Below are 104,900 nucleotides of genomic sequence, written 5' to 3' on the forward strand. Positions count from 1 at the left end.
CTTAGCAAGTAAAAGAACCTCAGTTTTGTCAATTGCACCTCAGTGAAGCTGAAGGAAAAAAAAGTAAAAGAACCTCTTATGCTTGTAGTATCACACACAATTATTACAGTCCGGGTCACAAGATATTTTTATAAGTAAAACTAACACGACTCACGGGGTGGCGTTGGAAGGTCAGGAAATCCCTTGATGAACATGCCCTACTGGCCCATCTCACCACCCACATCTTTTTTTTTTTTTAGTTTATTTCTTTATTTTGAGAGATAGAGAGAGAGTGTGAGTGGGGGAGAGGCAGAGAGAGAGGGAGAGAGAATCCCAAGCAAGCTCTGCACTGTCAGCACAGAGCCCCATCTGGGGCTCAAACTCACAAACCATGAGATCATGGCCTGAGCCAAAATCAAGAGTCAGATGCTCAACCAACTGAGCCACCCAGGCACCCCCACACACACTTTTTTTTCTTCCTTTTTTTTTCCACATCCTTTGATCTAAGTTGCTAGGTCCTTATGCACATGACCCTTACATTGTATTGAGTTTTAATTTACTTCAAGATAGACATGCATGATGTTTATGGAATTTTCAATGACATTCAAATGGCCAAAACTACAAGAGAGCTCCTTGCATTGATCTTCTTGGGGGATCCTGAGGCCAGGCCAGGTCAAAAATTCTGCTAAACTACAGGGGTAGGGCAAATTAATTATTTTTGTTGTTGAACAAGTGAGCCAAGTTTTAGTACTGCATTTTCTTTGGGTTTGGATTTTAATAATGATCCTCAGTGCTGCTAAAGTTGTAGAGAAATGAGCCAAAGTCACCGGGGGAGGGGTAAAAGGTTCAACACTTTGGGAAAATAATATTTTTCTTTTTAGTAGGCTTCACGCCCAGCGCGAAGCCGAATGTGGGTCTTGAACTCACAACCCTGAGATCAAGATCTGAGCTCAGAGGCACAGCTGGACTCTCAACTAATTTAGCCACCCAAGCGTCCACAAAATAATATTTTTAAATGCTTGTATTTTGTCAAAATACAGACCATTTTCCAAGCTGGGTAATGCATACCTAAGTATTCATTCTACTATCCTCTTAATTCATGTAGGTTTGAAATTTTCCAAATAAAAAAAAGAGCATTTGAATTTAAGTTGAGTTATTCCACTTCAGGACTCTAAAGTTAGAAAATTAATCTAAAATATAACAACCATAACAACAGTAAGTTTTATACATAAGACAAAAATCACAGTGTAATCTTAATAGGAAACAATGAAAACAACTTCATACAGAACACTAAATTCAGCTGATGAAGTACTATGCAATTGTTTATATTTATGAAGACAATGTAATAATGTGAAAATATTTGTGATATAACACGACACACAAAATGGGATTTTAAAAGTTACAATCTCTACACCACACACACACACACACACACACACACACACACACCCAGTCTTTGAGTGATGAGCCTGAAAGATATTTTTCCCATTCTGTATTTTCCAATACCCTTTAACAAACATCAAACTCTTATAATTTTAATTACAAGCTTGTAACATGATAAAAGGAGAGACAAGCAGTGTGGTACTCAAACTGCGGAGTATAATATTTTGCAAATTTTTAGAGCAAAGTAACCAATTTATACAGAGCCTTTCCTTAAGAAAAATATTTGGGAGTGCCTGGGTAGCTCAGTAGGTTGAGCATCCGACTTCAGCTCAGGTTGTGATCTCACAGTTTGTGGGTTTGAGCCCCGTGTGGAGCTCTATGCTGACAGCTCAGCACCTGGAGCCTGCTTCGGATTCTGTGTCTCCCTCAATCTCTGCCCCTCCCCTGCTCACACTCTGTCTCTTTCTCTCTCAAATATAAATAAAACATCAACAACAACAACAAAAAGAAAATAGAAAGAAAGAAAGAAAGAAAGAAAGAAAGAAAGAAAGAAAGAAAGAAAGAAAGAAAGAAAGAAAGAAAAGAAAAGAAAAAAAAAGTATTTGTCTTGGGGCACCTGGGTGGCTCAGTCGGTTAAGCGTCCGACTTCAGCCAGGTCACAATCTCGCGGTCTGTGAGTTCGAGCCCCGCGTCAGGCTCTGGGCTGATGGCTCAGAGCCTGGAGCCTGTTTCCGATTCTGTGTCTCCCTCTCTCTCTGCCCCTCCCCCATTCATGCTCTGTCTCTCTCTGTCCCAAAAATAAACGTTGAAAAAAAAAATTTTAAAAAAACAATTGCCACCACGTAAGAAAAGTGTCATTACATGAATGCATGTAGTCCTTCATCCATGTAATTTATGGATCCCACACACACTGCCCCCCCCCCGCCCCCGCCAGAAAGGAAGCGAAGGAAGTTTGTCTGGCCAAGACTGCCAGCTTTCCTTGAATGCCTATGCAGAACAGCCCCTGTACATCAACCGTTGTAGGGAAGCAGCCCCACCGAAGCCACCAAGCCACGAAAGAGCACCATACCCCCCGCGGGGTATGGAAACTTTCCATGATATGGAGACTTGAAACTGATTCTTTGCACTCGGTGCATAGACGACACATCTCCTTCACTCTACATCGTTCACTGTTGAGTTATTTGTGTACATGTCTCTGTCCCCCTGGCTACCCAACACACTTGTAGCTTTCATATTTTGTTTGTACACACACACACACACACACACACACACACACACACACACACACACGATTTGCCAATGGCAAATGCAACTCAACTTTTTAAAAATAGTTCAGCCAGCCTGACGAAAGCCAAATATCCTGAATCACAGCAGAGAAAACTGGAAAGAAGAATAAGACTAAAATACCAGCCAACACGTACGGAGTGCCTGCGGATGGCTCCTCCGTGACAAATAATAATAATCAACATTTCTTGGGTGTCAGGTACTATTCTTAGCACTTTATGACAAGTAACTCGTTTACTTCTTGTAATAAACTTATGAGGTAGGTGCTAATTGTTTTGTTTTTTTTTTAGTAGGTGCTATTCTGACCTTATTTTACAGATGAGGAAATGAAAGTGCGGATTTCAACCCAAAGGCTGAAGGTTGCACATGCTTAGCCACTGCTCCGCGTGCATCTCCCCACATCTGTCACCTTTGCATGGTGAATATATATGTGAACTTGTGGGAGAATAATGATTTACTGTATTCCATCTATAGGAGACAGCCCATCATTTACTAATTGGGAATCTTAAAAAAAAAACTCAGGTACTTAATACACCCGCTGCTGGGAACTAATTCTAAAGAAGTGAGTCAAAGGAATAAAAAAGCATTCATATAAAGCTATTTGTAGCGGTATTGTTTCCGTACCTAAAAGAAAAAAGCAGGGGCGCCTGGGCGGCTCTGAAGGTTAAGCATCCGTCTGACTTCGGCTCAGGTCATGATCTCACGGCTCGTGAGTTCGAGCCCCGAGTGGGGCTCTGTGCTGACAGCTTGGAGCCTGGAGCCTGCTTCAGATTCTGTGTCTCCCGCTCTCTCTGCCCTTCCCCCGCTCATGCTCTTTCTCTTTCTCAAAAATAGATAAACTTTAAAAAAATAAAATAAAATGAAAAGGCAACAAATCACACAGCCCACAAGGAACTAAAACATCCAGGTGTGTGAATTCTGTGGATTAGAAGGCCTTTGCTGAGAATAGAGAAGACAGTGTTAAAAAGTGGGAAGTGTGAGTTGAGGTCTGTCGTTTGGAATATAAACAAAGAAGGCTAAGTACCCTACCCACCACAATCACAACACTGTGAAACTTTATAACCGGACCAAAGCCATAAGACACCATAGACAGCTGGGGTATCTGGGTGGCTCAGTTGGTTAAGCATCCGACTTCAGCTCAGGTCATGATCTCATGGTTCGTGAGTTCGAGTCCCACATCAGGTTTTCTGTTGTCAGCTCAGAGCCTGGAGCCTACTTTGGATCCTGGGTCTCCTCTCCTGTTCTCTCTGCCCCTCCCCTGCTTGTGCTCTGTCTGTCTCTCTCTCTCTCTCCAAAAACAAATAAATAAACATTAAAAAAAGAGAGAGACCAGAGACAGTTATAAATATGTGCTGTTAACAGAAATGAGTATGTTTGCATGGTTTTCGCAAATTTTTTGTACATTGTCTAATCACCTAAATTTTTTTTAAGTGTTTTCTAAATAAAAAGGAGGGAACCCATCACCAGAGAGGCTTTTTCTAAACAAAAGCCAAAACCCACCTCAGGCGGGTTGAAAATCACTGGGAGGATAAGTTAGCAGAGGGATCTTAAAGCATTTATTTCCTTCAGAGCTTGCAAACATTCCACATCATTCAGATGCCAGGGAGGCCGAACTGCCGGAGTCTCCCGAAACCTCTCCTGAGGGATGCCGGAGCCCGATGTTAACCACGTCCTGTCCTCCCTTCACAGGAGTCCTCACTGAGTCCATTTAGCTGACATTTATTTATTGAGCACCTGCCTACTCTGGTCCCAGACACTGATGTGGAAAGGGGAGATAGAGCCGTGAACAGGAGAGGAAACGTCCTTGACCTGATGAAGTTTATATCCTCATGAGAAAGAACAGACAAGAAACGAGAAAAAAAAATTAATCATGTAATTTCAGAGAATGATAAGTGCATGTGGAAGATACAGCAGAGCGGTGGGATGGAGGTGGGCAACTTCCACTAAAGAAGTCGAGGAAGACCCATCTGGGGAAGTGACGTGAATGGAGGCCTGAAAGTGTAAACGAAAAAAGCAGGTGCAAGATCATTACCTTCTAGAAATCTGCTGTATGACATCATGCCTATAGTTAATGATACTATATTGTACACTAAATAGATAAAGGGGATTTGAAGTACAAACCTCCAGTTATAAAATAAATAAGTCACAGGGTTGTAAGTACGGCATGAGGATTATAGTCCATAAGATTGTGATAACTTTCTATGGTGACAGATGGTAACTACACTTATCACAGTGAGTATTCTGCAGTGCATATAATTGCCGAATCATTGTGTGGTATACCTGAAACCAATATAATATAAGTCAGCTTTAATTCAATTAAAATTTTTTAAATTTTTTTGAGGATTATTTATTTTTGAGAGAGAGAGAGTACGCGCGCCTGAGCAGGGAAGAGGCAGAGAGAGACAGGGAGACACAGAATCTGAAGCAGGCTCCAGGCTCTAAGCTGTCAGCACAGAGTCCAACGTGGGGCTCAAACTCACGAACCATGAAATCATGACCTGAGCTGGAGTCAGAGACTTAACCCACGGAGCCACCCAGGTGCCCCCAAATTGTTTAAATCACACAAAAAGTTTTATTTTTTTTAAGTTTATTTTTTTATTTTGAGAGAGAAAGAGAGAGAGAGAGAGGACAAGCAGGGAGGAGCAGAGACAGAGGGAGAGAGAGAAACCCAAGTAGGCTCAGCACTGTCAGCACAGAGCCTGATGGGGGCTTGAGCCCACACACTGTGAGATCATTACCTGAGCTGAAATCAAGAGTTGGGGGCTCAACTGACTGAGCCACCCAGGCACCTCCACAAAAAAAAAATCTTTTAAAGGGTAGATTTCATGTTAAATATTCTTATCACAATAAAAAGTAAAATAAAATAATTTTTACAAGGCCGCTGGAATATGTCAAAATAAACAGTAGGGAAAGAGCATTCTGGGGAGAAGCATTAGCACATGCAAGGGTCCTGAGGCAGGGATTTTACGACTGGTTTAGTAAACCACGAGAATAGCAATGTGGATGGAGGGGTGGAAAGGAGTCAGTGATGGGGAAAAAGGAAAGAGGACGTCAGAGGAAGGGGGCCACAAATCACGCAGGGTTGAGGGCCACAGTTAGAAGTCTGGATTCCATTGTAAGTGTTATGGGAAACCACTAGAGCTTTTAAGGAGAGATATACGCTGGCCCTTGTATTGGAACAAGGTCACTCAGCTCTGATGCAGAGAACATAGTAGAAAGAAGAGAAGAGGCAGGGAGATGGTCAGGAGGCTGGATCTGCCATGGAATGACTAGTGGCCCCAGAATCAAACTCACCCAGCTCCTTACGTGCACCCCTCTTTCTTCCTCCCCTCAAAGCTCAATTATATGGAGGTCTGTCTAGATGTGAGAAAAAAATACGTGGCTCTCCTCTCCAACAGTTTACTTTATCTGACCGGCTTTGTAAAGAATCAGTAGCTTGGAAATTTCCTACTGCCCTGGATTCCCATGGGTTGTCAAAGTAGAAATCCAAAGGAAATTTGACCTGTAAGAGATATTAATAGAGCTGACAGTTACTGGATACTTACTACGGGCAGATTTTCTGCTGAGGACGTCACACGTGTTATTACCCACGATTACCTCCATTTCACAGATGATGAAACTGGGGCTTCCAGAGTAAATAATTTGACCAAAATTAGGTATCTTAAAAGAGGGACCGCTAGGAATAGAACCCAGTTTGAACAACTTCAAAGCTACACCCTAGACCACGTGTTGGCAATAAATACACTGGTGTTCAAAGTATGATACGGGGATCAGCAGAATCAGCATCAGCTGGGAGCCTGATCCAAGTACAGACTCTCAGGCCTCACCCCAGACCACTACACGTATAGAAGTTCTAAATTAAGAATTCCTTGCAGTTTCCGGGGGTAAAATCATACCATCTGAGACCAATTATTTTATTTTCTGGTCTTGCTGCATTATTTAGAACCTCCAAAGTGTTGATTAACCATGGTGATACTGAGAGTCCCGTCTAGCACCTGACACCTTGTGAACATGGTTTACTTAATCCACCATTTATAATGCTACCCGCTGTGAGATTTCAATACAGTTTTTCATAGGAAGTGGCAGCCTCTGTGGCACGAGTTGGCAAGCGTTTTCTGCGAGGTCGCAGGGAGCATCTGTTTGAGGCGTTGTGGGCCATGCGGCGGCCTCTGTCACAACTGCTCGACTTTGCTGGGGCCACACGAAAGCAGGCAGAGACAACAGGGAGAGGAATAAAGATGGCTGTGCACCAAGAAAACATCATTTACAAAACCCAGCAGCCCACGGATATGACCTATAGACCCCACTTTGACGATCCCTGCTTAGGGACAGCATAGGTTTGAATTTTGAGCTGTCGCTTGCTAGTTACATGACCTTGGATAAGTTACTCAACATCTTGGCCCTCAGTTTCCGTATCTGAAAAATGAGGATAATAATGGCACCTCCTTCATGATGTAATTGTGCACAGTGATACCTGTGATGTACTTAGAAGAGTTGCCTACATCAGAAATAGCATTTGGGGCACCTGGTGGCTCAGTCGGTTAAGTGTCTGACTTCAGCTCAGCTCATGATCTCCCGGTTCATGAGTTTGAGCCCCGCGTTAGACTCTGTGTTGACAGCTTGGAGCCTGGAGCCTGCTTGGGATTCTCTCCCTCACTCTCTGCCCCTCCCCTGCTCACACTCTGTCTCTCTGTCTCTCAAAAACAAATAAACGCTAAAAAAAATAAAAATAAAATAGCATTCAATGATGTGAGCACAAAAGCAGAAATCTTCCCTGATTTATCTGTCATGGTACTCCCAGTTTCTGGCACACAATAAGCACTCAGTAAATATTTACAGAATAGATAAAAATTAACTATAATATATTTAAGCAGTTTATTTCTATTCCCATTTCACTCAGAGGTTTTATAAAGGTTTTATAAAGGTGCTGAGGGGCACCTGGGTGGGTCAATCGGTTAAGTGTTCAACTCTTGATGTCAGCTCAGGTCATGATCTCACCATTCATGGGATCAAGCCCTGTGTCAGGCTCCATGCTGACAGCACAGAGCCTGCTTGGGATCCTCTCCCTCTCTCTCTCTAGCACCTCCCCCACTCATGCACTCTCTCTCTCCCTCCTTCTCCCTCTCTCTCAAAATAAATAAATAAACTTAAAAAAAAGAATCTCTGTTGAAATACATCAAATAACTTTTCAGTAGCTCTGCACGTAAATTTATTATTTGCCATTTCTAGTGAACGTAACACTGGAAGTCCTAGCCAGAGTAATTAGGCAAGAGAAAGAAGAAAATGCTGCCATTTGTGACAACACGGATGAACCTATAGATTTTGCTAAGTGAAATAAGCCAAACAGAGAAAAACAAATGCCGAATCATAACACTTATATGTAGACTCTAAAATACATTGAACTCACAGAAACCCAGTAGAGGGTGGTTACCAAGGGTTGGGGAGTGTGGGAAATGGGGAGATGCTGGCCAAAGCTTCCAGTTATAAGATGCATAGGTTCTGGAGACCCACTGTACAACATGGTGAGTTACAGCTAATAATAATGCATTGTATATGTGAACTTTTCTAAGCGAGTGGATATGAAGTATTCTCACCACAAAAAGAAAAAAGTGACTCTAAGGGGTGATGGGTACATGAATTGGCTTGATTGTAGTTTTCATTTCACAAGGTATACCTGTCTAAAAACATCCCGTTATATACCTCAAATATATACAACTTTTATTGTTCAATTTTAGCTGGGACATAAAATATTAGGGATAGCTATCTGGAAGTCAGGATGAATAAAATCAGTAGCTCTCAACATTCTCTGCACCACATGAATTTTACAGTGTTTTCTCCATGAACCCCACCGTCATGATTTTAAAGCTAAGAAAGGGTTAGGTAACATGATAAACACTGCACGTGCATTATCTCATTCAATCTCCGCAACCACTCTATGAGCGAGAAGCAGTACTATCATTCCCACTTTGCAGGTGAGATAAGTAAGGCTTAGAAAGTTTAACTCACTTACCCAAAGGCACACATCCAGCCCTTGGCTGAGCCAAGGTTTGAAACCAAATCTGTCTGAATTTAGACCTACTCTTTGAGCCATTCTTATATATACTGCCTCCAAACCCCATGTTTTAAAAATTACTACCTACCTAACTCTATCTTCTAAATAAACAAAAACACAAGTAATAATAATAACAGTAATAATAATAATAATAATATAAAATTATCCCGGGAAAATGTATGACATGTTAGGCCTTTTGAAATAATAAAATTACCTTAGAAACTCCATTAGTAATCTTTTTTTAATGTTTATTTATTTTTGAGAGAGAGAGAGAAAGAGAAAGACAGAGAGAGACACAGTGTGAGCGGGAGAGGGGTAGAGGGAGAGGGAGACACAGAATCTGAAACAGGCTCCAGTCTCCAAGCTGTCAGCACAGAGCTTGATGTGGGACTCGAACCCACGGACCATGAGATCGTGACCTGAGCCAAACTCTGATGCTTAACCGACTGAGCCACCCAGGCACTCCCTCTATTAATAATCTTGAAGGCCTTTTGAGATATGGGGATTAGAGATGGAACCATTTAATGTCCTCTAAATCCCTTCTCATTCCACAATGTCATAAATGACCTTTAAAAAAAGAGCTCTACAGACCTCAAGCTGTATTACAAAGCTGTAATCATCAAGACAGTATGGTACTGGCACAAGAACAGACATTCAGATCAATGGAACAGAATAGAGAACCCAGAAATGGAACCACAAATGTATGGCCAACTAATCTTTGACAAAACAGGAAAGAATATTCAATGGAATAAAGACAGTCTCTTCAAGTGGTTTTGGGAAAACTGGACAGCGACATGCAGAAGAATGAACCTGGACCACTTTCTTTTTTTTTTTTTAATTTTTTTTTAATGTTTTTATTTATTTTTGCGACAGAGAGAGACAGAACATGAGCAGGGGAGGGCCAGAGAGAGAGGGAGACACAGAATCGGAAGCAGGCTCCAGGCTCTGAGCTGTCAGCACAGAGCCCGATGCGGGGCTCGAACCCACAGACTGTGAGATCATGACCTGAGCTGAAGTCGGACGCTCAACCGACGAGCCACCCAGGCACCCCCTGGACCACTTTCTTACACCAGACACAAAAAATACACTCAAAATGGATGAAAGACCTAAATTTAAGACAGGAAGCCATCAAAATCCTCGAGGAGAAAGCAGGCAAAAACCTCTTTGACCTTGGCCACAGCAACTTCTTACTCAACATGTCTCCAGAGGCAAGGGAAACAAAAGCAAAAGTGAACTATTGGGACCTCATCAAAATAAAAAGCTTCCGCACAGCGAAGGAAACAATCAGCAAAACTAAAAGGCAACTGACAGAATGGGAGAAGATTATTTGCAAATGACATATCAGATAAAGGGTTAGTATCCAAAATCTATAAAGAACTTATCCAACTCAACACCCAAAAAACAAGTAATCCAGTGAAGAAATGGGCAAAAGACATGAATAGACACTTCTCCAAAGAAGACATCCAGATGATCAACCGACACATGAAAAAAATGCTCCACATCACTCATCCTCAGGTAAATACAAATCAAAGCCACAATGAGATACCACCTCATATCTGTCAGAATGGCTAACATTAACAAGTCAGGCAACAACAGACGTTGGCAAGGATGCAGAGAAAGAGGATCTCTTTTGCACTGCTGGTGGGAATGCAAACTGGTGCAGCCACTCTGGAAAACAGTATGGAGCTTCCTCAAAAAATTAAAAATAGAACTACCGTACAACCCATCAATTGCACTACTATGTATTTATCCAAGGGATACAGGTATGCTGTTTCAAAGAAGCATATGCATCCCAATGTTTATAGTAGCACTATCAACAATAGCCAAAGTATGGAAAGAGCCCAGATGTCTATCGATGGGTGAATGAATAAAGAAGATGTGGTATACGAGGCACCTGGGTGGCTCAGTTGGTTAAGAAGATGTATATACAGGGGCGCCTGGGTGGCTCGGTCGGTTAAGCGTCTGACTCCGGCTCAGGTCATGATCTCACGGTCCGTGAGTTCGAGCCCCGCGTCGGGCTCTGTGCTGACAGCTCAGAGCCTGGAGCCTGTTTCAGATTCTGTGTCTCCCTCTCTCTCTGCCCCTCCCCTGTTCATGCTCTGTCTCTCTCTGTCTCAAAAATAAATAAACGTTAAAAAAAATTAAAAAAAAAAAGATGTATATATATACATGTTCTATATTATATATATATATATATATATATATATATATATATATATACATACATACACACACACAATGGAGTATTACTCAACAATCAAAAAGAATGAAGTCTTGCCATTTGCAACTACGTGGATGGAACTAGAGGGTATTATGCCAAGTGAAATTAGCCAGAGAAACACAAATATCATGTGACTTCACTCATATGAGGACTTTAAGATACAAAACAGATGAACATAAGGAAGGGAAGCAAAAATAATATAAAAACAGGGAGGGGGACAAAACATAAGAGACTCTTAAATATGGAGAACAAACAGAGGGTTGCTGGAGGGGTTGTGGGAGGGGAGGATGGGCTAAATGGGTAAAGGGGCATTAAGGAATCTACCCCTGAAATCATTGTTGCACTATATACTAACTTGGATGTAAATTTAAAAAATAAATTAAATAAAAATAAAAACTAAAAATAAATAAAAAAAGAACTCTAGATGGTCCTTCATTTCTCCAGGGGACACTGAAAGAAAACCATGTCTTTGGATGAATTTGAATGAAGCATCATTATTCATTAATCTCAACAAATATTACTGAGAGACTAAGGTCAGGATTTGAATGGTTCAACACCCAAGTAGATGGTGAGTGGAGGCTCTGGTTTTAGATATGTGAAACAAGAGATACTCATCAGTGATGCAATAGAGATGTCAAGTAGACAGTGAATATACAAGTCTGGAGTTCAGGGGTGAGGTTGGCTGGAAATAACACATTTGAGAGTCATCAGCCTGTTGTCTGTATTTAAAGCCTAAAGAAACTGAACCATTTGCAAATAAATAAATAAATAAATAAATAAGAAAAGAGGACCTAGGACCAAGACCCACCTCGAGGGGAAGTTAGGGAAAGAGAAGACGCCAGCAAAATAGACTAAGAAGTAAAATCAGAAATATAAAGGGGCGCCTGGGTGCTCAGTCTGTTGAGCGTCCAACTTCCAGCTCCAGTCATGATCTCACGGTTGGTGGGTTCAAGCTCTGCATCAGGCTCGCTGCTGTCAGCACAGAGCCTCCTTTGGGTCCTCCGTCCCCCTCCCTCTCGGCCCCAGCCCCCCTTGCACTCTCTCACACAAAAATAAAAAAATAAACATTAAAAAAAAAAAAAAAGCAGGGTTGCCTGGGTGGCTCAGTTGGTTAAGCATCCGACTTTGGGCCAGGTCACGCTCTCACAGTTCTTGAGTTCAAGCCCCAAGTCTGGCTCTGTGCCGACAGCTTGGAGCTTGCAGCCTGCTTCTAATTCTGTGTCTCCTTCTCTCTCTGCCCCTCTCCGGCTCATTCTCTCTGTCTCTCTCAAAAATAAATAAATATTTTAAAAATTTTAACGCAAAAAAGCTATTTTTAAAAATCAGAACTATAAAGTAAAATTAGGAGAAGTTACTTTTCCAGAAGCAAAGAGAGCAGAGGATATTGCAAAATACGCCCTCCCCACTAAAAAAAAAGAAAAGAAAAGAAAATGCTGCATGTAGAAGTGATCTTTTTAAAAACATGATTTCAAGGTAAATCAAGTGAAAATAATTTTTCTTTCCCCAACCGACTTCATCATTGAACTTATCAACAAGTTACTAAAAGATGACCCCCAGGGAAGATGTACCAGTGGAATAATCCTGATGCAATTTTAATTTTTAAGGAACACTGTATTTAATCTTGTTGCTTTCTGCTTCCCAGGCACACCTCAGTCATCTCAGGGGACCAAGAATGTCGCTTTAGCCAGATTAGTTATGAATGTCCTTACTGGATGATAATTTCGAGTCTGAATGTCAGAGGAACTTCAAAGGTAAGTTTTAGACTACAGAGATGTAGTAAGTAAAGCCCAGACGTTACTTTATACAAAGAAGAAAAAGGCAGGGTAGAACATATCTTCAGGCTAAGAGTTGATCAGATAGGAATCAGGTTGAGTTTGAGAAGTGTTTTAACCTAGTGTCCTGAATCAGCCAGATCTATGAATCTAGAAGTGATCAGCATACCTGCCTGGGGATCCTCTGAGGACAGAAGGACCTAGGGGCAGATTCCTGGGGTTCTCAGTGTTTGGCAAAGGATCCAAGTAAATCTGCAATGGCTTACAGTCCACATGAGTCCAGCATAAGGTAAGAATCTCCTCCCAGACATCAGATTTGAGAAGATTAGGAAAATCCCTAGTTTGTAAAAGCCAAGCCTTGTGGTAGACACTGGCCAGGGAAGAGAAGCTAAGGACGGAGCCTTTCAGAGAAAGAGTCAAAGTCCAGTTCCTAAGAGGAACCAATGTTTTACACACGACAGTTTCAGGGGAACCCAAGAATACATACCGTAAAATCCATGCTCTTCAAATTGCTGAGTGGCAAGAAGGAGCTTCTGTCCAAAAAGATCAAGGGATCATACTCTAGATCAGATTAAGAGTTCACCGCTAACTAGCACTGAAACATACAGATGTCAGTACTTTTTTTTTTTATTTTTTATTTATTTTTTTTTTAATTTTTTTTCAACGTTTTTATTTATTTTTGGGACAGAGAGAGACAGAGCATGAACGGGGGAGGGGCAGAGAGAGAGGGAGACACAGAATCGGAAACAGGCTCCAGGCTCTGAGCCATCAGCCCAGAGCTTGACGCGGGGCTCGAACTCACGGACCGCGAGATCGTGACCTGGCTGAAGTCGGATGCTTAACCGACTGCGCCACCCAGGCGCCCCAGATGTCAGTACTTTTAAGGCTTCCTCTAGTTTAAAAAAATCCATCACTCCAAACTTCAAACTTACAGAAGCCGAAAAATTAGGAAACATTCATTTCTATTATTAAAGGAATTACAAGGAGGATCCTTCACATTGAGAATCCCCTTATGCATTAAAAGGTAATTCTAATTACATGCATTTTTCAAAAGACATTATTGCACAGAGATATGCCTGTGTGCCCGGCATGTTATCCTTTCATGAGAATATTTAAGTGAATTTGACTTTTACTATTTTTACTGCTCTCATTCAATTTTGAACTCTTTGAACACTGACCTCTCTCATTCTCTACACGTTTCCTCCTTTTCCCAGACACCTGAGCTATGCCTTACATAAAGTAGAGCCTTAACAAACGTTTTTTAAAGGGTTTATTAAGGTAAATATTGTTGATTAAATGGGTAGTGGGTGAAGAGGAAGAAAAGGAGGAGCAAAAAGGAAAAGAGAGAGATTACAAATTAGAGGACTGAGCATTGACTTGTAATAAACTGAGGAAGTCTTGTGACACATCACTTTCCAGTGAAATAGTTTTGTTGACAGTGGACAATTGGAATTTAAAATTTTGGGGGGCACCTGGGTGGTTCAGTCGGTTAAGCATCCAAGTCTTGATTTTGGCTCAGGTTGTGATCTCATGGTCGTGAGACTGAGTCCCACATTGGGCTCCATGCTGATAGCATGGAGCCTGCTTGGGATTCTCTCTCTCCCTCTCTCTTCCCCTCCCCTGCTTGTGATTTCTCTCTCTCTCTCTCTCTCTCTCTCTCTCTCTCTCTCTCAAAATAAATAAACTTTAAAAAATTAAAAATTTTGTCTCTCTAGGACACATAACATTCAGCCTTACACGTATAGTGCATTGCTCAGTTCCATTTTCTTTTTTATTTTTAAAGGTTATTTATTTATTGTGTGTGAGAGAGACAGAGGGGGAGAGTATGGGGAGGGGCAGAGAGAGAGAGGGAGAGAATCCCAAGCATGCTATGCACTGTTAACACGAAGCCCAATTCGGGGCTCGATCTCACGGACCATGAGATCATGACCTAAGCCTAAATCAAGGGTTGGTCACTTAACCTACTGAGCCACCCAGGCGCCCCTGTACAGTTTATTTGAATGGTAGAAGCTTAGACTTGCTTCCAGATTGACCTAAGAATTAAGTGCTACTTTGCCATTTAACAGCTGAGCAAGTTCATCAAACCCAGAAGCCTGAATTTCTTCATCTAAAAAGTTTGTACAATAAAGGTATCTGTTGAATATTCACTGAAGGACCACTTAAGTGAAATGATCCCTGAAAAATGATTAGCACAGTGTATGAGTGCCCAATAAATGTTGCCCATTGGTATGCAGTAGGAGAATAACTTATGGTTAAACACCTGAATATTTCCTTTGACATATTCAAAATATGCTTGTAAAAGTATTATGTTGAATCATGTGAAATTGCCTAAATGCTACCATTATTGGTTTTCAGAAACAAATTCCATATGATTCAACATATTTGAGTATAGCAATACCACATTGGCATTTCTTCTTTCCAGATGCTGCTGCCAGAAAATTCTCACAAAAGACTCTTCCAGAGTAGAGTCTCTTTAGGTATCTAATCTCTTGAGATATATAAATGGATATGAAATCTGAATTTCATTTTATGAATGATACTTATGACTTCATAAGTTCATATATGAAATTCACATATATTCAGACATATAGAAAATGTTATTCAATAATGTCTTGTAAGGACAGATATATCTTTTGTTTGGTACATCTGACATTGGGACATTTTCTTTGAATCACTACAAATAGATCTTCCAGCTGGTATGAGTATCTCCAGAAACCACGAACACTATGCTTCAAACAGGGTTTTTGTTCTGTGAATGATGGTTATAACATTGTTCTTCCTTCTCTGTTCATCCTATGATCAAAACTCCCAAGTTAAGAGTTCATCTTCCTCTGTAGGTGAGTCCAACTTTGTGCTAAGAGATATGCCATTGTAGGTCAAATAGGCCAGATAAACCTGAAGTCAAGACATTTTATATAAGCTATCTTTTAATAGTAACAACTAATTTCTAAGACAGTGGCCACTGCTCATTCTATTCAAAGAGGAATTATGCAATATAAGGTGACACAGGAAACTAGAAATGGAACCAGAGGTGTGTAAAAGATTTCCCAAAAAATATTAGATACACCTGCCAGGCATTCTACCCAGCAATTTAAGTCTTTCTCAGTCTCAAGATAGATAATGGAAGGAATCAATGAATCAGTATACTTTATACACTGCCATGCATCCCAGTAGGTTCTTTTATGGACATTGTTCCATTTTCACCTCACAACATTCTTGTAAAAAAGTGAGGTGTTATTCTGAGCAAATGGAATTCTCTCTCTTAGAGAGAGCAAGTGACTTAGCAAGATCACAAAACTATTAAGTAGAAAGCTGGAATTTGAATGCACGTCATTCAATTCCAGCATAGCCTCCTCTGTAACATATTTCTTGGAAGGATCATCTCCCCCAAATTATGTGCTTGTTTTATATACGCATTTTCCTAAGTTCTAGTTGTCTAACCAAAGAGGCAGTTTACTGACTTAGTGAAAAGACCACCTTTTAACTAACTTTTCAGCCCTTATTTTAAATGTTGCCTACAATTTTAATTGAGGGAAACTGACAAGGGGGGGATGCAAAAGTGTTTTAAACACAACAAGAATAAAGGGAAATCTGGCCAACAGTCTTGTCCCTATGACTGCACAGAACAGATGACATCCCAATCATCTTTGCATCCCCTGCAGTGCCTTGCATGTTTAAATGATGAATTAAAAAAATGCTTGGACAAGTCGAGCAATCTCTTTGGAAGAGATGGACCAGATAATGTGCCAGAGCTCTGATTCTGTGGGCATCTGTGACCTTTTATGGCCACTAATCAACCCGGACAGGAATTACATGAAGGACAATTCGTGGAGAACTCGTGGAGCCATGTTCTTCATTGTCTGATGGTAAACAGTCTCAGGAGATGATAAACCATCTTTCCAAAGACTGGCTATCCCCTGAGTGTTTTCTCTGAGCCTCACTTATCTTAGAAAATGGTGACTACTGCTTGAGTTGTTTTCTTTTGAATAATAAGGGAGGAGACTCTCCAAATCAAGACTGTATATTTGGGAAGTCTGGAAAATTATTTTTCATTGGGTAATAGCCAATCTATGGTCTAAATCAGAACATCTAAAGCTTTTCTATTTAAGTACTAATTAATTAGCATGAGAGACAATTTATATTCGTAAGGACTTGGCGAGCAGCCACAAGTAATAAATCTCCTGGAAATCTTGTTTTTAATCTCCCAAAATTCATGCAGATCTTCCTTCTATGTATACTATCTCCACTTTTTTTTACATGAAATAATTTTGCAAAAATTTTCAAGGTAAAATTGACCTTTTAAGAAAGCTGCACCATCTTGATTCTGGGACTTCATTTTTGTCCTGGACATAGCTTTGTACCCTGTAGATTGTAGAATATACACATTTTTTTTTTAAGTTTGTTTATTTGTTTTTGAGAGAGAAAAAGCATGAGTAGGGGAGGGACGGGGCGGAGTGGGGAGAGAGAGAATCCCAAGCAGGTTCCATGCTGCCAGCACAGAACCCGACACAGGGCTCAAACCCACAAACTGTGAGATAGTGACCTGAGCTGAAATCAAGAGTCGGACGCTAAACTGACTGAGCCACCCAGGCACCCGGAATATGGTTTCGGAAGCATGCATAGATACAAATAACCACCACTATCCCTCAGGATTTATATAAAGAATAGTCAGTAAAGCTTAGAGTTATTTATTTGCACGATGCGCAACATTTGGTTCAATATTTTGGCATCATATAGAAGGAGTATCTGAAAGAAATATCAAGACCATCTTTTGAAATGTGTCTACTTGGTTTCTTCTTTGCAATAACGAAAGCACTTCATATAACCTACAATTCATATAGCTTCCAGATAGAACCTAACTTACATCTTTATCTTGTCACGTTGAAGAGACTACCATGGGTGGGGAAATTTGCAGAAAGAAATGAAGAGAATAGTTAGATAGGAAACTGGATAATGTGGCACTTGGATTTCTTATTCAGAACCCTGGATTTCATAGTATTTCTCTATGTTTGATTTCCTTTTCCCTTTTCTAGACCTTGTAATGAAATGAAGCCAATGCAGCCTATACATTGCATTTAGACTCAAGTGCTTTGAGGAGATTAGGTGGATTTATGCCCAAGACTTCCTGTGCCCAAGGAGGTGGTAACTGAAAAAACAAATGAACAGAAGGCACCATTTGGAATTTCCATCTCTAGTGTCCTTCTTATGAATTGAGTTATTCATTTGTATTCACCTGAATAGGTTTGGTTCAATACAAAGCTACTGTGTTGGTTTTGGGACTAGACTCTTAGCCACCAGAAGACAGGATATTAAAACTTCAGGCTCCTATGAAGACCCTTTGGACATCACTCAGGACTCCGGGGCCTGGGCCACAGAAGACCTTCTCTTTGTTTCCATGTTGTCTCTCGTGAAGGATGAATTAAACCACTCTCCTCCGTCTTCACCCAAACATCATAGTTTTTAACCAAATCCTTTCTCCCTGCTCCTTATAAGAGAAAGAAAGGAGATTCTTTTTGTTACATTGTTATGGGCAGCATTTACTAAATAAAACAACAGTCTAGATTGTAATTATGCTTTTCAAATCTGAAAATACTGTAATCTAACATTTTTGTTCTCAGATCTTAGGTGCTCTTTTTACCATTGACCATCTAGAGTTCTACCTATGGATGAAAATATAATCAAATAACAAAGCCATTTAGGAAATATAAAGTAGTATAGAAGGAGGCAGTATGGTATGAACCAAAATCAAGCACGAGACTTTTGTGGTCAAATAGACTGTATTCAAATCCTTCCTCTCTCACTTTCTACCTGCGTGACTTCAAAACATGTCTTAACCTCTTTAAGCCTCTGTCTTCATCTGTAAAATGGGATGATAATAGTACAGTCCTCTTAAAATGGCTTTGTGGACTAAGTGAACTAATACACCGAAATCATTTTCCACCATGCCTACCACTTAACATGGAATAAATGACAATTTGTCATAAGACGCATCCTCTGTCCTCAGGGAACATAGAGTATAATTTGGAATAGGATATAATAAAAGACAGTGTACTAGCACTAAAATCATAACACTCAGAGAAACATAGAATTTCAGGGAAAGGAGAGAGGGATTTTTTTTTTAACTGGAGTGACCTAGGAAGACCATGAAAAGAAGAACATGACTTAGAATTTGAAAGTTGAACAGGATTTGGATTAGGCAAAAGAGAGATGATGAGATTTCTAACTGGAAGGAGAATAGAAGTATGTGAAGCACAAAGAAGAATGATGGAGAAGAGGCCAATGAGTAGACTCCATAGTACATGACAGGGATAATTGAGGCCATGGTGGGATTAGCCTAAAACAGTTAAGTCCAAGAGACACTGGAATCATCAGCAGAGGAGCATGAAGGTCATTTAGGCAATGGGAAGGCACTGAAAATGACTAAGTAGATGGATAATGTGATAATGGAGAACAGAATGGATGATAAGGAAAATGGGAGATTAGATAGGAGGCCATCACAGGAACCCAAATGTGAGATAACAATGGATAGAAATGACTGGGGCACAAAGCAATAGATATCAGAAATTTTTGAAGGACAAACTATCAGCATTTAGGAACAAATTGAATAAAGGAGAGAAAGCAGCCTGAATCAATGTTTCTAGGTGTCGAGCTAAATTACAGTGTGTGCTGTAATATCACAGCACACCAGGACCACAATTCTCTTTAAATTATAACCTACATCCAATTAAACTTTCCTAAAACATTTTTGCTTTGAGTTTCCCATGATGAGATAATACCCTATTTTATCCATTTTGTAACTTTGAACTTTAAGCTGACTTGACTCGTTCATTCATTCAGTAAATACTTCTTGGAAAGCTTCCTGTATCAGGCATGGTGCTAGGCACCAGAATCAAAGCAAAGAGCATCAAAATCGCCACCATGGAGGATCTCTCAGTCCTCCTCTTCAGGGTAGAGGAGGAAATGAGAGGAGTGGCATATGTGTAAATTATAATATTCCACGATTTGCTCTGAAATGAAAGGGTGCCCCTAACCACTGAGGTACCTCAGAAAGTGCTCTAACATTAAACAAGGGAATGTGACTGCGTCACATTAAATGTGAGGTACCTAGAGACACATGTCATCTTTCCTTTATCTAGATCCAGCACACTACCCATGGAAGAAATAAATAAAACTGCAAAGATACAATTCTTCTTTCGTCCATTCTCAGCTGACCCTAAGGTACAAGTAGGGATTTTTGTGGCCTTCCTGACGATGTACCTGATCAGCCTCAGCGGAAACACCACAATTGCAGTCATTGTCCAGATCAACCACTCCCTCCACATCCCCATGTACTTTTTCCTGGCGAACCTGGCAGTTCTGGAAATCTTCTATACATCTTCCATTGCCCCACTGGCCTTGGCGAACCTTCTTTCAATGGGCAGGACTCCTGTTTCCATCCCTGGCTGTGGGACCCAAATGTTTTTCTTTGTCTTCCTGGGTGGAGCTGATTGTGTCCTGCTTGCGGTCATGGCTTATGACCGGTTTGCAGCAATCTGTTACCCTCTACGATACACCCACGTCATGAGCTGGCCCTTGTGTGTGGAGCTGGTGGTAGGGTCCCTGGTGCTGGGGTTCCTGCTGTCGCTGCCACTGACTATTTTGATCTTTCGTCTCCCATTCTGCAACAACAATGAGATCTACCACTTCTACTGTGACATGCCTGCTGTCATGCGCCTGGCCTGTGCGGACACACACATTCACAAGACTGCCCTGTACATCGTCAGCTTCATCGTCCTAAGCGTCCCATTCTCATTAATCTCCATCTCCTACGTCTTCATCGTGGCAGCCATTTTACGGATCCGGTCAACGGAAGGGCGCCACCGAGCCTTCTCCACCTGCTCCTCGCACATCTTAGTGGTCCTCCTGCAGTATGGCTGCACCAGCTTTATATACTTGTCTCCCAGTTCCAGCTACTCTCCTGAGATGGGCCGGGTGGTGTCCGTGGTCTACACCTTCATCACTCCCATTTTAAACCCTTTGATCTACAGTATGCGGAACAAGGAACTGAAAGATGCCCTACAGAAGACCCTGAGGAAGTTCTAGGTAGGATGATCCCATGACTTGTCAAAATTGGACACTTGAGGGCAAAACGGGATGCTATTAATAATTATGCTGTGACAGCATGCATGAGCCAAGAATGTCCTCGCAAACTAAGATATGGCCCACTATTCTAGGATCACCAGAGGAGAATACTACTGTGTAATTGAAATAAAGCTATGTCATGGAGGGCAGCATGTCCTGGGCATTGATGGAGGAACATCAACATTTATTGGACTTTATATACTAGGCACTTTACATGGGTTATCTCACTTAGCCCATAGTAAGTACCACTGTCCTCATTTTTTTAGAAAAGGAAACCAAAATGGCTAACAAAAGACATACCCAGGATGAGAACACAAGTATTTAAAAAAGCTAAAGACAGGCTGCCTGGCTGAGTGGCTCAGTTGGTTGAGCCTCTGACTCTCGACTTCAGCTCAGGTCATGATCCCAGGGTCATGGGATTGAGCCCTGCATCGGGCTCCATGCTGAGCATAGAGCCTGCTTCAGATTCTCTCTTTCTCCCTCTGCTCCTTTCCCCTGCTTCTACTCTCTCTCTCTCTCTAAAAAATTAAAAATTAAAAAAAATTGTTAATAGAAATCTAAAGACTAAGCTATCTTCACACAATATTGGCCAAGCAGGCCCTGAATGCCAAAAAAAAAAAAAAAAGAAAAGAAAAGAAAAGAGAAGAAAAAAGAAAAGAAAAGAAAAGAAAAAAGAAAAGAAAAGAAAAAGAGGAGGTTTTGCAGTTGGCCAAAGGAAGGGGGACTTTTTTTTTTAATATGGTTTTGTTGTATTAACCAAAAAGAAAACTCATAACTCTCATAACTTTTAAAGAGCACCCCAGCAATAAAAAGGATAGTAATGAAGGAAAATGCTATTTAATTTAATAAGTGAAAATATGGGAAAGGGAGAGAGTGAGCCTCGTTGAATCTCGGACTCCACCAGAATCCCTTCTATAGCATCTCAGTGTTCCAGACTCTGCTTGAGCTTCCAAGGAGAGAGATCATCAACTTGTAAGACACCACATTCTTGTTGGACAACTTGTTTGTTACAGTACCACACATTCGTTTGAGCTAAAGTCCATCTACAAACAACTTCCTCCCACTGATCCTGTTTTTACCCTCTAGAGCTTTCTTCTCCTTGACAGTTCTTCTAAGTATTAGGATGGATTTTGTGTCTTCTTTTAAGTCTTTAGCTCTCTTCTCTGTAGAGCAAATACTCCATCAGTTTTCTCTCCAGGAGATCATATTTGTATGCTCTCACACCAGTCACCTTCTAATTTTCCCTCGTTCCATGTCCTTCTACAAATTTTCACCCAGAAATGAACACAATCCACTGAGAATATTTTGTTCTGCGGAACTGTTATTTTCCATGACCTGTGAACTATGCTTCTATCAATTGCTCTTGATCACTGTAACCTCTCATAAATTTGGTATCAGATAAAATCTCCATATTGTTTCATATGCCTTTCAATACTGCCTGACCACAATTTATTTTACTAACATATGTGTAGGACTTCTCATTTAACACTAATATATTGATTTTTTTATTGGTTTAGTCCAAGAGATCCAAACTACCAAAGTTATCTTCAGGAATTATATTATTCATCTAGTTTTATGTCATGGTCAAAATTACAATTATATTTCATTTCCTTTGTCGAAATCATTAACCAATATCTAGAATAGAACATGATAAATAAGCACCTATGATAGTCCTCCTCTTTGGGAATTGTTGTCCAACTGGATAGAAATATGCTCAGTTAATACCATCAGTGGCACATTGTTACAGTTATGACCCTCCTAGTGGATCTCCCCTCCCTGAATCCATGCCCCTGAGAGGCCCTCGTGCCCCTATGGCTATGTGACTTGCTTTAGCCAATGGGACATCAGCAAATATATTGTAAACAGAGGTTTACACTTGCCCTTTGATGTCTGTCTTCCCTTTCTGCCCTGAACCTGACACATGAAGAAGTCAGGGCTAGGATGACACCCAGAGATAAGCCACCAAGGAGGTTCCCTAGACCAACCCCATTAGATCCACCAGATGACTGCAATCATGTTATTGGACCCCACCAGAAGAACTGCCCACCTGAACTTGCTTAAAATGCTGACCCACAGAAATATGGGCAAATAAAATGATTGATAAATTTTAAGTCGTTGAGTTTGAAATGATATATTTTGCATCAAAAAATAACCAATTCAGGGACATCTGTGTGGCTCAGTTGGTTGAGTGTCCAGATCTTGATCTCGACTCAGGTCATGATCTCACAGATTGAGATCAAGCCTTGCATCAGGCTCTACTGACAGCACACAGCCTGCTTGGGATTCTCTCTCTCTCCCGCTCTCTGCCCCTCCCCCACTTACACTCTTCTCCCTCTCTCAAAATAAATTTTAAAAATTTTTAAAAATTCTTAAAAAAAATAACCAATTCACCATCTGGTCTATAATAAACTATATCTTCAAGAAAGATATCATGGGAAGCCTATCAAATCTCTTTATACAATCAAAATACACTACAGCAGTGGTATAAATCTAAACGTTTAGACTCCTTATGTTAAAAATGAAGTGCATTTGGCATGATTTATCTTGGGTCACTGCATATGGGCCTTTACATCACCAGGCTTTTCACGCCTACAGATTATCTAATCAATCATGCATTTCCAGAATTTTACTAGGGATTCGCATGAGATGGTTATCTTATTGTTTTGAAATCCACTGGTAGTTTATAAATTTTTTTATTTCTGTAGCTTCATCTGAATGGGAAAAGAAACATTTCAGTAGTTGTGAGTGCCTTGGGGATGGAGAATACACCTTTAATCTTGAATTCCCAGCATCTAGTAGAGTGCATAGCATTTATTAGACTCAGCCGATTTACTATCAAGAGATAAATTACGTCTAGGGAGGGTGGTTACCGCTCATAAAAACTGTATGTTCTTTATACAAAGGGATTGTGTTCTAGCCTTTTTCTACCATTTGTATCCTTCGCTGCTCCCTTCACAGTGATGGTACTCCATAAATATTTGTGGAATTGAACAGGACTTCTTTTGGAGATCTTTTTTTTCTGGTTTTCAGATTTTTTTTTAATATTTTTATTTATTTTTGAGACAGAGAGAGACAGAGCATGAGCAGGGGAGGGGCAGAGAGAGAGGGAGACACAGAATTTGAAGCAGGCTCCAGGCTCTGAGCTGTCAGCACAGAGCCTGACGTGGGGCTCGAACTCACGGACTGTGAGATCATGACCTGAGCTGAAGTCAGACGCTTAACTGACTGAGCCACCCAGGAGCCCCTATGGTTTTCAGATTTTTTTAAATGTTACTGATAAATGCACATTCTTTTTTTATGTTTATTTTGAGAGAGAGAGAGAGAGAGAGAGAGAGAGAGAGAATGCACACACAAGCAGGGAAGAGACAGAGAGAGAGAGAGGGAGAGAGAGAATCCCAAGCAGGCTCCACACTGTCAGCACAGAGCCCAATGCAGAGCTCAGTCCCATGGACCATGAGATCATGACCTGAGCTGAAATCAAGAGCTGGACAACTGAGCTACCCAGATGCCCTTATACATTCTTATTATAAACTTTTTTGAAAAATTTATTGCTAATACTTATTTTTGAATGCCTTATTTGATTCTATATCTATAAATCCTACATTCCCTAAGACTTGCAGATAATAAAAAATAAAAATGGGAACTACAAAATACCCATCTGAGAGAAGTAAGTAGAAATTATTATTGCCTATTAAAAGAAGATCATGGGGCGCCTGATTGGCTCAGTCAGTTGAACGTCTGACTCTTGATTTCGGCTCAGGACATGATCTCACAGTTCATGAGTTGAACCCTGCATGGGGCTCTATGTTGGCAGTGCAGAGCCTGCTTGGGATTGTCTCTCTCTCTCTCTCTCTCTCTCTCTCTCTCTCTCTCTCAAAATAAATAAATAAACTTAAAAAAAAAAAAAGAAGATCATATATTTTGCTATATTTAACCCAGTTTTAGCAAGGGTATTTTTAAACTTTCATCACTCATAGAAAATTTTGAGAATCTATAACTTTCACTTGCTGCAGAGTGGATGGTATTGATGCATATCCTCTTTATTCCAATAAAGAGCCAAATGGACAGGCATCCTTTGCAATTACACCTGCAAGAAAATCCCAAACAGACCCTCATTTCTCTTGTCATCCTTTTACAGTGTTGCACTGTTCAGAACAGAGGAAGGAGGGTAATGAAGAAAAGTTGAGTCACAAGACACTAAAAAACATGGGGATAGTGCTGACAGAGGAAAGCAGGATATCTGAGGAACCTGTGGGGCCATGAAAAGATGAGAGGAGTCAGGAGTTATCACAACGGGCAGCAGGGAGTGGACGGGGCACCAGATCATCTACCATGCTTCTCTGGAAGGAGGATCATGGGACTGAGATCCAGGAAACATGGAGACATGGTTCTAGGAGCTATAAACTGGGAAAGTCACTTTGATCCTGCAAGCTTTGGTCTCAGTATCTAGAAAATGAAAGGATTAAACTAGTTAATACTAGGATATCTACAAAGCACTAACTTTGATTCCTTAATTTTCCCACTTTCTGTTCATGTCTATCAATACTCAGGCCATTTCTGCTCACTTTGGACAGGCCACTTTCCTACCCCAATGGTAATCGATTTTTAGCTGCTTCTCAATCAGCATGTGAAAATGAACAATGTGGGCATGACCAAATGGGACAGCAGTTAACCCTTGTCTTCTCCCAAGCAGGACAGAAAGTCTGAATGCTTGGATTCTGTGGGCCTCTGACTTGGGAAACACACCCTCCCAAATGTGGTTTCAAAACTCAGACGTTGCCATGTGACTTTCATGTTATTTAAAAGAAATGAGTGCTTGCTTCACAGCACGTGTGCTAAAATGGAACAATACTGAGATGGGCAAGGAGCCGGCACAAGGATGGTGTGCAAATTCATGAAGAGTTCCAGAGTTTTACAAATAAAAGACTGAACTCATAGATACAGAGAACATATTAGCTGTTGCCAGAGGTAGAGGATGGGGATGGGCAAAATGGGTGAAGGGGGTCAAAAGGTACAAACTTCCACTTATGAAATAAATAAATCTTGGGGATGTAGTGTGCAACGTGGCGACCATAGTTAACAATACTGTGTTGTACATTTGATAGTCGCTAAGAGACAAGATCTGAAAAGGTCCCATCCCAAGAAAAAAAATTGCAACCATGGTGACGGATGTTAACTAGGCTTGTTGTGGTGATCATTTTGCAATATATACAAACATCAAAAATTATGTTGTACACCTGACACTAATATGACATTATATGTCAATTATATCTCAATAAAAAATAAATATGTAAAAAAAATAAGATAAAAGATATGAGCATGATAGCAGTAGGACAGCAGATAACTGGCTACGTTGTGTGTGTGTGTGTGTGTGTGTGTGTGTGTGTGTGTGTGTGTGTGTGTTAATTATAAACTACAAACTTGAATCTTGTGTTTGACTAGTGTGGGACAACTTTCTGATCTTTAATTTGCCAGTCCAGTTAGACAGCCCTCCTAACCAGTGTATGGTACTAAGCCTTTGCTATTCAAAGTCAGTGTGCAGCTAATGGAGAATGTGGCAACATGGTATACACACAGTCTGTTTCAACCACCATCTGGTGAGTCTTCACATAGTTCAGGACCTAAAAAGCTAAAAACTCCCAGACTCTCTAGCAACGTAGGATGATGTATTTAGTTTCCACCAATCAGATGCACTCCCTTAAGAAATGAATTAAGACTGAATAACCCAGGAGCACCTGGGTGGCTCAGTAGGTTGAGCATCTAACTCTTAATTTCAGCTCAAGTCATGATCTCATGGTTCGTGAGATCAGGCCCCAAGTCGGACTCTGTGTGGATAGTATGGAGCCTGCCTGGGATTCTCTCTCTCCCTCTCTCTCTCTGCCCCTCCCCTGCTCATGCTTTCTCCCCAAAATAAATAAATAAGCATAAAAAAAATACCTAAGTGGTATACCACCATTCTTTTCTAGGACATATCTTTTATTTATTCTTTTTAATTTTTTTTATGTTTTATTTATTTTTGAGAGAGAGAGAGGTGGGGGGAAGGGGCAGAGAGAGGGAGACACAGAATCTGAAGCTCTGAGCTGTCAGCACTGAGTCCGATATGGGGCTTGAACCCACAAACTATGAGATCATGGCCTGAGACGAAGTCAGATGCTCAACCAACTGAGCCACCCAGACACCCCTGACATATCTTTAAAAGAGATGTGTTTTGGGGCGCCTGGGTGGCTCGGTCGGTTAAGCGTCTGACTTCAGCTCAGGTCACGATCTCACAGTCCGTGAGTTCGAGCCCCGTGTCGGGCTCTGTGCTGACAGCTCAGAGCCTGGAGCCTGTTTCAGATTCTGTGTCTCCCTCTCTCTGCCCCTCCCCTGTTCATGCTCTGTCTCTCTCTGTCTCAAAAATAAATAAACGTTAAAAAAAAATTTTTTTTTAAATAAATAAATAAATAAAAGAGATGTGTTTTGTGTTGAGCTGTTCTGCTCAGCAACACTTCACCTAAAATGGCTTTCCTGACCACCACCACCCCACACACCAGGACAAGTGACCACACTGTCCCCCTCGTTCTTTTTGTACCTTGTGTATAACTCCATCACAACATCTGTAACCCCGTAGCACCCTTATTTCTCTTCCTCAAGTACACTGTGACCTCTTTGGAGGAAGAAACTACCTCTGTTCCCTTGGTGCCTAGAAATCCTGAAAATATTGAATAAATTTATTAATCATTAATTTACAGTCATCCTTTCAGGGCCAGCTAAGTCTTTGCCTCCACTGTGAAGCTTTATGTGACTCTTCTTGTCCCTCCCTCCTTCATGATAACATCCCTTTCAAAGGTCAGTCTCACATTGGACCTCACATTTCACGTCCTTGTGTTTTATCTCCCAAGTCAGATGCTGACCTCATTGATGGCAGACACTATGCCCCTTATGTCTTCTAATATCTCACAAGACTTGCCACAGTGAATGGGTGACACTCAAAAAAATTTATCTGGAGGAGCACCTGGGCGGCTCAGTCAGTTAAGTGTCCAACTTCAGCTCAGGTCACGATCTCAAGGTTCACGAATTCAAGCCCTAAATCAGGCTCTCTGCACTGACACCATGGAGGCAGCTTTGGATCCTCTGTCTCCCTCTCTCTCTACCTCTCCTCTGCTCTCTCTCTCTCTCTCTCTCTCAAAAATAAATAAATAAACATTTGTTTTAATTATATGGAGAACTACAGGGTAAATAGCCTATTGGAAAAAACTGAACACACCAATCAAAGCACAGAAACACTCCAGACTAACACAGACCATGTAAAGTACTGTCCTCAGTGGATGACTAAGGACATCCACCACTGCTTTTCATGAAACATGTGGGATCACACAGTACACCCAGAGCCTACCATTCAACTATTCTTTCATGACTGACTTTTCAGATTTCCCAGCCTCTGTGTCCTGTCCTTGCTTTCAGGGATCCCAGGAAGGGGGAAGCCACCAGCTGTGCACAAAGACGTTCTTTGACCTTGGTAGTTAGGTTCTTCTGCTTCAGTGACCTCTCGGGTAAAGAAAGTCTGAGTCTCCTTTGGTATACGTCTGTGATCATTTGCATTTCTTCCAGTTGACTTAATTAAGAGATGAAAAGAAGTGACAAACTTTCAGCAGGAACAAATGTATGTCAGCACCCTTACTTACCCACCTTCCAAGAAGAAACTCCAGGCTATTCTTTCTATAGAAAGAAAGAAAGAAAGAAAGAAAGAAAGAGAGAAAGAGAGAAAGAGAGAAAGAGAGAAAGAGAGAAAGAGAGAAAGAAAGAGAGAAAGAGAGAAAGAGAGAAAGAGAGAAAGAGAGAAAGAAAGAAAGAAAGAAAGAAAGAAAGAAAGAAAGAAAGAAGGAAAGAAAGAAAGAAAGAAAGAAAGAAAGAAAGAAAGAAAGAACAAAGGAAAGAAAGAAAGCAAGCAAGCAGGAAGGAAAAAGGAAAATGGGGAGAGGGAGAGAGAAATGGAGCCTGGATATCAAGGTGCTTCCCCTATTACCTCTCTTTAGAGAAAGCATGAAGTATGATTTATAATGTAATGTAATGAGTTAGTTCTGCTCCAGTTGCAATGATCCTTCGAGTCTTGGGAAGACCTGTCAATAATTCTTCCCTTCATTCATTCCATGGCTGTTTACTGAACATCCGCTATGTGTGACAACCTGCAACATAGTGGGAATGCAACAGTGAGTGAGCAGAGAAGATCTTTGCCCTCGTGAAGTTTACAATCTAATGGGAGAGACAGCCAGTAAACAAAAAAGATCATGACAGACTGCAGATATTGCTATGAAGGCAGTAGCCATGGTAACACAATAGGAAGTAACTGGGGAATATGTACATTAGGTAAGACTGAATGTGTGCACTCAATTTCCCCTGTTGTTAACATTACTATAGTACATTTGTCGTAACTCAATAACCAACATTGACACCTTATTACTAACTAAAGCTCATGCTTTATTCGGATTGCCTTATTTTTCCTTTAACATCATGTCCTTTTTTCTGTTCAAGGATTCCATCAAGGATAGCATACTACATTCAACCATCATGTCTCTTTAGGTCCTTCTTGGCTGTGAGTTTCTTACACTTTCCTTATTTTTGATAACCATGGCAGTTTGAGATGTCCTGGTCAGGTATTTTGTAGAATGTCCTTCAAACTGAATTTGATGCTTAGACAAGGAGTTATGGGGTTTTTTTAAAGAAAGACACAAAGTGTCATTCTCATCACATCACATCAAGGGTACATACTATCAACGTGACTTCGCTATTGATGTTGACTTCCATCTCGTGGCAGGGATAGTATTGATCAGGTTTCTCCAATATAAACTTACTCTCCGTTCTCCCTTTCCATACCGTATTCTTTGGAAGGCAGTCACCACAGTCAGCCCACACGTAAAGAGTAGGGAGTCATGCTCCCCCAACTGTGCGGGAGTATCCACATAAATTATTTGGAATTGTATCGTATGGGAAATTTGTCTACATATTTTACATATTTGTACCATTTTACATATTACATATTTATGCCAGCATATAATCAGGAATAGATTATAATTCATTGCTGCGTTTTTAAGACTATGAATATTTTTATTTACTACAGATAGGAGACGAAAGATGAGAGAAATGAAGGAATGGAGCAGTGGAGAAAGATAGGAAGCAAGCAAAGAGAAGAAATGAATAATCATCATAAGACTTACTTTTCTTGGCTCAGTCTTTTAAACATACATCTACTGTGTAAAGACACTGAGAAGATATTTGCAAAAAATTTTAAAAAGATTTAAAAATAAACAAACATGCAATTCAGAAAAGAGAGGTGGTTCAAAATCTGCATCAGGAATTCAGGCACCGAGTACCTCCCACCTCTCTTCTAATTTCATCCCATACCCACCATCAGGGAGTATATGAGATCTTGGAACCTAAAGATGGAAAAGACATGTTGTTCTCTCTAAGTAGCTCACAGTCTAGAAGGGGCAGCAAACATACTAACAAACCACCACGATGTGATGCAACAAAGGCTAACAGTGATATACGTGCTGTGAGGGACTTGGGGGGAGTGGATTACAACCTGGGGTGAAGGACCCAGCCTTCCCAGGTGTGGCACTGGAGCATGTGAGGAGGTGAACTAGAATTTCCTAGGATAAGAACTGGAGAAGAACACCAGGACTGCCACGAGGAGCTAATAGAATTATTTTACCATTAGGAAAGATAGCATATATATTTTTCCAAGGTATCAAGAATCTGAAGATTAAATTAATCAAGATACTATGGCTTTGTAAGACATGAGAAAGAGGAAAAAGAAACTAAAACTGTGCATTCTGAAACATGAGTTGCGCCAATGCACGAAACAAGAAAATATCTCTAAACCCCAGTATTTGGGAACTGGTATCCTTTATTGAGATGTGTGCTGAGTCTTTCTTTCCTGTTATTATCTGAGTTCTCTTTGCTAGAGTTAATTTAACCCAAACTCAACTTTATTCTTGAGTGTGATGATTATGCCTTAAGGTCACACAGTGTCATTTGAGAATTATTCGACCATGCCCACATGCATATCCCTAAAGGTCCTAACTTCATTTATTAAGGCCCAGGGTATTGAATCTGGGGACCAGATAATAACCAAGCTGAAGCCCTGGTCTCCTGACAAATCTCTTGCTCCAAGTGTCAACATTCAAAACTCCAACTTCCATTTCTGGTTCTTGTCCAGGTTTTAAAGCCAATTATTTCTTTTTTTCCCTTATTTTTTTTTTCAATACCCATGGGCTTTGATTATTTTGTTTACCAGTTTCCTTCATGAAGATGGGTAAAAACAGACAATGCTATACTTCCAGATGACTTACCATTTGAACATCAGAGTCCCTGCTGTATAAAACACTTTTTCATGTATAAAGCTATTCTAAGAATATTACCATGTTTATCCTTTTAACAGAATCCCTACTAAACTGACATAATCTACAATTGTGAGATTGAGAAATAGAGCATGAAGACAGTTAAGGCATTCGCCCTGGTCACCCAGCTAGTAAGGGACAGAAGCAACACTTGCGCTTAAATATTCTGATTAAGTCCAGCCCACTGCAACTTAAATGTTCTGATTAAGCCCAGCTCACACTGAAGGCACATAAAAGTTCCCAGACTAAACTGTATGGATATACTGCATGGCTCTAAATAGGAAACTCCATGATCTACTTTGTCATTGGCTTTATGAAACCTTGGCTTCCACATTGTAATGGGTCCATTTCCTCTCACCAAATCTGTACATAGTACAGAATATCCGCCTGGGGAGACAGTTAAACAAATCAACCTAATGACTGCAAGCAAATGCAGGCATTATGCCTTCTGTGAAAAATTACTTTTCAGTTCCAAAGTTTTATATGAGTCATTTTGCCACCAATTATTTGTGATATATTGAGGACCCTTAAAGATCATCCAATACAACCTCCTAATTTTTGAAAAAAAAAAAAAAAAAAAAAGTAGGAAGGACACTAGGAAGGTTATCACGCCAGTAGTGGAAACACCGGACCTAGAACCCAGACCAACCTAGTTCTCAGCCAAGTACTCTTTCTGACGGACCACATGGAACTAAAGAATGCAAAATTTCCTGGGGCACTTGGGTGGCTCAGTCAGTCAAGTGTCTGACCTTGGCTCAGGTCAGGATCTCCCAGTTCTCAGTTCTTTGTGAGTTCAAGTCTCACATCAGGCTCTCTGTTGTCAGATCCAAGTCAAGCCTGCTTTGGATCCTCTGTTCCCCTCTCTCTCTGTACCTCCCCTGCTCATGCTCACTCTCTCAAAAATAAATGAACATTAAAAAAAAAAAAAGAATACAACAGTTTCCCACAGCCTGCTGTCTAGAACACACTATTATGGTTATCAACCTTCATGTTCTAGCTAGGAATTTGGTCTCAGAAATAATCATATTCTTCTTTTTTTTTTTTTCTTTTAGAGAGAGAGAGAAAGTGTGCATAAGTGGAAGAGAGGAGAGGGCGGGAAGAGAGAGAGAGAGAGAGAGAGAGAGAGGATCTTAAGCAGGCTCCACACTCAGCCCCTGAAGCAGGGCTTGACCCCACAACCCTGGGATCATGACCTGAGCCAAAGTCAAGAGTCAGATGCTCAACTGACTGAGTCACTCAGGCACCACTAATATTTTTCAATTGTATAGTGAATTTCCACTTACAGAATATCTTTACATGTACTTGATCCTCAAGACCAAAATGTTCCCAGTTTGTCATTATATTACCTTCATTTGGCAAATGAAGAGCTCACCAGAGTTTGAGTGATTTGCCCACAGTCTTCTGATGGCAAGCATGCTGCTCTTTTTAATTTTTTATGCTTCCTTTTCAGTAAACTAATAATAGGGCTATCAGGGAAGACTGCATATCCAAACAAGTTCATCTGACTTGCCCAGCAACCGAAGTTCATGCTTAAATTTAAGTATGACCTTATTGTCATTATAAAAGTCATCCAGAGTTATTACAGACAGTGTTTAAATGGATAAAAATAAAATGTTCTTTAAAAAAATCAACTGTATTCCCAGCACTAAACAACAACTGTCATTAACATTTTGTTAAATTTCCATTTGGTCTCTTGTACAGCATATCTTTAACATATTTGTAATTATACATTATCTTTTTTCACTAAAAGTCATATTCATTTCCTATGTCCTTTTGTAGATATAGTTTTTGATAAGATTTTTTATAAGATTCTAACATGTTCTTTTTTTTTATTTAGGAGACTGTTTTTGTCTTTTTCCTTTGTTCATTTGTTTCTTAAATTCTACATATAAGTGAAAACATACGGTATTTGTCTTTCTCTGACTTATAATTAGCATTATACCCTCTCAATCCATTCATGTTGTTGCAAATGGCAAGATTTCATTCTTCTTTATGGCTGAGTACTATTCCATTGTATATACACCACATCTTCTTTATCCATTCATTTATTGAAGGACACTCAGGCTGCTTTCATAATTTGGCAATTGTATATAATGCTTCAATAAACATAGGGGTGCATATATCTTTTTGAATTAGTCTTTTCATATTCTTTGGGTAAATACCCAGTAGTGGAATTACTGGATGATATGTTAATTTTATTTTTAATTTTTTGAGGAACTTCCCTGCGATTTTCCAGAGTGGCTGCTCCAGTTTGCATTCCCACCAAGATACACAAGAGTTCCTTTTTCTCTACATCCTGGCCAAGACTTGTTTCTTATTTCTGATTTTAGCCATTCTGACAGGTGTGAGGTGATATCTCATTGCAGTTTTGATTTGCATTTGCCTGATGACGAGTGATGTTGAGCATCTTTTCATGTGTCTTTTGGCTGTCTGTATGTTTTCTTTGGGGAAATGTCTGTTCATGTCTTCTGCTCATTTTTAATTGTGTGTGTGTGTGTGTGTGTGTGTGTGTGTGTGTGTGTGTGTGTGTGTGTGTGGAGCTGTATAAGTTCTTTATATTTTGGATACTAACCCCTTATGGGATATGTCATTTGCAAATATCTTCTCCCATTCAGTAGGTTGCCTTTTTGTTTTGTTGATTGTTTCCTTTTCTGTGCAGAAAAGTTTTTTATTTTGATGTAGTCCCAATAGTTTATTTTTGCCTTTGTTTCCCTTGCCTTAGGAGACATATCTAGAAAAATGCTAACTACAGCCAATGTCAGAGAAATTACTGCCTATGCTCTCTTCTAGGATTTTTATTTCTATCATGTTCTTAAAAATTATTTGTTCAAGGGATTGTGGCTATGTTTTTTTAAAAAATTATCTCAGAGATAGGTCCTAAAGTGTATGATATCCAGGAGGTAAAATATTCCAATCAAGAAGGTGAATGGAAATATAAATGAAAGAAAGGTAGCTAGGTCAATAATTGTTGAAGCTGAATAACAGATATACATGGGGGTTCACTGTACTGTTCTAGATACTTTGGTATTTTGACATTATCCACAATACCAAGTTTTTTAAAAAAGAAAAACATCTCATCATGTGACTGCAATAGTGAGGTAGGTTCAGACTGTTGTTTCCAATTCTTGGCTCTCTCCCTCTGCCACATAACCTTGCAGTGGCAGAGTAAATTGGCTGGCTCCATTGACATTGGCCTTGGTCACATGACTCTCTCTGACCAATGAAATTTTAGTGGGCATGATAGTGCATAGATTTCAGACCTGACTGCCTAGTTTGACTAATCTCCTCACCTTCCTGTATCACAGTGGGAACAGCATGCCCCAGGAAGCAGTTGACCCTTCAATCCCAAAACAAGACATGTGTGGCAGACCTGAACACAGTCTAAAGCCTGGATCCACACTTAGCCAACCTGCAGCCCAAAGCAGAGCTGTCACATCTGACACACAATCCCTGTATAAACAAGTAAAACTACGAGACAGTAATTAAAAACTTGTAAGTCACTAGGTTTGGGATTCATTTGTTATACAACATTTTTGCAGCAATAGCTATTTAAATTTTTTTTTTTCAACGTTTATTTATTTTGGGGACAGAGAGAGACAGAGCATGAACGGGGGAGGGGCAGAGAGAGAGGGAGACACAGAATCGGAAACAGGCTCCAGGCTCTGAGCCATCAGCCCAGAGCCCGACGCGGGGCTCGAACTCACGGACCGCGAGATCGTGACCTGGCTGAAGTCGGACGCTTAACCGACTGCGCCACCCAGGTGCCCCAGCAATAGCTATTTAATACAGAGAGTCAAACAATTCCCCCCAAAATTGAACATTTTAGATATTTCCAGTTTTTCAATAATACAAATAAAGGACTTTTTTTTTTGGACATAAAGCTTCTCTACTACTTCGGATCATTAAATTCAGTTATAGTGGTATGATGCTGTTTACATAGGGAGACTGAACCGTTTTCTTTGTGGATATTTTTCTAAAAAGGAAAATTATGAAAAGAATTAAACTCATTCTTCATTTCTTGATATCAGAAAGACTGTAAATACAGTTTTTGTTTTCTCTCCTGACATTCAAAAAGATCCTTTCCTATTTTTCCAGGGCTTGGTAAAACTGGTTACTCTGTTACCTTTCTTGCGTTCTGTCTGTTTCTGCGCAAATCCCAAAGACCATAAAATTACAGTAGGAACATCCAGTGTTAAGGCAGTGGGCTTCATTGCAAATAAAAAGGCTTTTAGTTTGATTTTCTAGAGATTGCTCTATCTTTATGTATATACCCTGCATGTTCAGTTCACCAAGATTGTAAATGAAGCATTGAATCCCATTGGTAAATCCATTATTCACCTGGAAAACTCAGGAATAGGTGGCCAACGACAAAATGAGCCAAAAGGCATTAGCGTATCTATGAGCAATGGAATCCAGTGTCCAATGTGGCAATAACTTGTGAGGAACAACTGAAGGAAAAATTCTGGGTCATCATTCTGATGAGAATTCCCATTGTTCTGATGAAAATTCCAACCATGTTTTGTTATTGTAGCCAAAACAAGGAGGGAGCAAAAGTAGGGAGAGAGGGAGGAGAAGAAAGGGAAAGAGGAAGAGGGAGGGCAAAGCAAATAAAGAGGAGTTCTTGTTGTTCCTGGAGGCCAGGAAAATTACGTATTTTTTTTTTAATAGCTAACACAATAGTTGCTACAGAAAGAGAAGAAAAAAGAATGAGCTAACACACAATTGCTAGACAAAAATGTGAAGTCACAGAGGATCCTGGCTAGCTTCTCAGTTATTCCAATTAATCGTATGCACTTGAAACCAAGTTAGCTCCACTGCCATGCTACTTTATGACAGTGAGCCTCAAAGTGCAGGTCCCAGGACCAGGAGCATCCGCATCTACGAACCCATTACCAAGGCAGATTCTCAGGCCCTACCCCAGATCTAGGTAACCAGAAGTAGGAGAAGGTGGGGTCCAGCAATCTGAGTTTTTAACAAGCCTTCCATGTGATTCCAATACGTAATAAAGCTTAAGATCCACTGCTCTAGAAAGTAGTCCAGTTGGGAAGGGATCAACATTTCACAGTGGTCCCCAAATCTTTACCATCTATTCTCCACCCTCGTTCTCTATAGGATACTAGAGTTGACAGGGTTACTATCAACACTGGTCTCAGTAATTTCTCTGGTTGTTGGATTCAACGTGTTGGAAACTCTTTTACCACAACCACCACTCCCTTTTTATGTTGTGATTTCAATGTCAGTTCCATTTTCAAAGCCTCTGATGTGATATTCAGATATGTTCCACATGTGTTCTACCCAGTGGCCAGTCTGGCACTTGGAAAGTGGTTTATCTCTTAGTTCTGCTCTCAAAGTCTTTAGTATGCTGTTTGGAATCCTTTCCACCCATTTCTGACTCAGGGGTGAGCCCAGGAATTCATAAACAACTTTATCAGGTCACTTTCCAGAGCTCCTCCCTCTGCAAAATCTGCCTGGTACTTTCCAGTTCCCTGTGTTCTTCTATTTGGTCAGAAGGCTGAGGCTTTATTTACCTACTCTGAAGGGAGTTTCTCTGGGCTGCACCCAGGTCTGAGCCCAAATAGCAGGAACACAGGAGAGAAAAAACCCAACAGGGGTTCACCCTACCTTTTAGAGACAACAAGTTCTTTGACTGGAGACAAAGGTAACTTCCCCCTGAGTTTTAGGTGCCTGTGGGTCTCACTACTGCCATTGTCACCAACAGGAGACCCCTTTCTCAGTCTGAACTAGATGGTTCCTCTTAGAGCCTTTTCTATCCATGCCAATGCCCACTTCTGGGTTTCAGGCTGCCTTGAGTCCAGGCCAGGAGGTGCAGGAGAAGGAACAAAAAGAGGCAAACCAACTATCAGTTCAATTGTACTTCTAATTCTGGCCTTCTTTCCCAAACTACTTGTAACTATTTGCTTTTCAGAGACCTCAATTGGCTGTTCCTTGCTTTCTGTCCATGTTTTAGAGCTGCATTCAGTGGGAGGGTCAGGATAGATTATGCTGACTCCATTTTACCCAGAGCCAGAACCAACGAAGATATTCCTTTTTTATAGAACTAAAAGATCTCTCTCCATAACTTCTTCTTGCTGGTTTGTTTTACATCCTGGGATCTCACAAAATAAAGCTGTTGTTGTTGTTGTTGTTGTTGTTCTCCTAAAGGTCCCTGTATCTTCAAGTTTCCTGTTCTCAAAGCTAAAATAAAAAGGGTAGAGGTTTTATAGAGTTTATATTTCTTATATTATGGTAAATAAACTCTAGCCACATATTGACTTGGTAGATACAACTTGTGGAGTTTCCAAGCTCAGTTGCTTTTTTTAATCTCCTTTGGAAGTCAAAAAATAGACTTGCATGAAGTTTCTTCTGTATCATGAGATGTATCAGGATTGGCAGGATGCTTACATTTGGAGATACTCTTAGCCACTCCCCCCAAAATGTGTCTTATTTTGGTTCAGAGGTGACCTCCAGGGCCATCTATGGTGGCCTCAGTCTTCACCTAAGTTCTGCAACAGCCGTTCCCTGGTCCCTGGTCTCCTGGAGAAAAACATAGTATTCATTCTTTATGGCTTTTGGCAATTCTATAGTAGCCTAAACTTTTCTTTCTCCTGAAGCTTCAGTGGTTCTGGGCTCCAGGGAGTCTAATTCTTAACGCTGATCTGTCCAATTTGCCTAAAACATAGTTACTTTCCAATTTTTAGGTTGTTCTAATCCTTACTATACTGTGACACGTTCATCTTTGTCTCTTCTACAGCATTTGTACCTGGTCTTCCAAGATTTTCCAATTGTCTCTTACGCTTTCATTAACTAATCCCTTTTTCCTGGGAGTTTCTTTTAAAATCTCTTGTCTCACTAAGAGCAGTCTTCATTCTGTTTCAAAATTCTCCTTTGGGGACAGTTCCTGTAGGATCCTTTTTATTGTTTCCTCTTCTCAGATCAATTGCAAACGTAAATGCTAATACATCTGGCACAAAGAAAACACTCAAAACAAATCCTTGTTGAACAAAAATTGATTGTGAGTCCCATGAATGAGCAAGGCTTTCCAGCCTAAAGTAGTTCTTCTCATATCGCCAGATCTTTGATGTCTCATCATTTATGTGCCCAAGAAGACTGATTTAAGTTAACAAATATCTGTTGAGTAACTAGCTACATGTGTAGAATTCTTTTTTTTTTTCAACGTTTTTTATTTATTTTTGGGACAGAGAGAGACAGAGCATGAACGGAGGAGGGACAGAGAGAGAGGGAGACACAGAATCGGAAACAGGCTCCAGGCTCTGAGCCATCAGCCCAGAGCCCGACGCAGGGCTCGAACTCGCGGACCGCGAGATCGTGACCTGGCTGAAGTCGGACGCTTAACCGACTGCGCCACCCAGGCGCCCCTTCATGTGTAGAATTCTTAAAAAATAAATTTACCAGAGGTGTCTGGGTGGCCCAACTGGTTGAGTGTCCAGCTTCGGCTCAGGTCGTGATCTCACAGCTCATGAGTTCGAGTCCCGTGTCAGGCTCTGTGCCGACAGCTCAGAGTCTAGAGGCTGCTTTTGATCCTGTGTCTCCCTCTCTCTCTGCCCTTCTCCTGCTCACATTCTGTCTCTTACTCTCAAAAATAAAATAAAAACATTTTAAAAAAGAATAAAAAATAAATAAATTCACCAACTGATACAGCCACTCTGGAAAACAGTGTGGAGTTTTCTCAAAAAATTAAAAATTATCCTATAACCCAGCAATTGCACTACTAGGAATGTATCCAAAGGATACAAAAACGCTGATTTGAAGGAGCACATGCATCCCAATGTTAATAGCAGCATTATCAACAATAGCTAAAGTATGGAAAGAGCCCAAATGTTCATCAGCTGATGAATGGATTAAGAAGATATATATACACACACACACAATGGAATACTACTCAGTGATGTAAAAGAATGAAATCTTGCCATTTGCAACAATGTGGATGGAACTGGAGGGTATTATGCTAAGTGAAATAAGTCAGTCAGAGAAAGATATCATTTCACTCATATGCGGAATTTGAGAAACTTAACAGATGAACATAGGGGAAGGGAAGGAAAAGTAAGATAAAAGCAGAGAGAGAGGCAAATCATAAGAGACCCTTAAATACAGAGAACAAACTGGGGGCTGATGGCGGTGGGATTTAAATGGGTGACGGGCATTATGAAGGGCACTTTTCCGGATGAGCACTGGGTGTCATATGTAAGAGATGAATCACTGGGTTCTACTCCCGAAGCCCAGACTACGCTGTATGTTAACTAACTTGAAAATAAAAATAATAATAATAAATAAATAAAAATAAATTCACCATTGTATCTGCCCTTAATCAGATATGTAGTCTAATAATTTTTTAAATACACAATTACCTATAAGACAATATCATAAACAAGGTTTCCATAAAGAACTAAGAAAGTTTAAACAGCCTGTTCCTAAAGATGCTGTTAGGAGAGGATTCGTGGAGAAAATACTTCTTTAAGTAGAATTTTAGGAAAGGTTGGAGTTTGACAGCAAGATACCCTAAGATGTCTAGCACAGTGACGTAAGATGAGCAGAGGCACAGAGGTGGGAAATGGTCTGATTAGCATTCAGAGTAAAATTGAGATACTGCTGGAAAACCTAACAGAATTTAAGAAGAAAAAAATGTCCAGAGAGAAGGTCATGAATGGCAAACAGGGATTTTGTTTTCAAACAATAGTATAAAGTGGGCCACAGAGCAGAAAAATAACATGAACAGTTTTTAATATATAATAAATCAAGGCACCTGGGTGGCTCAGTCAGTTAAGTGACCAACTTTGGCTAAGATCATGATCTCACAGTTTGTGGGTTGGAGTCCCACACTGGGCTCCAAGCTGACAGTGTGGAGCCTGCTTGGGATTCTCTCTCTCTGTCCCTCCCCTGTGTACTCTCTCTCTCAAAAATAAATAAGCTTTATATATATATATATATATATATATATATATATATATATATATATATTCATATATTCATATATGTTATATATATGAATATATATAATATATAAAATAAATCAAAACATGGAGAGATTTCATATTGGACAATTAGAGACACTTTTTAAATTATTTTTCTTTTTTTATTTAAAAAAATTTTTTAATGTTTATTTTTGAGAGAGAGAGAGAGAGAGAGACTGCAAGAGGAGGAGGGGCAGAGAGAGAGGGAGACACAGAATCCAAAGCAGGCTCCAGGCTCCGAGCTGTCAGCACACAGCCCCATGTGGGGCTTGAACTCATGAACCACGAGATCATGACCTCAGCTGAAGTCAGATGCTTAACCTACTGAGTCACCCAGGCACCCCAAGACACTGTTTTTTAAGGACCTACCATATAACAGACATTGTGCCATAAGCATTACGTAGACATTAGCTTTTTTTTGTCTGCCAAAAAGAGCTTAATCCAGATACAAATAATTTGAGTGAATAAGACACATGACAGCGGTATCAATTTGTATAGAATACATAACAAATTGAAACAGAAGATCCTCTAGAACATTCTAGACCATTTTATTGTGAACAAAGTAGCAAAATTCACTTTTGATGCCAGTGAACTTTTAAAAAAAAATTTTTTTTAATGTTTATTTATTTTTGAGAGAGAGAGAGAGAGAGCACTAGCAAAGGAGGGGCAAACAGAGAGGGAGACACAGAATCGGAAGCAAGCTCCAGGCTCTGCACTGTCAGCATGGAGCCCAATGCAGGACTTGAACTCACAAACCGCGAGATCATGACCTGAGCTGAAGTAGGACGCTTCACCAACTGAGCCACACAGGAACCCCGCCAGTGAGGTTTCATATCATCCAAGAGATATACAACAGTTTTTCAATCCAAACAAAACCCTAAAACAAATTTAAGACATATTTACCAAGTATAAATTTGGAGCTATTGTCAAATATAGAATAGAAAAGTTAAGTTTGCTGTCATGCATCCAAAAACAGAGCATACCATGCGCTTTAGAAAACTTCTGATTAGAGCGCCTGGGTGGCTCAGTCAGTTAAGCATCTGACTCTTGATTTTACTCAGGTTGTGATCTCACAGTTCGTGAGTTTGAGCTCCTCATAGAACCTGCTTGGGATTCTCCCTCCCCTGCTCTCTCTCAAAATAAATAAACATTAAAAAAATTTAACTAGCTTGAATTTAAATAAATAATTTTTTTAGAGAAGAAACAAAATTGCTGATGATAGAAAAAAGGATACAGTTTCTAGAATGCAAGCCAAAGATATACTTTAGAAAATATCTTTTAAATTCACTTTTCCAAGTTATAATCTGGCATAATATTTTATATAAATTTACCTTTTAAGCAATATAATGCGGGCACCAATATTCATTGTACATAATGCCCTTGGAAACAAAGAGAACAATAAATTGCTTAAAACAAAAAAAAAAGCAACCAGTGACATTTACAAAAAAAAAAAAAAATATATATATATATATATATATATATATAGATGCCAAGTATATTTTTCAGTCTCTGAACATGATGGCAACTTCTCCAACCCAGATAATTAAAAGAAAAAGAAAACAAAACAAAACAAAACAAAAGAAACCAGGAGGAACATTCATTTCAACTGTGAATTGTGAATCCCCCAATCAGCTCATCTCTTATCTAAAATGTACTTTCTAATCAGCTTATTGTTTTTCTCTATTGAAAACAGTAATATTATCTTTCAAAGAAAGGTTTAACCACTAAGAGAATTTTGTGGTCTTTTCAGTATCCTAGTTGACATGTGTAATTTAAAGAATTATGAAGAAAGTGAGCTACTGTAGTCATATGTAAAACTTTATTGTTGAAATTGAGTGATGGACACGATACGGAACGTGCTGTTGATATAAACTCAGGGAATGAAGACTTAAAAACCTTAAATGGGGTGCCTGAGTGGCTCAGTTGGTCAAGCCTTCCATTCTTGGTTTCGGCTCAGGTCAGGATCTCACAGTTTATGAGTTTGAGTCCCAAGTGGGGCTCTGCACTGATAATGGAGACACTCTCCAGTCCTTCCCCAAACCCCCTCTCTCAAAATAAATTAAAAAAACAAAACAAAACAAAACTATACAAGGGGCACCTGGGTGGCTCAGTCGGTTAAGTGTCCAACTTCAGCTCAGGTCAGATCTTGCAGTTCATGAGTTCGAACCCCGCGTCGGGCTCTGTGCTGACAGCTCAGAGCCTGGAGCCTGCTTCGGGTTCTGTGTCTCCCTCTCTCTCTGTCCTTCCCCCACTTGTGTTCAGTCAGTCTGTCTGTCTGTCTGTCTCTCAAAAATAAATAAAAAACATTTAAAAAACTATACAAAAAAAAAAACCCCACCTTAAATAGTCTTCTAAGCTCTGGAACGAGATTCCTGTTTTAATTGTACAATATATTTACACTAATAATTTACTAGGCACATTTTCTTTTTTTTTTTTTTTTTTTAATTTTTTTTTTCAACGTTTATTTATTTTTGGGACAGAGAGAGACAGAGCATGAACGGGGGAGGGGCAGAGAGAGAGGGAGACACAGAATCGGAAACAGGCTCCAGGCTCTGAGCCATCAGCCCAGAGCCCGACATGGGGCTCGAACTCCCGGACCGCGAGATCGTGACCTGGCTGAAGTCGGACGCTTAACCGACTGCGCCACCCAGGCGCCCCACTAGGCACATTTTCAAATACTATCTATTTCTCAGGATTTTTTAACTCTCATTTTTAAATTTGCCAATATCAGTTGCTAGTGGAGAACATAGCTTCCCAAAGTGAATATTTATGAAAAACTTAAGGTCAACAATGGCATGAGAAACATGACCATCAAATCTAGCGATGGCTTCTATAAAAAAAGAGATATTAGAACTAGGTAGGCTCAAAATACTCATAAAAATTTCACTTCCATGAAAGCAAGATGTATGCATATTTTGTAAGAAATTATTAAGACAAATTAAATATGATTTCACTTATATCTAGAACTAAAAAACAAAACAAATGAACACACAGACAACAACAACAACAAGAGGAACAGCCTCATAAATACAGAGGACAGACTGGTAGTTACCAGAGGAGAGTGGAGGTGGGGGGGATAGACAAAATAGGTAAAGGGTATTAAGAGGTACAAACTTCAGTTATACAATAAATAAGTCATGGGGATGAAAAGTACAACATAGGAAATACGGTCAATAATATTGCAATAAGTTTGTACGGTGACACTTATCATGATGAGCATTTAGTAACATATGTAACAATCAAATCATTACAACCCACACCTGAAACTAATATACGTCAACTACACTCCAATTAGAATTAATTAATTAATTAACAATTCAAAAATTAGTTCAGTTCCTATTTACTGTAATTAAAAAGTCAGTTCCTATTTACTGTAATTAAAAATTCAGTTTTTCAGTTCCTATTTAACTATCAGTTAAATTTACTAACTTTCGGCTCCTATTTACTGTAACTTTCAGTTCCTACTTACTGTAATTAAAAATTCAGTTTTTCCAGGGGTGCCTGGGTGGCTCAGTCGGTTAAGCATCCGACCTTGATATAGGCTCAGGTCATGATCTTATGGTTTGTGAGTTCGAGCCCTGCATGGGGCTCCGTGCTGACAGTGCATTGTGGAGCCTACTTGGGATTCTTTCTTTCTCCTCTCTCTGCCCCTCCCCTTCTCACATGCTCTGTCTCTGTCAAAATAAATAAATAAACTTTATAAAAAAAAGATTCAGTTTTTCTGTTATTTAACTTCAATACTTTGACCTGTATACTTTTTTAAAAAATTTTTTAATGTTTTTTTTTTTTCCTGAGACACAGAGAGACAGAGCATGAGTGGGGGAGGGGCAGAGAGAGAGGGAGACACAGAATCCGAAGCAGGCTCCAAGCTCTGAGCTGTCAGCACAGAGCCTGACGCAGGGCTCGAACTTACAAACCATGAGATCATGACCTGAGCTGAAGTCGGTCCCTCAACCAACTGAGCCACCCAGGTGCCCCTGACCTGTATACTTTATACAGAATTCATGTTTGTTCTAATTGTGACTGAAAAACAAATAATGTGCTGAGCTTGTTATTAACTTGAAAAAGAAACACTTTTTTTGTAATTCAAAGAAGGTTTATAAGCCAAGTGACCATGAAAATGATCTTTTTCTAAAGGTTATAGGATCAACAGAAATAAAATTTAAAAAAGGCAAAGGGTAGAAAAAGAAAAGGTTACTAGAAAGAAGTTCTAATAAAATTAAACCAAAAGCTTCATTAATAACTAGTAGTAACAATCATCCTAGCCACAAGAATGCAGACTAAAGTCAGCCTAATATAATAAAAGAAAAAGGACTTTACGCCATGATCTCTGCATTTTAGCCATAGCTCAAGCACTAACCATTACTTAGCCTGGGTGAGCTTCTACTGACCCATCTGTAAAATGGGAAATAGAATGATCATCTCAACCTCACAAGATAGTGTAAGAATAAAAGGCTAATAATGCAAGAGCACTTACAACATTACATATTGTGCTATATGCATAGTTTACATATACTTTACATTATTTTTAAATGAGTATGTTTTCAAATCTACCTCTTTTTCTCCAACTTTCCCTGTCTTTAGTAAAGAAAAATTTCAAGTCTCTTGAAAATAATGGTGCTATCGGGGCACCTGGGTGGCTCAGTCAGTTAAGCGTCTGACTTCGGCTCAGGTCGTGATCTCACGGTCCGTGAGTTCGAGCCCTGCGTCAGGCTCTGTGTTGACAGCTCAGAGCCTGGAGCCTGTTTCAGATTCTGTGTCTCCCTCTCTCTGACCCTCCCCCGTTCACTCTCTGTCTCAAAAATAAATAAATGTTAAAAAAAATTTTTTTTAATGCAAAATATAAAACTATAAAAAATAATAATAATGGTGCTATCCCCTTATGGTGGTAGTGATACCAAACCAATTTTTGAGAGAAGAAATAATAGTGATTTCAGAAGTTTAAAGATAAAGCCTAGAGGTATGCCTACACAGAGTAAGAATATATGAACAGCAATGAAATATGCTGTTAATCCAAGATTTCGCCTTCACTTTACAACCTTTCAAGGCGCTTGCCTCAAAATAATCAAGTGTTTCAGAGATGAAAAGTACGGCACAGAGAATATAGTCAATAATACTGTAACAATGTTGCATGGTGACAGATGGTAGCTGTCCTTACTGTAGCGAGCACTGAGTAATGTACAGAATTGTCCAATCAATATTGGACAATATTGAAACTGACGTAACGCTGTTTGTTAATTATACTTCAATACAAAATAATAATAATCAGGTGTTTGACTCAATTTCTCAATTCTTGATCTAGACTTCTTTTCTTTATGAAAATAACACCAGTGATCTTACTCCAGAAGAAAGACTATTCTGATTGTTGTTTTTTGGCTTAAAGACACTATCATTGAAAATAACATCCAAGAACTATTTTTTTTTTTTATGTTTATTTTTGAGAGGGGGGAGGGGCTGGGAAAGAGGGAGGCAGAGGATCCCAAGCTGGCTCCCTGCTGACAGCAGAGATGCAGGGGTTCAAACTCTGAGATCATGACCTGAGCTGGAAGTCAGATGCTTAACTGACTGAACCACCCAGGCACCCCCATCCACGAACTATTTTTAAAACAACAGAGTAAGGAGATGTCTTCATCCAGGCAAACTACCAATGAAATGTAAATCTACTCTTGAAAAGCTACTAAACAGTGGCTGATAAAGGTTGTTTGTTTTTCTTGCTTTCAGTTTCCAAGGGCTATAAAGCATTGTTGGAGATGAAACTTTACTCAGGGACTGTGAAATCGTCCTAGGAACCTAGGAACCGGTCTCCCAGGCATGAATGCCTCATTTCAACGAAAAACATGGCAAGATGGGAGACTGCTAAAGAGGCACTGTGCCACGACAAAAAACCCTGGAGGTGAGTCTGACTTCTGGAAAGGAGCAGCAGTGACAAGGTGTGTTCCAGGAGCTGGCACTTGTTTGTGGGCAGAGATATAGGGACACCCAGGACGTTGGTCCCAGAGACCTCTGCAGAAGTTGTAAAGGCTTGAGGATTGAGGGAAGTCTTCAGAAATAACACTTGGATTTGAAGATAGCTCTTCCTTCACAGAGGAAGGTAAGTTCTCAGCCAACTGCAACATCTCCCTTAGCTGCCTTGTAGGGCGTCAGATTCCCTACCTCTGTGCCAACTGTGAAGATACTTTTTATAGTAAAGGAGATACGCCCCCAGAGTTCTTGATAATAACAAAACAATTCTAATTATCCCTTAGAATAATAAATATTCTGGCTCTGGCTCTAGCTTTCGTAACATCTGCAAAAGCCTCGTATATACAGGAAGACTGGCAGCACCAGGAAAATTCTGACCTAACTTTTGACTTTCTTCCCAGAGAACCAGTGGCTTATAGACCTACTATTTATCATGGATCCTTGTTCTCACAATTTAGTCCAAGTGAAGACAGACGGAGGGGACCAAAACAGTTTTACCATGCATTGGACAATTTCCATTTTGGGTTCAGAGCAGAAAAACATCTGACAACTGATGAGGGAGCATAAGGCCAGCTGACCGTCCCCACCCTTCCACCCTCCACCAGGTGGGATATGTGTGGTATTCCTCGGGCACTCCGGGCTGCCAGCTGCCCAAGAACAAAGGAAAGGGGTAAACAAATGGTTAACTGATAGAGATCAGAGTCCTGCAGGACCTAAGTCTCCCATCACCTCTCCATAGTGAAGGGGGAAACAAAGGCAGAAGGAAATGGCAGATACAACTCAATTTCCCAATTTCCATATCACCTGCAGCACATTGACAAATACTTGAGGCTGGCAGAGTAAAAGGTTTCTCCTGAAACTCCTGTCTTAATGCTAACGCTTTGCTAGAGGGAAAAACAACCTTAGCTTGACAATAGGCCTCCTAAATCCTGGGAGCCTTCTTTAGCATATGAAAATCTCCCTGGCAACTTCCCCAGGACTTTACCTCCCCCAATCCCATAGTGTATAACCAGTCTTTCCTCAAGGTCCCGGGGCAGCTCTTCCTGCCCACAGGTCCTGTCCCCGTGCTTCAATAAAATCACCTTTTTGCACCAAAGATGTCTTCAAGAATTCTTTCTTGGGTGACGACTCTGGACCCCATGAACCCCACTTTCACCCCCAAAAAACCTCATCGACTTCAAAATGAAGAGAACTGAGGGGCTATGCATCTAGTCACAAGAATGGCGATGACTAGGGGCACCTGGGTGGCTCAGTGGGTTGAGTGTGACCTCAGCTCAGGTCATGATCTCACGATTTGTGGGTTCAAGCCTTGCGTTGGGCTCTGTGCTGACAGCTCAGAGCTTGGAGCCTGCTTTGGATTCTATCAATTTCTCTCTCTCTCTCTCTCTCTGCCCCTCCCCGACTGGTGTGTGCATGCTTGCGCTCTCTCCGTCAGAAATAATAAATGAATAAACTTTAAAAAAAAAAAAAAAAAAGAATGGCAATGACCATGTTGTGGGTAAATAGGCTAACTCCTTATCCCATTATTTAACACAAATCTATACGGTCCTAAGGAATCAGGTGGAAATTCTTTGGATTCTGGCTCCAAGATTCAAAATATTCTAGGTAAATTTCCTACTATTTTTTATTTTATCCTCATTTTAGGAGAATTATAATAAGGCTCTACATTGAGCTGCTCCTTACAAGAACCTCAAAACATCCCAGACTAAGCTAGATGTTCTCCCTTTCTCTCATATACAAGTAAGAAATCCTTCATTCATTCATGCTTGCCTTCGGTGTTACGTTATCTCCTGTATTCTGGTACCATGATAGGTGCTGGATGTACAATGGTATGCATGAGATAGAAGAGCCATAAACCCCTTCTTCTTGGTAATGTGAAATAAGAGAAAATATAATATAAACAGCCTAAGTCACCGATTATAATCATTAAAATCCAGAAAGGTCAAAGATACACTGGAAAATTCAGATGAAATTAGAAATACCTTTATATTGGGGCACCTGGGCGGCTTAGTTGGTTGAGCACCCAATTCTTGATTTTGGCTCAGGTCATGATCCCAGGGTCCTGGGATTGAACCCTCCATCAGGCTCTGTGCTGAGCATGTTGCCTGGTTAGGATTCTCTCTCTCTCTCTCTCTCTCTCTCTCTCTCTCTCTCTCTCTCTCTCTTCCTCTCCTTCTCCCCCCCCCCCCAACCCCTCTCCTCTTCTCTCTCTCTCTCTTTTGCTCAAATAAATTTTAAAGAAAAAAAAAATACCTTTGGAGTCGGTGGATTCCCTCACAGGACTAGACTGTCCTGGGTCAAACTGTAGTAATAACAATGTCACAGCAACATACTTTGTCCTGTGGAGGTAATCAGATACAGGAAGACATGTATTGTTCACAGAGAACTAAAAGCAGGAAAAAACTATCATCAAAGATTTTATATACTATTATATCAGAATGAGAACTCGTGTTGTCTATGGCAAGATTCAGAAAGGGTCATTAGTACAGCTGTTCAAAAATCAATTATGGTAATAGCTAGCCTAGAATGACACCTCCACCAGATATGTACAATCACTTTATTCATTCCCCCATCTTATCTTTACAATAACTGTCTGGAATAGATGTTAATATATTTAAAAAAAATTTTTTAATTAGCTTTTTTTGTGAGAGAGAGATAGAGAGAGAATGCACCCACAAGTGGGTCAGAGAGAGAGAGGAAGAGAGCAAGAGAATCCCCTCGAACCCATGACCTGAGCCAAAATCAAGAGTCGGAAGTTCATCGACTGAGCCACTGAGGTGCCCCTGGAATAGATGTTAATATTATTTGCACTTTGAAGCAAAGGAAGTGAGGTGCACAGAGATAAGCTTTTCAAGGTCATATAGATGGTAAAGAGCAGAGGTGGGTTGATAGTCTCCGGTCTGCTCAAGTCCAGTATTCAAATTCTTAACTCTGCTAGGCTTCATTGCCAACTCTGTGGACCAATCAGTATGACTGTGTTTTTAGGAACCAGAGGTTGATGCTTTTGGTGCCTGTAACCACAGCTTTAATTCTGATAATCTGACCTCCTTAGAGGCTATGCCGAGTCTCACCAAACTTTGTTTGAATTAGTAGTATTTTTAAAAAAATTTTTTTTCAACGTTTATTTATTTTTGGGACAGAGAGAGACAGAGCATGAACGGGGGAGGGGCAGAGAGAGAGGGAGACACAGAATCAGAAACAGGCTCCAGGCTCTGAGCCATCAGCCCAGAGCCTGACGCGGGGCTCGAACTCCCGGACCGCGAGATCGTGACCTGGCTGAAGTCGGATGCTTAACCGACTGCGCCACCCAGGCGCCCCGAATTAGTAGTATTTTTAAAGTACCCCAACCACAGACATCTTGTAGATTCATGGAATTAGCTAGAAGTCCTGAACAGGATTCTCTTTATCTTGTCCTTAAGGTCATTTATATATATATATATATATATATATATATATATATATATATATATATATATATATGAGCCTTACCCTGTGAAAAGCCATTTGCTGATTTGTTCTGAGTTCACTGGGAGTGTCAGGGGCAAGATCACAGCTGGTTCATGGTCCTGTGACAAGAATCAAGCTAAGATTTATGTAATCATTGATAGGTACAAGGAGATCTAAATGCTAACCTGTCTTCCATCTCTAAATCACTGCAGGATAATGGATCAGTTAATTACCCTTTCAGTGTCTCAGCCTGAAGATGGAGGTATTAATAGCTACCTTCCTACCTGCTGAACATTTTAAGGCAATTAAGTGAGACAGTGGAACATAAATACATTGAAAAAGCATAGAGTAGGCTATAACAAATTGTCCCTGACTTGCTATAAGACATCTCGTCATTCTTTAAGTCTTATGCCCGGGTTACGTCACTCTTCTCCTCCCACATGCACAGTGCTCTAAAGTGTTCCTCCCCTCCAGGGCCTGAAAGAGAAGTTGAGCCAATGCCGGCAAATAAAATCAGGTAAGGTGCTAGACTGATGCAACAGTATTCTAACTGGCCCTCTTAATTTACCCATCCTCATCCATCTTAGCTCACGTTTTCATTTCAGCTGGGTTAATTTTTCATTTTACAAGGAAAAAATTCATTTTATGAATATGGGTCTTTATAAGGCCCTTCAAATCTTACCCCTTTGGTAAATGTCTAACCTTCTTTCCTGGAGGAATGAGCCTGACCCAGATCCAAGCAGTAATTTACAAAACCCTGGGAGTTTGGGTGACTGTGGGTGGTGACTATTGAGTAGAGGGTGTGTCTATGGGTGTGGGAGTAGCTCCAAAGCAGCTGAAACAAGACCCCAGCTGTTTTAAATGTTCTAGTTTCTTTTTGAAAGTCTATTCTAGCCCAATCTACTCCCAACAATCTAGAGGAAACTCTACCTTCAGTGCTTAGTCACGCTTAGTGGTGAGCCCCAGGGCAGGGCAATGCCCAGACCAGAAATGCACATCAGCCTAATCTTCAAATCTCCCTATCTATTCAGGGAGATAGAGAGAAAAGATTCTTTCCCTCATACAGGAAAACAGTTTTGAGATTTGAGCACTGAATTATTTGAAGTCAAAATATAAGTACTAATACGATGGGCAAATTTTCAGTGACCATGTTTTCTAAACATGAAGCAACTAAGCTGTACCAGGCTTGTAAGAGGAATGCTTTCCTTCCATGAACACTTAAGAAGTGAGTGGTTCTGTTGTGGCCACAAAATGGCAGGGGGGAAATCAGAGCTGTTGGTTATATGGCTAGAGTGAAACCAAGGACCAGGACTCTCATAGCCAATTAGGCACACAGCTACCATCGCATGCTGAAGGTGTAATGCAGGGAATCCTGAATAGCTACAATCTGATCATAAGCCATGATCCCCAAGAGGAAACAGTCAGCACTGCCCAGGAAGACAAAGAAAACATCTATGTGCCACAGTCAGTGAAAGAGATGGGTATTCTTCATCTCTTTACAAGACTATGTGCTCTGCCTAAATGAAAACCTACCCAGGTTGTGAAAAACTTATTCACTTGTTTATCCATTCAACAAACATTTATTGGTCACCATACGACACATTAGAGGGGAAGGAATAAGATATAGCCCTTATCCAACCAAAGAGCTTATATCTATGATAAATACGACATTCATAAACAAATTATCACACAAATAGAATAAAAGTTTTAGAAAGGTATACAAGATATTGTGCTTGATACTTTCTCTACCATTTGCAAGAACGTGGCCATTGTCCAATTGTCATGGGGGAAGAATTTTTATAAACTTTCCAAAGCGAGATGTCCATATTGATCCTGTTTCTAAAACTGCTGTACTTCTCTTGGTTCTTGGCTAAAAACAGTTTATTTTTTTTTCAATATATGAAATTTATTGTCAAATTGGTTTCCATACAACACCCAGTGCTCATCCCAAAAGGTGCCCTCCTCAATACCCATCACCCACCCTCTCCTCCCTCCCACCCCCCATCAACCCTTAGTTTGTTCTCAGTTCTCAACAGTCTCTTATGCTTTGGCTCTCTCCCACTCTAACCTCTTTTTTTTTTTTTTTCCTTCCCCTCCCCCATGGGTTCCTGTTAAGTTTCTCAGGATCCACATAAGAGTGAAACCATATGGTATCTGTCTTTCTCTGTATGGCTTATTTCACTTAGCATCACACTCTCCAGTTCCATCCACGTTGCTACAAAAGGCCATATTTCATTCTTTCTCATTGCCACGTAGTATTCCATTGTGTATATAAACCACAATTTCTTTATCCATTCATCAGTTGATGGACATTTAGGCTCTTTCCACAATTTGGCTATTGTTGAGAGTGCTGCTATAAACATTGGGGTACAAGTGCCCCTATGCATCAGTGCTCCTGTATCCCTTGGATAAATTCCTAGCAGTGCTATTGCTGGGTCATAGGGTAGGTCTATTTTTAATTTTCTGAGGAACCTCCACACTGCTTTCCAGAGCGGCTGCACCAATTTGCATTCCCACCAACAGTGCAAGAGGGTTCCCGTTTCTCCACATCCTCTCCAGCATCTATAGTCTCCTGATTTGTTCATTTTGGCCACTCTGACTGGCGTGAGGTGATATCTGAGTGTGGTTTTGATTTGTATTTCCCTGATAAGGAGCGACGTTGAACATCTTTTCATGTGCCTGTTGGCCATCCGGATGTCTTCTTTAGAGAAGTGTCTATTCATGTAAAAACACAGAGTTTATAAAAGGCACGGGGGTGTACAGTTGAGGGCCAGTGCACTAAGAGGCTGAGTTTTTTCTGCAACCACAAACCAGTGATGGAGCCATCATGCTTATTGCTGCTGAACTGGCACACGCTGACCTCTTTTTCTATCTAGGAAGATAACCCTTTAGAGAACAATGGAGCATCCTTTATATGGGACAATGTGATCCCAATGTATATTGTAGGACTTGGACTCAAGATCATAATGACTTCACATTTGATGGCCAGCATATTCTTGCTAGGCGACATGTATGTTCAGAGGCTCAGGAGTTATTAATTCAGCTGCTTCTTGCAAAACAAAAGTGAAGTCAAAGTCCTGAGCCCAGATGCCACATGGGGCAAACTAACTCGGCTCTTATTCATAGTGATAAGTTTTATAGTTAACCTGAGCCAAGTCTTTAAAATGTGAGCTGGCAAACACAAACAAGAAGAGAGAGAGAGCGACCCACCCAGCATAAACCTATCTTCAAGATTATTAAAGCTATAGGTGCTAACCCAGCATCATTACCTTGATCCTAAAGCACAAAGCACTTTCTTTCCTAACATAATTTTTCTTTTGTCCTAGAAAACCTAATGTGCCACTTTTATGGGGGATGAAAACTAAACCATAGAGATCCAGTTCCACTTTCACCCATTTTCACCCATCCTGGAGATACAAATGTTTTTGTAACTTTCCTGCTAATGTATATTGGCACTCTCATTGGTAATACCACAGTCTTTCTCACTATCTGGGCGGAACGTTCACTCCACATTCCCATGTCTTTCTTTCTGGCTAATCTGGCAGTTCTGGAGATCTTTTACTCTTCCACTTGTTGCCCCTCTCCCTTTGGTCAACCTCCTGACCATGGGGAGAATGCCCATCTCTTTCACTGACTGTGGCACATAGATGTTCTCCTTTGTCTTCCTGGGCAGTGCTAACTGTTTCCTCTTGGGGATCATGGCTTATGATCAGATTGTAGCTATTCAGGATTCCCTGCATTACAGCCTCAGCATGAGATGGTAGCTGTGTGCCTAATTGGCTATGGGAGTCCCGGTCCTTGGTTTCACTCTAGCCATACAACCAACAGCTCTGATTTCCCCCCTGCCATTTTGTGGCCACAACAGAATCACTCACTTCTACTGTGATGTACTCCGATCTTACAGTTGGCCTGTGGAGACACTCGAATACAAGAAGCCATGATCTTCATTGTCAGTGTCATCATCCTTACCATTCCCTGTTCCCTGATCTCCATCTCATACATCTTCATTGTGGGTGCCATTTTGAAGATCTGCTCTGCGGAGGGATGGTGCAAGGCCTTCTCCACCTTTTCCTCTCATCTGACCATGGCTCTCCTCCAGTATGGCTCCTGCAGCCTTATGTATTTATGCCCCAGCTCTAGCTATAACCCAGAAATGGGTGTCTGTTGTCTACACCTTTGTCACCCCTGTCTTGAATGCCTTGATCTATAGTAGGAGGAACAAGTTGCTGAAAGGCACTAAGTAGTGAAAAGACATTTACTGAACTAGGAAATGTGGGGGTTTCTGGGCTCATATAAACAACAGGAAATAATTATTCAGAAAACGATAAACTCGGGGACTAGATGACTAAACATTTGGGGAACTGATTTACCTACTTCCTCAGGACCCAGTTCCTTTTCCTAGCTCCCAACTATAGTGTAAGTTGGTGAAAGTAAGACATTATCATTTAAATAAGAGAGAGTAGTTTTTTTGTTTTGTTTTGTTTTGTTCACTGGTCCATCCCCAGTGCCTAAAACAGCTAAAGTAGATACTCAGTGCATATTTATTGAACTGGTGAATTCCTTCAAGTGATGGCAAAAATATTCTTAGTTCTTTGTTATTACCTGCACAAAGCTATATACTGAGATTTGCATATACCAGCATTCCATAAATACTTGTAGAATAACAGAGGTTGCCTCTAAAAACACTAATAATTCTTCAAGTTTCCACTCATAAAGTCTTATTTTTCTCCTTTCTATTGTCTGAGTATTGAGAAAAAATTTTTTTAAGTTTATTTATTTATTTTGAGAGAGTGTGAGCGCGGGTGGGGGAAGGGCAGAAAGAGAAAATCCCAAGCAGGCTCTGTACTGTCAGTGCAGGGCTCAAACTCACGAACCCTGAGATCATGACTGAGCCAAAATTAAGAGTCCAGATGCGTAACCGGCTGAGCCACCCAGGCATCCCTCGGGTAATGTTTATTGTGAGACTCATCAGTGTTGAGAAGTTATAAAAATAGAATACATAAATATCTGGAATGTATTGCCATTTTAAAAAGTATAATTGGTGATATTTCAAAATTACAAATAATATCTTCACCCCATTCAGAATGGGAAATTTCAAGAAGGGGCCAAGGCACTAATGGTGATTTGGCAGAACTGGTAGGAGAACTTCTTTTCTCTGTTCTTACCAGTCTGTCTTGTTATGGTTCTACTTTTTTATCTGTTTGTTTATTTATGTTTTGAGAGAGAGAGAGAGAAAGAGAGAGAGAGAATGAGCAGGGGAGGGGCAGAGAGAGAGGGAGACAGAGAATCCCAAGCAGGTTCTGCTCTATCAGTGCAGAACCCGACACGGGGCTCCAACTCACAAACCGTGAGATCATGACCTGAGCCAAAATCAAGAGTTGGATGCTTAACCTACTGAGCCACCCAGGCACCCCATTATGGTTCTACTTTTAAAATTACATGTTTCCATTTTTAAATATAATACACATCCATTTTATAAAAATTGAAAAACATATAAAAGTAGAAAAAGTTAAAAATCATTTCTAGTGCCACCAATTAAAAGAAACGTGAGAGAGGGGGAGACACAAAACGGAAGCAGGCTCCAGGGTCTGAGCTGTCAGTACAGAGCCTGATGTGGTGCTAGAACTCATGAACCATGAGATCAGAACCTGAGCAGAAGTCAGACGCTTAACTGACTGAGCCACCCAGGTGCCCCTTCCTATTGTCAATTGGTAGTTTTACAATTAATCTTGTTTATATTTATTAATTGAATTGACCTTTTTATATATTTTATATCTATTTAAATTTTTGTGGGTTTTCTAAGATGCTTAAAGAATTTTAAGATCCTTTTTAAAGAAAACTCTTCTATTTTTTTAAGTTTATTTATTTACTTTGAGAGAGAGAGAGCACAATTAGGGGACAGGCAGAGAGAGGGAGACAGAGAATTCTAAGCAGGCTCCACACTGTCAGCACAGAGCCCAACGTGGGGCTCGAACCCATGAACCATGAGATTATGACCTGAGCCAATGTAGGATACTTAACCGACTGAGCCACCCAGACCCCTAAGATCTATTTCTTAGTTTTTGTGCTTTATGTCAATGCTTTCCCTATAATATGTGAAAGTAATACAATATTTTGAAAGTTTATTAATGATTTTATATGTATATTATGTGTACTCTTTACATACATACTATATATGTATACATGTTATTATAAAATTCAGTATTCAGATTTTTGCTTTGTGATTTTTCCACTTTTTTAGTAAATAAATTCTGAAATTCTATCCTGAAATCATACAAATATTCACCCATATTTTGTTCTTGCTGCTTTATGTTTAAAATTTTACATTACAAAAAAAAATAAAAATAAAAATAAAACTCTCAACAACTGGTTGAAAGCTGAAAAAAAATAAAATTTTACATAGAACTTATTTATCATTGTGGAATGTATGCTGTTGTATGCTGTGCTATAAGCCTTTAACTTTTATCTCAAAATAAATAACCAATTGCTTCAGTGTAATTCAAATCATGTTTCCTTAACCCAGTGAATTATTATCTTTATCACATAGAAACACACATGTATGTTCTTTTTCTCAGCCACTTACTCTGTTCCATAAATTAGTCTGTGTATTCCTGTACTGATACTACCTTATTTGTACCACTGGTATTTTATGATCATTTACATAATAATATTAGAATCTGTTTATCTTTCCAGAAATTTGCTATAATTAAAAGGTTTGGAGTTTACCTTCAAACAGGTTGTGGTGGTTTCGAAAAACATCCACCAGTTCTTTGATATTCTTTCTTTATAAAGTGGATGGTATTCTTTTGGGTTTTCTTTTCCTATTGAGATAGAATAATTATTATGTTAAACACATAATCCACCTCTTCCATCAAAATTGTCCCATCTTAACTGTCAGCTGATAGGTGAGGGAAGCAAGTGTGCCTGAGTTCTTTTTATAGTTTATTTATTTGTTTCATGGGGGTGGGGGGCGGGGAGTGGTACAGAGAGAAGGAGAGAGACTCCCAAACAGGCTTTGTGCCGTCAGCAGCACAGCCGGGTAAAGGGCTCAATCCCACGAACCATGAGATCATGGCCGGAGGTGAAATCAAGAGTCAGATGTTTAACTGACTGAGCCACCCACCCAGGCACCCAAAGTATGCCTGAGTTCTTAAACATCATTGAATTTTACATCAGCCTTGTGTATAATTAATAAAATGCCTCAAGACTTTTGTTTTTCATTTTTTTATGGTTATTTATTTTTGAGAATAAAGACCGAGCATGAGTGGGGAAGGGGCAGAGAGAGAGAGAGACACAGAATCCGAAGCAGGCTCCAAGCTCTGAGCTGTCAGCATAGAGCCTGACATGGGGCTCAAACCCATGAACCGTGAGATCATGACCTGAGCCGAAGTCAGATGCTTAACCGACGGAGCCACCCAGGTGCCCCCAAGACCTTTTTTTTTAAATGTTTATTTTTGAAAGAGAGAGAGAGAGAGAGCACGAACAGAGGAGGGGCAGAGAGAGAGGGGGACAGAGGATCCAAAGCAGGTTCTGTGCTGACAGCAGACAGCCCGATGCAAGGCTCGAACTCACAACCTGGAGATCATGACCTGAGCTGAAGTCGGATGCTCAACCAACTGAGCCACCCAGGCGCCCCCTAATGCCTCAAGACTTAATGATGTTCATGGAATTTGACTAATTTTTATACTTTGTTGAACAAACCTCTCTCCCTTTTGCAAGGTTTGCCCAAAGGAAGATACAGCCAAGGTCCCTCCAGTACAGCAGTCTCAGGGAACAGCCTGAATCTTTTTCCCAATGGCCCCGGGAAAAGGCCAGAAACCAGAACCTCACTTATCCTCTCTCACTTAGATATGGGGAAATACGGAAGTCCAGCTAATGCCAGAAGCTGACTCCCAGTGAGCCTTAGGCGTACCAGGGAACACCGAGGTATTGGGCAGGGAGTTGGGCGGTAGAGGCTTTTTAAGCTTTCACAGGGTTTCCTCTCTTCCTCCCTACCCTCCCTCTTAGTCCTCTTCCACCCTGCCCCCATTCCTTAGCACCAGCTGTTACTAGTAAAATGGGCAAGGATATATTCTGAATGGGATGTTGCCATCCAACCCTGTTCTGGTGACCCTACGAGAACTACAAGAAACCAAGGCAAGGGGATTATAAAGGGTACTTGAAGACCTTCAAGGTATAATGTGTGAAGACATCTGCTATGAACCAATAGCTAGAGTCAATTTTTCACTTTGTCAGTTCATTCATTCATTCATTCATTCATTCATTTTGACAGAGAGAGACAGCACAAACAGAGGAGGAACAAAGAGAGAGGAAGAGAGAGAATCCCAAGCAGGCACCGCATTGTCAGCACAGACCCTGATGTGGGGCTCGAACCCACGAACCGTGAGATCATGACCTGAGCCGAAACCAAGAGTCGGACGCTTAACTGACTGAGTCACCCAGGGGCCCTGCGAATCCTTTCCTTTATATTGGCTTATGATTGAAAGAACTCAGAATGTTTGAACAATTACTATTAAGTGCTGAAGTAAATGATGTGGTAAGAATAAAATGCTGAATGGGAAATACATCGTTTCTGCCTTCTGTCACTTATTCTCGCTAAGGGCCCAGGAAGGAGGGACTCATCATCCCTTTCCTGAGCTGTGTACATAAATGACAAGGGGAATAGTTGCCCGTGCCCCCGTCCCTGGCCTGCAATACTCAAAGAATCAAAAGAAAACGATGGAAGCAACTGTAAGCTCACATCTCTTAGCACTTCAGTAACAGACAAATGTGCAAGAAAACGGACTTTCTGCTTTTATCTTCCAATGCCATGGTCTACCCCAGAACACTACCATATTTCCCCATCTCTACATGACAGCCAATCACTACTAATACCTGATGGATATGCCTACAACACATCCTTAGTGTCAAGACCTGGTCAGCATTAAGCTGTCCCCCGCCCCCCGCCCCGACTGCCACGGGGGGGGGGGGGGGACCCACGGCAGGAGGGTGGGCCTGCGCTTTCTCTCTCACTCTTGATACTTCTTTTAATGATCTTTCATGCTCTCACCTAGTGAAACTTCCTATTTTTCACCTTTCAGCAGTATATGACATACTTAAATTTTAATGTTTTCTCATTATGCTACCCCAAAACCATTTTAGATAACTCCAATGGTTCACACATACCACATGGGGTAGGCTGTAAAATGCCCCATCTCCCCCTGAGATGTCCATGTCCTGATGCCCAGAACCTGTGAATCTGACTTTATGCGGTAAAGGGGATTTTGCAGATGGGGACATTATCCTGGATTATCCAGGTGCCCCCACTGTTATCATGGAGTCTTTGTAAGAGGGAAGCAGAAGGGTGGGAGAGAAAAACGTAACAACAAACGGAGAGGGTGTGAGGGAGAGTCTGAAAGACGCTCGGCTGCCAGCTTTGAAAACGGAAGACAGGCAACAAGCCAAGGAATGCAAACAACGTCTAGAAGCTGAAAACAGTAAACAGATTCTCTCCTAACACTCCAGAAGGAATATAGTACTGCAAGTTTGTGGGCTACATGAACAATGACCCTCTGGGCAGCCCATGACTTTCTCCTTCTCTACGAGACATTTTCCAAGCACTCAGGTTTAATGTCTTAAAGCCATGGTTCTCAAAGTAGAACCAGTGGCATCAGCATCACCTGGGAACTTGCTATAAATTCTCCAGTCCTACTTCAGACCTACTGGATCAGAAACTTTGGGGATGAGGCCCAGCAGTCGGCGTTTTTTAACAAGCCCTCTTCGGGACGTGGAGAACCACTGATTTAGAGTTGCGCGTTACTTAATGAAAATTGAAACCATCTAAAACTAGTCTCACAAGAGAGTAAACTTTGTTTTGCCATTTTTTTTTTTAAAAAGAATATATAGACCCTATAAATACCACAATGGGTCATTTGTAGCTTTTGGAGAGAGGACAGACAATGCTAAAGAAAACTCTGTGGCTTTGTCTAATTGATGTCCTCTCTCCTGTCAAAAGCCTCTTGTACCCACCTAGCATGCAAGAGAGACTTCTCTTTCATCCACTTATGGGATACTCTCTAGAGGCATCACACCTTATTTCTGAAGAATCACTTGTGAAAGGAACTTGTACCCCTCCCATCTTAACAATGGATCTAGGGGCACCTGGGTGGCTCAGCCAGTTAAGTGTCCAATTTCAGCTCATGATGTCACAATTTGGGAGTTCGAGCCCCACATTGGGCTCTTGCTGATGGCTCAGACCCTGGAGCCAGCTTCAAATTCTGTCTCCCTCTCTTTCTGCCCGCCCCCCCCCACTCATATTCTCTCTCTCTCTCTCAAAAATAAAAACATTAAAACAATTTTTTATTTAAAAAAATAATGGATTACACAACTAAAAAAAGTGCATTATTCCCTTAAAGGAACTCTCATTAATCCCCCTCACAAATAGGTGTTATGTGAGGGGGAAAAAATGGGTAATTTTGGTGATCATCTCAGTGACACCTTGTCTTCTGTTTCTTTAATTACTGCTTATTTTTCTACTTTCTTTGAGCTTACCCGATTCATTTATATTCAGGCTTTCCTACTTTCTTATATAAACTGCTTTAGCTATATCCTGAAAGTCATGATAAGCTATATGTTTATCATTAAGTTCTAAATATTTTCTGCTTGTCATATTTTAAGTAGTGAATGAATTAGAGGTATATTTTTAATTTTTTTGAGTCTATTTATTTTGAGAGAGAGCGAGGATCCTAAGCAGGCTCTGCACTGTCAGCACAGAGCCCCATGCGGGCTCGAATTCAAGAACCGTGAGATCATGACCTGAACCGAAATCAAGAGTCAGATGTTTAACCGACTGAGCCACCCACGTGCCCCGAGGTGTATTATTTTTAACGTCTGATCTTTTTTCAAGTTTATTTATTTTGAAAGAGACCGAGAGAATGTGGGCATGGGCGAGGCAGAGAAAGAGGGACAATCTCAAGCAAGCTCAACGCTGTCAGCGCAGAGCCCATGTGGGGGCTTGAACTCATGAAATGGAAACTGTGAGATCCTGACCTGCGCGTAAATCGAGTCAGGTGCTTAACCAGCTGAGCCACCCCGGTGCCCCTTGATGTCTGATTTCTAACATAATGATCAGAAAACATGATCTGCATCATCAAGGATCAGCCAACGTTTTCCGGAAAGAGCCAGTTAGTAAACCGTGCAGGCTTTGCGGGCCAAATGGGTCTCCACTGTAAGTACTCATCTCCACCTTTGTTGCCCTAAAGCAACCAAAGACAGTATGTAAATAAATGAAAGTGAGTATTCCAACAAAACTTTACTTACAACAGTAGATAACTGGCCTGGTTCAGCCAAGAGAGTCATTTCCAACCCCTGGTCTATATAGTACCAATTCCTTTTGGTCACCGTTAAGACTTGCTGTTACCTAGTACTGTGTTGTAGCAATGTTCAGTGTGTGCTTGAAACCCACTTATCATCCTATCCTCCCTCTGCTCCTCTTCCTTAAGGTTCAGGCCTGGCCCATGTAAGCATTTGCTTTTGTTAAATTATCACGGTGATTCAGACACTGGGTTTTTGGAATCAGAGAGACCCCAGCTGCCAGCTTTGCCACTTGCCATTGGGTGATTTGGGGCAAATTATTTAACATCTCTAATCCTCAAGTTCCTCACCTGTAAGATAGACAAAATAATAATAATAATTAATAATAAATACCTCATGGGGTTGGCATAGGAAGGATTTAACGAGATAATCCATACATGGCACCTAGCAGAGTGCCAGACAGATTTCAATCATTATCAGTAGCATTAACATCACCATGCCATTGAACCACTATCGAGTGGGGTAGGTATCATTAAACCCATTTTACAAAGAAATTAAGGCTCAAAGATGTTTAGGTAACTTGCCCTAAATCTGATAGCCAGTGAGTGACAAAGCACCGATTCCCACCCAGAGCTTCTTGTCTCCAAATCCAAAGCGTCCAGGACTCAGGTTCTGATTAATCCAATCACCCTAACAAGTGAGGAATTAATTGACCGTATGCCATTCCTTAGGCGAGGCTGCATTTTCAGACACGCGGAGAAAGGAGTTGCGGAATGCACAGGGATTAATTCTTCGCGGTTCAAGTTTAGTCCTTACGGGAAACGAGAGAGTTCCGCGAGCTCAACGGGTCAACGGGCGGACCGACAGGGCCCGGGCGGTGCCAGCAGAGGCGGCAAGCCACCAGACTCCGGGAACCAGGGTGTCGCGGCTTATGATCTGGACAAAACTCCTTTTTGGGCTCGATCCGCGCAGGAGGTGGTGTCCTTCGGCGGCGCAGCCGGGCTGGCGCTCCTCGGCCCCGGTGACCTTGCTACCCACGGCCCCGCTGCCCTTTCTGGCTCCCCCGTTCCACGTGCCCGGGGCGCCTGGCGCCTAAAAATATCACCCCGGTTCAACCTCCCGGTACATGCCTTCGCTTTTTAAAAACCGGCCGCCGTCATCACCTCGAGACTCATAAATCACAGCCCTGACCTGCTGTGGAGGCAGCGGGTGACGGGGCCCTCAAAGCAGCGACGAATTCAGCCCCCTTCGATGACCCGGGCTTTTCGGTCTTTTCCCCCTCCGCTCCGCGCACAGGGCATATCGCGAGGACCGCCCGCCCCACCCTAGCCCCGAAGATCGTGCTGGTCGTTAGAAAAACAGCCCGGGAACCTCCATTTCTCCCAGCTCGGGCTAAACCGGGGACTCTTCAAAGCCATATCCTGTGACAATCACAGGGGTTTTCTCCGCCCCGTCGGTGACGGAAAACTCGTGACTCGGACCTGAGCGCGGGGCGGGCGGAAAGCAGCCGGGGGCGGAGCTGCGAGCCCGGCTCGCGAGGAAGCCCCCGACGGGCGGCGCGTGCGCAGTCGCTCTCCACGGGACCTCCTTCCCGCCGCTGAGACTAGGAAGCGGGACGCCAAATCTGTCCCCGCGCAGCCGCCGCGCCGGGCGCCGAGCGGGGCGGCCGGCCTCCCCGAGGCGCGCCTGTGCACGTTCCCACGCACGCTCCGGCGTACGGCGGCGGCCAGGGGTCGCGAGCCGGTGGAGGACCCGCGCGCGGAGGAGCCCGGCGAGTCAGCGCCTCTTCCCTCCCTCCCCCACTCCCCTCCCCGCTCCCTCCCCCCCTCCCCAAGAATGTTCCGCTACGAGGTGAGCTCTTGCGACCGGAAGTAACCCCTCCCTCCCTCCTGCGCCCCTTTTCGTCTCTCACCCCCGCGCGTCAGTCCCGCGCCCCTGGAGGAGGAGGGGGCTGGCGGCGGGACCGCCGGGACCGAGTAGAGCGCTTGGGGCCTGGGGTCGCGGGTTTAATCCGAGGGTGGTGAGCAGGCTCCAGGGGGCGGGACTGTCCTATCAGTTGCCGCCGGGAGAGTTGGCCTCTGTTTTGGGGTGGCGAGGGCCCGTTAAGTACCGTATCCAGACCATTCCCCAACCCCCACCCCGGGAGGAGCCGCGGAGGGGAGAGCGTCGCACCCACCGGCTTGAGGAAGAGTCTCCCGGGAAAGCCTAGAAACACGTTTCCCGCCCTGGACCCGGAACCACCTCCCCTCCAGTTACATACCCGTGCGCACTGGCAACCAGCGGGTCAGGGGGTGCCCGGACTTGCCCTTTTCTGGGGCCGAAGACTGTTTACCAAAGAGGGCTCCCCGAGTTGGGAGGGGGCGTGTCCAGCAGAAGTTCCTTCTGGGCGAGTGGGGGGAGACGTGGGTTTGGTGACCATCCCGGGAATGTAGCGACAGTCAAGTTAGCGACAGTCTAACCCGACCGCTAACTCACTGTATGACCTTGAGCAACTCCCAGTCTCTGGACATAAAGTTTCTAGATTTGTAGACTGAAAGGGCTGCTCTAGGTGATCCCTGAGAGCCTCTACAATTGAAAAAAGCAGTGATTTGGCTAAGTGGATCTTTGTGATTTTGAAGGGCGTGCAGCTGGGAGTTGCTTGTGACGTGGAGGCAGTTGTATGCCTGCTTTGTGTAAGCTTGGGAGGGCTTAAGATGGGTGGAATGGCCCTTTGGCCTAACCTTTCCTTCGGGGACAGCCTAGCGAAGAAGTAGCCTGGCAAGGTATGTCACAGACCTGCCTGTTGATAGGTGGTGCTGTGATCCTGAGTCTTTGGACATTGGGGGACACATACACAATAGGAAGGGTTCAAGATGAACTGACTTGATGTAAACATGGAGAGAGATGCTGAGATGCAGGAGGCAGAGTTGCCAAAAGAAAAGAAAACTTGGAAAATAAGTCCGTTGAAAACGGTAGCGGAGGGGGGAATATTTAAAAGGGAACGGACCTACGTGGTTGTGGGAATATCTAGCACTGTGGAGCAGTCCAGGGTCTTTGCCAAATCTCTGCCCCATTTTATCCTCACTGAGGTGTTGTCCCTTTGTTACCACCTAGAGCCTAACACAGAGCCTGAGACACAATAGGTACTTTAGAGGTCTGTACTGCGTTAACTAGAATATGACTTGCCCAAGTTTGCACCACTTGTACGAATGGAGCCAGAACTTGAACTCACCGTATCACAGCTTTTCCAGAGTTCTCCTGATTGGGGTTGAAAATTTAGCTTTCTGTTTGATCACCAGAGTTTGGGCCTACAGAAAACAGGATGGAAAATGAACAGAAAACCTTAAAAGGGCATAATGAAATATGGTTGCAAATTTGACGTGAATATGGGAAACCTGATACTTAATGTTGAAAAATATTTCTAAAACTCAAGCAAAATAATAATAAAGTGTGCATCTTCAGCGGTCATTACTACTCTAACCAGTGATGTGAAGAAAGTTGGGGGCCTAACTCCTTAGTTATGCGAAGAAATACCATTACTAGATTCTTGATGGAGAAACGGAGTGTTTGGGCCAAGAGAAACTGAAAGAAGATGCTGACATCTTCCAATGTCAAGGAAATCGGGCATAGAAAAAATGGTGTCTCTACAAGAGGTCATAATGAAGCTATTCTGATGATGGGGAAGATAAAATGAACATTTTTTTTCAATGACTTTTTCACATTGTTACTCATGAGTGTGAATTTCATGAATAGTTAATCTCTTCTCTTTTTAGTCTTTAGAGGATTGTCCTCTGGACGAAGATGAAGATGCCTTTCAGGGCTTGGGAGAGGAAGATGAAGAGATTGATCAATTCAATGATGATACGTTTGGGTCAGGTGCAGTTGGTAAGTGACAGTGTTCTTAGAATGTCATCTTGGTCTCTTGCTCTTTTCAAATGTTCTCTTTTAAGTGCTTTATCTTAGTAGGAGTAACTGCCTTCACAAATTGGGCAAAATATTGTATTCTTGGTCTCAGAATAGTTCAGTCCTCACTGGAAGCACCTACCCCACTCCCTGGGCCTCTTTTTTTTCCTCATATATAAAACCAGATGTTCTCTGAGCCCTTTCCCTTCCGGCTACATTACCTGTAGCTGTAGGTTGGATACTAAAAGGAATGCAAATGGTTAGACAAGTAGGCATTTTCTGAAGATTTAAAATAATCCTAGAAGAAGGAAATTTTTATTTGTGGAACATGTAACTTTTGGAAAACCAGTTAACTAAGAGAAAACTTGGACTTGAGTGTGTATGTTTTAAAATTCATGGGGCTCCTGGGTGGCTCAGCAGTTAGGCGTCCAACTCTTGATTTCAGCTCAGGTCATGATCTCACGTTTTGTGGGTTCAAGCCCTGCATCAGTCTCTGTGCTGGCAGTGTGGAGCCTGCTTGGGATTTTCTCTCTCTCTCTCTCTCTCTCTCTCTCTCCCGCTCCCCCTCCTCCCCCTCTCTCTTCTCCCTATCCTTCCCCCCCTTTCTTTCTGCCCCTCCCATGCCTGCTCTCCCTCTCAGAATAAAGAAATAAACTTTAAAAAATAAATACAATGAAATTCAATTAACCAGTGGTATATTGCATGACCCTGCTATTGCCTTATAGTATCTTCAGTAAAATAGGAAGCATTTTATTCCAAGAATTGTGGTGATAGGAAGTCTTCATAAGTTAGAAAAGTGCTGTGCACAGATGAAATTTTCTCATCCCTGGATATGAACATATATTCTAGGAATTGGAAAAGGGTAAAAAACTAAAGAGCCAAACTAAACGTAACATAGCTCAGAGTTATAATTACTAAAATGGGAGACTTAGGGAGCAAGCTTATATGATAAAGTTTGAGAATTAGAGATCCTAGAACAAGTGTACTAATAAAATATACTTTAAAAAAAATAAATAGGTAAGAGTGCAAATATTTTTACTTTAACTGTTGGTGTTGAAAAGTAGCAATAACAGTGTTTCTGTTGGGATGTGTAACTATATGTGATTTCTTTGGAATCAGCATTTCTGTCTATGCAACAAACATTGTTCAAACTTAAGTAGCAAGAGGAAATTATGCAATAGTGACTAATCTTAAAATGTTGAATATCAAAAACAAATAAGAGATCTTAGAGGTGTGATAATGGTGACTCATTCTGCAGTGACCTAAGTAGCTTGAGTTGATTAAAACTTAGACTATGTTGAATTAACTGGCAAAAATAACAGAGTTTGCTCGTTAGTCGAGGCTTACAGAATTCAGTAGAGATATACAACTGCCACTATCAGGAGCAGCAAGAGAAGTGTCTAAGGTAGAAGCAAGACAGATTACAGAAGGAAACCAAAGACCATTTGGATTATAGCCATAGTTTAGGAGATGAGATCGGCCAAGAGAAGGACAATGTCAAAGATGCTGTTCTCTCTCCATGGAGATCACCTAAGAAGAGAGGTAGGATAGAATTGCAAATGAACTGATGTGAATTGCAAATTGATTTGGAAGTTCCTTTAGTGTATAACCTATAGAACACAATAGAAGTTACAAGCATTGTGTGCTTGTTTCTGGAACTCCTTTTCTCTTAAAGTATTGTACTGATTGTTACCATTTTTCAGCAAATTCGTCACTGTTAAATGAAGTTGATGGAATTGACTGACAGATGTTACATTAAGATGAAACAGCATAGTAATAAGCCCTCAGTTTTGAACCCGGACAGAAGAGAAATAATCTTGCCTCTTCTCGTTGACTTCCAGCGTGCTGTGGGCAATCTTTTTCTGCTTCTCCGTTCCTCACAAGTTGAGGGAAATGTTTCCTTAAAAGGACATTGGAGTGTGCAGAACTGTATTTTGTATGATGGAAAAAAAGAAAAGCACACACATGTTGAAAAAGCCCCTAGGGTTACACAGTAAAAGAACAGGTAGTAAAAAGTAAAGGCAGTGAAATAGCAGCATATGGTTAGCCCAGTTTGTACCTGAGGGCATAAGTGATTAAGAAAGACTTTCCTTGTTCATCAAAGTTTATAATGGAGAAGAGATTTCTAGGGGTGCTTGGGTGGCCCAGTCAGTTTAGCATCTGACTGTTGACTTCGGCCCAGGTCATGATCCAACAATTTGTGAGTGCGAACCTCCCCCATCAGGCTCTGTGCTGATGGCACGGAGCCTGCTTGGGATTGTCTCTCTTCGCCCCTCCCCTGCTTGCATCCATGCGTGCTCGCTCGCTCTCTCTGTGTCTCAAAATAAACATTAGAAAAAGAGATTTCCAAATATGAGCCCTCTCCTTTAGGAGTATGATATATTTGTATTAAAGTTAAAATCATAATTCTTTATGATACCTTGATATAAATATTACACAGATTTATTTTAAAAAATTGCTAAGTCAACCTGTGATTTGTTTAATACACTTGTACAGGTGGTATAAAGAATTTAAACTAGGAGGGGCACCTGGGTGGCTCAGTCGGTTAAGCATCCAACTTTGGCTCAGGTCATGATCTCACTGCTAGTGGTTCGAGCCCTGCATGGGGCTCTGTACTGACAGCTCAGAGCCTGCAGCCTGTTATGGATTCTATGTCTCTTTCTCTCTGCCCCTCCCCTGTTCACGTTCTGTCTCAATCAATCAATCTCTCTCCCCCTCTCTCCTTCTCTCTGTCTCACTCAAAACTAAATAAAAATTAAGAAAAAAAATTTAAGAATTTAAACCAGGAGGTAAAATGTCAGACCTCTGACATGTTATGGGTTGATGGTTTTTAACTCAAGGAGTGAGTGTCTTGAATGATACTTGTTAGTACAGTAGTTATTTTAAGTCACTGGCTGCAAATGCTGTGATGTCACCTTTCCTTAAGAAACTAGTGCTTGTCTTCTGCATGGAAAAATATTTACATCATCTTAAAGCAGTAAATGGCCACAGTAATCTTAACTCATCCTCTAAAAATAAAAGTTGACACTTACAAAGTACTTATTGTCTGCTGGGCACCACTATAAATGTTGTATATATATATATATATATATATATATATATATATATATATATATATATATTATTAATCCTCACAAGAACCTTGTTCATTCGAACAAATGAGGAAGCAAAGTGTGAGAGAGGTTAGGTAACTATAAATGCAATCAGTGTAAACTACCAGTTATGTTTAAAGTTGGTGAGGATGGGGCGCCTGGGTGGCGCAGTCGGTTAAGTGTCCGACTTCAGCCAGGTCACGATCTCGCGGTCCGGGAGTTCGAGCCCCGCGTCAGGCTCTGGGCTGATGGCTCAGAGCCTGGAGCCTGTTTCCGATTCTGTGTCTCCCTCTCTCTCTGCCCCTCCCCCGTTCATGCTCTGTCTCTCTCTGTCCCCAAAATAAATAAACGTTGAAAAAAAAAATTAAAAAAATAAAGTTGGTGAGGAATCTTTGGGAATCTCCTGCCTCTACTTGGAAAGGCTCCCCATTCTTTCCACTTCCCTTTAATTGATAGCTGTTAAAATCTTTAGGGACTTAAGTTGCCTTGACATTAACTCACCTGTATTTCCTTTTCATTTTGTTTTTATTCAAAAATATTCCAGAGACAGACGGCAGCCCAGAATTCAGTAACCCACATCTGGGTATAGATTAGTTAACAGAAAACAGATAACTTCTTTTTTCTTCATTTCTCTGGTATTCTTTTGCCTAGCCTTTATGATTTTGATCATTGTGGATTGAGGTCAAGTGTTGGCATATATACGTAACTTTATTTTTAGGTCATTTGAAAAAGATATGAGTGAGGTATCCTCTTCTAGTAAGGGCATGTGATCTCTTGACATATTGCTTCACATGACTTTTCACAAGAGCAAGGAAGATCCAAAATAAAGATGACAGTATTCTGCTGCGTAGATTTCTTTATTTACATGTTTGAAACAGTGACAGTCCATTCACAACAAAGCCATTCTCATAGAATATGGCTATTTAACCAGTGCTTTTAAAATGTATTATTAAGGACAAATACACTGTTTGTCTTTGGTAGGATCTGGTAATCCTAGTAAACATGAGTATGGGAGGTGGTGAATGAAAACAACTCAAGTTAGAATTCTTCTGCATTAGGATCTGTCTGCTAACAAATTAGCTTCTTAAACTGGGGAGGTAAATGTTAAAAAAAATCCCCCAACTGAGGATTGCATAGGGTCCTCATCTTTTGGCATCCCTAAGTTAGTAACATTGCAAAAAACAATCCTTTAAAAACTTGCTCAGCTTACTCTTCCTTAGCAAAGATGACACAAATATTAATGTCGCAACTGATTTTTAATTACATTCATCTTTAAGAATATTTTTCTGGGTAACTGATAATACTATAATTTTCATCTAAAGTGAATTTTTTTCTTTACCACAAATAGTACATTCAGATATACCACAGTGCTCGAAGACTAGACAGTGGTTCTGATCATACCAAATTGTACATCTGAAAGTCTCCCTTCCCTTGCTTTTTGCATCACTTAGTGTTAGGTGATGCATTGTTATGTAATAAAAATAGCAAATTTTAAATGTTTATAATCTGACCTTACAAGGGACTTTGCTGCCTACTTAGTAAATATTTGCGTAAGATGTTAAGATCTGTGGTGCCCCCTTCAGCAGCACATATACTAAGATATTAAGACCTGTGTAACACTCATTACAGTGTTAATCGTTACATTGAAAATTTGCAAACAATCCAAATTTCCATCAGCAAGCAATCAATTAAATTAGTATATCAATAGAATAGAATCTTATACAGGTGTTAAAAAGAATGAGCTAATATTATCAGTAGTCATATACATGTGTGTGTGCATGAAAAGCTGTACAGGATGTATTGCTTAAATACAAAGAAACAAGGGGCACCTGGGTGGCTCAGTCCGTTAAGCATCCAACTTTGGCCCCGGTCGTGATCTCATGGCTTGTGAGTTTGGGCCCCGTGTTGGTCTCTGTGCTGACAGCTTAGTGCTTGGAGCCTGCTTTGGATTCTGTGTCTCCCTCTCTCTCTGCCCCTCCCCTGCTCATGCTCTGTCTCTCTCTCTCTCTCTCTGTCTCTATCTCAAAAATAAATAAACATTAAAACAAATTTTTAATAAAAAAATACAAAGAAACAAGTTAAACTTTATAGTTTGCATCTAAAAAACTTAAGGTACCTGTAGAGTTCTGGGGAACTCTATAATAAAGTAACAGATTTGTGTGATGTTTCAATTATTTATTTACTTTAGATCTTTATTCATTTTTGAGAGAGAGAGAAACAGAGCGTGAGTGGGGAGGGGCAGAGAGAGGGGGAGACACAGAATCTGAAGCAGGCTCCAGGCTCTGAACTGTCAACCCAGATCCCGATGTGAGGCTCGAACTCATAGACCGCAACATCATGACCTGAGCCGAAGTCAGACGCTTAACTGACTGAGCCATCCAGGCATCCCAATGACCCAGGCGCCCCAATGTTTAAATTTTTTAATAAACATGTATTTTCTTTGTAAGCAGAGGGGAAAAAAAGATAATTTTAACATGAGCCCCTCAGAAAATTATCAGTAAATCTAACTAGATTTTTTTTTTTTTTTAAGTGGCTACCATTTATTATACCCTTATTGTATATCGGGCACCTTTGTTTTTTCTTGTTATAGTGCCTTTAGTTCTTCCTTCCCTCTTTCTTTTAATGAGGTGTAAAGAAAAGTCATGTGGAAGGATTGCCATGGAGGACACTTGCAGAATTCTGTGTTTCTAATGTTAGTTATAAAAAGAATTACCTGTTACCCTTTCTGTTGAATTTTATGGGACATAAAAACAAAAACTAAAGTAAGAAGATATATATGAATACGTGAGTTTTTTGTGTTTGAAAGTCTTCCATGTTTAGATGAGGTGAAGGCAGCATTGAAACGAAAAGATTGTTTAGGGAAAGCTTCCATGAGGAGGGGAAAGGTAACCTGAATTTTAATACTGAAAAGAGCATAATAGTGAATAGAGCTTTTACGGTGGAAGCAGAATGGAGGGATGAGGTTGAGGAGCATTGGAGACCGAGTGATGGAAACGGTCTAGTTTATAGAGAAGCTGGTGAAGGGTTCTGAAAATTTGTGTCTGTGCTGCAGCAGGACTCAAAAATAATGCTGTGTCAGCATAAAAAGAGAAGAAAACCTAGTGCCAGTGCCACAGACTGTATAGTGTCCAGGAATAGCAGAGACGTTGTTAAAATGGAAGAGGACGGGACCCAGGTCCAAGTCACCATCACCTTTGCCCTGACGTGTGCACTAGTCACCTGGCAGGCCTCCAGGCTTCCAATGTTTCCGCTCCTTTCCCCGCCCACCCCCCAAATCCCCGATGTGTTCTCAGTACAGCAGCCAGAGTATTTCTTTCAAAAAGTCAAGCCACATCAAAACCTCCAGGGTCCCCCCTGGAGTGGCCCAAAAGGCCCAGAAGGAGCTCCCTCCTGCTGCCTATCTGGCCTCATTTTTTTCCTCTCAGCTCTTTCCCCTTGATCATTCTAATCCAGACGCAGTCCTTGCTGTCTCTCAGAATCATCAGTCATCTTAAGTCCTTCCTACGGACTGTCCCTCTGTCTGGAACACTCTTCTCCCAGCTATCCATATGGCTAACTACCTTACTCTTGAATCTTTGCTCACTCGTCACTCTCACAATGACAGGTACCTGTGACTACCCTCTTTAATGTTTTCAAACTGCTGCTTTTCCTCTACACTCCTACAGGGCTTCATTTTCTGATATAGTGTTGAATGTACTTAATCGATACATTTATTGTCTGTTCTGTCTCTTCCCTCCCTGAAGGAGTGCTGCAGGAGGGCTGGGTCTTTGTTTTTATACACCGATCTGTCCCATGTGCCTAAAACCGTACTTAACCGCATTGATAGGTGCTCAATGAATATTAATTGAACGAAATGAATGGATTTGAGAGCTTGTAAAGAGGATGGCAGTTATAACCTAAAAGAAAGCATAGGCTAATGCAGTGAGTTTTAACTTTCCTTTTTTGCCCAAAACGTCATAGAATGTCAAAACCAGCAGGATGTCATGTACATCCCTATCACCAGTTTAGAAATTGTTTTCGGAATAGAGTTTGGATGCCATTGATAACGTATTCAACTATTACTCTAAGTGCTCCAACTTTGTTGCTGGTATGACGTTATTTGTCCTTAGTGAAAAGCCCACTCTCATGTACCTCTCAGTTTAAACCGTAGTTCATGTCTCTAAGTGGACATTTACTGTCTTCTGAAGTTAGGATTGTTCATTTGGTTCCCAGAAGAATTTCATGAAACTTTTTAGTCCCAATACGAACTGTGTTTCTTCCTAACGATTTCCTTCTAGATGATGACTGGCAGGAAGCACATGAGCGCCTGGCTGAACTGGAAGAGAAGCTCCCAGCGGCAGTTAATGAACAAACGGGCAATGGAGAAAGGGATGAGATGGACTTGCTGGGTGACCATGAGGAGAATCTGGCAGAAAGGCTCAGTAAGATGGTGATTGAGAATGAGCTAGAAGATCCAGCTATCATGAGGGCAGTGCAGACCAGACCAGTCCTGCAAGTGAGTAAGCTACTGTGATTTGAGAACTATAGCAGACTGGCGATTGAGGTGAAGTATTGAGCTTTGCCATATTGTTTCATCCCAAGAGACTTACCTGTACCTTAAAAATTGGTAACGTAGTTCCTGATCGTAGCAGTCGAAGGTAGGGAATAATGTATATTCTGGAACGCTGTGATTTCGTATCCTCAAGCAGTTGAGACTCTCTTGGGACCTTGTTCACCAAAAGCAGTTACATGCCCAGAAAGCCCACACCATTCCAGACTTTGTGTATGTGTTTTCCTTTTTTGTTAGCCCCAACCAGGGAGTCTCAATTCCAGCATCTGGGATGGATCTGAAGTTCTGAGGCGAATCCGAGGACCACTGCTAACTCAGGTATTAAGCGTTTTCTCTTTACACAAATTCCTAGCATCCGCAGATTCCAGGTTGGCTCCTGTTGTCACCCTTTCCTTACCGAAACAACGTACAGATGTGTGTCCTGTGCCGTTATGATGCTGATTACTCAACCTAGCACTCGGAGCTGTCCCTGTTGATCATACACTTCTCAGCCTCCGTGGCTGTGCTCACTTTACCGTGCTTTAGTTTGAAAAGGTTGAAAGGGAGCCATTAGAACTCAAATTTGTTAGCTTACGATTCGATTACTTCAGTCATTTCTAGGCAAAACTGTGGGGATGGAGAACAGATCAGTGTTTGCCAGTGGTTGGGGGTGTTGGGAGGGATCAACTAAGGGACAATACAACAGAAGTTTGGGGGTGACAAAACTACTGTGCTTTGTGATTGTGGTATATCCATGACTCCGTGCATTTCTCAAAATTCAGAGGACTGACTGTATACCAAAGAGTGAATGTTACTGGATGTGAAATAGAAATCAAACTTAAAAATAATTTCTCAAGATGTTTTTGGCGTCTGTATGGATTATTAAAACATTTTAAGTTGGCTATGAGCTAATTTTCTCTTCTCTCTCTCGCTTTTTTTTTTTTTTTTTAACTATTTCCTTAATTAGGAAATGCCTACAGTGTCTGTATTAGAATATGCCCTGCCTCAGAGGCCCCCACAGGGCCCAGAAGATGATCGGGACCTTTCTGAGCGTGCTTTGCCGCGGCGGTCCACGTCACCTGTCATCGGGAGCCCTCCTGTTAGAGCCGTCCCCATAGGCACCCCACCTAAGCAGATGGCTGTACCCAGCTTCAGCCAACAGGTACCTCTCATTAACAGGCACTCAGCCCAGGATATTGGGAATCTGGGCAAAATTATTTGGGAAAATGGCGATGCCGGGAGGAGGGTGGACGTTTGGGGTAGGCATTAGAGTAGAAAGAGAAGTAGTCAATTAGAGGAGAAGTTAGTACAAACAAGAGACACATTCCCTAATGCCCTTTCCTGGTGCTGCTGCCTATTAAGTGGGGGAGAAAAAGGGTAGTTAAGCACATTTAGCATCTATATCCTTTTCAGAGTGTTTTGCTGGCTGCCCAAAACATTGGCAGAGAGGTAACTGAAAGCTGGGGGGAGTGGGAACACACAGCATTGTCCACATCCCTTTTTACCTTTAAGATATCCCTGCTTTCCCTAGAGCCTGTGCAGTCCTGTTCCATAGACTTTCCTCCACCTGAAACCAGCAGCTGAAAAGGAAGGCCAATTTGGAAGGTATGGGGGGAGGGTGGTGTTGGTATGGCCTAGTTAGGCTCAGTATCCTATGAAACGGTGGAGTCACAATGTATCACAAAAGAGCTGAGCATGGCGGCCATATCACAGGGGCTTCAGAATAGGACTTAGTTAATCCTCCAGCTTTCTTATCATTCCTTCTCCCTCGCTGCTACCAAAATATATCCTCTTGCAGAGAATTTGCAAGTCAGAATATCTGCTGGTACCTCCCTCAGATAGCATGGAAGGGTGGGGATAACTGGAGAATTAGCTAAATCTTCTTCAGTTGCAAGTGGCACGTTGCTTGATGTTTATGAGAGGAAGTAACCAAAGGTTCTTCTGTGAACCCACAGCCATAGCGATTTGCTTAGAAGTAGGGCTTTGCATTAAGTTCGCGTGTCTACCGGTACTTGAGGGGAGGGGGTGTAGGTGGAGGAAAAACTGACTTCATTGAGTGTAGTTGTGTATATGTTTGTCCTGATAGATCCTGTGTCCGAAGCCTGTCCATGTCCGGCCCCCGATGCCACCGCGCTATCCTGCTCCCTACAGTGAGAGGGCGTCCCCAAACCAGCTCTGCAGTGTCCCGGTATGTCATTCTACAATCTCGTGAAAGCACGCAGCATGTAGTTTCTGAGCGCTACTCATATATAGGCAGCTTCTAAATAATGCAAGCTTTTCATAGTCTCCGTGCTTGAATTTCTAGATCTTACGGTCCCCAGGTAAATAGACCTGGTTCATCGCGTTGTTTCCTACCTGAACTTTTTTGTATCTTTGAAAGTCCAAACTCGGCCTGGCCTGCTATTTCAGTCCCTGTCCTTTTTCAAAGTCACTTCCTTTTTCAAGTTACATGAGTGTCATGCTTCATGATTTCTTTTATTTTTATTTTTAATATTAATTTTTATTTTTTTTATAAATTTTTTTAAATTTTTTTAATTTTTTTTTTTTTTTTTTTTTTTTTTTTTTTTTTTTTTGTTGAGACAGAGACAGAGCATGAGCAGGGGAGGAGCAGAGTCCAAAGCAGAATCACAAATTCACAGAATCCAAAGCAGGCTCCAGGCTCTGAGCTGTCAGCAGAGAGCCCGATGCAGGGCTCGAACTCACGGACCGTGAGATCATGACCTGAGCCAAAGTCGGGTGCCCAACCGACTGAGCCACCAGGCGCCCCTTTATTTTTATTTTTAATGTTTGTTTATTTTTTTATTTTAATTTTTTTACATTTATTTATTTTTGAGAAACAGACAAAAGCGTGAGCGGGGGAGGGGCAAAGAGAGGAGACACAGAATCTGAAGCAGGCTCTAGGCTCTGAGCAAGCGGTCAGCACAGAGCCTGATGCGGGGCTCGAGCCCATGAACTGTGAGATCATGACCTGAGCTGAAGTCGGACGCTCACCTGACTGAGCCACCCAGGCGCCCCTAATGTTTGTTTATTTTTGAGAGAGACAGAGCATGAGTGGGGGAGGGGCAGAGAGAGAGGGAGACACAGAATCCAAAGCGGCTCCAGGCTCTGAGTGTCAGCACAGAGCCCCACCTGGGGTTCCAACTCATGTATTGCAAGATCATGACCTGAGCTGAAGTCTGATGCTTGACCAGCTGAGCCACCCAGCTGCCCCATCGTGCTTTCTGATTTCTAGCATTGCTCTCTTTTGTATTCCTTCCGTGGGTAGCTTGACTATACAGTTTGAGCATTTTTATATCCAAGTTTATTCAGCATTCCTACCGAATTCTTTGTTATATTGATTTACCTGTTTCGCAGAAAGCATATAACTTTGTCTTTTTTTTTCCCCCTTAGAACTCTTCCCTGCTGGGTCACCCTTTCCCTCCTAGTGTTCCTCCTGTCCTCAGCCCCCTCCAGAGAGCACAGCTTCTGGGAGGAGCACAGGTAAGGCTATGATTAGCCCAGCTCACGAAGAGCTCTCTTACTTTCTTGACATTTACTAGATGATGTCCCTCTTTGCCATTAATCAGTCTCTACTGCCTCCCAATTTTCCCTACACTTTATTCAAACAAAGTTATTGATGGAAATCGCATTCACTTTTGTAAAAGCAAGAGGACTTGCTGATGAACTAAATCTGAGATCTTGTCCCTCTTTCTAGCTGCCGCCTGGACGGATGTCTCCCAGCCAGTTTGCACGGGTTCCTGGATTTGTTGGTAGCCCGCTTGCCGCCATGAATCCCAAGTTGCTGCAAGGGCGAGTGGGGCAGGTGCTGCCCCCAGCGCCGGGCTTCCGTGCCTTCTTTAGTGCTGCACCCCCCGCCCCGCCGCCTCCCCAGCAGCACTCCCCCGGCCCAGGGCCTCACCTGCAAAACCTAAGGTGTGCAAACACAGGCCGCTGTTTATCTGTCATAGTCATTGAGGCTTAGTGTTACAATACAGAGGCCTCATGATGGTTGCGAGGGGTGGGTTTTGAGATGTTCTTGTATCCTCAACTTGCCAAACACAGAAATGTTTGACAGCCTCCAGGCATTCTTCCAAATTAGCATTTCCCTAAAGTCACATGCTTCCTGTGTATATTTGCACCTTGCTGGTTAATCACCTCTTTTATTTCTTCTAACCTCTTTCAGGTCTCACTTTATATCCATTTTACAAACACTCGGACATAGGCACAAAGTGCTTATGGCTTAACAAGAATTACCGTATGTTAAAGAACAGAGATACAATACAGATGCTAATCTGAGTGCTAGCTAGGTTGCTCGCTTCTGCTCTGGTTTTATAACAGGGGTTCAAGTTCCTGCTTCTAGGGAAATTATGTTTTTTTTTTTTAATTTTTTTTTTTCAACGTTTATTTATTTTTGGGACAGAGAGAGACAGAGCATGAACGGGGGAGGGGCAGAGAGAGAGGGAGACACAGAATCGGAAACAGGCTCCAGGCTCTGAGCCATCAGCCCAGAGCCTGACGCGGGGCTCGAACTCCCGGACCGCGAGATCGTGACCTGGCTGAAGTCGGACGCTTAACCGACTGCGCCACCCAGGCGCCCCAGGGAAATTATGTTTTATTACATACCGTATCATATCAGGATTCCTCAGAGAAACAATCTTTAAGATATATATACACACATACGCATGTGTGTATATATATATATATGTGTGTGTATATATATATGTGTGTGTGTATATATATATATATGTATATATGTATATACGTGTATATCTTCATAAAGAAAAGATTTTAAGGAATGGCTAAGGAAATCCATAGAGCAGGCCAGCAGAGTGGAAATTCAGATAAGAGTTGAATTTGCAGTTGAGTCTGAAATTTGTAGGACAGGCTGGCAGGTTAGAAACTCAGGCAGTTCACTAACTTAGATTTAAATATAATTAAAAAATTAAAAAACAAAAACTCAGGCAGGACTTCTGTGTTCCAGTCTTGAGGCAAAATTCCTTCTTGTCTGGGAAATACCAGTTTTGCTCTTAATGCCTTCAACTGGTTGGGGGAGGCCCACCCACATTTTCAAAGGTCATCTTTTTTCTTAATTAAGGTTTTTAACTATTTTGAGAGAATGTGTGAGCAGGGTAGGGAAAGAGAGAGAAAGAGAGAGATAAACCCAAGCCAGCTCCACACTGACAGTGCAGAGCCCAACATGGGGTTTGACCCACAGAACTGCAAGATTGTGATTGGAGCTGAAATCAAGTCGGATGCTTAACCAACTAAGCCACTCAGACGCCCCCTGTTGATTAATTCTTAATTAATCACATCTACAAAATACTTTCATAGCAACATCTAGATTAGTGTGTGACCAGAAAACAGCTGGGTACCATAGCCTGTAGCCAAGTTGACATAAATTGATAGCCACACATATATTTTATTCTTCTTTCTTTCTTTCTTTCTTTCTTTCTTTCTTTCTTTCTTTTTTTTTTGGCAGCAATTATTTGTTTGCTTGTTTATTTTTGGTGTGGAATGCTAGGGGGCTATTTTATTTTTTTAATTTAATTTATTTTTTAGTTTACATCCAAGTTAGCATATAGTGCAATAATGATTTCAGGAGTAGATTCCAGTGGTTCATCCCCTGTGTTTAATATCCAGTGCTCATTCCAACAAGTGTCTTCCTTAATCACATATATTTTCAGTGTCTCTCCCAAAGATTTCAAAATAAGCACATTAAATCTTTTAAGAGACTTCTGTTAACAGGAGTGAGAAGAAAAATAGTTACACTATTTACTGCTAATTCACTCAGATTTTATGATCCTCTTCTTACGAGTTGAGAATTAATCTCTGTAGAAGACATGTAAAAACACAGTTGTCTTTTCCTTCTGAAAGATCTGAGAATAGACTTGAACATTCCCTTGGGTGGACATGTATGAAGTTACCCTGTACTGACAACATTCTCTAAAATTTCACGTCATCAGAACAGTCATTGGAAACCTTTCCCTTTTTTCTCAGGTCTCAGGCCCCGATGTTTAGACCAGACACAACTCACCTCCATCCCCAGCACCGTCGGCTCTTGCATCAGAGGCAGCAGCAGAACAGAAAGTAAGTACTCATCCTGCTCCTTGTGGTTTTTTAACTCAGCTTGTAGTTTTGACAGCGCTACTAATTTTCTTTTTATTTATTAATTTTAGAACGAGTGGAGGAGGGACAGAGAGAGGGAGGGAGGGAGAGAGAATCCCAAGCAGGCTGTCCACGTCCAGCATGGAGCCTGATGTGGGGTGGAACCCACGAACCATGAGATCATGACCTGAGCCAAAATTGGTCGCTTAACCAACCAAGCCACCCAGGCATCCCCATCAGGAACACAATTTAGATCTGATTTTTTTTTTTTTTTTTAGTCATTTTTTACTCCTTACCAAGTTCTTACCATACTCTTAACTACCTTTTGTTTATAATCTCAGCTCAGAGGTAACTTTGAAGCATAATGGCTAGCCTTAACTTCAGTCTTCAGTAAAACCAAGTCACTCTATTTTTGCCTGTAATTTAATCTCATTCACAAATATAACTCTGTATTTATATAGGCAGCCCTGGCTGTAGAGCAGACACTGTGGTAGGTTTTGAGGATTAGAAGAAACACAGGACATGTCAGAGTCCTGACTTCACAGACCTGGTGCTCTATGATCATTCATATACAGAAAATAAGAAAAGTAAACATAACTTTGAGGTTTCTTTAACCTTTAGTTTTGTGGTTCTGTTTCTGTAATTCCTTCTCACTTTCAAAGAAGCTCTAGGATACTTTCAGCAGGGGAAAAAAATAGAGGCTCTTAAAATAAGACATGAAAAGGGCACACCTTAAAGGAAAAGATCAATACATTTGACTGTGTGAAAATATGAAACTTGTAGTGCCTGTAGTTAACAGTATGGTTTTACATGCTTGAGATTTGTTAAGAGGGTGGATCTCATTCATGTGGAATGTCTTGCCACCAAACAACAACAACAACAACAAGAAAAAAACAGTGGGAGATCCAGAAACCCTGGTGGGTATCGGATACATCTGTTACCCCACGTGTGGTGATGGTGTCGAAAGGGTTCGCGCGTGTCCAAATGTACAAAATTATAGACGTTAAATACGCACAGTTGTGTATCAGTCAGACCTTAGTAAAGCTGATATGATTTTGCTCATATGTGGAATTTAAGAAACAAAACAAACGAACAGAGGAAAAAAGAGACAGACTCAGAATTCTAGAAAACAGACTGGTGGTGTCCAGAGGGGAGGTGGGCCGGGGGAAGTAGAGGATGGGGATTAAGGAGAGCACTTGTCGTGACGAGCACAGAGTAACACGTGGAACTATTGAACATCGTATCAGACACCTGAAAGTCAAAAACAAAGAAAAGATTTCAAGCCCACTTATAATCAGGAAAACACAGATTAAAATTAGATAACCATTTTACATCATCAGATAAGCAAAATTTGAAATGTCTCAACACTCGTTGTTGGCAAGAATGTTGGTTTTACAGCCTCTTGTGAGAGAATTTGGTAGTAAATAATAAGGTTGAAAATGTGGATACACTACAACCTAGCAGTTCTCCTTTTTGGTATACACCTGGGTATGCTGTCGACATGGATACATATGAAGAAGGTGATGTTGAATTAGAAGAAACTTATCCAGTACCATTTATGTAAAACTTAAAGGCACAGAGAATAATACTGTATAATATTTAAAGATGGACACACAAGCAGTAAGTCTTAAAACATTTCAGGGAGAGTTCTCACCACGTCAGGATGGTGGTTCCTCTGGGAAGGGAGGGAAGCTGGAAACTAGGGTCCAGACGGGGTTCAAGAGGGCCTTCAACTGTGAATGTTGTGACAGTATGTTACTTAAATGTTCCTGCGTAAAACTCTATAGAGCTTCTTAGTTAGAACAAAGCACGGTCTGTCCCCTTTTCAACCGGGAGAGCCTCTCACTATTCACTAAAAGGTTTCTATATATGCAAGTTTGGGCAATTTTTTTTCCCCACTAAGTCTTAGTGGTGGATAAGTGAATGTTTATTGTGGGCTTTTCTCTATATTTGAAGTATTTCATGATTTTCAACAAGTTAAAAAAGAAGTGTATAGACTGGGAGTCAGTTGGCCTGTGTTTCACATCTCCTTGGCCTCAGTTTGTTGTCTTCAGTGGAGAAAATAAAACTCCCCACTTGTTAGGGTTCTTGTAGGGCTTAAGCAGAAGGCCACGGGTGAGAGGGCTTAGCACATGGTGAGGCACTCCGATCTCCGTTACTTCCCTCAGTGTGTGTTGCGTAGCTCTTTCTTCTCAGATTCCAGCAAGACTCAGTTCTCCCTTTTTAACAAAAGCAAAGTGGCATCTTTTTTTTTTTTTAACTTGGCCTGGTTTGTTCCCATATTGTTATGAGACCCAAGGAATGCCCTGACTTGGAGTGAATGAGCCCTATGTTTGTTTCTCAGTCAGCATCGGAGTCTTAACGGTGCGGGAGATCGAGGAAGTCACCGGAGCAGCCATCAGGACCATCTCCGAAAGGACCCCTATGCCAACCTCATGCTGCAGCGAGAGAAAGACTGGGTCTCTAAAATCCAGATGATGCAGCTACAGAGCACTGACCCCTACCTGGACGATTTTTATTACCAGGTAAGTGACTGACCAGTCCCTCACTCTGATGAAGGCACTCGTGGAAGTCTGGTAGACTTAAATACTGACAAATTTCTCTTTGGAGGTAGTTTTCAGGGGGTTAGGAACTACCTAAACATATTCTGTCCTCTTTTCAAGCAGGAGAGCCTCTCACTATTCACTAAAAGGTTCCTGTATATGCTTTTAATTTCTTACAGAGGCTGTCACACCCAATGTCTTGAAATAGTTCTTTCAGTTAAGGATATTGGCAGTCTGGACGCCTGGATGGCTTAGCTGGTTAAGCATCTGACTCTTTTTCTTTTTTTCCAATGTTTAATTTGAGAGAGAGAGGGAGACAGAGGATCCAAAGCAGGCTCTGTGCTGACAACAGAGAGCCCGACGTGGGGCTTGAACCCACAAACTGCAAGGTCGTGACCTGAGCTGAAGTTGGATGCACAACCGACTGAGCCACCCAGGCGTCCATAAGCGTCAGGCTCTTGATTTCAGCTCAGGTCATGATCCCAGGGTCGTGGGATTAAGCCCCATGTCAGGGCTCTGCACTGACAGCACAGAGCCTGCTTGTGATTTTCTGCCTCCCTTTCTCTCTCAAAAATAAATAAACGTAAAAAACAAGAATTTTGGCAGCCTGCGGTGCCTGAGCAGCTCAGTTGGTTGAGTGTCTGACTCTTGATTTCAGCTCATGATCCCAGGGTCATGGGAACAAGCCCTACGTGGGGCTCTGCACTGAGTTTGGAGCCTGCTTAAGATCTCTCTCTCCCCCTCTACTACTCTCCTCTGCTTTCTCCCTCCCTCTCTTTCTCAAAAAATTAAAAACTAAATAAAGTTAAATCAAACTTTATAAAGAAGGTATTGGAGGTCTAAAGATATTTCCATTGATAATTGGCTTTTCTGAAGGCTGGGACTTTTTGAGAAGGAAACATCTAGCGGTCTAGCAAAAATTAAAGATCAATACACCTAAAGAGTTCAGGTTGTTAACTGCCGCTGGCATAATTATGTAAAGAGCAGCCAAACTCTGGGCTTATGTTGCAACTGAAATCACCTTCTCGTGTGATAGAATTACTTTGAAAAACTGGAGAAACTGTCAGCTGCTGAAGAAGTGCAAGGTGAAGGCCCTAAAAAGGAGCGTACCAAGCTCATTACCCCTCAGGTGGCCAAACTGGAGCACGCCTATAAGCCAGGTAAGTCCTTATCCCTCAGTCCGTATTAGAAGACATTTGACATGCTGCTGATACGATAAAATATAAACAGCCGTGTAGATGGCTGGATATAGGGCTGTTCGAAACTCATTCATCAAGGACTATTGTCCTTACGTGCAGAGGGCAGCCTTTTCTGCAGCATGGCGTGAGTGGTTCAGCAGATGCACTTGTAGATCCTTTAAGACTTGAGATTCCGTAACTTTTTCAAATGTGTTATAATTTCTGGTATCCCTATATAATAAAAGGGAAATACTTCAGAGTGTCATTATTATTAACAACCCCAAAATGGGAAAAGATCGATTTTAATAAGAAATCACGTTAGATATGTAGGTTTTTGTATCGAATTGTTAGGCTGTGAGGAAAGACCAGAGAACATAAAGTTCTTTGGAAGCGGCCCACCTGCACCGCTGACTTCCTTTTTGGAAATGTTTTGTCTTTGCAGTGCAGTTTGAGGGCTCTCTGGGAAAGCTCACTGTCTCTAGTGTGAATAATCCCCGAAAGATGATCGATGCTGTTGTGACATCTCGGAGTGAGGATGACGTAAGTGTCAGCAGAATTGTGCAGGTCGTCACTACTGTTCTGGAGGTCATTGTGGAATGGACTCATGCATAATGGAGTCGGTTGTTGTCTAACTAGGAGCGTCCTACCTGGCATGTCCTGGCTTTCTGGTTTCCTGCACAGGGGCTGAGATCTAACACCTTCACCTCTAAGGCAGCCAGGCAGGACAGGGGGCGGCAGGAGTCTTTAACCTGGGTAACTGGCTGCAAACAGCATCAGCTATCTAGTGCAGTTCTTAAGATTACCATTTTCTATGTGCTCTTAAGATTTTCCTGGGATTATCTTCATCTTTACTGTATCCTACCGTTACCTTTTGCTCGTCTGTAAATTCAGTTTAATCATTTGTGTGGTTTAGTTCATTCAGTTCTGTGACCTTTGTCCAGTTAGTGTTGTTTTAGATTATTAACTTTGGAAGAGTTAGGATTCTCTTACGGTATTGTCACAAATGGAACTATATGTACACACTTAGGAGGTTATTCTTAACAGAGGTAAACAGTTCGCACTGAATAGTCTTGTCTTTTTTTAGGAGACGAAAGAAAAACAGGTTCGGGACAAGAGACGAAAAACCCTGGTCATAATTGAGAAAGTAAGTTTTAAAATCTGTTGCTGTCGTTAGTTTCAAATACGGAACTCGCAAATGTGTGTGTTCGCGAGCAGTGAAAAGTAGGGAGTGGTGTCCTGTGATTGCAGTTAATGAATATATTCTTCTTACACACCTGCTGTGTACCCGAGCGCACTAGAAAAGAGTGTGCTGCACCTCACAGAAAGAACACTGCTACTATCAGAAGTATCGGGATTTGTTCACACTTGTTCAGTTAACTGCTGAGTGTTTTAGTTAGGTCACCTTCTAAGAAAATGGGAATAAAAATTATGTGGTTCCACCTGTGAATCAATGTAGTTAATTAAGTCAGTCCACATGTATTTACTGGGTACGCCTGGGTGCTGGGCACTGGGCTGGATGCTAAGAACAGAGTAAGTAGAACCGTGTAGGCAATAAAGTCGTTAAGCGTAAACACCCTGTTGCAACACCATGGCATGACCCGCCTGCGATTCACATCTTCTCCATTTCTAGCTGAGCCTGTGACTTGAGACAAGCTGCTTAACCTTTCTGTGCTGTGCTCGTTTTCTTCATCTATAAAAATGGAGCTGGTAATAGTCTCTCTCTCACTGGGCTGTGGAGAATATTTGGTGAATGAGTACGTGCAAAGTGCCTAGCACAGTGCCTGGTATCCAGTAGTAAAGTGATTGCTGTGTTTATTAATATGGGGCATCACTTGGAGCAGTGATAAACATCATTTATGTTAGAATGCCGTTCTTGCTGCTGTAACATTGGCAAAGTGTGCAGTCATTCACTATGGATACTTCCTGGGTTAGAGGTCACGGAGGGACAGCAGAGGGGCGCCTGGGTGGCTGAGTCAGTTAAGCGGCCAACTTCGGCTCAGGTCGTGATTTCACGGTCCGTGAGTTCGAGCCCCGCGTCGATCTCTGTGCTGACAGCTCAGAGCCTGGAGCCTGTTTCAGATTCTGTGTCTCCCTCTCTCTGACCCTCCCCCGTTCATGCTCTGTCTCTCTCTCTGTCTCAAAAATACATAAATTTAAAAAAAAAAAAAAAATTAAAAAAAAAACTAAAGGAGGGACAGCAGACAGGAATTCTTTAAGTTACTGCACTATGTTTTTCTGGATTTAAAAGAGCACCTTTTTCCTCTCAGTCTTACTACAATTCGTTTTCAGTCTTCTGTCTTTACGTGGGGGTCCTAAACTGTGAAACTGTTTATCTAATACTCTGATCCTGACCCAGCATGCTGTGGCCTGCTTTGTGTTTCACTCAGACCTATAGTTTACTCCTTGATGTGGAGGATTATGAAAGGCGGTATCTCCTAAGTCTAGAAGAAGAGCGACCTGCCCTGGCGGATGAAAGAAAGCACAAAATTTGTTGCATGTATGACAACTTAAGGGGGAAATTGCCTGGACAAGAGAGGTAAGAATTGTACACTTGGAGGGACACATGAGGCCAGCTGGAGTCCTCACTGGGCTGACCTGAGCTTTCCACATTTCTGTATTTTGGCTGACCTTCCTTACCATCTCAGGAAGCTCAGAGTGTATCCTTCCAGCCTGACTCAAATGCCATGTCATATAAAGCATTTCATAATCCTTCCCAGCCAGGAAAAAGAAAATCTCTTTATTCTGGATTCATATATTCAACACCCGTCTATTCACTGTATGCTGGGCACTGGAGACGTAGTGGGGAACATGGTTTGGTTTCTGTGAGCCTACGAATTGTACTTGCTTTATGCTTTATTTTAGCATGTTCATGCTTGTAATCTTTGTGTATTATCTTTTCTACTGAGATGAAAAGTATAGACATTTATATTTATACTTCCTTGGGATTTCCATAGAATACGCACATGCTATGGAAGGCAGTCAGTCTTCCAGTGGGGCCTAAGCTCCTTAATATATCTATTTTTCTGTATCTGTCTCTTCTGCCCAGGATCTTGCTAACAGTAACTGTTTTATAAACCCTAAGTGTGTGTTTGATGAATGCAAGAGGACTCTGTCCTGATAACTCCATTTCCCTTTGCTCATTGAAGAGAATTGATGATTCTTCTAAGCCAGGACATACACAAACCAGAACATAAGAATAAGTACCTTCTTTTCAACACACCTTTTCTGGAGTTGTGTTGACAAGCAACTGGTTGAATAAATGTGGGTTTGTCCATAGTTGGGAATGTTAGGCAGTCATCAAATCGATGTAACTGAAGTATATTTATTGACATGGAAAAATGTCACAAGAATTTGTTGAGTGAAAAAAGTAACAAAGTCATATGAATTCTATGGAGTCATTTTTTAATGAAAAAACATACAGCAAAAAGGTTCTTAAAAAATGATAACAGTACTAATAAAATTAACTCTGAAATGAATGCTTTTATATCCTTTTTGCTTACGTAGGTTTTCAGATTTTGCTGTATTATCATGTTGTTTGTAAAGTTACATAAACGTAAAGGAAATTAATGCCTATAGTTCGACCACGTCTTTTTAACATACATTTGTGTAGTGATGATTTTCTATGCTTGTGAACCTTGAAAAATTACTTTTTATTATTTGGTTGAGAGTTGGAGAAGTAATTCTGTTTTGTGGCACAGGTCATTGTAGGGTAAAAATGAGTACAGTATATTTGTTCAGTAACATGTAAGCGGAGAAGAAGGGCGTCTTGCACTGTTCTTGCTGACCTAAGTTAGCATTTCCTTCCCCTGCAGGCCAAGTGATGACCACTTTGTACAGATCATGTGTATCCGAAAAGGGAAGAGAATGGTTGCCCGTATTCTTCCTTTCCTCTCCACAGAGCAAGCAGCTGACATTCTCATGACAACAGCCAGGAATCTCCCTTTCCTTATCAAGAAGGATGCCCAAGATGAGGTGATGATCCCCCATGTGGGACTTCTTTCCTTTGGGTCTTCACAGTTGATAAGAGCTCTAGAATCCAAATGGCTTCTCCTCTCCTCTCCCCTTTTCTGTAGTTTTGTCTAACCTTTGGCAGTAGGATTTGATTATGTAAAGCAAAACTTTACTCCAGGCCTATATTCTTGATCCCATTTTTTTCCTCCCAACAGAGCAAGTTCCTAAACTGAGGAAAGCAAAAAATCCCATTTTATAAGCCATACAGAGAAAGACAGATACCATATGGTTTCACTCTTATGTGGATCCTGAGAAACTTAACAGAAACCCATGGGGGAGGGGAAGGAAAAAAAAAAAAAAAAAGAGGTTAGAGTGGGAGAGAGCCAAAGCATAAGAGACTCTTAAAAACAGAACAAGCTGAGGGTTGATGGGGGGTGGGAGGGAGGGGAGGGTGGGTGATGGGTATTGAGGAGGGCACCTTTTGGGATGAGCACTGGGTGTTGTATGGAAACCAATTTGACAATAAATTTCATATATTGAAAAAAAAAATCCCATTTTATTTGATGCAGTTGCAAAACTGTGTTGCGTATCAGAATTTCTTAGGAAGCAGATAATTTAGCTCTACTCCAAACATGCTGAACCAGAATTTACAGAAGAAAGATCAGGGCTTTTGTATCTATAACGAGAGTCCCCAGGTAAATCTGGTGCTCATGAAAATTTGCACTTACGGTCTTGGTTACTTTGCTGGATATAAAGCATCACTCATTGGCTGTTATCAAGACTGAACGGTCGCCTGTAGCCTTAGTTGAATGGTATCTCACAGGAATCAAGCCAGTGCTTATAACTAATAATTGTCACGATCTAAACTAGGCTGGAATTTGCAGCACTTGGGTGGCTCAGTCGGTTAAGCATCCGACTTCAGCTCAGGTCATGATCTCGCGATTCATGGGTTCAAGCCCTGTGTCAGGCTTTGTACTGATGGCTCAGAGCCTGGACCCTGCTTCAGATTGTCTCCTTCTCTCTCTGCCCCTCCCCCCGCTCGCACTGTCTCTCTCGCTCAAAAAATGAACGAACATTAAAAATTTAAACTAGTCTGGAATTTGAAACATGATTTTGAAGTTTAGAAGCTAACTGTTGGTAAGAAAGAATTGCTCTTTCTTGTTCTTGTCGTTAACACTCGAAAGATTAACAATATTTAGAATAGTCTTAAGTTCAGAGCAAGAAATTGATAAAGGCAGCATAAAGGGAAATCATTACCAAGTGTGAGGTTCAGAATGTTAGAATTTATGAGAGTGAGCCTGTTACAATAGACTGTGAGTTGATTAAGAACAATCTGGTGTTGGTCCACAGAAAACATGATGCCAGGATACCCTGTAAGTGGTATGGCATGAAAGAGTTGAACATTACTTCTCCTGAAGTAATAATAATAACTCCTTCTGAGTTGAAAAATTCCTTGTGAAGTTGTAGCACCTATAGAAGAAAGCAATGCCAAGTGGAGCCTTCATCATCAAGAACAGTGAAGTGGGATGAGACAGACACATTTTTTAAGGATTTCAAGAAGGAAAAATGGAGTGAAGTTTAAGGAGTTGAGGTTTATCTTCGAAAAAGCAAGACTAAAGCAACAGCTCCCTTGACAGCTTATAGATTGTTCTAGGCTGTGAGGCGGGCACTCAGTCTTAGAGTAACTCATCAGTGGAGACAAGTTTGGGAGAGCTTTATTCATTCAGTAAATATTGAACGCCTTTGTGAACCAGGCACTATTTTAGGTCCCAGAAATACAGCACCTAGAGCTAGGTGCTGGGAGCTAGGAATTCAAAGATGCTTGCTTGAGTGGAGGTACCTGCTGAGCAGGAAAACTTGGTTAACTGCAGAGGTGGAGTTTTTACCTATATGCACTAGAGTCCTAGGCCACTTTTCCAAATACCATTTCTTGAAGTAATAACTAGCAGGTCCGCAGCACAAAATATACAAGGTAATCCTGGAATATCTCATGCCAGAAAGTAAGGAAGCTAAAAGATTACTGGGGTCCCATGTAAAATTGCACAAACCAAACCGAAGGGGCTCCTGTTGGCCAAAAATGGGATAATTTGCATCAGAAAGAAAAAGTACGGCAATGGATTGAAATACATTAAAGATTTTTCATTCAATGAGTTCATAATGATACCAAAAAATATATTAATCACCTTCAGAGATTGCTAGGCCATCCAGAACTCATTATTCTGAGAATGGGTAAACTTTGAAAGAGAATCAAACCTCTATCTTGCCTTTCCATCACAACCAAGTATCACAGTAACCAGAAAGTTGATAACAGAAGGTTCTTCATAGAAGAATTTCAGCTAATAAATGCAAAAGAAATGATGAAATTAGAAGATCACCACTTTACAACCCCTAACAACATAGCCAGTCAGTCTGGACAGCAGTGCCTACTGGTGCAAAAGGCATTAGATAACAGGTGGATGGGAAACTTTACAGTGGTTGGGGCAGGAGCAGACATCTGATCACTAAGTGGGGGGGGGGGGCGCCCACACACTGTGCTTCTTAACATGATGCAGGAGAAGGCACATAAGTTTTCTTGCCCTCGTCTTCCCACCCCCCTCCAGGGAACTTAAACCTTATTTAATCAAACCTCTGATTCTAACCATTGGTTTTTATCGGAAAGACAGAGTCTAGTAGAAGCTGTTAAGTGACCTCACAGAGGTACAAGTAGCCAAATCCAAACTATGGGACAGATAACTCAGTGTCTTCAACAACTAAATAACAAGACGAGACAGGCAGTGGGCAAAGGACCTATTCACAGGTTTTTCTTTTTTCTTTTCTTTTCCTTTTCTTTCCCTTTCCTTTCCCTTTCCTTCTTTTGAGAACACAAGCAATGGAGGGGGCACAGAGCCCGATTGAGGGCTCAAACTCAGGAGCCCATGAGATCATGACCTGAGCCAGAATCAATAGTCAGACCCTCCTGAGCCACCAAGGTGCCCCCCGTTCACAGATTTAAAAGACTTACCAGCCAGATGCAATGTGTGGGTCTTGTTGGAATCATGATTAGAATAAGTCAACTGCTAAAAGACATTTTTGAGACAAGTGAAGAAATTTGAATTTGGAGGAAATTTAATTTTGTTAGGTGCCGTAATACAGCAAGAGGTCTTGTTAGAGATCCAAAGTGGAGTATTTACGGATGAAATGATTTAGGAGAAACATAGACTGGCAGGATGCTGATGATTTATTGTTGAAACTGGGTGATGGGTACACAGACATCATCATACACTTGTTCACTTTTATGTATGATTAAAGCTGCTTTCGTTGTTAAAGCTGTGTTTATTTAGACTAGTAGATCACAAATTGTCTATTTTTTTTTTTAATGTTTTTATTTATTTTTGAGACAGAGTGTGAGTGGGGGAGGGGCAGAGCGAGAGGGAGACACAGAATCCGAAGCAGGCTCCAGGCTCTGAGCTGTCAGCACAGAGCCCAATGCGGGGCTCGAACTCACGGACAGTGAAATCGTGACCTGAGCTGAAGTCAGATGCTCAACCAACTGAGCCACCCAGGCGCCCCACAGATAGTCTACTCTTGAACGCCACCCTTGAATGCGGTCTGAAGTAACACCAGCCATCATTTTTTATACCGTGGACACTGAGTTCTGGGAGCACCCTTGATTTCCTTACCTGTGTTAGAACCTAGTTTTATTGGTAGCACTGTATTTTCACCTTCCAGTCTGAGCCTTGGGGCGGAACGGAGGGAACGACTCAACGGCCTTGGATTCTGGTTCTCTCTGTTAGCTATGTCACTCTGAACACCGAGCCCCCCCCCCCCCTTTTTTTTTTCTCATACCAAGGCCCTTTTCATTTAGCTTGTCTAATCTGTGAAAATTGGATTATCATTTCTCCATTTCCTCACTGAGCTTTTATAAAGATCAAACAAGATCCAGTGAAGTCTGAAAGTACTTCTGGGTAGTTCTGAGGACTCGGGATCTCCCTGTCTCCCAGTGCTTCTCAGGGTATAATGAAAGTGCCCATATACTTGTGACTCCCCACTGAGCCTTAGCTCCCTGAAGGTCTGTCCTGTTTACCATTTCATTTTAACCCACGCGGCCAGACACACCGTAGGCATTTCAGTCAGTATTTGTGGAGTGAACTAAAACACTGATGTCTTCTCATGAATCTTGCTCTTTGAGAAGTGATTCTACACCCTTGGTTCACACAAGTCATGTTTCCTGCACAAATTGAGTTTTAAAAAGTTCTCAGTAGACACCTCCGAATCCATTGTTAAGACCCAGCAGTACCTGCTAGACTCGTCAACCCTTTTTTGTTACAACTTGCCTGAGGCCATTTGAGTGCACAGCTGAGCACCCCCATCCGGTCCGCGCCCACTGACACCCCAGTGGCCAGGATGTAATGCTTTTCTCTGTTTTCTGTAGGTGCTGCCATGCTTACTGAGTCCCTTCTCCCTCCTGCTCTATCACCTTCCATCAGTGACTGTCACCAGCCTTCTGCAACAGCTAATGAACCTACCTCAGAGCGCAGCCGCGCCAGCGCCCTCTAACCCTCACCTCGCTGCTGTGCTCCAGAACAAGGTGCTCTTGCCCTCCTGTGTCCCTGAACTTTGCCAACCTTCTAGATTTGAGTTGTAGATACAAATAGTGGCTGCTGTAGCTGTGGCAACTTGTAAAAGAAAGGCTTCTTTCAGTCAGAAGTTACATTGAGCTCCTAGTGACAGAGGCTAGGAAGGACGAAGGTTTCAGCAAAATAGGGTTTTCTGTATCTCACGTGGAACAGCTTTCGTGTGGTGTCCACGTTGCCCTCAGGGACACAGGCTCCTTTGGTTTGCCTTCTCTGCAGCCTTAGCAGTGGCTGCCATGCTGGTGACCCTCAGGCTCTGTGCCGGTTGTTGAATTCAAGGCTCCACTTTGCATCAGGAAGAGAGGTGCGTGCAGAAGGGCCAAACGGTGGATATCTGCCGTCTGTCTGCCTTGTCTGGACCTGTTCTAGGAGTTCTAACCAGCAGCTTAACCTCAGTGGCCAGGTTCAACTCACCTGCCACACGTCACTGCAGAGAAGCCTGGAAAACATCTCTCAGTTCACAGCGGTGTGACCTCAGATAAAATCAGAGTTCTCACATGAGGACGAGAACGTACCGGGTCAGTAATCCACACTCTCGGTCGTGAGACTAAATAGTAGAAGACATCCCATTTCATATTTCATTTACATCAGTTTGATGATCCAGAGACGTGCAAAGGAAGCATAACAGAAGAGAAGACGCGAGCTCTCAGCAGGTTTCCTTGCCTGCCATTTTCTAGGCTTGTGATACCAAACATGATTTTGCTTTGCCGAGCCCATTTCCTGACCTGGAAGTGGAAGTGACGAGGTCGATTCCAGGGCTGTCCTGTCACTCAGATGAGTACACCGCTGTGACCTTCAGTGTCATGCCTTTCCACAGTGGGCACGTCTGCTGGCAGAGAGAGAAAGTAGTGTCAAGGCCTCTATCTCCCTCGCACCTGAAAACCCACCAAAGAGTGACTGAGGGCGGTACATCCGGGGCCGAGAGGTGACAGTGCTTCGGGGGCCAGAAGATGGGGATTCTGGAGGGATAGCTTATAGGCCTTCCATGTTATTCAGTCTATGAGTTGTAAAGTTGATAAAGGCGATAGAAAACCATGAAGTCAGACAAGAGGTTATATGTGTAGCCCAGTGTCGTTTTCCTGACGGTGACACAAAGGTTGTCCTCTGTGAGGTGAACTCAGAAAGGTGGGATTCCCTTCAGATCCAGTATAGCTATGACTTCTACATTTAACCTTGTACCACTCGTCCCCATTTGTATTTCCTTCTGTGCCTCTTCAGACCACACGTCCACCGGATAAAACCAATCTAATGAAACAAATCTTTAACCTCAAAGCACGTTGTTAGATTAGAAACATGGATGTATCGTGTATCCTTTTTCTGTTTTTAACATCTCGTCTAAGCCTTTATATGTCCAGTAGGTGTATCCTTTGTTAAGGAAAGTTTTTACAGAGATTTAAGGAAATCCCTTCACATCCTGATCATTTCAGTTACCTTTCTTTGTACATTTTCCCACCAGTCGTAACATCTTTTTTTCTTAGTTCAAAATCTCGTAATCTGTGTAGTGTTTTTCCTTACATTTGCTGTGAACTTTAATTTTCTGTATCCAAGTTTGTCTTTGATTTTCTTTTTTAATCCGTTTCTGTTGTAGCGAACAGGAGAAAATCTAACTGCACATTTTCCGTGGCAGGGAAACTAGCTTCTCCTGTCACGGTGGGGTGGGCGAGCAGAGAGGGACTTCCCCTCTCGTGGAGCATGCCTGTTGCTGCTCTGCCGGAAGTAGAGTCGGGAGGACTCGGCCTCCCAGTTCACGGTTGTCTGACGTTTGCCCCGTTTCGCAGCACTGCGGTGGGGTCCTTTTGATCTGGTGCCGTTCCCCATCTAGTACTGGGATCCCTTTGGTGGTGGTGGAGGACGGATGTGGTGCTGATTTTGAGTCCCTCTGTCTCCTCTTGTAGTTTGGCCTGTCACTGCTCCTCGTCATCCTGAGCCGTGGGGAAGACCTACAGAGTTCAGAGCCTGCTACAGAATCCACACAGAGCAACCAGTGGTCAGTCGGGGTTGGGTTTCTCCTTTCAGTCTTTTCAGAATAATCTTTTATTCTTTTTCTTATACTGTCCTTATCGGTTCTCACTGGGTTACCTTTCAGGACAGAGGTGATGTTCATGGCGACCCGAGAACTCCTGCGGATTCCCCAAGCAGCCCTGGCCAAGCCAATCTCAATACCGACAAACCTGGTATCCCTCTTTTCTCGCTATGTTGACCGACAGAAACTGAACTTGCTGGAAACAAAGCTGCAGTAAGTTTGAAACAGGAGAGTTCTGCATCTTTCTAAAGTTGGCACTTTAGAAGTCCCGAGGAGAGGAGGTCAGGGGCCTAGGACTGAATGTAGTGGAAGACCGTAGAGACTCGTATCAAATCTCTAAGCATCTGCCAGAGACCGGGCCCCGTACCAGGAGCAGCAGCACCCTCAGAGCTCACTAAGGGTAGAGAGAGGTTGTGGGTGTTCTGTTACGAGAATTCTAACAAGGGTGTGACTTTGGTGCAAAAGATTGCCTTCTGTTTTAACTCGTTTACACAAGTTTCCTTTTTCTCTTTCTTTATACCCATAGGCTAGTTCAGGGGATACGATAAAAGATCTCCAAATGTGTCCTGTACCTCCTTTTGGCTGCCACCTGCACTGCCGCCATCACAATGGAGTGTTTTTAAATGAGGGAGGGAAGGTAGCTTATTCCCCAAAGCGTCTTGTGGGACTGATTCCTGTTGGCAGGGGTCGTCTCTGAATGCCAGGTATTTCCCCACTGCTCTGTGAAATTTGGCTGGGTGACCCTTCTGGTTTCTTCTTACCTTCTGTGTTACAATTCTGCATGTCCTGCTGTCCCTCAAGTCTTCTCAATTGTGCATTTTCTTTGCCCTAGAGACACAAATGTAATCTCTCCCTTTGTCCCACCACCACCGCTCCAGGTCACAGTAGACTGTAGCCTGCCAGAGGGTTCCTTCCCTCATCCTATCAAAGTCTTCTTTCGTTGCCCCATATTAATACGACTATAGGAGAACCAATTAAGTAGAAACCAATATATACATATATGCGCGCACGCCCCCTCTGCACGCGTTCGTGTGGTCTCCAGAGGATCCGTAAAGAAAGAGTTTTAGGTTGAGAAATACGTAGTTGACACGTCCCTCCTCTAAAAACAAACCAGCTGATGTATTTTTAATCTGTTTCTAGTCTATCCTGTAATTAATTTGGTGGGTTCTACTTGTTTTAATATAAACGCAGGGTATGCAGCACGTTAATAAAATCAAAACTCTTAATTGGCTGACACCCAGCTCTAGGCTGAGAAGTCCTGTCTCTCGTCCCCGCTGTACTTCCTCGGTGTCTGTCCACCTCAGTGAAAACGTACACGGTTAAGCCCTTTTCCGGCTACAACGGCAGCGCCCCGGGGCCTGTCCCCTCTACGACCTGCAGGGTTGCCCCCAATGAACCGGACGAGAGCCTGCTTCCGCAGCGTAGCGTTTGCACACTCGCTCTGTCTTCCTGAGACAATTTGAGTAAGCCATGCTTTTACTTCCCTCGTCCCCATTCTGATTTGGTGTCGGGGGTAGCAACCTCCAGCGGTAGCCACACAAGCAGAGTTCGGCTTGCTTTGCTCTGTGGGCTCCCCCACGCCACGGACACACCTGCTGTCCTTCCCCCTTCACCTCCAGGCCCCCGCTCCCAGGCAGCCAGGGGCCTGGCTCTGTGTCCCGGCAGGGACAGCTCCCCGCGGTCCTTTGCACCTGTCCCTGTCCCGCGCAGCAGCCACATAGGATGAGGGGTTTGATCCCGAGTGATCTCAGCCCTCAAGGCAGTTAAATCAGAGTCTGTTTCTCATGACTGTCCTGTTACACTTTTTGCTCTTCTCACCTTTTCAAATGTTAGTGAGGGGACGGGTTATGATATTTAAAGAGAATCAACATTTTGCACATACATGTATTGTACAACCAGAAAGCCCTCCGTTGTAACCGGCTGTCCTCACTCTCCATCTGTCTGTCCCCGTTCCGTAGCCCCGGCCCCACCAGCTGCTCCGCGGTGACATGACCTAGCTTCCCTCTGCCCTCATCTACTGACTGTTTCCACCATGCGCCTCTCCTCCCTTCCCCTCACAACTGATCAAGTGAATACTTGACTATTATTTCTTCCTTTCTGTGCTTTCTCTTTTTTGTTTGGTTCTAATTAATAAAAATTAAAGTTTCTAAATTTACATTTTTATAGGGTATTGTAAATAAAAACAAATTGTATACTTGAAAAACCGTGTGCCTGCATTTCTGCTTCGTGTTACTTCTTGTCTGAATTTGTATGATTTCACCCGTGTCTCCGGCCCATTGAGATGGACTGGCAAAGCTCTCGGTGTTGGGGACCGGTGAGGATTTTCCCTGTTAAATGTTGTAAGGGACACAGAGCAAAGAGCTTATGTTTGCGTGGTAACTTATCTTGAAAAACCTAGGTGCTTTGAGTCCTCCCCCGCGCACCCTTTCACTACAAGCCAAGGTTCTGCGCTGTAGTAGGCACACCAGCAGGCGCACCAGCCCGTCTGCGTCCAGTGACTTCCGGAGGCTCCGTGTAGCCAAGTTTGGCCTAAAGCTGCCGCGGCCGTTAGCTCTTACATCACACAGTTCGCCTGCTCAACAGAGACGGAGAAGAGTCGACGATTCTTTGTAGTAAATCTGTGTTAATTACTTCAGGCTCGGGTGTTCTTTTTACCCTAACACGCCCCGGATGAGAGACCACCGTCACCCCTCTCTCCCCTCCTCGTGGTGTGAGCGCTAGACTCTCCCTCACCGTATCTTCTCACAAAACTTTCAGGATCAAGCGATTTCTGGCCCAAACCAAGAGCAGAATCGTCCCAGTCCCCGTTGTGTTCGTGTGAGAACTGGTAGCAAAAGCACGTGCAGCTCCAGGAGCCATCGGAGAACCAGGCCGAGGCCTCGAGGACCTGCAGGGAGGCGGCCTGCGCGTGCGTGCGTGCGGCGCCAGGCTGAAAACACCACCACCGTCTGGACAGCTGCACACGTCTTCCCGGGCAAATGATTTTTCTCTTGGTCTCTATGCTTCTGTGCTTAGCTGCCTGGTTCGGCAATAACTAGAGACCTTTCGTTTGGGGGGAAGACCTCAGCAAACAAGAAAGGCATTTAAAAGGATAACAATTTTAAAGGATAAAGAGGGAGATCTTTAACTTTGTTGGGCACCTACTTGCATGAAAATGTTTCCTGACCAGCAGACAAGACAGGCTCCTCGAGGGGAACGAGCTTGCCTGAGCCGATGTCGCCTGTGTGCCGCGGAGCAGGGGACTCAGGATGTTCTGGCTGCCGGGACCGACTAAGGCTGTCTTCCCGGGAGCACCTCCTCTCCCGTCTTACGAAGAGAACGTCGAGGCCTCATCTGATGGTGCGGCGGTGTTACAGGCTGGGCACCCTCGCGTTCCAGAAGACAACCCAGAATGTAGGAAGGGAGGCTTGAGGGAGCTTGTGGCCCACGTGCCCACAGCTGAAGCTCCCAGGTGGCAGGCACTTGTCTCCGAGCCCCCGCAGTTAGTGGAAAAGCCAAGAAAGGAGCTCAGGCTTGTATGCTGCCTGTTCCTCTCCAGATTACAGTCCCCAGTCAGATGCGGGCTCTTCTCCAGAAAATACATGGCATTTCTTGGGAGAAAGACTGAGTTTAAGAAATGAGCTCCTACTTTATGAATGGAACAATAGCTTACAGTAACTCCTGACTTTTAAGTCGTAGTGTATGTGAGAGAGATTGTTCTAGGTGCTTAGAAAGTCATTTTTTTTTAATTTTTTTTTTTGTAACGGTTATTTATTTTTGAGACAGAGAGAGACAGAGCATGAACGGGGGAGGGGCAGAGAGAGGGAGACACAGAATCCAAAACAGGCTCCAGGCTCTGAGCTGTCAGCACAGAGCCCGACGCGGGGCTCGAACTCACGGACCGTGAGATCGTGACCTGAGCTGAAGTTGGCCACTTAACCGACCGAGCCACCCAGGCACCCCTAGAAAGTCATTTTTAAGACTCAAGAGTAACCAGTAAAAGCAGATCTTAACCTCCGTGTTAATGTATGTCAACAATAATCAGATTACATGATGCACTGAAATAATTTACGACAATGGGGCACAGAGTTAAAAGCTGACATTGGTGCATGTAATCCTGTAAGGAAAAGAAGACCCTGGGAGCACCTGGGTGACTCCGTTGATTGAGCGATGGACCTTAACTCAGGTCATGATCTTGCGGTTGGTGAGTTTGAGCCCCACGCCCGGCTTGCTGCTGTCAGCTTGTCAGCACAGAGCCCACTTCAGATCTTCTGTTCCCCCCTCTCTGTCCCTCCCCTGCTTGCACTCTCAAAAGTAAACAAAACATGTTAAGTAATAGATCACACACTTGTGAACAATAATTTTTACAAAAGAAGGGGCGCATGGGTGGCCCAGTCAGTTAAGCGTCTGACTTCGGCTCAGGTCATGATCTCATGGTTCATGAGTTCAAGGCCCGCAGTTGGGCTCTGTGCGGACAGCTCGGAGCCTGGAGCCTGCTTCGGATTCCCTGCCTCCCTCTCTCTCTGCCCCTCCCCCACCCACGCTCTGTCTCTCTCTGAAAAATAAAAATTTAAAAAATAAATTTTACAAAAGAAAATGCAAGTAATATTAAGTTCACCTCCACTTGCATAGAGAGATAACAAAATACTTTTTTACCTATCAAGGTAGCAAAATCTTTAAAAATAATGTTAGTGAGAATTTGAGGCAGCCACCCATACTGGTAGGCTAAACTACATTTCTAGAAGTGCTTTGGCAATGTGAAGAGCTTCAGAAGTATTCATAGCCTCTGACTAATTCACTGGGCTCTAGAAATCTAAGGAAAGATTCCAAAGGAATGATACTAATGCATTATTTATAATAAAAAAATTAGAAACCTAAACATCCAGTCTCACAATGATGGTTAGGTAAATAATCATCCATCTGTCGCAGACAATTAGAAAAACAGAATATTTAATCACGGAAAGATATGGGAAAACAAAATATATATGCTTTGAATGCAATTTTTAATTCATTTTTTTATTGTTATTTTTGAGAGAGAGCATGAGCGAGGAAGGGCAGAGAAAGAGGGGGACAGAGGATCTCCAGCAGACTCCACTGACAGCATTGAGCCTGATGTGGGGCTTGAACTCATGAACTGTGAGATCATCACCTGAGCTGAAGTCGGACACGACCAATTGAGCCACCCAGGTAGCTCTTTTTTTTTTCTTTTAATATTTACTTTCGAGAGAGACAGCATGTGAGTGGGGAAGGGGCAGAGAGAGAGGGAAACACAGAATCTGAAGCAGGATCCAGACTCTGAGCTGTCAGCATACAGCCTGATGCAGGGCTCGAACTCGCAAGCCACGAGATCATGACCTGAGCTGAAGTCAGACATTTAACTGACTGAGCCACCCAGACGCCACCTGCCGCTCCTCACCCCAGTTCTCTTTTTGTTTGTTTACTTTTTGAGAGAGAGAGAGAGAGAGAGACAGAGCATGAGTGGGGGATTGGCAAAGAGAGAGGAAGACACAGAATCCGAAGCAGGCTCCAGGCTCTGAGCTGTCAGCACAAAGCCTGATGCAGGGCTCGAACCCATGAACCGTAAGAGCATGACCTGAGCCGAAGTCAGACACTCAACCAATTGAGCCACCCAGGCTTAACTGACTGAGCCACACAGGCGCCCCTCCCCAGTTCTTTTTATTATTTTTTATTTTTTATTTTTTCAATATATGAAATTTATTGTCAAATTGGTTTCCATACAACACCCAGTGCTCATCCCAAAACCCAGTTCTTTTTTTTAAAGGTTTTTTTTTTATTATTTCAGAGAGACCATGTAAGCAGGGGAAGGGCAGAGGGAGAGAGAGTGAGAATGTTAAGCAGGCTCCACGCTTAGCTTAGAGCCCAACTTGGGACTTGAACTCATGACCCTGGGATCATGAACTGAGCCCAAACCAAGAGTCAGATGCTCAACTGACTGAGCCACCCTGGCCCCCCAAATCAAATTATTTTTTAAAGGAACTGTATATATAATGAAAAAAAGATAACGGGAGGGGAGGGTATGTTCTGAAAGGTTACTGGTATCTGTCTGTAGGTGGTGAGAATACAGGGGCGCCTGGGTGACTCAGTAGGTTAAGTGTCTGACTTTGGCTCAGGTCATGATCTCGCGGTTCATGGGTTTGAGCCTCGCATTGGGCTCTGTGCTGACAGCTCAGAGCCTGAAGCCTCCTTCAGATTCTGTCTCCCTCGCTCTCTGCCCCTCCCCCACTCACGCTCTGTCTCTCTCTCTCTCTCTCTCTCTCTCTCTCTGTGTCTCAAAAATAAGCATTAAAAAAAAATTTCTTAGGTGGTGGGAATACGGGAAACTTATTTTTGCTTTTCAGTATTTTCCAAATTTCCATAGAGAAAACACATTGCTTATATTCTTAGGAGAAATATTTCTAAGGAAAAATTGCTTTGGGAGAGTTTAGTTAATTAACATGGGAAAATGCTAAGAATACAAATGTTAACCATAAAATAGGTTCTGTATATGTATGTATGTGACAATCTCTATGGAGGGAAAAAGTAGGAAAAACAATGCCATCAAAGGTGACAAATTAGCAATGGTGACCTTTAAGGGGAGGACTGTGGGGCATTGGGGGGTGGGAATAATTGTTCCTTTTTCCATATTTTCCAAATTGTCTTCATTGAGCATGTATTGCTATTATAAAAAAAAAGGGTGATTATTCTCTAAACTAAAAATAGCAGTAGCTTTCTATTTCTAGTGAGAAAATAAGTTACAGAGGGCAAAAGCGTCTGATCTACTTGTCCTTGACTTTAGAGACAAAGCGTTTGACTTTGTAGCAGATGAATGCGCGAGGGGTCTGAAAAAGTCACGTGAGAGCAGGGTAGTTACCCTGAAAAATGTGGTCAGGTATTAACATAGCTCGGTAATTAAGATGGTTTGCCAATTGTGGGATTCAAGAACCAGTTTTGATAAATCCAAGCTCTATTTCCCAGGAAGCTTCCAGATTTACACTAAAGTGCATTTGTTTCCAAACTAACCTGGATCAAGAAGGATCCCAGCTCCATCTCCAGAAAGATCTTTCGGAGCACCAGGGTGGCTCAGTTGACTTTGGCTCTGGTCATCCATGCTCTCATGGTTCATGAGTTTGAGCCCCGCATCAGGCTCTATGCTGACAACTCAGAGCCTGCTTGGAATTCTGTCTTTTCCTCTCTCTCTGCACCTCCCCCACTTGCTCTCTCTCTCTCTCTCAAAATAAATAAAAATAAAATTAAAAAAAGGATCTGCTTTCATCTAAGTGTCAGCCAGCTGGCTTGTACTGAAATTGCCCTGTCCATCATTAGAAAGGCCAAGACATGACTTTCTGAATTTGATACAGAGAACTGGATGCCATCTAACATCTGCGTCTGGAGGGCGGTGAAGTCCACTGTGTGAGAAGTCAAAGCAGGGAGCTGAAGGCAACGGACACTTTTCTTCTTTGCCCAACTCTGTTTTAAATATATTAACGTTGTGACCTTTGAGAAACTACCGTGTGGATTTTTTTTAACTTTTTTTTTTAATATCTATTTATTCTTTGAGAGAGGGGGAGAAAGAGAGCACAAACAGGGGAGGGGCAGAGAGAGGGAGACACAGAATCCTAAGCAGGCTCCAGGCTCTGAGCTGTCAGCACAGAGCCCGACATGGGGCTCGAACTCATGAACTGCAAGATCACAACCTGAGATGAAGTCAGACGCTTAACCGACTGAGCCACCCAGGCATCCCTACCATGTGGGTTTTTAAGAAGCAAGTTTTTAATCTGAGGAATCAGTATCTTAAAACCACCCTACAGCATTGTTTTGACATTTTTTCTTTGTCCAGCAGGAGGACAGCTGTGAATTGTCTGCTGGTCTTTTAACAGCCTCTGCTTTGCTTTTTATTTTTTTTAATTGTTATTTAATTTATTTTTTAAATTTACATCAAGTTAGTTAGCATATAGTGCAACAATGATTTCAGGAGTAGATTCCTTAGTGCCCCTTACCCATTTAGCCCATCCTCCCTCCTACAACCCCTCCAGTAACCCTCAGTTTGTTCTCCATATTTATGAGTCTCTTCTGTTTTGTCCCCCTCCCTGTTTTTATATTATTTTTATTTCCCTTCCCTTATGTTCATCTGTTTTGTCTCTTGAAGTCCTCATATGAGTGAAGTCATATGATATTTGTCTTCTTTGACTAATTTCACTTAACATAATACCCTCTATCTCATTCCATCCATGTAGTCACAAATGGCAAGATTTCATTCTTTTTGATTGCTGGGTAATACTCCAGTGTGTGTGTGTGTGTGTGTGTGTGTGTGTGTGTGTGTGTGTGTGTGTGTATACCACATCTTCTTTACCCATTCATCCATCGATGGGCATTTGGGCTCTTTCCATACTTTGGCTATTGTTGATAGTGCTGCTATAAACATGGGGGTGCATGTGCCCCTTCGAAACAGCACACCTGTATCCCTTGGATAAATTCCTAGTAGTGCAATTGCTGGGTCGTAGGGTACTTCTTTTTTATTTTTTTGAGGAACCTCCATACTGTTTTCCAGAGTGGCTGCACCAGTTTGCATTCCCACCAGCAGTGCAAAAGAGATCTCTTTCTCCACATCCTCGACAACATCTGTTGTTGCCTGGGATGTTAATTTTAGCCATTCTGACAGGTGTGAGGTGGTATCTCACTGTGGTTTTGATTTGTATTTCCCTGATGATGAGTGTTGTTGAGCATTTTTCATGTGTCGGATGACCATCTGGATGTCTTCTGTGGAGAAGTGGCTATTCATGTCTTTTGCCCATTTCTTCACGGGATTCTTTGTTTTTTTGGGTGTTGAGTTTGATACGTTCTTTATAGATTTTGGATACTAACCCTTTACCTGATGTGTTGTTTGCAAATATCTTCTCCCATTCTGTCAGTTGCCTTTTAGTTTTGCTGATTGTTTCCTTCCCTGTGCAGAAGCTTTTTATTTTGATGAGGTCCCAATAGTTCACTTTTGCTTTTGTTTCCCTTGCCTCTGGAGACATGTTGAGTTAGAAGTTGCTGTGGCCAAGGTCAAAGAGGTTTTTGCCTGCTTTCTCCTCAAGGATTTTGATGGCTTCCTGTCTTACACTTAGGACTTTCATCCATTTTGAGTTTATTTTTGTGTCTGGTGTAAGAAAGTGGTCCAGGATCATTTTTCTGCATGTTGCTGTCCAGGTTTCCCAGCACCCCTTGCTGAAGAGACTGTCTTTATTCCATTGAATATTCTTTCCTGTTTTGTCAAAGATTAGCTGGCCACACGTTTGTAGGTCCATTTCTGGGTTCTCTATTCTGTTCCATTGATCTGAATGTCTGTTCTTGTGCCAGTACCATACTGTCTTGATGATTACAGCTTTGTAATACAGCTTGAAGTCTGTGCTTTGCTTTTTATTTTGCAAATGTTGCACATAAGGCTGTCCTGAGGATCTTGTCGCCTGTTATTCAGTGTGACTCTGCAGGCTCCCAACTCAGCCAAATTCATTCTCCAAGGCGACGTTACCCTAGATCAGACCTGAGGGCTGGGAAACATCCAGAAGGGAGTGAGGTAGAATCAGTGATGTGTGTACTTGGCTGTGAATACACAATCTTAAATTGCTTAGATGTTAAACCAGTCTAAAGAAGCAGAGAAATCTACATGTAACTCATGCAGGGAAAGTATCTCGAATTCCACGCCCCAGAAAACATACTGCTAACAGTCTAGTGTATTGTCCTCCAAGTGATTTCTCTATACATATGCTTACACAATTAGAATTATAACTATTTTTACCTTTTTCCCCCCATAATACATCGTGGACATCTTCCTGTCACTGTGTAAGAGCTACCCTGCCTTTTAAATGGTTGTGTATTGTTCCACTGTGTGCTATTTTACCATAATTTATTTAACTGCTCCCCTACTAATAGGATTCCATCTTTTTTTAAAAAATTTTTTAATGTTTATTTATTTTTGAGAGAGACAGAGCATGAGTGGGAGAGGGACGGAGAGAGAGGGAGACACAGAATCCGAAGCAGGCTCCAGGCTCTGAGCTGTCAGCACAGAGCCCAATGCAGGCCTTAAACCCACAAACTGCAAGATCGTGACCAGAGCTGAAGTCGGACACTTAACTGACTGAGCCACCCAGGCGCCCCTAATAGGATTCCATCTTAAGATACTTTATGTCAATCATTGTTCATCCAACAGTGAACAAAGATAAACCCCCAATATCACCTTATAGCTATTTTGTAGTGTACAAAGAACACTCACATTCATTTCCTAATCTGTCCTCTCTGTAACCTTTTGGAGTAGGATGGAGCACTTGGATGGTACAGCACCAAAACCGTATGTAGCCCAGAGGACTGTCGGCTGGTAAGGGCTAACCACACTGGGATTTAAACCTTAGGTTTTAGGGGCACCTAGGTAGCTCAGTCAGTTAAGCATCCGACTTCAGCTCAGGTCATGATCTCACAATTTGTGGGTTCGAGCCCCACGTTGGGCTCTGTGCTGACAGCTCAGAGCCTGGATCCTGCTTCTGATTCTCTCTCTCTGTCTCTCTCTCTCTCTCTGCCCCTCTCCCGCTCATACTCTGTGTCTCTCTCAAAAATAAATAAACATTAAACCTTAAGTTTTAAGCTGCACGTGCAATGTCCTGGCCACAAGAAGCCTCCTGCGCCAGGTCCTTGCTTTATGGGGGAGCAGCTGAAAAGCTACAAGCATTCGAGGACACTTCTGCAAAGTCTCCCGAAGGGATCTTAATGCATTCATTCTCAGTAGGCAAATCAAGCAGTTGCCTCTCAGTCATGTCAAAAAGGGGGTGATTCAGGTTGTAATTATCGGAACCGATTGCATTACGTAAAGATCAAGCATCTGTATGGCCCCTTAGTGTAATAAATTCATCTGCCTGTGCAGGACCTGTTTCAAACTACATTGTCGCTTGCTGTATCCCAACATCTCTTAGGCCAGGAGCAAGTTGACAACATAAAGCAGGCAAGCACTTGTAACGCTGTGTTACTGCAGTGCTGACAGAGACGAACGAAGGCCCAGCTCTGGTGCAGCCTGTGGTCTCAGGAGGACACTTACAGGTATCAAGAATGATGGCAGGATTGGCCCTTCAGGCCGCGGTCCAGAAAGGCCTTGATGAGCAGGTACCCTGTGAGTAGGTGCATGAATAAGGAGAACAGCCCTGCAAAGAGCTTGGAAGAGCATCGCGAGGCAAAAGAAGATCCCCAAGCCCCTGAGAGGAGAACGAGGAGTTTGAGGAACCACGAAGGCTAATGTGTCTGGAACGAAGTGGGGGGTGGAGTGACCACCCAGGGCCTTGAAGGGATTTGCTCTCGTTGTAATGGGAAGCCTCTGAAGAATTTTTCAGGAAAAAGCACAAGACACGATCTGATTTATGCTTTGGAAAACCACTGCCGTGTGGAAATGGAAGTAGGCAAGAGAAGGGGACCCTTAGGGGGAGGGCTCACCACACGCTTCCTGGTCTGCAGGAGAAGGCTGGGCCTTGAGGAGGCAAAGTGACTGAGGGACCCTTTTTTTAACATTAGATTTAGGGCAGCACTTACCTTTGGGAGTGTTTAGGGGAATGGGATTCAGATAAAGATACAAGAAATGGTTGTTTTGTGTTTATGTTGGGTGGTAGATTGGTGTGCATTCGTTTTACTGTCGTGCTTCATGGCTTTTACGTATCATGCGTCTTGTGTCTGTTAGTGGCTGAATGTGTCCCTCAAAACTCACATGTTGGGATCCTAACAGAACGTGACTGTATTTGGAGAGGGGGTCTTTAAAAGTTTAAGTGAAAATGAATTCATTAGGGTGAGCTCTAACCCAATATGACTGTCCTTTTAAGAGACTAGGAAAGAGCGGGATGCCTGGGTGGCTCAGTCGGTTAAGCATCCTAAGCATCTGACTTCAGCTCAGGTCATGATCTCATGGTTCATGGGTTGGAGCCCCGTGTCAGGCTCTATGCTGACAGCTCAGAGCCTGCAGTCTGCTTTGGATTCTGTCTTCCTCTCTGCCCCTACCCATCTCTCTCTCTCTTTCTCTCTCTCTCTCTCTCTCAAAAATAAATAAACATTTAAAAAAATTTTAAAAATAAGAGATTAGGATAGGGCACCTGGGTGGCTCAGTTGGTTAAGCGTCTGACTTTGATTTCAGCTCAGGTCATGATCTCAAGGTCACG

The 104,900-nt window shown here is 42.0% G+C and overlaps 2 protein-coding genes, 2 long non-coding RNA genes, 1 other non-coding gene and 1 pseudogene across 7 annotated transcripts; 5 read left to right on the top strand and 1 right to left on the bottom strand.

Annotated features, from left to right (window-relative positions):
- The first annotated feature begins 19,843 nt into the window (after positions 1-19,843).
- Positions 19,844-21,151, top strand: OR10V1 (olfactory receptor family 10 subfamily V member 1). The gene has a single exon (XM_025915685.2). The coding sequence runs from the start codon at positions 19,844-19,846 to the stop codon at positions 20,771-20,773; it is 930 nt and encodes a 309-aa protein (XP_025771470.1). The 3' UTR covers positions 20,774-21,151.
- A 4,473-nt stretch (positions 21,152-25,624) lies between these two features.
- Positions 25,625-25,726, top strand: LOC112852210 (U6 spliceosomal RNA). Its single transcript, XR_003222844.2, has one exon. It is a non-coding gene; the product is annotated as a U6 spliceosomal RNA (small nuclear RNA).
- Positions 25,727-28,092: 2,366 nt separating this feature from the next.
- LOC147576441 (uncharacterized) lies at positions 28,093-62,644 on the bottom strand. Of its 3 annotated transcripts, none has more exons than XR_015240805.1 (6): positions 61,677-62,644; positions 56,295-56,389; positions 49,611-49,687; positions 48,375-48,460; positions 28,818-28,977; positions 28,093-28,510 (listed from the first exon to the last, which is right to left on the bottom strand). It is a non-coding gene; the product is annotated as an uncharacterized LOC147576441 (long non-coding RNA). The 3 variants fall into 3 exon arrangements; XR_015240804.1 differs by having other exon boundaries at positions 28,093-28,406; positions 60,867-62,644; XR_015240803.1 differs by having other exon boundaries at positions 60,867-62,644.
- Positions 45,885-58,134, top strand: LOC147576442 (uncharacterized). The gene is made up of 2 exons (XR_015240806.1): positions 45,885-46,053; positions 57,845-58,134. It is a non-coding gene; the product is annotated as an uncharacterized LOC147576442 (long non-coding RNA).
- Positions 52,916-53,835, top strand: LOC112851851 (olfactory receptor 10V1-like; annotated as a pseudogene).
- On the top strand, positions 62,495-94,957 carry PATL1 (PAT1 homolog 1, processing body mRNA decay factor). The gene is made up of 19 exons (XM_025915675.2): positions 62,495-62,711; positions 64,613-64,724; positions 72,112-72,329; positions 72,621-72,701; positions 73,330-73,524; positions 74,449-74,550; positions 75,753-75,842; positions 76,057-76,274; positions 78,339-78,428; positions 80,791-80,971; positions 82,026-82,149; positions 82,610-82,707; positions 83,252-83,311; positions 84,555-84,703; positions 85,980-86,139; positions 90,530-90,685; positions 92,627-92,718; positions 92,818-92,967; positions 93,281-94,957. Exons 1-19 carry the CDS (start codon positions 62,697-62,699, stop codon positions 93,300-93,302), a joined length of 2,313 nt encoding a protein of 770 aa, XP_025771460.1. The 5' UTR covers positions 62,495-62,696; the 3' UTR covers positions 93,303-94,957.
- The last annotated feature ends 9,943 nt before the right edge of the window (positions 94,958-104,900 follow it).

The sequence above is a fragment of the Puma concolor genome, chromosome D1, assembly GCF_028749965.1.
Source record: "Puma concolor isolate L17-30 chromosome D1, mPumCon1.1.hap2, whole genome shotgun sequence".
Taxonomy (NCBI): domain Eukaryota; kingdom Metazoa; phylum Chordata; class Mammalia; order Carnivora; family Felidae; genus Puma; species Puma concolor.

What these genes read in the sequence shown, in the direction of transcription:
- OR10V1 (XM_025915685.2), top strand. Translation starts at nt 19,844, where the DNA reads ATGGAAGAAATAAATAAAACTGCAAAGATACAATTCTTCTTTCGTCCA.
- PATL1 (XM_025915675.2), top strand. An exon ending in GAGGACCACTGCTAACTCAG is followed by an intron (nt 72,702 to 73,329) that starts GTATTAAGCGTT and finishes TTCCTTAATTAG; the next exon opens with GAAATGCCTACAGTGTCTGT. An exon ending in AAATTGCCTGGACAAGAGAG is followed by an intron (nt 84,704 to 85,979) that starts GTAAGAATTGTA and finishes CTTCCCCTGCAG; the next exon opens with GCCAAGTGATGACCACTTTG.